This window comes from Aphelocoma coerulescens, chromosome 4 (assembly GCF_041296385.1).
Source record: "Aphelocoma coerulescens isolate FSJ_1873_10779 chromosome 4, UR_Acoe_1.0, whole genome shotgun sequence".
NCBI lineage: Eukaryota > Metazoa > Chordata > Aves > Passeriformes > Corvidae > Aphelocoma > Aphelocoma coerulescens.
The window spans coordinates 54318595-54462773 of NC_091017.1; the positions used below are offsets into that span (position 1 = coordinate 54318595).

The window sequence follows — 144179 nt, forward strand, 5'->3', positions numbered from 1 at the left end:
TGGTAGTCCAGACCAAGCTTAAATTAATCCCGACCCTATATTTGTAGTTCTGAAAGCCACTCTAGTTGGGTTTTGTAATTAGACCCTCCAAGGTAGCAGGAAGCTAGAGCTTTGGCTCCATAGTTAGCAGCTGTGCACCCAGCTGGGCGTGTTTATTACAAATGAGGACAACTCCTCAAATTTCCATTCTCGGCATGGTCATGCTTGGCTTCAGAATCTGTCTCTGGACGTCACTGAAGATAAACATTAAAGGCAGTCTCAATGTTGCCTCATAAAGACTTGGTTGACATAATGTACCATAATGATATATTTATAATCAGGCTATTTAGCATTATCAAATGAACTTTTAAAATATGAATCATGACTTGTCATTTGAATATAAATGTAACCTCAGACAACTCTCTGTATAATGAGTCTGTGCAGTATAGCAACTGAATATGAAATTAAATATTTGCCTAAAGCATGCAGGTGATAACAAAACAACGGGACATTGTTGACCCATGGAGAAAGCATTTCACTCCTCATTTGAAGAAAAAAATTGCTTGTATTTCAATCTCATTATAAAAACGGGAAAATGTGCTCTATGGCCTTATTCACAAAAATGCACAGCATTTTATTGTCTCACACCTAATTTGGAAGGTTTAAGTGGGATTTAACGAATACACAGGCCCAGCACTGCTTCTTAATATGGGAGGATTTCATCATTAATAGCTAGAGATCAGATATAAACCTCTATTAAAAAAACCCAAAACCCTCATGAAAAAAACTACATTTAAAACTACTTTTTCCTAAAGTCTCTGGAGTACATTTTTGTAGAACTGGAGGGTTTTGTTTCAGGTGATATTTTTACGTGTTCAAAAAAATGATTCCTTTCCGCTCTCCATTCCATTTAATTTTCTAACAGGAAACCTTTTCCTCTGCACCTTCTAGCACTTTCACTGCTTTTTTGCATGATTCATTGAGCTTTTTGTCTCACATATTTTATCCAAGTGTAACAAATCCCCTCAAGCTATCATTGGTCTAGAAAAGGCTGAGCATGGGAAAGCAAGTTATTTCATATCAGGGTAGAGACTTAAGATTATTGTTCTGCATTATAATAACAATGAATTTGTCTACTTAGATTTATTTTCTTTTAAATTAGAGTTCTAGTTGAGATAACCTCTAGATTTCTCAGGAAAAATCCTATCAGGGTAAATGAGAATTTTGCAGCTGATTTCAGGAAAGCTAAGTTTTCACTCAATTTCTTTGCTTTTTAAGTTTCTAAGATATAAATTTCTGTTCTGTTGATCTAATTTGCTGCGTCCTCCTTTTCTGTTTCTACACAGTTATTTGTATAGATCAGTGCAATACAAGGGTGCTTTCTTCCAAGGTGACTTCCATGCTATTGAAAGCAATCACTTTCTTCCCTAGCAATATGCCTCCAAATGATCAGGTAGTCTCAGTCAACTATTTAGGAATTTTTACTACCCGTCAGTATGAAAATAGATTGGTGTACTGCTCTGTTAGGAATACATCTGGTCCAACACATAATTTATTACCTCTCAACAGTAAGCTCTGGCTAATGTCCATTCAGTTGTATGTCCTGAGCCCATTATCATCACTGAACTAATATAGGTAACACTAAACATAACCATAAGAAAACTAAACTGGAAAGCTTTCAAGGGGAAAAAAGGTATTATGTTTCTACCTCTTTTCAAGTAAAACAGTTTAAAGATGTTGATCCTTTGGATATAATTGTTAAAATGTTGTGTTATGTGCTCCTAGGTAGGATGCTCTCAACTACAGATAATATGAATTTAGCACTGTCATCAAATTTTCTTTTAATGCAGTAAAACTTCTTGGATGGCAGCCAGCCTCTTTACCTCATACAAAACCAGCCTCTATGATTACCTATGTAGTAGAAATCTAATTATATGTTACAACATAGTTCCTAAAAGATGAGTAAACTGGCTGAGAATGCATCCTCCACACATGCAAAGTTTGGTCCTACTCATTGCTTGTTTGACATTACTGATGTGCTTTTTCTCCCAGAGATAAACATGGTCCCAAATTCTCCTATGATTTACATGCAATGCAGACCCTCTGGGCTAAATTGTTAGAATATGCTCCTTTACCATATTGTGCCTTAGAAAACTCCCTTTTTCTATCATACATCTTAGAAATAAGATATATTTCACTTTGGAAAGGTGACGTTGCTCTTGTGCATGCCTGCAAAACCTGTCCTCAGCTAGGCAGATACAACTTAAACCAAGAAAAAGCATGTAAGTATTCATGTAGGTCACTATTCATGTAGGTCACAGTCTGAAAAAATAATCCACAGAATTGTACTGAAGTTTTTTCCTGCTTCCATCCCCAATTCAGTTACTGCAAATGAACTGAGGGCCTTACTCGATAATTTTTCATTATAAAAAGCTCTTTTTCATTATAAAAATAATCTTTCATTATAAAATTTTTCTTACAAAAAGCTTTATAATTTTTCATTATAAAAGTAGGTGACTGTTGTGAGGAACACAAATCTTATATTCAGCCAAGGTGACAGTTGCAAGCTTTTTTCATTAGCATAGGTCTTATATTTAGCTAAGGTGGTGATTTCAACTTTTTTGATTAGCATCACCTGCAAGGAGTTATGTCTTAATATTTAGTAAACTTCAACCTCATAGCAGTAATTTTGCTGTGTTGACCCCAGGAGCTGACAGAACACAGGCTGTCGATGAAAGGTCTAAGATGCATTTGCAACATACAAAAAGAATAAATAAATAAATAAAGTATTAAAAAAAAAAAAAAAAGTAAGGCTTCAGAAATATTATCCTTCAAATCCCAGTTTCCAGCAGATGGAAAAATGAGCCATACCTATGTTTCATGACTTATAACACAAAGTGTGCTTTCATAAAACTGGAACCAATGTTAAGACAACATTTATCAGTCAAATCCAAAATTAGTTGGCCATGTTCTTAATTCTGTGTTAATCCTTTATTAGTGCATATATTTATATTACATTTATTACCTGCTTGAAGCACTAAGTACCTTTAGTATGTTCAATAATTGAAATATTTTTGTATTCCCTAGTACCTCAAGCCATTGGACTTTAATTATTAGTTCCTGAAACACATTGGTTTGATGCTTAATAGGACTCATCTCAGTTTCACCTCAGTTTTTTCTTTTAATTTCATGTTTATGCTTGACATCTTCCATGCTTCCTTTCTCCATACCTGTGGGATTTGTCACTCTCAGCAGTATTTGTGCTAAAAGTATTTTGAAACTTATGATGTAGAAAAATAGTGGCTGTGTTTTATCTCCACATATATACTACCAGCTTCATTTCTTCCACTTGAGTCTCTCAAATCTATGACTAGGTTAAGAAAACCTCTCATTACTCCTACAGCTCTCTTGACCTTTCCATATGCCTTTTAATTTACTCAGTCATTTCACACTTGAGCTCTTGTTTTGGGAGAAGGCAAAACACAGCATATTGGTGTAGCTAGTTTATTCTCTGAGACCAATTCAACACTGAATGACACTGCAGCCTTAGGAATGACCAGGTCACAATTGTTTTTCACTCAAGTAACAAGCAAGTCAATGACTGTATGAAAACCAGCCATGGGAGAGCATGCATAAGGGAATGTTTTGACTCCTCTCTGCCTTTTCTCATAGTATGGATTGGACCAGCTGGAAGGAAATTCCAAACTTTTCCTTTCCACATTGAATTTTCTGGCTCATTTAAGTTGGTATTACAATATTTTTTTACCCTTCTCCTTTGCCCCAAAGTAAAAAGGGATGAAGTACTCTCATTCCTGATGGCTGCTGCTCATAAGGAAGGCACAGGTTTCCCATTTCACAGACTTTTCATTTCACATTGCTGCTGGTTTCATCTAATCTGTGTCTGTTATTTTTAATAGCCCACTTAATGTAATCTTCAAGCCAGATTTAAGTTGTGCCCATAATATTCTACTTCTCCTCATATGACTAGCTCTTTCACTCTCCAATCTACTTGGTTAAACATCTTTCCATTTTCATATATTCATTTTAACATCCTTTCATTACTGAGATTACATTATTGTGTATTAATGTCTATAATTTCCCCATTAATCTGTCATATAGCACATTTCCATCACAAAAAACCCACCCAAACCCTTGCCAACATTTACTCTTTCTGTTTTCATCCTCTCTATGTACGTATTTGTTAGAGAGGCCACATTCAGGTAAGACTTCAGTTTGCGTGAATAGGGTCAGCTGACTATGAGATGTTCTTCTAACATTACAATACCCAAAAAAATGAGTTACTGATGCACTCAGATAATTTCTAGAAGTCTTTCCTCCCCATTCAATATACAAAATCAGAAGGGGTCAGCAGCTATTGAAAGAGTCTCACAAGAGACAGGGAAGTTGAATCACATAGAATTGCTTGGGCAGGAAGAGACATTAAAGATCATCTAGTTCCTCATAAATCTGTCAAGGTCCCTTCCCTCCAGCGTGTCAACTGCACCACTCATCTTGGTACTGTCAGCAAACTTGCTGAGGGTGCACTCAGTCCCACTGTCCATGTCTCCAACAAAGATGTTAGGCAGTGCTAGTCCCAATGCTGACTCTGGAGGAACACCACACATCACTGGTTTCCACTTGGACTTTGAGCCTTTTACTGCAACTCCTTGAGCACAACCATCCAACCAATTCCTAATCAGTCAAGTGGTCCATCCATCAAATCCACATATCTCCAGTTTAAAGACAGGAATGTCATGCAGGGCAGTGTCAAATGCTTTGCACAAGTCCAGGCAGACGATGCCAGTTGCTCTTTCCTTATCCACCAACACTGTTACCCTGTTGTAGGAGGCCATCAGATTTGTCAGGAACAATTTGCCCTTTCGCCCACGTTGGCTGTGACCAGTCACCTCACTATTTTCCAAGTGCCTTACCACAGTTTCCAGGAGGATATGCTCCATGATCTTGCATGGCAAGAGGAGGTGTCACACTCTCTGTTAACAACCAGATGGAGTGCATGGAGCTCCACCTGGGGGTGGATGAGGAGCCAGACAAAAACTTATGGGTCAGGATGAAATAAAGGGCAGGGACAGGTGACTTCATAGTGGGAATCTGCTACAGGCCGCCTGGGCCAAGATATCTGCCCAGGCAAAAGGTGTAAGCAAGGACAGGTAGCCTTGGAGGGATACAGAGAGACTGTCCTACCAGCCAGTGATGAGGTTAGGAAAGATAATGCCCTGACAGAATTAACTGTGACCAGGGACATCAAGGCCAACAAGAAAAGTTTCTATATGTATGTCAGTGATAAAAGTAAGACTAGAGACCCATCACTACAATGATGCATCTTAGTCACTGTTCCAGCCCTGGCAGTTCTTCCCTGTTCTTACATCCAGGACAGCATCACCCCAGGCTGGTCCTTCCAGCACCTCTGTCATTCCTGACAGCCTTCAGAAAACTCCCCAATGCCCTTTCCTCCGCAGCAGGGGCCAGAAGAATCAGTGCCAGTGACCAGAAACTCGGCTGTGCCAGGAACACTGTAGTTCTGTATTCACATATGCTGCTCTAGTTCAAATGGAGAAACCAGGAATATGAGACAGGACTAGCAGATCAAATATATTATTTCATTATTTCCTAGAAACATCTTGAAACAAATTAAGGCTGCTTTATAGAGGCTGTTGTTTGGTTCATGTTTTTTTCTTTTTTTGTCCTTTTGACTCTAGAAATAAAGCGTGAGGGTCAGAAATCCCCTCTCCTGAAACTGACCTCCTTCCTGTCTCCAGCATAAATGTATCTGGGATCAGTTTCAATTTATTTGGCATTGGGCCAGCCTGGCCATTCAGGATTTCAAAACGCATACCATAGTCATGTACAGTAATTGTACTCCTCTCAGCTTTCATTTTGTGAGACCAAGTATGCCAAGCTTCTGTGGGCTTGACTTCTTTCCTTATAAGATATATCTTTTAAAAAAATCTGCCAATTACAACACAGAACAGTTACAAACTATCAACATGACAGGGAAAATAATGAGGCACAGCCTTTGAACCAAAATGTCTTTAACTGTATTATGTGTCTGTTTTTTGTCTATTTTCCTAACTTTATTTTATTGTCTTCTAAAGTGAGGGAGACAGACACCTCTAAATCCTTTTAGGCAGCCACCACTCTGAATTTTACTTTATTATTTTTTTCCTTATGGCTTAATATTATTTTGATAGTGATAACAATTTTGTTGGCTGCAAAATCAAATGCACATTGTTATTAGTACTACTGACTTTTTCATTCTCATGTGTTAATTTACTGTGCTATTCTTTGGAGCTTTGTCACTTCCATACCTTTTTCTTCTAAAGCTATCATTAATTTATCATTATAACACCTTCTGCAGCTTTCTTTTGTGAATGCAGTCCCCTGCTTGACAAAGAAACTCTATCTTTGTATTCTGATTTGGTTTTACAAGGAATATCAGGAAGAAAATACCAAGTACACAAAGAAAGAAGAAAAATATATGGAAATTACAAACAATCATATTTCATTATGCTGTTTTGTCTCTTGCAAATGACATGAGTAGATAGCAAGCTCTAAATCATTATGAATTATTGTTTTATGCTTTATAGAAATATTACTTTTATACTACAGAAACAGCAGTATAACTGACACAGAAGCAAAGACAGTATAATCTCTGATTCTGCATTGCATGTGAATACTTTTACATTAATCAGTACTCTCATCATAAGCAATAGGGCTCTTCAGATATTGCAAAAATGTTTATATGTCCAGTGCCAAAGTAGTACCTCCTGTTTAGGCACTTCAGTCATATTAAATTTTGTGAATCAGGATAGGTTTTTGAATATTCTGTTATAAATCTGGCCTTAAGTGTTTTGCAGAATCAGAGCCATGCCTGACATGTCTTCTTTTTTCACTTAGCCAACAGACATTGACATATAATAGGGCAAGTTAGGATATTACCAGAATATGACTTTTCTTGGTTCTGTGCATTTAGAAACTCAAGCATAATCTTAAGATGGAAAAGCATTGTGTATTATATTTTCTTTGAAATTTTCCCCCTTAATGAAGAAGGAAAAGATTGTTATCATCATCTGTTCCAAAATTAGATAACCTAGAGCAAACAGGAAAAATCTATACTGAGTTTAGAGAAGCCATAATTTGCACTACTGTAGGGAGTTCCTGAAATAAACACTCTGCATTCATTTCTGTGTGCTAGACTGCAGATACATACCCACTCAGACACTAAGTGCCTACTTGTCAGAACTCCTGAACACTGCAAACACAAGCTGAAACCAAAAGGAGCGGTGACTGTGTAGACCCTATCAAAATACAGGAAAATAAAAATCTTTATTCATGTAACAGTTAATCAGGCTGTAGCTGCTCCTGCACAAGTGTGTACCACTGCACCTATGTCCTATCAGTACCTGAAGTTTCTGTATTTCATTCAACTTAGGTTCACAAAGAAGTGGCAGCGAGAGAATATGAGATTCTCTGTTCTGATGGCAGCAAAAAGGTGTGTAATTGCATAAAAACTGTTGCTATAGCAAGTGACTATATTATATGTCTTAATACTGAGGAGCCAAGTATTTATAAAATATAGCCTGACTTCCCTATAAGGAAACCATATGATACCACATATATATATGTTTGTTCTGTCAAGCTGTTCATTTTAGCAGGCTCTGGTAAATTGCTGCTTGAGAATAAGAAAGAAATGAGCAGCTGAGCAGAACATCAATAAGCAGTACTTCTATGGAAATGACTTCACATTGATCAACATTTAAAATATGTTTTTTTAAAAAAGATAAATGAATGAAGAAGGAAAAAAAATAGTACATTCAAATGCTAAATACAGCCTACACTGAGAAAAGTGAGAAAAATGCAATTGTCATACTTGGAATACACTTGCATAACTGTTCAGGCTATTAGGCCTAATTAACAGCAAGTGAACAGATTCTTGCAATGGGGGTGTTTATAGGCAGAATATGTTAAATGTAGAGTTTGACACAATGAAGTTAGAATTTAGTCAGATTTAGGCTAGTGTAAATTTACATAGAAGACACATTTCTGTTCTGAAAAGGAACTATGAACTAAGTACTTTTGCAATGCTAATTCTGAATGCTAATCTTAATGATGAAAAATAAATTGTGCACTTTTCATGGAATAAATCCAATAATATAAACAATCAAATTATTATCATGTATGTTTGGGTAAAAAAATACAATTGAAATATTCTAGCAAAGCTGGACTGGTTTATATTTCCCAAGGTTGTTCTTTCTTTTGGCTTCATTTTGGTATTGTTAGCACAGTGTAGGGAATACTCCAAACTGCTACAGTATGAAAGCACAGGCATCATTTTAACTTTCATAAGTGAAAAGTGACTCTGGACCCAAAGAACTTGTCAGGTAAAGCTAATGCAGCTGTTTTCATGAATAATTCAAACAAATCACTTCAGCCACAGTATGACAGAGCTGACTTCACAGTGGTAATCTCTGTAAATACTGTCAGAAAACAGATACATTAACTATTAGTGACTGAAACTTCCAGTCCTTGGGAAGAAAAAGTTGCTAAATTCTTTCTTGATTAACCTGGCTATCAAAACTTCTCACCAGGCTTTTTTTTTTTCCTTGAGAACGCATCATTTTTAAAACCTTAAAAACTACCTGCTATGTTTCAAATGCAACTTAAATTAGTATGAATTACTATGGACTGTAAAGAAAGTTCCCAAATTCCCAGAATCAAGCCTGCAGGCTAATTTCTTCTGATTTAAGTCCCAGTACTGCAACTAAATAGCATATAGTCCTAACCTTAATGTATACAATACTGTTTAGGTCCTGAATGTACAAACTCCCACAGCACATTTACATGTATGAGTGCTTCTGTTTATCTCTGAGAATTAACTGTATAAATACGAACATTTCTAAATTCTTGTAGGACAGAATTCCAATCATTTTGGAATAATGAAATGTTACATATAAATACATCTAAGGTTTAAAAAGGATGAGTTTTAGGACTGGAAGGAAAATGTGGCAAATGAGCAAATAAGGAACCAATGTAACATATATTTTGAAGTGTTGACTGGTAGGTGGATGGAAAACAGACAAGCTCAAAGTCTTTAGAAAAATCAGTACTTTGGAATGATGCTTTGTTGCCAGGAGAGAATAAGATGTAAAGGAAACAGTAAGATCTAATAGGAAATTATTATTATTTATAATTAAAGTAAGTTCTTAATAGGAAATTCTGTGAAAATGACAGAAATGACAACCAAAAGGAAAGAAGTAATTGTGAAAGTGGCCAAGACTTCTAGGCTTACTGAGCCAGAGTACTGCAGTGTTGGAAATATGCTTCTGCTGGCAGTTTGTCACACTCTTGTCTACAATTTTTTTATCATTTTTTGCACTGATGACAGTTTGAAAGACAACATAATGATCTTAAATGCTTACTAGGTGATTTCTGTAATTATTGCAGACCTGCTCATAGTAATCATCTGGAACTTCTTTTGCATCATGAACTACTCTTCCTGCCTGATCCTGCAACTCAGGACAAAGGACCAAGTCCCTTTGACTTCACCGGGAGCCTAACAGAAGAATGTTCTCCTTAGCAAAAAAGTTCACCTAATTTATTCCCTTGCTGGGACTACAGGATTTTTTGTAATTCTCTCTCTAAGGGAGTTTATCTTCTTTTACTACACATTATCCTCTATGTGGCTGTTCATTTTCATTGAGAAATAAGATTGGTTTTTACAATTTAATTTGAATAGTGGTTATGTATCCTTCATTTCATGTTATCCAATCACCTTGTATTGTATTAGTGAATGATTTTTCTTTTTTTTTTAAATCATACTCAAGTGTGTCCTTAAAACAAGTGTCTTTTAAAGAAAACTCTCACCTCTCTCCTTCTTAGAAATACTGTTTTATTTAAGGACTTTACCAAATACAGTTTCACAAGATTAGTGTAGCTTTTTTTATATGTAAAAAAGTTACCTTTAACTGTGTAAGTCAGTTCACAACCTGACTGAACAATAAGCCAAGTAAATGTATTAATTCCGGATATCCTAATTTCCATTTCAGAACTGTCTGAGCAGCAGTAAATGCATACTTTTATCTACATGAATGTTTCATTAGAATGACCTGGTTGATCTACATGATGTGGTCCAGATGATCTTCCTGACCCTCTTTTCTGTTGTTTCCCCCTCTCTCAGCATGATCCTCTCAGGTAAGTTGTGATTTGTCATGCAGACTGGTCAAACCAGCACACCAACTGACTCCAGGGCAGAAAGGACTATGGTGAAAAGAAGTTTTTTATCTGAGGAACTTGTCCTGACTGTGCCCCTCCAGGCTACTTCCAAAAGGGCTGTTATTGTTGCTGCCTGCTGCTTGCACCAGTATGCCTACCTAGGGGAACTCCAACTGACATGAATTCTTCAGCCTTATCTCAAAACACTCCTAACAGAGCAGGAAACAGACCATGACAGGTTTTCACCTGCATTTTTTCTCTTTTCCTTTTCTTTTCTTTTCTTTTTTTCTTTCTTTTCTTTTCTTTTCTTTTCTTTTCTTTTCTTTTCTTTTCTTTTCTTTTCTTTTCTTTTCTTTTCTTTTCTTTTCTTTTCTTTTCTTTTCTTTTCTTTTCTTTTCTTTTCTTTTCTTTTCTTTTCTTTTCTTTTCTTTTCTTTTCTCTTTTCTCTTTTCTCTTTTCTCTTCTCTTCTCTTCTCTTCTCTTCTCTTCTCTTCTCTTCTCTTCTCTTCAGAAACTATTACATATCTGAAGCTTAAGGATATTTACTTATGTACTTAAAGATTTACTTTTTTCCATTGTACTGCCCTTAGACTTCACTCAAATAGCACTGTAGGATGCTGCTGCAATACACAATGTAAACCTGTAAGATGGCTCCTACTCCACGGAGCACAAATAAGTTCTCTCTATCCATTCTCACAAAAAATTACCTTTATAAAAATTACCCTTATATGGGCTATTTTCATCAACTCAGACAAAGACATTGTTGGGCCTAGCATATTCACAGAGAAAACCATGAGGTGACCAAATAACAGGCACCATACAGGAGCTTAGTACGGAAGTGACTGTAAGCATTTGGTATAAGGATTTTTCAAGTGTCACAGTGGCTGCTGAGCCTAGGAGGAATGTAGCACATATTCTCCCTTCTTTCACTGATAATTCTGAGAAGAAACTTCTTACTTCCATAAGTAATACATTAATATTATTTTTATGCATGACTTCTATGCAAAGTGACAAACTCTGGCAACTCTGTGTGGCAAATGATCTCACCCTATCTTGTCAAACTATGTATCCTTAAATTACACATCCTTGCAAACACAAGTCATGAGAGAGAACGTTTAAGATACAGCTCTGCTGCAGCTGTGGGCTTCCAGAGGGGAAAAAGAAATGCAATTATCCTCTTGCTAATGGCACCACACTGGCCATAGGAACAGCTCAGTGCTGCTCATCAGTGTGGTGCTGCAGTGTCATAGCCATGCAATGCTCTGACGTGAGTTGTTTTAGACATGGGTAAAATATTGTTTTATATTACACAGAAGACAGTGGACATGAAATCTGTCCTCTTAGAAATCAGCAGAAACATTTCATCTGAGTTCTCAGGAGAAACAATATCCCCTACAGAAATGAATAAGACAATGACAACTGTCTCCTCTCATATCCCAATGAATTAAACTACAGAAACATACAGCAAAATTGTCAATAAACAATGATGTCCTGCTTTCTTCCCCAGCAGTTTGAATGCTTTTTCTGGCCCTTAAGACCATTTCAAAGAAAATAAACAAGGAAAGAGACAAAATATTACTTGGTTTCTTACAGTTACCTCTTTTGTCAAAACTAATAATTGGTTTCAGTAAGTGGTTAAGTGGTCAAGGAGGAGCACTGCAGAAATCTTTCCTGAAATCTTTCCTGCACATTTGTTTGCATGACCCTTAACTTCCACAAAATTCTTACGTTTGGACCACAACACATCTAGTTTTCTAGGAGTCTTTTCTCAGTCTGGCCAACACTCTCAACCCAATGGGTGGGGGGTGGATGTGCCTCCCCTACCACTAGCCATGTAAGAGCTAAAGGACTTCTCTCTAAACACAGATTTAGGGTTAGTCTATAGCAAATGGAGTGAGGAAAGTAGCACCATGGACAGATTCCTTCCACCCTGAAAGAGTTATCACAGACAGGTCAGATGAAGTGCTGTAGATATGTGTATGTTACTGCTTTAAAGCAGAGAAGTCTTCACTACTGGTTTAAAGACCTTGACCAAGCTTTGCATGACTGGTCATCTTGATCAGAGCACACCAGTGAGGAAGTGACAGACTGCAGCTATCCACCTGAGAACTGATGACTTTTACCCCCAGGCCTGAAGTCACCCTTGTTTAAATGAAGAACAAGTTGGGCTCCTGCCTATGTGGCATAATTAATGGTTGAGCTGTTAACATTTAAAGGATTATAAAAAAACAAAGCTAAAATGTTCCCATGTATGAACTACCCAGCTTAACAGTCACACTTAGACCTGGCACTGGTAGTCAGAGAAATGCAGTCAGGTTTAGGCCTTGGTTTTCACTGGCAAATGCAATTGTACATCTCTCAGCCAATGCTTGAGCACAAATCTGGGCTCTAATATATTCCAGCAGCACAGCCTGCAAATACATGCATCAGAAATTTGGATGCAGGTGAGCTGTGGCTCTCGCTAGAAACAAATAAATAAAAACTAAAAACTCTACTGCTTAAATAGAGTACAAATTTAGGCGCTTCACAGCCAAGAATCCAGACACTAATGTGTTCCAAATCAGTGTCTGTCATCTGGATCCTAAAGGCAGCTGACTTTTTTTCTGCTCTGAATCACCCCAATTCCACAGTCAAGATAGAGAACATGTTTAGCTTCTCTGAAAATCAAGATCCCAGTGTGCCCTGCCACTGTAAAGCCTCACAACATCAAATACAGCATTTGTGTCCCACCAGGACCCATTACATTTGTGCCACCAACACAGCTGAACGCTGGCTTCTTCTGTGCCCTCAATTAAAAGTCCTCTTCACTCATATTAAAGTCATGCTGATAGAAAGAAGATGGGGGAAAATGCTGTCATATGCATCCTGCTAGATGCTACTCTTGGAAGGACGACCATCATTCTAGCACTGCAAGTGTCGACCGGAGCGACAGTGTAAGAGAGGCAGAGGCATTTGGGGGAGGCTGGGAGATTTTCATGGGGGGGAAAAAAATAATTTCAAACCGAAGCCAGTCAGCCAAAGCGAGGGGAGGAGCCGGGCAGGGGCTTGGCTCTTCCCTGGGCCGAGCCTGGCAGCGCGGCAGCGCTTTGCCAAGTGGCAGCCGGCTCCGGCGGCCGCTCGGCCCCGAGGCCAGCGCGGCTGCGGGCCCCGCGCCCCGCCGGGCGGAGCAGGCAGGGCCGGGGGGCGCTCGGGTCGGGTCGCGCCGGGCCGGGCCAGCCCAGCCCAGAGCCCAGCCCAGCCCAGAGCCCAGCCCAGCCCAGCCCGTCCCGCCGCCGGGGCAGCGAGGGGACGCCCGGGCCGGGGTCCTGCCGCCCGCTGCCGCGCCGGAGGGCGGCGGAGCAGCGGCTCCGTCCAGGCGCTTCCGGGCGCGCCGGGCGGCGGGGGAAGCAGGAGAAGGAGGGGAAGGAGGAGGAGGAAGCAGGAGGAGGAGGAGGAGGAGGAGGAGGAGGAGGAGGAGGAGGAGGAAGGGAGGGAGGGAGGGAGGGAAGGAGGGGTGGAGGGAGGCCGGCTTTTTTAGGAGGGAGACCCTCCTTCGCGGCCGCCCGCTCGCAGCCATGGCTTTGAAGGAGGCGGGCGGCAGCATCCTGCCCATCAGCGATATGGTATCGGGGCCGTCGGGCTCGCCGTTCCCCGAGGTGGTGGAGCTGAATGTGGGGGGCCAGGTGTACGTGACGAGGCACTCCACGCTGCTCAGCGTCCCGGACAGCACGCTGGCCACCATGTTCTCCCCGTGCCGGGGCGGCCCGGCAGCGGCCCGGCAGCTGCCCAGGGACAGCCGGGCGCGCTTCTTTATCGACCGCGACGGCTTCCTCTTCAGGTACGTGCTGGATTACCTGCGGGACAAGCAGCTGGCGCTGCCCGAGCACTTCCCCGAGAAGGAACGGCTCCTGCGGGAGGCCGAGTACTTCCAGCTGGGCGACCTGGTGAAGCTGCTGTCGCCCAAGGTCACCAAGCAGAGCTCGCTCAACGACGAGGGCTGCCAGAGCGACCTGGAGGATAGCAACTCGCAGGGCAGCAGCGACCGGCTTCAGCGGGCGGCGCTGGACAAGCGCTCGGGCTTCCTCACCGTGGGCTACCGCGGCTCCTACACCACGGTGCGGGACAACCAGGCGGACGCCAAGTTCCGCCGCGTCGCCCGCATCATGGTGTGCGGTAGGATCGCCCTGGCCAAGGAGGTCTTCGGAGAGACCCTCAACGAGAGCCGTGACCCCGACCGGCCCCCCGAGAAGTACACCTCCCGCTTTTACCTCAAATTCACCTACCTGGAACAAGCCTTCGACCGGCTCTCCGAGGCGGGCTTCCACATGGTGGCTTGCAACTCCACCGGCACCGCCGCCTTCATCAACCAGTACAGGGATGACAAGATCTGGAGCAGCTACACCGAGTACATCTTCTTCAGTAAGTGCTGCCCCGCGCCCCGGTGTCGTCCCCCTCGTCCCCGTCCCCGACGGGTGCATGGCAGTGTGCCCTTAAGTACAGCCGCAGCCCTCAGCCCTTGCTGTCCCAAAGCAACATGTAGCTGGAGAGAGTTGGGGGCTGCCCCCTTTCCCCTCACTCCGCTCTGTCACCGCCATAGTTCAAATTTCATTTTGTTGTGGGGGAGGGACAGGACTGCCTAAAATGCCCCGTCCGGAGCTCGGCATGGGAGTATTTCCGCGCACACACACTCCGTGGGGCAGCCTGGGCTGCTCCCGCCTTTCAGTGCCGAGGGGAGAGCCAGCCCCCATGTGTCGGGGTGTCCCGGGGACACTGTCGCTGGTTACGGATCGGGGGGCTACGGTCCGGGGGGGTGTCCCTGCCCCGCTGGGCGGGCGCGGTGCGCGGTGCGCGGTGCGGGGCGGGCGCGGTGCGGGGCGGGCGCGGCTCCGGCTCCGGCGCGGAGGGTCGCGGTGCTCCCCGCTAGCGAGGCGGCGCAGAGATCCCCGAGCAAGGAAGGGCTTTAATATTTTATCGCTGCGTTTCCTTCAAGTGAGCGCACTGCGCCTGGGCACGGTCCCCGTGAGGGAAGGGGCAGCGAGGGCACAGCCAACTTCCCAAGGAGCAAGAAAGAGTCTGGCTCCAAGGTGGACGAAAATTGGACAAGAGGAAATAAACCACTCCGTAGCCAGTACACAGCTCCTAAGCAACTTCACTGGTCGGCTGTGGGTAGCCTTAAAGGTTTCGGGTCACTCGCAGATAGGAAAACCGAGCGATGACGAATGAGTTTCAATCTGGCAAAGTATGTAGTGTTATGTAGGGCACTGGCTGAGCAGCGGGTTCGGGTCATGAAACCGCAGCTGGATGGAGAACACCATCCCCTGGCAGAGATTTGTCTTTGAAAGGCACAGGCAGCCTTAAACATTACAGATGTGTTTGAGAGTCGAGCGAGCCGCTGGAAGAGAGAGGTGTTCTGTATTCACTTCTTTCTTCTCCTGCCTCTGTGCGGTCTCGAGCTCCCTGAGCAAAGAAGGGATGAACTGGCAGAGCATCTGCCTGCCTCTGTGGTGAGGTGGGAGATGCAGCCTCTAACTAACTTCACTAGTAAGGCAGCTGAACAGAAGCAACCTGTTTGCCCAGCAAAACTGAACTTAGGCACAGTATTTTATAGAGGAGGGAAAGATGAATGGTTTTCTACTGGGAGGAGAAATTCATTAGTTTACATTGATGTGTATTGTATAGGTGGTGACTGCCCTTTGCTGAGCAGACTTGAGTACTCAGATCAATCTTTGAAACTGGATTAAAACAGTTTTTGAAGATTCATTGCATAACTTATCACTGGTCATATTTCAATAGGATATGTGAAAACTGAGCTCTAGAGGAGCTTCACATTCTCCTGGATGGAATTCTATCAAGTATTTTACATAATTATTAAACCTTCTTTCTCAGAAAATTTGGCATAATTATTTTATAAATAGTAAAAATTTGCTTAGAAATATATTTGAAAGTGCATAATTTTTTCTGTGCATTTGTGATGCTCATAATGTTTTGGTTATTTTTTTGTGTGTATGTTGTGATGAGGTTGCTGTATAGAACAGTCCTCTAATTCACATCAGTGTTGTAAATTAATCCCCAGTGTAATACCACTGATATATGTGGAATAATGCCAGGGATGAACTGGATGTTGTATGTCATGATTTTTGTTTTGGTTTTTAGTCTTCAAGCGTCTGATGTTGTGAAAAGTAAAACAGTTAGTTAATTATTTAAATTGATACAGTTAACTAAAAATTTATGATTTTGCTTAATTTTTTGGGTGAGGTTTTGTTTTGTTTTACTTCTGAATGCAAAAAAATGGCTAAGATAAAAGTAGGCTGAAAACACGTTAAGCATATTTTCATTTTGGTTGCTTGTTACGCATTTGGAAACCTTTTCATATAATGACTTTATACATTGTTGTCTGATCAGATACATTTCTCTGAAATATAGCAAGATGGAAACAACACTTAAGAAATCACAGAAATGGGAACAGAAACATGTGAAACAGTGCCTGAAGTAAATGCTTTAGTTTTATTGTTGTCTTTTTTTTTAGTCTGACTAGATGTCCAATGGATGGAGACTGTTGATAAAATAACACTTTGTTATAATAATAATTATAATATGTCCTGGATGGATTGTGTGTGTGCTGTTGCCTTGCCTGAGCTGCACAAGAATCCAGCAAAGGGACAGCAAACCTTCGAAGCCTTAATGCTCTGCACCAGGAGTGGGAAGAGGGATCAGGGCTACTGGTTGTAGGCTCTCCAACAGCATTAGCAAGGGCCGTGTTCCTTCCTTGCTCACAAGCAGAGCTTAATACACAAAGAAAAGAGCAGTTGCTTTTCAATTTATTCCTTGCCAAATGTCCCATGAACCCCAAAAAGGAAGCAGTTTTAGATGGGAAGTTGCTGATTTCAAGAGCTCATGTCCAACCCAGCACTGTGTCTTACAGGCAAAAAAATATCAAGACAAAAGACTTTAGGGAGCCTATTCCAGTTTTGGACGGTGCCTGAGACTTAATTTGGTGCTAGCAAAGAAGAAACCTAGTTTTATATCCCACTGGAAAAAGCTATACCTGCATTTGCATTTGTTATTCACAGCATGAGCATCTGCAACCAACAGCAACTGTATTAAAATCCATAGCAGTCACATAAACTTCTTTTTCACCATTTCTCCTGAGGACTGTGGACAATTCTGTTTCCTAGTAATGGTAGATAGGAAAATGATTGGAAACATACATGAGGATATATTCATTCTGTCCATTTTCTTAGGTCATAAGTAGTTGAATGAGTTTCTCCCCAGGAGCTACTAAAGAAAGACAAAGGTTAATCTGTGGCTTGTGAAATATATTTCAGGTCTGTTTCTAGGATCTTTCAAAATCTGGTAGGTTTTTTGAGTTGAAATGATTATCACTTTTCTAAAAAAATGTAAATTACTTTATATTCTTAAACATTCTGGAAGATCAAATTCACCTGGAATACTGCATACGTATTTAACTCATTTATGAGCTGCTTAATATCTAGGGATGGATGAGTTGTTGCAGACTAATTCTGATTGGAGAACCAGAGGTTGTTTGAAACTGCTTACCAGGAAATAACGCTTCAGCCTTTGGCAACGTGTCATGACAAATACAAAAACAGACTTTCCTTCTTACTATGTATAAATCCTATAAAAGAAATATTAAGTTCTCTGCCCCCAGTAGGGCTATTGAGCTATCATGTATGCAATGACAGATTCATTTGTCTACACAGTTAGTACATGGCCAGAATTTAGCCTGTACCTTGCACTGGTGGCTTAGTCCTGAAAAGTGCTCATAGATTTGTTACACATGTCCATTAAAAATCCTGTCTCTGTCTCTTAATGGTCAGTTAAAGGAGTAAACTTCTACGTGGTAGTGAAAAGGCTCTATCAGAGAGTACCACAGACTTTTTTCTTTTGGTTTTTGTTTTCGGTGGGTTTTTTTTTTTTTTGGCTCCATGCTGTTAACACTCTCACCTTAGTACACGAGGATGACTTGGTCAGTGTAACATGAAATGCGTTTGCAATTTGGGAAGGATGCTCAAACTCCTCTGCTGCTTAGTTTCTCACTGCCATAGAGGATTAATTAATTACCTGTTGATATGCAATAGGTTATGGCCTTCACAAAAGTTCCTTTTAACCAGAGACAGGAGACCTTGCTTCTTCCTGTGGCTGCAAGCACTGTAACATGTCTTCTGTTAGCTGACGTCTTGGAGAGAAAAGGGTGAAATTTACATGTTTAGTGTTTTTTGGGGGATTTTTTTTTTGGTGGTTCATGGTATCTCTCAGTACTGTTGTGTAATGCAAGACTGCCTGTGCATGCTATTACTAGCTTTTTTCTTCTGTAGAATCTAATTGGTCCTAATGGATTTCACATTTAACATCTGCTATGCAATGTGACTTAGGGGTGTTGAGAGTATTGTGCTCAACTGAAAGCTTACTGTGCTGAACAGACGTCTTTATTATAAGAAGAATACAGTAATATTTCCTGAAAACTTTGACATGCTTTCTTATGTTGACACTCCTGTTTCACCTATGACAATTTCTGTTTTCCTTTTCTCTTGTTTTTGTTTTGTCACAGGTGACATTAGCATGGATTTATGGTGCTTATTTTCCACTTGAAATCACAGCACTCTGAGATTACATTGGATGCTGTGGAAATTGTCTTAATCAAGTGATAATAATTTTGTAATCAGATGAGGAATAAGCAGTTGGAAGCAATGAAATTTTAGGAGACAATATGGTATTTTGACAAAACAAAACCCCAAACTCAAACCAGCAACCCCCCCAAAAACCCCCCCCCAACAACAACAATGAAACCTAACCAACATTGTTTGTGTCACTGCATGTAAAATACTTTGAGGTGTTAATTGCTCTGTAAGTGCCAAATCCAGTTCAGTATCCTACTGGGATAGTGAGGGGTTGGGGGGTCGGCAGATAACCCTAAACTGCTCTTTCGAGGGTAGAGTGGTGTGAGAGCCATCCTGCAAGTGGTTACTGTGACCATGTCAAGCTGTTCTCCATTAATGGCTGCATCTTTCGTAGAGTTTTTAATATGTGGAGTGTATCTGTGCTATATTTTTTAATCTGGATTAAATATATGTAAGACATTGAGGAGAAAAAGGAGACCAAGATAAAAAAGAGAAGGGTATTACTTCTCCATGGCACATGGAGATAAATTTGGACAATTTACTTTGAACCTGAACTAGTGCCTCAAGGAGTACAGGTGGGTCAGGATGATGTGAAGGATTAAATCAGTATCACAAGCACTGTGTAGAAAAGCTTCAGACTTCTAACAGTATCAAGATCTAGAAATGTTGTTTCTGACAGGACTATTGAGCAAAGCCCTATAAAGAGATATTTTGTTGGCAGTCCTTTGGCTTTGGAAAACTGATGCAGAACTTTAGGATATTCTTTCTTATGATTCCAGCTCAACTCTTAATGCAGCTTAAAAATAAATAAATAATAGACTGCTCCTTATCTTGTCATTCTTCCAAAATATATGTTCCTGAATGCAAAGGGACGAATCAAAGTGTGCAGTCATAATTACTAATATGAGAATATTATTCTTATGCTGCCACTTGATATAACGTGATAATCTAGTCTATTGAAACTGGTATTCTGATGTTAGTCATCATTTCAACCAACAGGCTTTATTTCAGGATTATTTTAAAATATGAGATTAAAAAGAACTTTGAAAAAATTTGACTTTTTAATAAATAATGAAAATAACCTGCATTCCTCTAAAGCTGGTATTAAGACACTGCTGCAGTGAAAAACTATGCCAGGAACCTCTTGATTTTTTTATCAAAATCAATCAAAATAGGCATAACTCAATACAATGATTTGTGATCACATTTTATCAATTATCTCCAGTTTCTGGTCTTACTACAGTAAAATCATATTTTTAAGTATTGAGGAGCCTTTTCAATATTTAGAGCTGAGTGTTGAAAATTTTGTGTGGGATTTTAAAAATGTAATCAGAGATTAAGAAAATCAACTATCCTGGATATTATATTCTAGGATCAATGCCAGATAAGGAATAAAAATTGATTGAAGCAGCTCTTCTTTCTGATGTCAGGAAATGCAAACACATTGGTTTTGATGCTATCCCAGACTGGTACTTCTTGTGGATTACTTGGGGAAAAAAGTGACAGTGTTAGAAAAGCTGACTTTGCTGGATCTGTAGTATTTTGCAGGAAAACCGCTCCTTGGTGTCAGATCATTTCATAGATTTTCAAGGATTTATGACAGTAGTTGTAGAGAAATGTTTATTTTTCCACAGTAAGATGAGCAAATCATATTTTATTTTTTCTTTAGTGTCAACATGAAATTCTAGTTATCCACTGTTCAAGCACAGAAGTTATGCATACAAAAGCTTTCCTTTTAATATTGTTCCAGGCAGATGATTTAAAATTAAAATATTACTGCTAATAAAACATATTTTGCAATGTGTTTGCTCTCTCACTATGATATGGCTGGTATTTCACTATGGCTGGTCTTCTCCTTTGTTGCAAATACCACATTCATTATACTCTGGTGAGAATTTGTGTGGCAAACAAAAATTCACAAAGATTTGCACCAAGAGGGAGTTTATTGATTGTCACATTATCCCATTTCCTGCCATAGTTCCACATTTTAACACAGGTCTCCAGAAAAAACTCCTCAGGCAGTTCTCTTGGAGGTCAAAAGCAAGATTCTGTGGGTGCGAGGAGAGAAGAGGCACAGGAGAGGCTCTTCCTGGTCCACCTGAACACCAGCATGGCCTGGACAAAGCAGCCAGAAGCAATCAGTCATCTTCTGGTGTGTTCCCAGCTTAAGGGCAAGCTCAGAATACCCAGATGGGTTGAGAAGGAAAGTGCACAGGGTGGTGTGCATCCATCTCACCTCGCTGGGGTCCTGAGCAGCTCGAGGCTGCTGTGGTGCTTAGTGGAGCTTGCAGCCAGCTCAGCATTGCCCTACATTGTCTCAGCAACTCGGCAGATCCTGGGTGTCACACGCTAAAGGAGAGGCAAACGGCGCAGCCCTGCTCTGCATTTGCTCTCAGATTTTTCTTCAGATTTTCTGTCTCCAGTTTTGGAGTACTTTACTGCTAGAGTCATGTAAGAAGTCTGTAACAGAGTTAAGCTGGCCAGGGTCATGTTTGCACGGCTTTTTCACACTCCAGACTGGTTATTTGGTTGGTGGTTATTTGACTACAATTGAAGAAAGTTGGAGGTACAGTACCAGCTAAGATCCTAACCCAACAAACTGATGTTATTTTCATATCTAAGGATGATTTTCTTTCATTTCTCCTTACAAGACCTTTATTTCTTAAAGCGTGTGGAGTACTAATGCCAGTCAAATCATAGCTCTTTTATAAACTGAGCCACTGGAAGCCCAGTGGAAAATTTAAAAAAAAAATTACTAGGCAAATTTCATTTTGCTTTAGCAAATCAAATGCTTCATGATGGATTTCCTGGGGAGGTTGTTCACTCCAGCTTGATCAAACTGCATGTTCTTTTTCAGAAGAAGTAATTTATACTCTACTTAAAATTCATATATTGAATAAAAGTTAGGAGAAAAAAGTGCTATGGGTAAAATATTATCAGCAGAGATGAATTACTTTCATTTAAAATCAAATGTATTATTTTTATTTTTTATTTTTAAGCCAATAATGGCCATTGCATGTTTAGCTTTTACCTCACATAAATTCAAGAATATTCAGTGAATTAATTCCTTTTTCTTTTGTTTTCTTTGACCTAAATGGGACTAATCATGTATATAAGGACTAACAGTGTGTGAAACTCAGAATCAAGTTCCATTCAAAATTGCAACTTCAGTGGGACTGAAGCAACAAATAGTCTTGTGCTAGTCCCTCACATAAAAGTGAAATTCAAACTACATGAGTGGTTATTTGGTTTCATAACTGTTTTTAATACACAAAATCCTGTCAAGAGTTAAGCAGTGATGAGTTGTAATTTTTATGGCAACTTTAGAAACTAATGCCCTTCTATTTTGGTTGCATTTTATCAGATTGTAGTAGCTAAACTTGTCATGTTTGTTACATTTTGACAGTGTAGCTTCAGAAGACATACTTAAATTAAAGAGTGCATCTTGCTGCAAGGTGCAACTCCATTCATATCATCACATCTCTAAATATTTTGGGAACCTCACCAGTAAAAATCACAGTTAATGAGCTTCATGTTTCTAGCAACAAGCATTGAATACAATGCTTTAAAAACTTTTATTCAAATATTATTTCTTTGTGAAATTACTTATATCTTGTCTTTCCCAGAGTTACACAAAAGAGAAGATATGGCTTCAAAGATATGATACACAGTGTTTGCCCATTCTTTGTGTTATGAGGTCTGCCTGGCCTTAAGCAGTGTGAAGACTGCTCTCAGTTACAGCTGGTGCAATGATTCCTTCATCAATATCTTGCAGTTGAGAGTAGCTAGGTCAAAATGTAGTTGTGCCCTTTCTCATTGTTCCCAATATGCCTGAACCCTGTAGCAGAGGCTCTGAGCAAAAGAGGTGCAGAGACAGGGGCTGCTGCCTCTGGGGACTGCCACTGCCTCTGGCTTGGCTTTGTACTGCTCCAGTCACATACCCTGTACCTGACCTGTTTGCTGTCCCAATGACATGCACTTAGCAAATAAAGAAAACTAGAACAGCTTGTAGAATAAAAAATAATAGTACTTCCTTTTGAAGGGAATGGTACCACACTTTTTTAAAAAAAATACTGTGAATAACTGTGAGAAATGAGACAACTCTTAGTGAAAAAAAAAAAAAAAATAAATAATTTATTGAAAAAAGAAAAGTGAAAAAATTACAGAAATTAGAAAAATATAAAAATTTGGGATCCTATGGCTCGATAGATGGTATGCCCCAGGAGCGCAGGGATTTTAGATCTTCTGGCTGAAACAGCACTGGACCTCAGGTAGAGAAAAAGGACTTACACTGCTAGGCTGGCTTTTGGCTGGTCCAAAAGCAAAAAAAAAAAATTTCTAAAGGCTCCTTAATAGGAGTAGGCTTTCCCAGCACTAAACTCCACCTCAGCAAGGCTGGAGAGAAAGGGGCGTGGCTCTGTCTGGCCCGGTTTTTTATAGTGCCTTTGCTCTGCCCCAGTCTGCCCACAGCCCGCCCCTTAGGTTTAAAGTGATTGGTGCTTTCCCTTTGACAGATTATCTCTGTCCACCAATGGCTCATCCTTGTCAGAGGGGTGGTACTAGTTGAGATAAGGGTCATTAAAATTCAGGTTGCTATGGAACTTGCCTACAGGATAATGGCTATAGGGCTGGGCTGTTTGTTGTAACTGGGGTTTTGAAATTTGCCTTGGAACCAAAGTACAAGTAAAAACACCTAAAAAAAGTAGTAAAATACATCCAACATCTTAAAACACTTGTAAAAGTATACAGTAAACACAGGAAAGATAACTCTTATGGTGTACAAGTGATAAATGGAACTTGATTTTTGGTACCTGGGCTGATGGGTTAATTTTAACATTCAATTTAAAAATATTTAGCTCAAAATTAATTAAAGCACTTAATATGCAAAGACAAAGCTAATTAGGGATTTCATGTATGACAATAACTCAGTCCAGAGGCAACAATTCAATTACAAGTGCAACTACATGTGACAACCAGTGCACTGAAATAGGTATTCTGTGCACCTCTTCAGGGGTAGAAGGTGTGGGCTGGGAAACTGAGGGGAAAAATCAACATCATCATTGACTTTTACAAATGAAAGTAAATATTCCAAGTTTTCCCCTAGCATACATTCAGTTGTATTGTATTTAATACTTACAGAGATGTTCTCTTTACATTAGCAGAAAGATATTATTCAGAAACTAAATCAGTCAGTATATTTTATTTTTTAGATAAGCAAACAACAATAACCTTCAGATGCATTTGTATCTTTTCTCTTTCATCCTTGCTGGGTTTTACTCTTTAGTATTAACAAATATTCCCAAAGAGAGAAGTGTTAGTGCTCAGGGACTCCTGTCACATTTTGTTGTAAACATTCTCCTGCAACTTAAGTTAATAGTGAAATTGTTCTATATTTTATTGAGTGTAGATGTTTAGAGGTTCTTGTAAGGATTACAACTCTGTCACTGTATTCCACAGAAGTTATTAAAAGTGTACTATCATTCCAAAAGCTTTGTATCAGTGAATATTTTATATATGTCACAGGGATCTGTGAAACTCATTTTATTTAATGATAGGAGCAAAAAGGCCCAGAATTGAATATATTCATGATTACACAAATGATTTTTCTGCAAAAGGGTTACCTTCATAACCTCTTACTAACAGTTTAATTAAATTAGATTCCCCCTCTTTTGTTACTCAAATCATCTTTAAAACCACCATACCTGCAAAACTATGACAGCAATGACAAATGTTCATTTTGTGTATACAGAAGTGTTATTCTCTAACAGTCTGGTTCTTATTCCAAGCTTTTTCATTCTCATTGAAACTCATGAATACAAAATAATATGAAAATCAACTACAGAAGGGCTGGAAGGCAGATAAAATATATCAGTAAAATTGAGTGCCAACAATTTAATCAGTGTAATGTGTAGATAATACAGTGGAGAAAGATTAAAACTAAACAACACTTTTTGCTAGTTTTTCTTAGTAAACACATTTTCTTTCCCTTTCTTCTCACAGTCACCCTTTTATAGGCAGTCACTTCTCAGTATTGTCCTTTTCAGACAGCTGTTACTATTTCTGTTGTTAATGCCTGCTGTGGCTTTTGAGCAGATCTGAAACAAAGCAGAGGCATGGCTACTCTTGCCTTTCCATCTATTTTTGTCTCTTTCTAGTGTTTGGTAATATAAATATCACTCATTCTGTCCTTCTAAAATACCATTACACAGCTTTATAGAAGTGTGATCAATATTGCTGAAGCTACATGGACTTCAGGGAGAAAAAAGCAAGAACAAAATAATTTAGCTATTTATGATACAAGATAGAATGTGACTGTTGTTAAAGCAAGGTTGTTTTTGTCCTCTTTTGATTTCAGAATTTTGGCATCAAATCCCACACCTGCCTTTCTGCCTGACTTACCCATTTGAAGTACCCCTTCTTTGGAGCAGGAATTTTCAGAATCTGTATGTGTAGTTAAGCCTTATCATACTTAAAGAGTGAAACAAAACTCTTTAAGGAGTGGAGCTAAGACCACTGTAATTAGCAATCCTGCTTGGAATTTTCACTTTCCCAGGACCCACAGACTTTAATTTTCTCTGTTACCAATCCCTCAGAAAGCTGTGCTTGTTCCCCTATCTTAATGTTGTCATAGCTTGCAAACATAAATTTCTCATCTTCACACTGTCAGTTTGTTTCTGGGGATGCAGGAAATGAATATAACCTCTCCAAATCTTATAGACAGAGATAGACACAGTCTCTGTGGTTTTGTACCCCACAAAACATATGGAGTAGCAGATAATGATATCCTTTGGCTTCAAAATAGCCCTGTAATTCTTTAGGATAGAAGGGATGAACTTTTCAGAAATGCTTGTTATTTAGATATTCGAAGATTATTGGAATTTTTGAAGTTTTACCTCATAACCTGCTAAGTTTATGTCTTCATATGACTTTTAGCTGTCTAGTAGTTCAGCCTCCAGTCATAACAACACTCACATTTTTATTCCTCTACTTTCAGTATTTATTTTTCCACCTGTAGCTGAAGTAGTTTGTTGTCTAAATTGGTGGAATTATGCCCCTAAGTAATTGCATCTGTGATCACATTTGATTACAGGAAGCAGAATGTGCTTGTGGCAGAGGAGATTAGGTTAAATGCTGTCTGTCTAATCAGATCCCCAGTGACCGTCTTCTGGCAGCATTTCCTTCCTAAATCCCATTTCTAGGGATGCCATGAATAAAAGCTGCATGGCCTGTGCAAGTCCATGTCTTCAGAAGATGGTTTTGCTTTTCTGATTTGAGGGGTCTGACATGGACTTAGGAGCAAGGCTGAACACTTGTCACCCTTGCCAAAAGCATGTGTGGGGCTCATGGTGCTTTTGGGTGGGCTTGGCAAGGTGGGTGTAAGGCCATGGGGAACTGGAAAGTGTCCGTGCCTAGGGGTCTGCCATCCCAAGTGGGACATCTGGAATGGCTTCTGGGTGGGTTGGGGAAACCCAGTGGGTCTATCAGGGCTCATGCAGCCCTGGGGATGTCCCTGGGGGCCATGTCTGCACTCTGTGAATACCAGCAAATAAGCCAAGAGCTGCATCCTCCAAGGACCTCTGGCCAGGCACCATAATCACAGGTCTGCTTCAGTGCCAGAGCAGTGAGTCAGGGCGGGGTATTACACAATTTCAAAAACTTGTTATAGTGCAAAACACACAAGAAATAACTCCTTGAGTTATTTTTATGCAGGAAAACCAAAGGGTTCTTGGTCAAAGGCACCAGTAAGACCAGTGTTGCATCTAACTAATATTTATGAAGTGGTATGGCACACTGTTTCTGTTCCTACAACCGTGCTGCTGAAGCAGCTTAAATTCTATAGTAACCTCAGTGTAGTTAATCTAAATATTCTTTATTTGTCTGCAAAGTATGGAAGGACAAAAGCAGCTGTTATAAGAAATCAGTAACTTGGGATAAAAAAAAATGGAAAAAATTATTTGCTTTTTAGACTATGGCAAAATGTTTCATTTATAATTAATATTAATGATGCAGGCAAGACTTTTTATATTGTCACATATGATGCATAAAGGTATGAAGGAACCTGGGGTGGTTTCTTAGCTGCATTTTCTGAACACAGTAAAAATATTCTGAACTTTGAGAAGATATCCTTTGTTTTTTGAAGATATTTTAATATGTGATTTTGGAATCAGGATTATCCTTTGTCATCATAGTGAGATTACTAGCAAAAATAGTTAACCTTTTTAATGATCCATATAATGAATCACATTTGAGAATAATATGAGACTAAAATGATCTCCAAATCAATGCTTTCAATCTTGAATGTATTTTCAGAAAATCCAGTCAAGTTCACTGAAAATTTCCATCTGCACTTTGAGTACTAGGCAAGCAGCAGGGATAGACAAATTTGAATTTAGACTGCTGGTTTGGAAAATTTAGTTTTTCTTATCACCTCTGTGACTGGCAGTAAACCTCACTTATTTCTTTCCTTCCTTATCCTGTGGTCATAGCGTAGGTATAGCAATCCGGAAATTGACATTTACCGAAGTTCACCTTGATTTCTAGCAATGGTTAGCTCTCATTCATTAATTTGCTCAGTTAAGTCAGTTTGTAACAGTGAAAGCAATACTAGTAAAAGCTATTTACTCTATTATCAAGCAGTCATATAGCACGAGTGTTGCAAATTACGAGATAATTCCTGCTGGTCCAGAGCATGTTGCCATAATTTCTCTACAAAAAGGTATATGGTTTTAGACTGTGGATCAGGAAATTAAGAGTGTTAAATGTTACGTGTGGTAGGCACATAACACTCAGCTTTCAAGCTTCTTAATAGACTTAAAAGTTCCTCTTTAAATGGCAAAACATTTCCTCCATCACGGCAGTCAGGTTTTAGAACAGGCTGTGCAGTGATGCTGTGCATGTTGCATCCTTTGAGGCTTTCAGGACTTGTCTGTATCAAGCCCTGCTAACCTGATCCAACCTCATAAGTGACCGTGCTTTTGAGCAGGAGGTTGGACTACTCCTAAGTTATCCTGTGGTTCTCTTCTCTGATGTGATTTACATTGGCATTGGCTATTTGAAAAGACATCTTGGGAAAAGAGAAGTGAACTGCAGCAGGGCAATTAAGTAGATGCTAGAAAGCTATAAATTCTGATTATTCTCAAAGTCAAAAACTTCAAAGCTTTAGCTTTATGTTGTCTTTTCACTTACATCTGTGTGTCCTATCAGAACAGAAACAATTGCTTCAGGATAAAGTTTCTTATAGGATCTTCTGGCCCAAATTCAAAACCACAGAATGTTAATTAGGCCACAGTTAAGAAAGTACCTGAAAAAAATAATCAAACTGCATGTTGAATAGCACTGTGGTTGTTGGTCACACGTTGCTTGAAGAAAGAACTCTCACAAATTTAGCAAATCACCACTGTTTAAACCTTTAATCATTTTTATTGTCATTTTTCAGAGAGATTCTGGTGCTATCTCTCACAAAGGTGACAGACTGCCTTGGATTTCTTTGGGTTACTCTCCATTTTGATGGTTTTAATCAGTGTTGAGTCCCTTTATTGTGACATATTTTTTTGCTGCTGTTTTTCAGCCTCTGTATTTTTCCCCTAGCATAGCTTGAATCAGTTTATGTAGCAACTGCAAAAATGCTGAAGAGGATTATTTTGGTAGCCTGGAAAACTTAAAAAAAAAAAAAAATAAAGGAAATATGAACAATACAGAGTTACTTGTTAGTAATACATTGCTGAATGGATGCATAGCATGAATACAAGCTAGTAAATTATTAGAATATCTCAACAGTTGGAAGTTTTTCCTTCTTGAAATTTTAATGTAAGAATAGAACATGAGGCACTAGTAACTAGGATTATAAAAAAAAAAAAAGTTGGATATTCCTCTTCCTTTTCCCGCATTACTGAAGAGATTGCTGAAGTGATGTAGCTGGAGGTTCTTTGTGCTGTTAAAAATTCCCTTATGTCAACAAACTAAAACAGAAGTATTGCTTGCTGTGACTGACACCTCATAGATAAATATAGATACATGGTCATAGAGAAGCAGCATAATAAAAAGATCTTAAGTGAGTTCTTTTGTCAGTTGTAGGTTGTCAAACACTTTAATATGAATGAAATTGTGTCAGTTATGCCTAGTAATATGTTTTCTTCTCAAAAGTTATTCTTCTAGGTGGGACATATGTTGTTAAGGTATGGTGTATTGCCATCACTATTTATTTTGATGGAGGGATTGGGCAGATTGGTACAGATGCCCTTGTTACGAGCTCACCTACATCCACTTAGAGAACATTTGGATGTCTTGATGGCGTCAGCTAGTCCGTCCCTCTATGTCCACACTAAATATAAGTCAAAATTTAGGTGACACAATATTTAAAACTCTTTGGCTTGGCTGTGTTTTGCTTGGTGGAGATGGCTTCCCTAGAGAGGTGATGAAGGGATCCTGAGGAACAGCAGCCACAGGGTTTCAGTGTGTCTCTTCTCCTCTTCCTGATTGCTGCAGTGGCCTGTAAGCAGTGGCTTGTGGAGCTTGCTCCCTCAGGGATTTTCATGGGCAGCCTCATTACTTCAGGACTTCTCAGGTTCATCTTTCATCTTTTAATTAGTCTCTTACATTTGCTTATGTCTGCATCATGAGCTACAAACTTTTCATCACAATCTTGAGCACCAGATAACTGCTTTATATTTCTAAAGTCTGAAACTCATACATGATCATGTGAATCAGTAGCCTAGTGTGTACTGTGCTACGTTTCACTATCTTTTTAGTGCCCTCTTTCCACCCTTACTTGTAGACTAACATTGGAACTATGATAGTAATGCAGCAATACAGTATTCCCAGATATTTTCTTAAATCTAAGATATCAATCTTAAATCTATGCATCACATATATAAATCTATCTGTATGTAACAGTTTAAATATTTAAAGAAAAGACCACTAGATTGGGATATCCTGGCTAAATATTGTAACTAAGTTATATTATGGGAGCTTAGGAGACATACAACTAAGTTTTTGTGGAAAGTATAATGTTATATATGTTATTATATAATGTTATTGGCAGGCTGAATAATTGGCAGGATACCTTATTTCTTTTTACAACCTGCATGAAATAGAAGGTTGTACCAGTATAGCTCAGAATCACATTGGCATATGATATATAATTGTTGTCAGTTTGTAGATTTTACAAAAGTTAAATTAATACCTCCTTGATCCGTGGTGAGTATTAGAATGTTTTTAGTGTTGCAATGTTTGTTTTGCTGTATGGCTTGCTATATGAAAGAATTCCTAAATTATTTTATACAAACTTGTGTTGTGTGAACTTTCAGTCATTGATAGAGCTTGTATTCTAAAGAGTGTTTTGTTCAGGATGATACAGAAGATCTGCACCAGCCAAACATAAAACCATCTTGCTACAGTTCTGGAAAGAAGTAGACAATAGTGTTAACTCAAGTGTTTAAAATTCTTGATCATCACAGTGGTAATATAGAGATTACAACAAGTTGTAGAAATATTAAATAATGTATAGGTGTATGTAATCACTGGTCTTTATGAAGGCTCTGCAGCTTTTGCAAATTTATCCTATCTATGCTCCATTGGCTCATGTCATGTGTGCTTAACTTCATCTGTACAAAGCTGGTCTGAGTGAAACAGGTCAAATCCTTTGCATGTTCACTGAACAATTGTAGGTAATTTCACAGGACACAAAACAAAGGAAACTGGGGCTGCATGGACAGGAATGTTTGGAAGGCAGGAGAAAATCTTCAGCTAGTACACAAAGGGGCAAAATCCAGAAATTTCTGATTTTCTGGTCTTGCAGATTGCCATGTTGGAATGATTTCCATACAATGTGATTTAGAGAATCAAGTCTTGAAACTGTAAATTTGCAGTAAAATATGTGACCATTAAGAAAAAGCTCTTTTTTACCAAGAGATTCCGACCACTAAATATTGTAGAATTTTAGTTTCACAGAGTTACACCAAATGAGGCTACTGGGACTAAGGGCTCTGCTGGGTTTGTCTGACATGACACAGAACCATCTAATGGAATCCATTGCAGCCTATCAGGTCAGGGGTTTTCCTTAAAAGGGAGGGATTATGTGATTTTCCGTAAAGTAAAATGATGAATGTTGTGAATATCATGTGTGGGTATTCATAATTGATGGAAGCCAATAGAATTTCATCTGCCTTTTTGTAAATGCTCTTTATCTGGATTTTTTTTTTTTTTTTTTTTTTCCTTTCTTTGTTATATTGATTTTCCACACTAGATGGCAGTGCCTTAGCACTAGTGCATGACAGGGGAATTGATTTAATTTATCCGGGGGGGAGAAATCCTTCTGTTTCATGTTTCCTTCTACATACATAGCTTAAAGAATTGCAGGTGGGAGACTGGATTTTGATGAGCCACATATGGATGGGCAAAGAAAAATGCTTTTTTTTTCCCCTTTTTCTTTGTACAAATGGAAGTCTATTCAAGCTGATTGAACCAGGCTTGCATTGGCTGGATGTGAGATGAACTGGGGCTGTCTTTCAGTGCTGTCCCCAAGGAACTGCATTCATAGAAACTTCAAGTGAAAAGCTGTATTGAGTTACAGCTGAGAGTGCAGCCAGACTCTGAGCAGATTGCCTCACAGTTTTGAGCCATATGTTGTCTATACTGAGAAGTCAGTGAGAGAAAACACAGCTTCCTTCTCTTTCCAAGAAAACCAAGTGCTGGAGAGCTGGGAGGTGCTGGGGTGCACTGAGATATTGCTGGTTTAGTGCTGGAATACAGCTGGGGCTCATACATCCACCTATGACCTGGGAAGCAATCCTGGATTGCATGTGAGTTGAAAGACTGGAAGTTTGCTGACTTGAAGTATTTTAACTAAAAGGTCTGTCGAATGAGGACTGAGGGGAGACCACGATTAGAAACAAATGGGCTCTGGAGGAGTAAATGTGGCAGTAATAGGTGAAAGCTAAAAGCTGGAAGTTTGTAGTTCGAGTTCAACTTAAAATTAGGAAACAATGTTCAATATTTCTGGATGAGGTCCTTGTAAACAGAGGGTTATTAAAACAAGCAGGTGTCTCTATTCATATTTTCAACCTTCTTGGAAGAAAACCTTCAGTTAATCCTCTGAAAGGAGGAGACAGGAGTTTTTAAAGCAATAAATACCAATTGATTCTGCAGTGAAGATGAAAGAAATAGACATGTCATTATTGGGAGAAATTAAATACCTTAAAATACAAGTAATAGTAGGGAAAAAAAGAAAGAGACCTGACATAAGATTGATTGACTGTATGAGAAATAGCTGAAAGAAAGAAGGTATAAAAGCACCTGGAAAAAAAAACCAAAAAATCAGAAAGTCAAGATATTTTCTCTGTAAAATCTATCAAGAGTATTCTCATTGTATGGTTTGTTCAAAAATAAGATGGTTTCAAGTTTCAGTCCAACTTATACTTCACAAATGTAAATTTGATGCAATACATTCACTTTTTCCATTGGAGTTCAACATTTAAGAATCTGTAAGGCTCTGTCTTGAGGCTGGGAAGCATACTGCCATGAATATATTTTCTTAAAGAAAATTTAACTTAACTTGGTGTCTCCTGGGACCTTGCTGCATGCAGCTTCTGCCTTATTTATTCAGTTTTATTTTTTGCTACATCCCTCCTGAATGAGCTGGATAAAACCAAATTGAAATACAGGAAAACAAATTTTCCCTTACTTTTTTACTGGATCTGCCATAGCAGCTGAAATTTCATTAATACTGCTGGAAGGAAGGCAGGCCAAATAAATGTTTATCTGTCTTCTACTGCAGCATTCACAGAAACGGAGTATTTTTTCAAAATATGCTGCTATTTGCTGTCATTTTTTGCATGTCACAGCAAGTGATAGTCCTTTATAATTTATTACATAACTCTGCCAGAGAAGAAGATGCAGATGGCTTACTATTAAAATGCAATTCAAATTATATTTGATAGTACTGCTTAGACAAGTCCTTACTAGTTAGGGGAAGCAACAAATGGTTCTAAGTTGGAATTCGGTGCTGGAAAATGAGCCTCAGTCTTGTGGCAGTTATGTGGGAGGTAGAAGTGTCCAGTTCTTTAAATCAGAGAGAACAAATAATTGAAGGCAGACTTCCCACCTCCAAGATGAGTTTTCTAATTGCCAGGTTAGATTGTCAAGGGATGTACCTATTCATTTTGCAACACTAATTTTTTTTCTTTCTGAACTTGAATATAAATATCTTCCCTTAGAGATTTTCATAAAATGGAAACTTGCCTTCCAATTAAGCTTCTTCACATCAATAGAAAGAATGACACAGAGTTATTTGAGAAAAAATGATTTATATGGACAGTATTGCACAGAAATTTGAACTTGGGGATGTTACTTGTTGATTGTTTTTGTGTTCGGCTGTGGTTTGGTTCTCTTTCATCTGGTGGTGGATGCTAAAAACATCATTTTCCCTTGGTACAAGGAGTTTCAGTCTTGCAGGAGACACAGTTTTCCAGACTGGATTATAGAGAGTATTCAGAGATAGGGAGACCCACTGGATAGCTGTAGCCATTTTCCCTTTTTTTTAATCAGCCATGCCCAGCACTTTGCAAAACTAGAGGAACCCTTTTTTTTTTGTTCATGCAAGCTGAGAGAAGTTCACTATAATAGAAGATTCTTATCTTGCTCTTGTGTTCTGATTGAATCTGAAGAACAAATGAATGCCAGGGTACTTCAAACCACCCAAATTATTTTTCTTTACTCATATACATGATTTAATTGAGAGCAGGAGATTTTTCTTCAAGAATTGGATTTTGTAAGCATAAGGATTACCCTTGTTTGTTAAATGTAAACACCTCTAATTCAAACTTCTATTCCCTAAAAAAATCATTGTGCTCTTCTAGTTTGTTTTCTTGGCTTTACTCTGGCTGTGTTCCTGAAAAACAAACCCAAACAAAATGCCAAGTCTGTCCAGTTTTGATAATCTCACGTTCATGAAGTAAACATTCAAGGTATTACCTTTAGCTAATGGTGCTTAGGGGTTTGTGCTGCTGCTTCCCCTCCCCACTATTTTGTTGGCCTCCTGATTCTAAAAACGTAGCTTCACCACAGGGACAAGAGAGCTGCTGCTCTTGCCAAGTTAATGTTAGCACTCCTCATTGCAGCTTTTATGCCATCCTCTTGGTCAAGTTCTGTAGCTTGCACTTGAATTAGTCCAATCATTGCCTGGAAGATATCCTTCTGACTCACTGTACTTTGGAAAAGCATCTTAATCATAAATTCAATCTTGAATGGCTTTTCTTGTCAGATACTCTTGCAAAATACTCATTAAGTACTCCACTGTCTGCCTGATTTTTGCCTCCTCTCCCTTACTTGGATATATACAGCTTCTTTTCTTCTCTTGCCATCACAGAATGATTTGCATTGGAAGTGACCTTAATGGGCAGGGACACCTTTCACTAGACCAGGTTGCTCTAAGTCCCATCCAGTCTGGTGTTGAACACCTCCAGTGGTGGGGCATCCACACTTTCTCTGGGCAGCCTGTTCCAGTGCCAAACCATCCACACAGTGAAAAAATTCTCCTCAGTATCTCATCTAAACCTACCCTCTTTTAGTTTAAAGCCGTTCCCCCCAGACCTATCACTACGTGTTCTGGTAGAAAGTCCCTCTCCAGGTTTCCTGCAGGTCCCCTTGAAGTACTAGAAGGTGCTAGAAGGTTCTCCCTGGAGCCTTCTCTTCTCCAGGCTGAACAACCCCAGCTTTTCTCAGCCTGTCCTCCTAGGAGAGGTGCTCCAGCCCTGTGACCAACTTGGTTCTGGGATTGTTCCAACAGGCAGTAAGGCCACTAAAACCTCACTGGATGAGACACTTAAAAGGGCTTAGTTTTCTTTAAGTACTCTTGAGTTAGAGTTAGGGAGAACAACCAACAGGATATTCTCAAGAGATCAAAACAACAAAAAAACCCCTTTACTGGAAACTTAGAAAATCAGAGACTTTTGACCAACATTCAATCAGCTTAAAACATTCCACAGAGCATTAGATTAGCCCATTCAACTTAGCAAACTCCAAGCCCATCTGACTTTAAGTTTCTCAAAATTTTGAGAAGAACAATTTAGAAGAAGAAAGACAGAAAAGATACAAAAAGAACAAACATAACTACTACTGCTGGTTCTAGTGTTGTTCAGCTGATAGAAATTCCAAGAGGAGGAAGGGTCAAAATGTACTCACCTCATGTCCTGCATTAAATACCATTTGGCTTTCCTGTGCCCCACCCCCAGGTGGGACTTCTGGTCATCTGGCCACTTACAAGCTGGGTTAGGGGTGCCAGAGGTGGGGAGTGGAGCATTGCCTTTCTGGGCCAGTGATTGGCAGCCACTGCCGGGTTGGGATACAGGCTCTAGGGAAGGGCGGTGTAGAGTAGGGCTTTGCCTCAGCAAAGGCAAGGCCTGACCTGCTCCTTTTCCTCGCACAGACACACGCACACACGCTCCTGAAATGTTTTGAGCCAGCAATCTCCTCGAGTCTCTCACACAGGCCCACATCCTTCTCATGCTGGGGACCCCAGTGCTGGATGCAGTGTTCCAGGTGGTGTCTCACAAGGGCAGAGTAGGAGGGGAGAGTCTCCTCCCTCAGTCTGCTGACCATGCTGCTTTTGATGCAGCTCAGAATCAGGTTGGCTTTCTGGGCTGTGAATGTGCATTGCTGGATCATGTTGGTCATACTCCTCTTCAGAGGCTTATACATTAATTCATTATGCTTTCCATTGTGATGCTGTTTTTCTTTTACATTTGGGGTTTTTTTTGTGTACATTTTGGTGGTTTTGTTACTGTTAATTAAAAAATCTGTTTCCTCATACAATTTCTTCTAACTGGAATACATTGTTCTACCAGCAGTTGAAGACTGTGTACTCATGTGGGATTTTCACATTGAGTCCACTCTATCAAATTTTATTTCATTTATAGCAAAGTTAAAACCTTTAGAAGACATCAGCTTTGGTTGTTTCTTAATTGTCTTTTTTTCTCATTTCCATCATGCCATGCATATGGAAAACAGCTGGTTCCCTTGTTGGCGTTCCTTAACTGTTACTTCCTATTCCTTAACTGTTACTTCCTTAGTTACACGCTGTTGTAACTAAATGCAAGTTCTTTGGGTGGCACAATAGAAACAAGAGATTGGTATTTTCTTTATAGAAGGCTATGCTTCCTTCTTTTTCTTTCAATTCATAGTTTGTCTTTTTTTTTTTTTTTTTAATAGGGGCTGAATTACATAATTTCACTGTTTATGTTTTCTTAATTTACTGATTTATGAGTAAAATTCTGCAGCAGACTCAAAACCATTTACTACTCTTGTTGGCTGCTGTAGATACAAATCCTCAGTCCACCTAAAAAAACTGAGTTGTTTGCTAGAGAGAAGGTTCAGATGCAAATGCAGAAGTGCAAAACTTCTGCTATAGTCTGCAGAGCTCTGTGACTGTTCTGCTAGGGGATCTAAAACAATAGCCAGACTAGCAGTTTTCAAGCTGTCATTTCAACTGCCCTAGGTTGTTCTTAGTCAGTACACTTGGTTGGCAGCTTGTGCAGGTCCCTCGCTGATGGATGAGGACAGTTTCTCATTGGATGTAGCCGCTTTTCTAAAAAATTTAAAAGGGAGTTTATGGGCAGCAAGATGCCTTGGGGTGTCCAAGTTCCCACCAACCCAGCTCTCTGGTGAATGTTTTCCTGCTGTACAGGCAGATGCCTGCACCAGCTACGTCAAGGCAAGTATTTGGCCCTCCAGTTTCCCATGAGTGCTGTGGCTACTATTGAAATCTATGTGTAGGGGTCTTTTTTTTTTATTTAGCAAATGCCTGTTTACGTCAGATGTAGAGCAGTTGTGTCACTTTTTTAATTGAAGACCTGAGGATTGACATGACATATAACTCAAAGGTTGGTGCATGTGTTAAATTGTGGCAGTGCACAAGTAATAAAGCTTTATGCATTTTTATTTTTTAAGACAGACACACATATGAAAAATAGGCAAATGATTAAATAACAGCTAATAAGATGTTGGAATCTCTATTTTGGTCCTTTTTTTGTTTTGTTTTTTTTCAGTTTTTAAACTTTCTGCCTCATTTCAGGAATTCACCAGAATTTATGTAAGTATAGCGTCTAATGATAGGAGCACAGGTACTGAGGTAGATGTCCTTCCCACTGTTAGAGGCAATAACTTACAAAACAGAAATGTAATAATATATGTGCTAATATTGCTACATCATTATGTAGTGAGTTTTCTTATCTTTTAAAAAGTTTCTAAGAAATGAAAGGGAAAATGGCCAATTTTACTCAACTTGAAAGTTATTCTATTAAAAGAATTTTAAAAGCTATCCTAAAAATTAAATATCCATTGGCTATTTCTGTTACTCGTACTGTATCCTGTGGACTTGATTTTCCAGTTTTAGGTGTGTAATTTTAGCATTGCCTCATTGTCATTTTAGCTTTGTGAAATTTTATATTGAAGTGAGTGTTTATGGAAAATACGCTTCTCTACAAAGATGACAAGAGAATCATGAAGCATTGAAATTCAAGAGGAGTTGTCTGAGGGGGAAGGGAACATCATATTCAATCATGCTATTTCTTAAGAAGTCAACAACAAAAGACACAGGATATTTAGCTGAAATTTTCACAGCAGTGTATACAGACAGAAGGCAAAAACAGATCTGGCATTTTAATTTAAATATCCAAAATGGCCGGTCCTGTAAAATTTGGTTACCACTATTAAAATTATTCCTTTTCTTCCTTTGGAAGCTTATAACAGTTTGGGATGGTGAATGTTAGCATTGGCTGTGCAGTTCCCCACTTCTCCATTTCTGTCGTTTCAGTACAGTGGGTAACCTGGGGTGGTGCTGTTTCTCCTGGCACTGGGATGGGCAAAGCAATCTGGTGTCCAAGGAGGGGATGTGAGATACTTCCTGGAGACAAAAAGTCAGGGCAGACATAGAAGGCGGAAAACAAGAGCAGGGCAAGGTGAGAGAAAGTGTGTTCATTTTCTAAATGGCTAAGAGTGATTTCATTGATCAACTGCTAATACAAAACCCAGAACACAGTGGAGTCACAAGTACATTCCTGTTGGACTTTGATGGACCTGCTTAATATTTATCATTTGGGGTCTTAGTGTACTCAGTTTCCTCTTTGACATTCAAAATATCAGTGGAATTAAATCTTGTAAAATGAAATATCCACTCTAAAACATTCTCTTCCATTAGCTTTAATCTATACCTTTTCGTACCAGTCACTATTTATTTACTGTATCAGAGAGAACAATTAAAAATCTTTCAAAACAATGAGAAGATTTGTTCGACACAATGAAGAGACAAAATCCCAATTTCTGCATTTTTTACCAAATCCCATTATAGATTTCCCTTCATTCTTAAACCACATATCATGTATTTTTCCTCTTTTTCGTTTGCATTTTAAAAATCATTTAAGTTGGGGATGATGTTAATTTTTATTTGAAGCATTTGCCAAAAATCCTTAGGCACGGGTTGCTGGATTTGTACTCTGAGTAAGTAATTCTCTTTTCCCTGGCTAGAGGGTGGAACTTCTTTCTCAGTATGATGGTTTTTAGGAAAATAAATAATGAATGTTACCTCACACCTCCTTCCAGCCTACAAAAGATTTTGAATCTTCCTGAAAGACTTGCCTCAGTGGTAGATTAGGAAGTGTCAGGTTAACTTCATGATCTTAAAGGTCTTTTCCAACCTAAATAATCAAGTGTTTTTATGACATTGTTTGATTTTCTAGTAAATGGAAATGTGTGAAAAGAAAAAGGAAGAAAAAAAGAACTGCTTATTAAGTTTCCATAGAAAAATGTGTAGAATATTTGCAAAAGTTTGATTTTATTATGCTTCTGTTGTCTGGTATGAATAGATCAGTCTGGCATAATGAATTTTGCTTTACATTTTACTGGGTTCTGACTTGTCATAGCAATATAGGCAGCAGTCAGTGTGACATGCAGATGAAGGCAATTTAACTTCCCTTTGTCACAGTTTTATTCATCTACTGTATTTATTTAATGGAAGAGCCTAGTGAAGAAAGCTGCAACCTTTAGCTTCATGTTGTTAGAGTTCTCTTATGAAAAACATAGCATAATATGTAAGGTTTGAAAACCTATTTCTTTACCTTAACTATTGGTGTTGTATATCTTTGTGTTTCAAAATTGCTAATATTTGTTGCCCATTTGGTGACCTAAGGATACTCCTTATTCTGTTCTCTGAAAGTGCAATCCCTGTAAAGTAATACCTCTGGGGCTGGTACAATTCCTGCAAATACATCAGTGAGCCACAAACCCACACATTCATGGTTGCTTGAGTAGCTCTGCTGAGGAGGACTATGAATGATTAGCTCCAAATGAGGTCTGCCAGGAAATCAGTCTCAGTCTGATTGATTTTTTTACTTTAAAGAGTATGTAAATTAATGGGATACCATAATAATTTTATTTCTGTGAGCTAAAATAAAATTGATCATATCATAATAATGTGGTCTGCAAAGATCAGAGATTCTCAGGTCTTTCTAGTGGGGCTGTGTGGCAGTGGAGTGATAGAATCTCCTCTTATCACAGAATAGGTCTTCCTTTCTGGAGGTTAGCAGTGAATCTTACTTTTATATATAATACTGCATCTCCTTTTATAGGGAAACAATAAATTATCATACAGAATTGGATGAGGTGGATTATTTCCTCTCTCAATCCTCTTTTAGGAATACATTCCATATCTTAAGATGAAGATAAAATAACAGATGTCCTCTAGTAACCCATTGAGAGACCTTTAGCTTTGTCTTTTACTGTTCTCTCTGTGCAACTTCCAGCTTTATTATATGGCTTGTAGGAAAGTAGGATGCAAGTGTGGGAGCGATGTTCTAGATGCTAAAGAGCTAATATTTTGCATTAGTAAGTAAATGTATACCATCCTATCAATTTAAATGTGTATCTGCATGAATTTAAGAACTATCACTTTGTTCCCTATCACTACTTTTGTTGGTTAGAAAAGACTTTAAAATGTCCAGCTTTTGCTTTAGTCAGAGTCAATTTATTCTTTTTAAGTGCTGCTACTGCTTCAGTTTACATAGGTCTTCTTCCACTAAAAGAACAATCAGATATTTTATGTGTTTTGTTTTGCTAGGATGCACAAGATACAATCTTGTCATGTGCTACTATTTGATTCCTCTGATCTGTAGTAGATTTATTTTCTGCATCTGATTCTGTTTAACTGTTCATTTCCTGAAGATAGAATTGTTTAGATTACATTTAATGAGTTCTTATTGCTGCTATGGCTTTTACACATTTTAGGATAACATTCATTATTTTCACAAAGCCAAGTCATTCAGACATTATTTAACCTGATTAAGATGGTCATGTCTTTCACATGCCTTGTTTTCTTCAGATGAGAAATTTCTTGTCATTAGTGCAGCAATCGGTTCACTTGGTAGTAGTATTACATTTTACCCCATTACATTTCACACTACTTTGATTCTTTCATGATCTTCTGGTCCTAGGTTATTAACTTGTCTGAACCCTCTATTGTTGGGAAGGTTTTTATTGATCTCTTCTGTTTCTGGGTGTTTTTTTTCTTGTCTATACCATCATGTTGCAACCATGCTGCAGCCCTCACAACCTAAAGAATACAGGACAGTGTGGCCAGAATAAATGCAAGGCTGCTCTCTTTTTTTTTTTTTTTTTTTAATATAAAATTCATAGAATCACAGCATCATTTAAATTGTAAAAGACCTCCAAGATCTTTGAATCTAACCTTTGACTGACCACCACTTTGTTAACTAGACCGTGGCACTAAGTGCCACATCCAGTCATTTCTTGAACACCTGCAGGGATGGTGACTCCACCATGTCCATGGGCAGTCCATTCCAATCCTTAACAACCCTTTCTGTGAAGAAATTTCTCCTGATGTCCAAACTGAACCTCCCCTGGCTCAGCTTGAGGCCATGTCATCTCATCCTGTTGCTGGCTGCGTGGGAGACCAGTTGCCATCTGGCTACAACCTCCTTTCAGGCAGTTGTAGCGAGCGATAAAAAAAGCCTCCTTTTCTCCCGGCCAAAAAACCCCAGCTCCCTCAGCTCACAAGCCTTGTGCTCCTGACCATTCCCCAGCTCCATTGCCCTTCTCTGGACTCTCTGTAGCACCTCGGTGTCCTTCTTGTACTGAGGGGCCCACAACTGGACACAGGATTTGAGGTGTGGCCTCACCAATGCCAAGTATAGCGGGACAGTCACTGCCCTGGTCCTGCTGGCCACACTGTTGCTGACACAGGCCAGGTGCCATTGGCCTTCTTGGCCACCTGGGCACAGCTGGCTCATGTTCAGCTGCTGTCACCAGCACCCCCAGGTCCTTTCCTGACAAGTAGCTTTCCAGCCACTCGTCCCCCAGCCTGTAGCACTGCAGAGGGTTGTTGTGACCCGTGTGCAGGACCCAGCACTTCCCTTCCTATAAACTATTTTTTTAACACATGGTTTCAGTGGCTACTTGACTGGGGTAGTCCAGATACTTTTTCATATTGCTTTAGATCCACTGTTGTTTGTCATACTGTGCAGATGTTTTGACAGTCAGTCTTCATTGGGGATTTTTTTCATTATTTTTATCAGAACGTGAACCTGTATTTGTTAAAAAAATATGGGTTTAGTGTTGGGGAACACATTTAAGAATAAATTTTGGACATCATATATATACGTGTGTGTGTGTATACATACATACATATATATATATATATCAGATCTCAACACCTAAGATTAAAAGAAATTTGGGAAGAAGGATTCTGTGAAAGGCAACAGAAAGTCACTGACTGATGTTTTTTGGTTGTGCAGCGAAACATCAATATGTTATAACGCACAGGCTCTACTTTTGGTGTTGTGTTTATTCTGTCAGCGTATAACACTGACAGGTGGGACAGCTGACATTCTCATTAATCTCACTTTATTTTATGTAGAATTAAAAGGAAATGTAGATAAGAGCTGCTGACTGTGGGATTTCAGAAGTTTCTTTTTGACTGTTCTGGTGCATAAACTGCTGAGCACTCTGTAGTTATAAAATCTCCTTGCTCTTTCAAATTGCCAAAGCTACATAGGAACAATGTAAGACACTTAGAAAAAAACCAAAAAACCCCAAACAACTAAATACTATAAAAGAAAATTCCTTACAATATGATTGTCATAAACATCAAATACAAAACAAATATTTTTCAAATTTTGAGTGCAGTTTTGTTTTTCCGTGGGAAACATAGTTTTCTACTTTGATTTTTTTTTCATTAAACCAAACCCCTCAAGTGTTAACAGAAGGTACAAGAAGCCATGATGAATGCCAGAATGAACTGTGGGTAAGATTAAGCTGAGAATAAGGAACAGCAGAACACTTACTGTCATTTATCACAACTTCCTAATTGACAGTTATGTTAGTTATGGAAATCTTATCATAAGTATATGATAATTCCTTGGTTGTACAATTTGGAATAATCTCATAACTGAGCACAGTGTCCTACTATGCATCTGTGTTACATTTGATTTTTAGTCTGTTACCAAATAATGTGTTTTTTGTCAAAAAGAAAGCCTCTCGTCTTTGTGCATACCAAAAGGTGTGGAATGGTTATGTTGGGATTAGTGGTGCTCAAAGTGGAAGAGATAGGTGTGTCAGGCTTTTGCCCTTTTCTAGTCAAAACAGTGGTTTTTGTGTTCTAAGAATCTAGAAAGTGCTTAATAATGTCACTGATACTTTTTTTTTTAATAGGCATCTCTTTTTTTTTTTTTTTAAAAAAGGATGGATTATAGAATCATAGAATAGTTTGGGTTGGAAAGGATCTTTTAAAGGACATCTGCTCCAACCCACTTGCAATGAGCAGGGACATCTTCAACCAAATCAGGTTACTCAGAGCCTGTCCAACCAGACCCTGAGTGTTTCCAGGGAACTGAGCATCCACCACCTCTCTGGGCAACCTCTTCCAGTGTTTCACCACCCTCATTGTAACAAAAAACTCTTTCTTATCTCTAATCTAATTTGACCTTTCTTCAGTGTAAAACAATTACACCCTGTCCTATCAAAACAGGCCCTCCTTAAAGTTTAACGCCATAATAAATCATGTAGTTTGACTTGGAATCTCAGCATAACCTGAACACAGACGCAAGGGTTTCCCCAGGTATTTGGGTTTTTTCAATTTTTAGATGCTTATTTTTCTATTACTGGTAACTAAGAGTCTTTAATCATACCATTAAAACGTGGCTTGAATAATTTGTAACATTCATGCATTTCATGATTTAATATTTGCTGCTCTGTGGATTATTTTGTCCCTTAGCTTAATATGAAATTACTTTAATTATATCTTGAACTCTACTTGTTCCTCTTACTTGGTGCTAAAGATATCCATTAGAAAGGGATGCTACAATTCTGACAAAAATTAAGCAACAAATTTGATACCTGCTGTGAGTGTTCAGAGAACTGCTCCCAGCTGTGATATTAATATTGCATTGTTTATCAGGAAGGTAACTTGCAGAATTATTTCAAGCTAAAGGCCAGGGTTATCTCCCTCTGAGATAACAGCAGCATATTTCTTTGTACAAAATTATTGGTCTAATTATGTTTTTAATTGTGCTTTTAACTATGGTAGCCATATAGCTACATGCATTAGGGTTAAAATGACCCTAAATTTTCCTGGATTGAAAATATATTTTTAAGTTTTTACATAGTAGCCTGTTGCCTTGGTTTTTGATATGGTTGTTACTGAAAATACTGAATGTTACTTTAATGTTGTGATTCAGGAAAATTAGCTGCATAGAATTCTTGAATATTTGAATGTTTTAAAAGCAAAGTATGCTTTTTTGGTGGATTAAAGAATGGTACTAATTATATTATTTTTTAAACATTAGAAATTTTAAGGGGAAGTTATAAATTTAGCATGTGTTAGAGGGAAGTGAGCACTCTAGGTTGTAGTCTGTCAGAATTCTACATTTCCCAGGAGTAAATAAAAACAACATTAAAAGAATATTTAGTCAAATTGGCAGAAACTTCAGCAGCCGTCTTCAGTCATATTGTGTGTTTTCAAAGTGGCTCCCAAAGTTTGTAGTAAAATTGTTTCTAGACCCTTTGACTGAAGCTAAACAGGTAGGCTGACAGCAGCATCTGTCACCAGAGGCAATCTTATGAGAAGGTAAAAGCCAGCAATGTCTTATTTCTCTTGGTGAGTATTAGTAATAATATTTTCAGACTTGTTTAGTCTCTCACAGTTGAAGATTTTAATGCACTTTAAATATATAATTTAGTGCTCATGTCATCTCCAGAACGTGTAGGATTACCATTTCCTTTAAATAAAGTGTAATAATGCAATCAGAGAATAAAATACAAATCTGCAAGGCATTTTTAAGGGCTACACTAAGCATGTGAGAAACTGGAAACTGTACTGCTTTTCAGAATCAAAACACAGATGAGGAATTACATGAATAAATTTAAGTGTTTGAAATAGAAAGAAAAGGAAAGAAGAAAAATACTTTTAGTCTTTTCAGTGCAAATTAGTTCTCCATTCTGAGCTTATGTAAAAAATCAAAAACTAACAGTAGCGAGATGACAGGCTAAAGCAACATCCATAATACTGGGTAAAGTCATTATGAGAAGTGTTATCTCAGCTGAATAAGCAGCTAATGCACTGAAGATTTCGAGCATTTGAACCTCATTCAGTAAACAGCATATGGCAAGACATAACTTCCCTTTGCTTGCTGTAGCCACTGTTACAGGTGACGTGTTTAATAAATGGCCTCAGCTCATCCAGATACAGTCAACTCTTGATTATCCAAGGATAAACCTTTCAGACTCAGGGTTCAGTGTGCTGTTGATGCAGAGACACCGGAGCTGGCTCTGCATGAGCTGGTTTCATTTCAGGAGGAGTGCAGGCATGCCCAGGCTGAGTGCACAATGTGTTCTTGGCTGCTTGCCGGGTGCCAGCTGGGGGATTTCCCCGCTCCACGCTCATCAGCAACACTGACCTTTCCCCACTGCACCGTTGCAGTGTGTTCTTATGACCAAGTTTTACATTTGTCTTGTGTCATATGTGAGCTTAAGTTATCCAGGTTATCCAACCCCTTCAGAGTCTGAGAGTGTATAATGAGGACCTGATGGTTGCCTGCTGTTTTCTCTTTACATTTTTTATGTACCAATATTCCTACCAAAAGTAGGAATGAAATAAAAAATGCTAATTTCAAAGTTATAACTTACATGTGACTTCAAAATTAGGCTTGCTGCTGTGTTTTAGTAATAGAATTCATTTTCTCTTCTGGAGTCAAAAAGACATTCCTACTACTATTTACTTAGACTTTTTTTTGCCTTGGGCTTTTGGTACACAGTGAATTTAAAGCATTCCTGCAATGTAGTTCTTCTGCACAAAATTCATGACTGTCCACTTCAAAACTTTGAGTGGAATAGATGCACTCTGAAATAAATAGGAAGTAGTGTGAGATTTAAATTTCATGTGGTTTTATTTCAGCTCTTTTTCACAACCAGTATTAAGTTCCACTTTATGGTATTTCCCCATCTATATTCAGAATTTAAAAATTCTCATCAGTTGTTTTCAGTGCTTCACCATAACATGACATGCATTTTGGAGTGCCAATTGTACACCTACATTCAAATATGTAATTTTTGGCTGTGAACTATATTTATTTCTAACAGAAGGCATCATTGGCACTGTCAGACCAATTGATTCTCAACCACAAAATCCAGTCTGTGTCTTGTGAGTTGGCTTTCTATTTATAGGTTATAATAGACACAGTCATTTGGGAGTAGTCTAATGGAAATCTACTTATGAGAGGCACTTATGTTGCTATTAAATGAAATTGTATATTTTACCAATAATATGTAGGTTTTGAACTACCTTTTTTCTAAGGCAAACACTTCAAATGCTTAGCATGAGCATTTATGTTTTAGTACAGCATGTAAGATCTAACCAACTTCATCTAAAAAGCTTTCGATTACTTTCCTGATGGAAACTGTGTCAAAACAATGCACAGGATGACTTTACCTACCAGGTTAAAGCTTTGGAGTCATTGATACTCTTTCTGTGAAATGCCTATAACAGAATTCTTGGTCAATCAAAGACATGATATCTCTAATCATATGATACCATTTGTTTCATCAATACCATCAACTGCCTCACGGAGAAATATGAAAGTGTAGTATTACAATCAGTGAAATCATGTGAAGTACGTATCTGAAAGGTTAAAATCTACATTTTCACTATTTCTTCCAGGGAGTAGCTGAGCAAGGAAAAAAAAAAAAAAAGACTGAGCATTTTGAAAAGTAATCTTTTCCTCTGGCCTTTCGTTCCTCACAGTATGTTAAAATGATAGCTGCTTTTGAAATACCAAGCACATTTTTCTTTGAAAGATTTCCAACTTTTTCATCTAATATGTAATATCAAGCTCCTGTTGAAATGGAAATGAGCTGGTATCAGTATTTTTGCTTATTAGTCCACCTGTACTTCAACCCACCTGCATATGTCCCTCTGGAATTGGCTATAATATGCAAGCTGGTCGCTTTGTTACAAGGCCAGGGCATTTTCTTATTAATATATGTAACTGTGCTTGTGATATATTCCCAAAGGCTTCTAAAAGCCTTCCTCTGTGTCTTTGAGCCAAATGGAAAATGTAATACTTCCAGAAAAATTTCAAAAGCTTTGATGTTGCTAATAGCACCATAGGTAGGATTTGTTTTTGAAACATACGGCAATAAAGATAAGTAGGTGTTTCATATTTAAATCTTCAGTTTTCAGGATTCCTCATTAGCAGCACACAACCACCAATAAAGTTTCTGCCCTTATAATGAACTATTTGTCTTTGATTTCCTAGACATTTCAGTCGCAATCTTTAGCAAATTACTATATATAAAAAGGAGAATTGAGTGAAGATACAGATACTTCTGTTGTAAGAGCACTTCCCTGGTAATTCTCACTCATACAACTGCTCAGATTTTGGTCTTCTGACTGCTTCACAGCAGAACGTGCTCTGCTCATTTTTCCCATGCTACTTTAGGCTGTTGCAGTTGTGACCTATTTTCACACTTGTTTCAAGCAACTTTGGCATAAATAATAAGTTCACTTTGGCTATGTGTTCACAAAGATTGTCTCTTGCTGAGTAGGACTGAGTTGTTGAATCATCATCCTTCCCAGGGACAACCAGCTGCCTTTTATCTATGCCCATTTATTTAATCTGCCTTTTCTCTTCCATCCCTATTTACAGTCTGTCAGCATTAGTGACTACTCTTGTAGCTTCAGCCTTTCCATTCCCATGTGTTGTTGGTAAAAATTATTTTGCTATGTTTTGCACCTTCCTGTGCTCTTCCCTCTTGTTGAGATCAATTTCCAAGCACTGTCCTCAACAGTACCCAGCCAGCATGAGTATTTGCAACTTCTTGTTGCCTGTATACGTCTCTATGTCGTAAGATGGAAAATGAGATGTCTGAGGTGCAATTAAACTCCACACAAGCTAAGTGCTACATTTGATCATTATGCAGCTGCTTCAGACCAGGCCAGACAGGCTAATTTCACTGTACACAAGATGTACTTGAGAGACCAAGGCATCCATCTCGAGTAATACCTCATCCTTTAGGAGCACCAAAATGCAGAAGCCGCTACGAGCCTGTAAAGTGGGCACAAAACACATGGAAAGGAAGGATGCAGCTCTCTGTCTCAGCAATTATGTAGTGAGGTTGGACTGTGTTCTCACTGATCAGCTTCACCTTAAAGACACTGCCCTAGCAGACTGGTGAGCTCCACAGCACGAAGATGTCACCAGAAGTGTACAAAACATGGCCAAGCTGATAGGAATAGGAGAAACAAAAAGAGGAGGACAGAGAAAGAGGAGGGACAAGGCAGGGTTGGAATAAGAGCTCTAAGGACCATGAACCATTTTCCCAGTCTTTAGAAGCAGCCCATATAAAATTAATGGAGATATAAATTTTACCAAAAGCTGCCATCAGTGGCAAACCTTCCAAACAATACTTTTGTTCCTTACTTCTTGTACTCACTCTCTGTACTCATATCTTCACCTTTAGTTGCAACTCCTCAAGTCTGCTGCAGGGTTTTGCACAGATGACTTGATTTGCAGTTTCTGTTTCTGTCTACTTAGGCGTGCAATAATCCTCTGCCTGCCAACAGCTGGTGAAGAGGGATGCATTCAACTCTGCTCATCCCTCCTGGCTCTGAAACTATATGGGGCTGAAAACTGTATTTCTCACCAGAGCATGTTTGGCAGAGGCCCCTTACTGAAAGAAAAGCGTGTGGAACTGGGAAGAGACAACATTCTCTCCATCCTTGCTCCAAATATTCCCACACTCGACACAAATACAGAAGAGAAAGGATACAAATCTTCTGGACAGTGTTTCATTCCTCTAAACCAAATTATGTGCAGAAATAAAGTTTCCTAAAATTCTTGCCCTGTGCTCCCAGATTCTTTGAAACTTGCAGTGCGCATGCTGATAGGTTTCCTGCAGTAGTGAGAATAAAACCTTCCCATCTCTAGCCTGTCCCTCTTAGCCAGGACCTTGTCCATTGATGACAGTGTCTCCACAGCAGATCCATAGAGCTGTTTTACTAGAGCAGTTTGATGATTAACCCACATGCAGTGAGGCTCAAATATCTGCACAGGGTAATTCCATGCTCTCCACCACCACTGCAATTATCAATTACTCACAGCATGAAAAAATATACATACCAGGTATGTATAACTTCCCATTTCCTGCCTTACTGCCTGGTCTATCTATGAGGTTTCTGGGACAATCTTTAAATCCAGATTTTACTCTTTCATCTGTATTTTTATTACCTCCCTACAAGCTGTGTAAACTTTCATTTTATTCACCAAAATTTTAGTCTCTCTTGTAAATACACATTCTTTATCTTTATATGAAATACTCATCTCTTCAACATGCACATGTAGCACATATCTGCAATACATCTACCTCCCTCAGCTGGGCAAGTTTTCTGGGAGTCTGCAAGTCCCCCTGTACTGCAAGCACAGCAGCACTGTGTCTTTCTTGAGTAACAAGAGTAAGGAGAGTTGGGCTGTGAATCAGGACTGCTTGGTGGTGGAATAAAATCCCACGCATTCAACAGAGACATAGGTGCAGTCTGTGTTCTTGTACTGCTGCTCAGAGATTCTTTGCCCAGCTGTGGATGTGACCTGCTACTTGTCAGGGATCTGACAAGTCTTGTTGGCTGGTCTCCCTTGGCAGTTCTTTGTAAGGCACTTTTAACTGTCTGCATCATTTATTCAGCCTGATCATTTGATGGTGTTAGCTGAAATGAGTGAGATTCCTAGCAAAGTCCTCAGATTCATTAGAAATGACGGTCTGTTGCTGGATATGACAGGACCTGGTAACTCATTAGTTACACCAGACGAAGAGCAGAAATTGCTGCAGTAGTTGTTTGTGATCTTGACTCATTTCAAGTAAGAGTCTGCCACAGTCTGGGTGTTCTTTTTTGAAAAACACAGAGGCATCAATAAAGATTCGAAACAACAGCTTCTTGGATAGCATCTCACGTGTCACACAGAGTAATCAGTGAGTGATTCACTCATTTAATACTTTCCCCTGGATATGCTTTGAAATGCAGAATTTTTGGGGTATGCTGTAACATGGCTAATGTTGCTCAACAGCTGTCTCTTCAAGAATATAGTGACATGATTTTTCTTCCAAGTAATTTTTCAAACAGTTTTTTCTCTTAATATTCAGGAAGAACCTGTTCTGGTGGTGGCTATGTGGTGGTCATTTCTAGGACTTGACTGGCCAAGGAGGGAAATGCATATCCAAACTTGCTACAGGGGGAATGGCAAAATCCTGCAGCATTTTGCAGTGGCACATCACAAGGATGGTGATTGAAGCACTGCACAGAGGAAGTGCAGAACCACAACATGTGGTTGAAGAAATGGCCAATGTTGCAGCATTCAGAGATTCCTCAGACCTCAGCAGTGGAGGCAGAAGTACCTTTATCAGTTTGCTGAATTTGTGGAACTTAAATATCCAGTCAATGACAGAGGATGTAGGCAGAAATGTCTCGACAGAAAACTGGCTATGATTTCATCTTATATCTTCTTCCATACATCAGGTGCAATAAGTGCCTATAATGGCAGACATGGCCAGTTGAAAGAACAGCATGTTTTGTTTTGGGAACAATCTCTCTTGTTTCAAAATTATTCTTGAATTCAGAGAATTCTGAAATCAAATTCCATGATGCAGAAGCACTTACATTGAGTTGCTCAATGCATCTCAGGTGTGCTGATCCAATTTCCAAGCACTCTCTTTCAGTGACTGGAGCAGCTCTTTATGCTATGAGTGCTTGCTGCATGTTCTCAGGATGACTGCTGCTTCCTTGTCCAAGGAGCAGTGCCACACTCCTGCTGGTTCTGCTCATTCTTCTGCAGGATTACACACTTCCTATCAGAGCCCCAGAGCTGTCTTTGTGGAGTGGGACATGTCTTGGTGAAGAAGCAAGCAGCAAACAAGCGTGACTTCTGGTGGTTTGTAGTATGGACAAAGTTGCCTTCACAGGGAGGAGCTGTGTGTGATAGAGTGTCTTCATGGGCCAGAAACAATATTTTGCAGATGCAGGCATCTTACCTGGGTATTTATACCCCATATAATTTAAGTGGTCTTTTATGCATACATAAATTTTTCTGCCTCCTGCTTTCATTTCCACGACTGTGTAGGAGTCTGGTGTCTTTTTCAGAGAGAAAATCAACAAGTCCAACATGACCACTATTGCTGTTGCCTCTTTCTTTGCATTTGTCAATATCAAGATTTTTGTTAAGCATTCTTTCTTTATTCATTGCATCTCTTTAGAAACCAAACTGACAGCCTGACATGGCAAGTGCTGACTTAGATTGTTATTTGCTATTCAATTACCTTGTTGCTGGCTATCAGCCTGTCTGGTTTTATGACCATATGTAATTTCTTTGCAGTTTTGGCATTTCTGGCACTGAAGAGAGAGATTATTTGCAATAGATAAATTGGCTGCTTACTAATTGCCTCTTGTAATTCTTGAAACTTTGCAATATGTTTATAAATTAATGAAAAAAATTAATGTCACTGCTTTTTTTAGATGCTTAGCTAACAACACCAGTAGGTCATTGCTATAGCTGGACACATGCTCTGCATGGAAAGTAACACTACAGAATTAAACAATATACAAAATACACCTAAGGTAGTACATGTCACCTTAAGTATATCACAAACAGTGAATCTTATAACAAATTATGCAGATGTCAAGTCTTGCTGTTTGTGTTTCAAAACTACCACTGTTCGTAAACTTCCTATGAGATGGACTACTCTGTTCCTAAATAACAGTATTTTGGGAAGACACTGCACATGCTTTGTTGTATTGTTGCTACAGAAAGCTGATTATTCCACCTGGGGATCATGTATTTATGAAATAAATTTATCACATATTTAGAAATGCTCTGAAATAAACTCAGTGGCCTTTTCCTTTTAGAAGACTAAATTCAAGGTACTTGACTGATTTTACTCGTTTCTATATGAAATGACAGTCCTAGTTGGGAATAGCTAATGGTTTCTGTTTCCAAGAGGTCTATAATAAATAAAAACATTCTTGTATGGAAAGTATGAGATATCTAGGGGAAATTTGAAAAACTTCAGGGCTTAGATGACTCAAAAATTAATTTAACTGATGGTTTAGAAAACTTGAATGTCAAGGCTGTTCAGTTCTATAGTAGCTTCAGATTTGAGATGTAAGTTCTAGTAATAACAGTGTCACTAAAAACCAGTTTGCTAAATTGTTTTAGCAAGAGTTTCTGTTGCCTTCATAAATGATGTTTATAAAGATTTACTTTTAATTCTATTTACTTCAATACTGTATTGTTTTAGTGCTGCTATGGCCCTCTTTTTCACTTGTGACCATTTTTGCTATATTTTTCAAAATGTAAGTGTGAACCAGCAGAATAGGGAGAGAAAGTACAAAGGAAATCTAAAGTTCAAAGCTTTCACTGGATGCCTTAAGGTTCTTGAAGTCTTTCAAGTAGAAAAGTATGAGGAAAATTAATTACTTTCTGGTAACAAAACATAATTAAGAAATAATAATGCATAGCACAATATACAAAATATAAACAGAAGTCATAATATGTTATTAATATCTAAAATATTTATCTAGAAGCAATTTTTCAACCACACCCCAATAGTTTGTTTTTTAGGCACACAGATACAATTTTAATGAATCAAAAAAAGGTTTCCAAGTGAAAATTGATGTCTTTGGAGCTATGATATCGTTGCATTTAGATCACATTTCACATAAGACCTTCTTCACTTGTAATTTAAAGCCATCTCCAGGAGCGAATGGCTTCCTCACGCATAATGGTAACTTGGGAAGACAAATGCTATCACTCCAAACATGCCACCTTCCTCCTCCTTCCCCCCACTTTATACAGTGAGCATGATGTCACATGGTCTGGAATATCCCTTTGGTTGGTTTTGGTCACCTGTCCTGGCTGTGTCTCCTCCCAGCCTCCCACATACCCCCAGTTCCCTCACCAGCATGGCTGTATGAAAAGCAGGAAAGGCCTTGGCTCTGTGTAAGCCCTGCTCAGCAATAACAAAAACATCTCCATGTTATCAACCCTGTGTTCAGCACAAATCCAAAACACAGGGCCCACACCAGTCACTGTGAGGAAAATTAACTCTACCCCAGCCAAAACCAGCCCAATCTATTTTAAGATAATGGCATGACCTCCTTTAGTGTTAACTTGGTTTCAGCTGGGGCTAAGTTCATGCTCCCAAATTAAAACTTCATCTGAATAAAGCTGTAATTTTTTAAGAGGTCTAAAATTTTTTAAGAGGTGGTACAAAGCTGATTATAATGTTGTAATACCAAATGAAATGTTTAACCATTCCTAAGAAACAGTTTGAAAGTATCAAAATTAAGATCTGCTGGCAGAAGGTGTCCTGTAGTAAAGTGAAGTATACATGGCCTTAAGGCTTATGCTATGAAAGAGAGAGTCATGAGGAATAGGTAAGACCAATGTCAAATAGCAAATGCCCAGAAAGGTGTGTGAATTCTGATGACCCCATAGTGGTACTTCCTCTACTTGTATATAAAGGTGTAAAAATATTTGGCTGTTAATATTTGAAATGTAGATGCTGGTGCACCAAAACATGAGACCTGAAAATAGATGTCTGGATACACTTTGGGAAATAATTTTGCTATGTATTTTCCTTAGAACTTAATACATCCTGCCCAAAAGAAACTTGACCAGGAAAAGGTAGACAATTTTGTTGGCAAATGATAAAACTATTCATTTTAAAGTCAACATTAAACTTTAGCTATCTACAATACTTTTGAAGTAACTATTATTCACAGATCCTTTGTAATATCTTTATGACTTGATCATTAAATTTTAAAATATGATAATGTTTTATGTCTAAAGCAGAGGAAACTTGGAGACACCAAAGAACGTCACTTGGTGTCCTGAAAAAGAGCTGAGAAAATAATTCATAATTTATCTGCAGGATTTCATTTTTTTTTTTTCTCTCCTTCATGAATACTTCACATAGAACACTTTCTGAGTATCAAAATTCAGGTGTTGGTAATTGGGTTAGGTTTGCGTTCATAATTTTGAGCCAGTATGCTTTTCTTTTGTTAACCATTTTTGAATTTACAAATGCTGGACGTGTTTGGACTGATAGGATATTTTTGACCCTTAGTTGTGGCTCTCTACACCCCTCTTCTAGAAGAAATAACAATAAATAACAATTTTTTTTGTGGATGTTAGCATCTCAGTCTTCAGTTGTCTCTATAATTTTCTGTCTGGAGTTCTAAGGACCGCTGATACTGAAATTCTTTCACTGGAGAATGCTCATGTAAAATAGAATATATTATTGTTTCCCTTAAAAATGAAATACTATAAGGTTTGTGACAATGGAAAGAAGTGTTAAGTGTACACATTTATAAATTTAGAATAAGTTTTTTTTATTGGTGAATGACAACATGAAAAGTAGAAGAGAAAAAATAATACTCAAAGGATGGAGATAGAAATGCTTTTATAGAATGCAGGAGAGATGGAATTTTCCACCCTTAGGTTTTCTTCATCTTATGAAAGATAATCCATTGTCTATTTATTCTTAAAGAGCAGTGGTGCTGATTAAAGTCTTGGTTGTAGGTAAGCATCTGACCCTGAGAATGAGAAATAGTCTCCAAGTTCTAAATAGTGTTGCTATGTAGTTCAGGTTTTAAATGGCACTAAGATGGTGAAGGACATTAACATAATTTTCATTAAAAAAAATTATAACCCTTTCTGCATTTGATTGTAGAAATATTTGTCTAGTCTTATATATGTAGTTATGTAAATTATATGTATCTCTTTTCAGACACCTACTTTTACTTAGAAATCTAGGCATAGTGTTTGCTCCTGTCCTGTGTTTCCACTAGCACCGAGTATCTCTTTCTTCACTTCACTCCCAATCAAAGATTGATTTTTATTTGTTTGATTCTAAATGCTCAGGGGCAAAGTGGAAAATAATTTTATCTTGCTTCAGCTAGCTGAAAATCCCTGCCTTCAGGGAAAGCTCGTCTGTGCTGGAAGGCTTGCCCAGACCAGTAGTTTGCACTTTATGCTTTAATGATGATTGCAGCAGCAGCTCTTGCAAGGACCATTGTAATGTAATCTAACCCTAGCGTTCTTCAACATGTTGACCTTAAAACATAAAATATGCTGTACTACTGGTGATCTGAAATAATAGTAACATGCAGGGCATTTCCTCCTCTGTGAAATGCCCTTCACTGAAAACAGAATCTTTTTTAAAAAAGCCAGCTCTGGAAATAGAAGACAAAGTGACTTTTGCTGTATGAAGCAAATAAAGCAAGGTTTCCCCTCTCACAGTTTAAAAGACATTTGCCTATGAAAAGTGTATACCTTGGCAACTGGATTCAAATGAGAAGATACTATAATGCAGAATCATAGAATGTTAAGGTGTTGGAATTAAAGATCATCCACTCTCTTCCTCCCTTTGCAGATACAGGTAAAGAAGTTAACAAGTTACTTTTGGGTAGATAGCTGAAAAAGCTGAAGTAGCTCTTTCTGTTATTTATTCTTGCTGTGGTCGTGCTTAAGAGAGTGTGATGAAGATGGTACCAGTGTTTTATCCCAGCTCTCTGGTTACCAGCAGTTCCTTTGGGATCTTGGAGTTCTCTTGTGCTACAGCCAGCTGTGAAGTGGTATCACGCAAACATTAGTATGAGGTGCTTCATCTGACTGTCAGAAACGTCTCTGAGCTCTCATTCAGTACTGAGCACAGTTAGTTTCCCAGCTGGTTTAAATGAACAAAAGAAATAAAAACGTATGATTGAAGTTTACAGGTTTGAAATATGCCTGATATTACTATAGTAGAGTATTAACCAAGCTTCTGTGCATGCATATTTGCCCTGCTATTGAAAATGTGTTGTCTCTGAATACTTAGCTCATGAGATTGCATGCAAAAGCCCCATTTATGACTCTGATTCTTTTGTTCTTTGCACCACTGTAACTTTACATTTGTTTTGTTTATTTCTTTGTTTGCATGAGGTGCTTAATATTGTCAGAACAATGCATTTTTTACCCAAATATTTTCTTTGATGTAGGTGACAGATTATTCCATCACTTATATACCTTCTGTTTTCAGCTGCCTGTTTTTGCTACGCCTGCTGTAACTAAAATCATGTTGTCAGCCTAATTATTCCATATACCTTTTTCCATTTGCTCTAATTTTTAAATTAAAGCACACGAAAACTTTGCTTTTCTAGGATTTCGCGACACTTCATTTCTTGTCCTGAGAGCCAAATTCTCACTGTGAATAAACTTATCTGCCAATAATGAATTGCCTGTCTTTCTGTCTTGACTGTTTTCTGGCTTAATTGCTGTGAGTCAGCAGTAGGAAATTAGAAATATGCTCCATAATGAATGGAAGCTGTTTGTGAATATAGCCTTTTTCCAGTTCAGAGTCTTTGCAAGTATAAGCTGATTTTTATGCTTTATTTTATAGGACCATGCTTCCTTTCAATTTTTTTTTTCATTTTCAGAACTTAATGGCTTGTCATATGTGAGAGGTCAAAACTAGGCAAGAGTTGTAATCTGTAAATAATCAACCAAATGATCTTATATTTTGAAGTCTCTAAGATTTGTAAACATGAGCTGTAATTCTGAAAATTCTGATTATTTTCATGTCCAGCTTTTCCAAAGTGAAGTGTTCTCGTGCAGTTTTGGAAATGTTGCCTTGTTAGCCCATGTAGTCAGAGTGAGCTTCCCAGGCAAAGTTCCTATTCCAAAAATAATGAGAGTGATACATTTCTTTATATGGTGACACACTGTTTTATATCGCAAGGATTAAATGGATGACTCAGATGTGATCCTGAAGATTTATGCACACAGTAAACTTTAAGCATTGTAGTAAATTTAAGTTTGCACATAAGTCTTCCCAGGATTAAATCATAAAATTTAGGAGCTGATTGCCAAATATTTACACTAAATAGCAACAAAAGTGTTCTACTTGGTAAACCATGTTTAATGATACACTACTCCTTGATTTTTTCCCATCGTTAGGGCAAAGACAATGTTATTACCTTGAAATCATCCTTTCTTCTTTTCTCTTTTTATACTTTGCCTTTACTTAATTTTTTGGGTGTCAAAGACAGAGATTCAAAGCAATTAGAATTTATTTGGTGTGTTTTCACTCTAATTGAAGACCTGGAAGCTTTACATATTCAGAAAGACAATATGAACAGGTATTTATATTTAGATCAGATCTGAAGCTCGCAGGAAACGGTTCTTGTCATGTGGTTATGCTAAGCATAGAAACAAGATTTTTAGAAAAAAATGGATGAGAAAATTACCCAATACTACACATAATAAGCTGCATTTTGTTCAGCTTGGACATTTTATTGTCTCCGAGTAAAATGTGTAAATGTAGAAATGCCTCTTCTGGGATATTGTTGGGTAAGGATACTTCTGATTTTTGAGCTATAAGGTCAATACAAGGGTTTTGCTGGCGGCTCCCCTTGTCTGGTGGTTTCAGTCCTTTGTGTCACAGTTTTTCCATCTGTAAAGTAGCTGTTTCACCTGATAATTCAGAATTGAAGCTTTGTTTGTTGCTGTTGTTGTTATTACTATTATTACTATTATTATTTTTTAAAGTGGCTACTGGCTTTTGAAATTAGAAATAAATGATTGACAAGTGCACCTTGGTAGCATGAAATGAAGACAACAAATCCTTTTCCGCTCTTCCTTTCAAGATTTTAAAGCCAATGTCAAGATTGTGGGCTTATCTTTTGTATTTAAATGCTTGGAATGAGTATTATTTGTTTAAAAATTCTTTGTCTCCCTAGACTAGCCATTAAGTACAGTTCACCCTTGTGGACTTATGTCCCCTTGTGTTTCACAAATGAGACAGAGCCAGAAAGTTCAGCTATTAAGTCCATCTGTTAAAATATATTAGAATAGCTAAATCATTTACGGAGACTGTCTGGAGAATTGAAATATTCCATAATGTTTTCATAACCCACAATGGCCGAACCACCATGGAAGAACAGTAGTTTTTAGGGAGTAGATACACCTGTAGGGAGAAACTCTTCCAGTTTACTAGAACAGATGAGGAGGCATGTGTTCAGTGATGTGTCTTATTCTGCAGAATTGGCAAACTGTCTTAAGTTGCAAGAAAAGTAGTAAAAATTTAGAGCTGTTTTTTGTTTCTGAAGAGTTATCAGGTTATTAACCTTTCTTAGTGCTTCAGTTCTGTGGCTTTCAGCCTTCCCCCTGCTTTTTTGGCCATGTAGTGAGCTGTGAGTGATACCAGCTACCTGTCACCCACTGAAAACCTTGGTGAAATTATGCTAAGTTACTTGAAAGCAACAAGAGGTAAAATTTAGCTGCAGGCATCCTTTTCTCGTTTATGTCTCTGTTGTCTCTTTTTGCTTCTGGCTCTCCCCACTAAGGGGTGGAGAACCTGCTTGTAGTTTAGTATTTATCCGAGACACCAGCACTGGAAAGTTCAAGCAGCCTGCCCCAAGCTGAAACAGTAAAACCTGCTGTGAATTTTTAAAATTTTTATTGAACTGAAAAGTACTTGAAAAGCAACCATGTCCATATGGCTTCTGAAACACAGGGGTTTCAGGAAGGCTTGCATGCACATGGAAACAGAATTGGATATATAGAGAGAAGAGAATGGTATAAAGAAGAGTTCTTGGAAAGGAAATCTAAAACTTAAAAAATGGCATTCCAGAAACCCTACTCAAAATCAAGACCATTACACACAATCCTATAAAAGAGCACAGAGGAACTCAAGTTGTCACCAAGCCCTGTGATGAGTGAAAAATGCAGAAAAACAAGCAGGTTCTGAAGTCAAAATAGGACTTTTCCAAATTAATTAAAATTTTTTTTTAATGTTCTGTTAATGTCACAGGATCAGCTCATTTTATTCTAGAAACAGATGTGAAAATAAACCGAAATCTCCAACTGACACAATGGTGATCCTCCCATTTTTACCAAGGTGAATGGAAGCCAGTCTCCTTCTCTTGGCAACTTTATTAGCAGATTCAGTGCATTGTAAGGAGGTCTCATAATATGTATCCTCTTACTCCAGCTGAGCTTCAGATCAAAGCATTTACTCTTTCACTGTTTGTCCTTGCCTATGACAAAATGTGTCCCTCTGGTTCTCCTGCTCTTAATTGGTTCCTTTAACCTTTGGTTGCCTGCAAGTTCCACAAATTCAGCTTTTTATGGTGAACATGCAGAAGACCGAGGCATTAAAAGAAAAAGCTGGTTTCATTTGCTAGCAATTAATATTAGGTTATTCATGCATGTAATAAATTGCTCTTTTTTTCTTTTTCTGACTAATTATAAAGGTCTATTTTAGCTTCAAAGTCTAGAGCATCTTCGTAGTCACTGTGTTCCATCCTCACAGGCAGTGTTCAGCAGTGCTGAAGGAATGGTCTCAGGGCTTGCCTTGAACCTCTTGGAAGAGTAAATCTTTACTAGAAAGAGATTGTATATTCAGTTCCATTTCTGTATAGGTATGTTTCTAACTTGAGAAGTAGTCAGCATACATCAGAGCTGAGTGATGAATACATGAATGAGAAATATATTACTTTGGAAAGTTTTGTAGCCAGTAAAAAGAATAAAGTTCCATCTGCTGTCCGCAGATAGCAGGCCTTTGGGAGTTATTTCAGAATAAAATACTAACATAATGGACAACAAAAATACAGCATGTGTATCTAATGTATCATAAAGAAGCATCATTCACTTCTTTAGAAAAATTATAGCAAAAGGAAATGGCTTTATTATAAAACAGTGTTAATAATAACAGTAAGTGTAGTAAGATTAAATGGGATATGAGATTTTTCATTTTTATTAATGAAATGTTTGGCTTGTGTTGAGGAGCTCTGGAGTAAGGTTGCTGTCATTGGGACATGATATAATAGGCATTACTGGCTGGTACTATTACATATAGTTTTTTTAATTTCATTGTAATGTGCAAGTTTTCAGCCTGCTGGTTGCTGCTAAACTTCGCATCTTACAAATGGAACAGAAATCTGTTTCAATCGAATGATTCATGTATAGGAAAATGTATGTTCTTTTTACAATCTTTCTCTGATGCATACTTGTAATTCAAGATCTGTGGAAATACTGCAAAGAACTTGTAACACCCCTTATTGAAAAGGGTGATTTTTGTAGCCATTTTAGATAGTCAAGGTATCCTACGTACTAAGCTACGGGTTCTCCTTAACAGAAATTCCCAATCTTATGGCAAGTTACAGTACAGGTAAAAATTAAATTTAAAAATTGAATCTCAATTACAATAAAAAAGATTTACCTGTAAAATCATGTACTTCATTCCTTGGTCATCACTTTTTTAGAGTGCACTGCAATTTTTTTTTACAAGAAACTGCAAACAATCCTGTGTGCACGTACTTTTATGTCTTTTTAAGGTGTTTCTGCATGGATGTGGAGATGAGGAGGAACCAAGAAAAAGCTGATTTTGCGGTTTACTTTTCAGCATGGCCCACAATCATTTTATCTTTCTTCACATAGTGAGTTCACTTGTCTTTTTTAGGTTGTAGTGAATTTGTAGTGTCTTGTATTCAGAATACTTTACTGTACAATTTCAGGGGAACACAAAAATTGTAGAAAATCACCATTTCTGGGAAGGGAAGAAGGGAAAAGGTGGGAAAAGTCCTACAGGAATGCTCAAATACTGGGATACAGCAGATGATTGAGACACTGTTCACTGAAGGTTGCACACAGGGAGCAGACAATTATCATAGTATCTTCAGAGTCTTGTGTTACAGTACAAAGCTTGTACATTAATTGGGATCACTAAATCTGCAGCCCAGATCTATGGTTGGACATTATCTCCAGTAGATGGTATGACACATAAGGCATTTGTTACCTGAGCCCTCATGTCTGACTTGAGCACTTTCTTTTCTGCTTTGGATGTCTAGATGTCTTGTTAGCGTCCTGAAATCCAGAAGATTGAACTGACTGAATTAAACGTGGATCGGTCAGTCAAAATATATGAATGATTATGCTTTCTAAACCAGTTTTGGTAGGAAACCAAGTAGTTTTATTTGAAATTAATTGGAACAATGGTATTTGCTTGTTATATAACACACTATAAAACACACTATTTCATACCTACTCTGCAACCTTGTAAACAAAATCTACTGATAAATGAATTACAGGGAAGTTACAGGTGCTCAGTAGCAGTATAACTGAGGCCAGAAAGTGGTCATTTTTTAAAAGATTGGGTATAATAATCTGTTAGTTTATCAGAGTACTAGAGTGTTGTCTTTGTAGCAGGAACTGTTTCCACTTCACTGTTTAAAGGATTCTCCGAAGAGTATGGCCTGAACTCTGGGGTTCAGAGCCATTACTCTTCAGTGCTGTAGTGGCATATTATCATTTTAAGGCTGTTTTAGTGGCCATACAGGCATCATGCCTTCACAGCTGACAGAGTACCAGTCTAACACTACATCTGTCCTTCTAACCTCAGGAGTGCTGAGGGCTTTCCTATACCTCATTAGCTGTGAATAATTTAAAGTTGCTGACAGCTATCATAATTTAGAGGGATGAACCCCATTCACACCAAAGCAAACACTGGGAGAGTTCATGGAAACCTTTGTAGATGCTCTGTAAAAGTTTAACTGAATTTCATATATAGAATGAGAGACAAAATTTTATATTTGGTATTAGCTTCATGTCATTCTGTTGTAATTATGCAAAAGCTCTTTTGTATCAAAACATCGTTAAACTTTTAATCAGATGTAATAAGGTGTTCAAAACAAATCATGCTAGTAATGGAAGATGTTTCATCTGTATGGAAAAAAAGATCTGTAGAGAAAGCTTGATTGGATGGGAGAACATTGTACATAGTTACAAGTTGCTTGCGTGAATAATTTTTAAGTCAGACTCTATATTTTGTTCTGCATCTCAGTGAATTCTGCATGAGAGCTCACAGGAGGCTTTTTGATTATAGAGTTTTCCTGTGGCAGAAGCAGCTCAGAAGCATTTTGTTTCGAGCAGTGCTGGCCTGTTGGGCAAACACACTGATGATGTATCTGGGCACAGCCTCTCCTGAGACTTGGCAGTGTGCTTGTATCTGCTTCAGAGCATCTGTGGGCCCAGGGCGGATGATGAGTTTATTATGATTTAGTGAGATGGGAAAAAGGAAATACAGAAAGAATGTAATAAGAAGAAATATAAATACATACGAGAACCTCCTTATCTTTTACATTTTTGCCTTCGTAGCTTCAAGTCACAGCATTTGATAACCTGCTGTGACATACACCATGGATTGGAGAAGTGTTGAGCTGCTACAAAAAAGGAGACATACGCCAAGGGACATGTAAACACCTAGGCAGAGAAGGAAGTATTCAGCTGGAAACTGTCTGCTACAATGATTGCTTTGAATGGAATGTAAAACTAGTATTTCTTTATCCTGAAAAACAAAAAATAAGCCTGACTTTTAGGGACAAAGTGCACACAAAATATTTCATTTAAATGTCATTCGATTAAGTATGTTGATAGCAGAATTGCACATTAGCATCATAGTTTTAATTCCTCAGGTGCAATTAAGGGAAATTCATCTGCTTTGTATTTGACGGCAAGACAAATAAAACAACTTCAGTTTTAATAATTGATTTGCTATTGTTAAGGAAATGTTTTTCCCCATGTTTTGATCTCCAATGTATTAGAAGATAAAGAGAATATAAATACAAAACAACTGTTCTTAACAGGCAGAAAGGGAAAGAGAAGCCAGTTGGGCAGTCCCGTTCACCACTGTATCACAATGGATTTAGTCCATGGAAATAGGAGTTTTCCTGGTCATAGCCACGTAGCAGTTACTCGGATTTAGAGATCCGTCACTAGAACTCTCTTTTAAGAATGCATTGCAGCTTTTCAGTTCATTATCTTCTTCATTCAACAATGGTGCTATGTATTTTTAATGGTACAGTATCAACCCATTATATAACTGACAGTGGAAATCTGTCTGGCACTGCACTGTGAATGCAAGCGCACCAAAGCAATGTGGCCAGGGACTCAGCTGAAGGAAATTACTAAAATCACTGCCTATTCTTGAAAAAGAAGTGCACAGAATATGAAAGGGCAGCATTAACCTTTTTTGTAGTTCTTAGTAAATGAGAAGTGATTAAAAGGTGCTACACAGGTACCCTTGGGATGCACGGGGAATAGTTATGTGGTTATAGATATAAGTAAATTTTAAAACACCACCATAAATTAAAACTTTACTGTTGTGATTTTTGTGTCAAAATATTCTTTCTCTATGATTACACTGAAAATTTTCAGTCACATGTGAAAATTCCTGGGACTTAAGAATATTTTTTAGAATATTTGTTGTTTAAAATTCATATAAAAATCACATTACTTGTATCTGTTATTCACTATGCAAGGTCTATAGAGGGGAATATGCACATCTTAAACCTTAATTTCAGCATGTGTTTTGATAGGTACTTCTTGAAAACCATTCTCTACTTTCTGCTCCTTTATTTCATTATTGAAAAATAATTTCAAGAATTATACCAAAAATAAGGAGCAAAAACAGTCCAGGCAGGCTGTTCTTGATTTTTTCCAGCAGAAGTTTATCCAGCTAAACTGTCTGAATCATGAAAAAACTGAACACATTTGGAAAACACGCACCTGCAAATGGTTCATTGTTTCCAAAGAGGCTTACCTGCATTTGTAATGCATGTCTTTTCTAATGAATATTTAGCTCTGTGGTTTCAGCCACCCGAAGTGTCAAGCTGCTCTGCCCATGACAATAAAAGCACAAGGTAGTATTTTTCCCTTGTCTCAGCCAGATGTGGCTGTGTTCATTCCCAACACAGGGTGTATGAACATATTTAGTTTGTTCGTTGTATGATTCAACCTACTATTCTTCTGAGGGCCTAAAGGAGATAATTTTGTAATCAGCTTATTATGCACTATTTTTTTCTCCATAGTACAATCTTCATTCATTCTTCCTTAATGTTTTTCCATAGCTGACAGATGCTATGTGATTGTGAGATTAATTAATAAAAACATTACCCTAAAATAGCATCCCAAAGTACCTTGCTCTCCCTTTCCTGGCTGTATTACACTTTGCTTTATTTTCTCCTCCTCTTTAAATTCTTTCTATTCATTGTAAAAATTCATATAATCAAATTATTTTTGACATATGAAGATGATACAAATGCAAGAGTCCATTCAAAAGTAAATGAACATACATCGTTGCTTTTCTTAGAAAGGTTTGAATATTTTTGGGTTTTCACTCTAGTCCTGTATCAGGAGAAAAGCTGCCTATTACCAGCGTCAGTAAATTTTTGATGAATCTTTTGTGTAGGCAGTCCCAGAACCTCTGTCCTAAAAATGCCAAACCTGTTTTTACTGGTTGCTGTGGGAGGGTTTTTTTGTCAATCTGAGCTGTCTCATTTGCCTTGAGGGTAAATACTATGCTAATATTTAGAAGTGGTGAATTCCCCTTTGTTTCAGTTAGTCAAAAAACAATTGCCTCTTTCCTCATCTTCCAAATTTCCTTTCTCTGTTTTAGTGTACCTGGAAATTTACTTTTCTCTCTGATTCCTTTACAGAGAAACCAGCTAAAGGGGAAGGTCAGGCATATTTACACTTGACTGTTACAAGAAACAGTATTTTAACAAACCAAGCGTACCAGTTTACTTCCCTTTTTTCTTTAGATGCCTTCGGAAAAATCCATGTCCTTTCAGTGACCTCAGAAAGGCACAGTGTGCAGATAATATGCACCTTAAGGAACATCTGTTGAAAGAGATCAGAAAATTCACTTCCTTCTGCCTTCCCAAGTATTTCCCAAGCAGTCCAGAAACTTCTCTCGGGGCAAAAATGCAGAAAGAACAGCTGTGTTATTCAGTGTCAGAGCTGCTGTTCTTCCCAGGTGGGTGCCCAAGAGAAGCTAGGAGGATTTATTCCCTTCTGCAGCTCTATGCAGCTAGGCACCATCTGACCCATAACTGCTTTTTGAAACACATATGTAATGCAAATTTCTAAGCTACCACATTTTTATTTGAAATGTTCATGTGTGTCTCCTGAGACATTTGAAAGCAACAGGCAAGACAAGTCTGCACTAAAAGAAAAGAAAAATCTAGAAACATTAAAATGGTGTCATCATCGGTGCATCTTTCCCCCACTAATTTTCTGATTACTTGTAATGACTAGCAAGTCAGTCAGGCAGACTTGGCCTCCAATTGTTCACAGTTCTTAGAAAAGGAGGAATCTTTCTTACCTACATATAAAATTATTCACTTGATAAATAATTTCTTGAATGCACTTTCCATTTTATCTCACCATAGATAATAGTCATATTTTCTGCTTCAGAAATGGGGAGAAGGTTGTAGAATTGAAGAGAGGAGACCTTGCCAGATGAAAAATGTAGAATACACCCAATAGGTGGCTACGGTTTTAAAAATTAATGGAGTTACAGGTATTTATTATTTAAATAAATACTGTAAACAGCATGACAAAGCTGTTTCTTAAGTAGACATCAGTATGGTAGCATCACAATAGCTGCAAATAATTTTATCCTGTCATCTTAACTTCCTGGCATTTCACATGCTCCCAACCCTCTCCAAATACCTATTTGTTAATCCATTCAAGAAGAACAGGGAAACTTTGTTACTTTACAGCATTTTAGAAGGGCTGACAAAACATAAATTCATAAAAATTATAAAGATTGCTCTGAGGTGAGCTTTCCTAGGTGTTTGTGACAAATATTGGCAGGGACAAAACGTGACTATGAATAACTATATAATTCACAGGCTCCAAAAATAGCTTTATGTGAAGAATTACTATAGCTTAAAGGTTTCTTTTTTGTCTCTACTTTATGAGTATTTCTACCCTATTAGGAGTTGTAGTTTGCATAAACAGAGTAATCATAGCTACTTTCTTCTATTATATCATTGGCGTATTAAATGTCCATGAACATCCAATCAATCTCAGACATTATGACATTGAAATCTAACTTTCCAAAATTTGGGATGTTACATAATCACACATCAATTTCTAGTGGGTATTAGGTATTTATTGGCAGTTTTATTTATAGAAAGAGAATAGCTTCAGAGATTCTTTTGAAAGTACTTGTCTTGTAAAGAATTTTCTAAGTAGATAACAGAAAAGGATATTAGTAGATTTAAATCAAGTGAATTGTAAGCAAAAGCATCCCTTGCAGACTTGATGTGTGATCATGTTTCTGAAGATTTCCTTCCTGACTAATATTGTACTGTCCATTTTTGACTCTTCTCTTGAACAAAGATTTCTGTAAGAGCTACAGAAGAGATAATCCTTTGTTATTTAAATTCAAGTAGTTGTTCCTTGAATAGATTCTGAATTTTCTACAAGTTCAGGTCTCTGAAGTGGCATAAAATAGTAATTTTTGTAGCTCTGCTGTTGGGTTGCTTCCTGTCCTGTAAGACTATGATATGACTTGAATGTTTCTTCCATTTTTATTTTTAAATCAATAGGACAGTCAGAACAGTGGTTTATAATTGATGTTTATGTCCTGAAGACTTCACTCTATCCAAAATCAGGACTGGTATTTTAATATTTAAAAAAACTCTCCAACAAACTGATTGATCAAAATTGCAGAACTAAGGTTTAAATATAACTACACCAAAAATACCAACACTGTAAACAAATACATTTAAGTGCCTGTCATGGTAATTTCGAAACCGAGTTCAAACTTAAAATGTAATTGAAATTGCATCTTTTGGCTGTATATTAATTTTTAAATTAGCTTTAAATGACTTTTCTTATTATTACAATGTTTATTCCTAAGAATTATTTTCATGAAAAAAAAAGTTTAAGCTTATATATTACTGTTTAAATATTTTAATACTTTTCCTATATATATGAGATGAAAGATTTTTTTTTTTTTAATTCTCATTTATGTTGCTAGATATGTAATATGGTTAAGGCATGACATTTTACTCATTTGATAGAACATAAGATTTACATTTCATTAAACTGTTATTCATAAGCAAATTGACTGAATCCCTTATTGGCTTTCCCTTTAATTTTGAGATTTCAGAAGCTTTAAGAGTTGCAGCTCATTCTTATCTTTCAAGGTCATAGATATCTGACCTTTATTCTGTTTCACATCACTTTTAATTCTTTGATTCAAAAAATCCTTTATAGTGAAATACTGCTTTAACTTTTACATCCCATCAGTCAAAGGTAATATCTGCAAACTATATTGATAAGAAAGCAAGGTCATTCCACAAAATTAATTTGTTCATGTTCATATTGTTAATATGTTAAGATGTTCCAGTGCAGTGCTTCTATATTCTGCTTATGCAGAATGAAGTGGGGTTTGAAATAACTGTGTCCTGAAATAACCTGAGATCTAAGATTTGCTTTATCATACTTTATGTTGCTATGACAGTCCAACATCAGATTACTGATGTTATTTTTTCAAATTACTACGCACAGTTAAATTCCTTGATTGTTTTCTAGAGGATGATGAGTTCTGAAAGACAGTATTTTGATAAATCCTCATTTGAAAACTATGATTTACTGCATTACAGCAAAGCCCATTCCAAAGTCTTCCATTTCCTCTGTAGCTTTTGACGAGAACCAAGTCGTCCAATTTTGTGTAAGTATTTGCTCTTTTACCTTTCCTTGTTAGCAGTAAAAATACTGGGTAATACAGAGTGAATAAAAGGAATTGGGATAACAAATAAGGCATTAATTTCACTGCAGGTACCACTTCTGCTGTCGTCTGTTGCACTAACTTTGAGTGAATCTGCACTTACTTGTAGCTCTGATAAGCTTTTATTCTTAGCCAGTAACTCCTTGTTATTCCTAGTGGTTAGCATTAGTTCAGTTCTCATTCTGCATTACAATTTTGTTCCACGCACAGAACAAAACTTTGGTTCCAGGTTAGAAAAAGAGTATCTTTTCAAACTCCTCTCCTCTGACTGTGTATATCTCTAACCACTCATTCAAAGCATTCTAGCAGGACAATCACGTCATTATTGTTATTGTCTTTTGATGAAATACAAAACCAGTACTCATTTCCCCATGGCTGCTTGCTCTTCCTCAGGCATCCTCAATCTGTCCCAGCTATGTGTTACTGAGAAGGGGAAGTGGAAAGCCAGTCTGCTGCAGGGCATTGAGCCTAAAATCCAGCAGATAAAATCTTCTAGGGTGCTAAAATAAAACATAGTCCAATTCAGTATTTAGTTATTGTGACAGGTATTTAGTTCAGCCTAGTTCAGTTTTGTGCATGACAAGAGGCAGTCTTACTTGGGTCTTGAGTCTGAACTCAGAATAATGACTTTAGGAATATTCAGTTGCCAGAGAGAATTTTTGGGACGAAGCTTTGGGTGGAAATACTTCTACTCTGCTCAAGTCCCATTCTAGATGTCCATTTTCATGGGATAGAAAAACTCCTGAAGCCAGTCCAGCCCAATTATTGTGCATGTATAAACACACATTAAAACATTCTATTTGCAAGTGAGAAACAAGTATGAACAATTGACAGCTCACTGGAAACAGGGAAATGGCAAACAGCAGAACCAGGTGTATTAGGGATTTCTGAGAGTGGTCATTGGGATTGTCCTGCAAGCCTTCACATCTGAATATATGTCTAGAATATAGAGCAGCAGTGTCATCAGGTTTGTTCCTGAACATCCTGAAGGTGTACCTTGGTATTGCTATTTCTGCAGGTGAGATTGGATCCCTCCTAACTTCTTGCAGAAGCTAACTTGCTGTGGTAGATGAAGTTTGTCTAGGTAGTGGCCATTCGTGATGGTAGCCCAAATGAATCTGATTATAGGCTGCCTTCTCAACATGCCCTTACCATACTGTCTGTTTCTAGAGATTGTTGATTCTAGTATCCATCTAGCTACACATCAAATCAGGGGTGGGAAACGATTTACTCTGGAAAGCCATTTCAGTTCACATGTAGCCTTATTTCAGCAGCAGCGCTTGTGGGACCTAGCCCATGCAGACATAGGTTTAAAAATTACTCAAGGGAAAGCCTTGGAATTGTTTATAAAACAGATATCTGCAAATCATCTGCTTTGTTTTAGGAGCAGAGTTGCTGATTTTTTTTAATTCTTTGAAATTCAGCCTGATGGTTCCTGGAATTACTTGCAAATGAATTCCACTGTGGTTTAGTATCATCAGTGGGAAGAAGAGTGTGAAGCTGAGCAAATCTCTTGCCATCTGGAATGTAACCCAAGCACCTGATAGTTCCATTCTGAGTCCCCTCAGGAAGCTTACAATTATATAAAATGTTTAATCAAAGCTGTTATGCCAAGTATAACTGCAAAGCTGACATCAACATAGGAAAAGAAAAGTTAAATGGCTCCATATGAGCTGTTCTTTTCACTAGAATTTTTAAAAGACAGGAAGAAAAGATAATGCCAACTTAGCTTCCTTTATCTGTGAGTTACCAAAACCGCCCTTTTAGTAAATAGTATCCTTTGACTCTACAATGTTATTGTCACTTTTTTTAATTACAGAGTTAATGACCATAGATACACAGCTTTGTGTCATAAAAACTGAATGTTTTTTCAGTTGCTTAAGACATGCTAATTTCTCTATTCTAGCAGTTAATCAGGCAAAGGTGCCTTAAACCCAACTGGCTTAATGTGCATATTTTGATTTTTTATTTCAATTCTTTAACAGAAAAGATTGACTCATTAGAAGCAGTGATTAAAAAATGAACACATCTGATGAGCAATCTTCATGTAATCTGTGTTTTAATAGAAAAATGATGCTCGGATATTAGAAATACTGTATCAGATTTGGGAGATGAAAAAAAATCCAATTTGATAAAAAAGTTCTAGGTAAAACATACTTTAAAAGTATTTCGTAAATTTTTTTTTTTAAATTTTTGTCCATGTAAGGTGAATTTTCATTTATAAAACTGTTGGAATGTAGGCCTTGGGAACATCATTTTTTTCATAACAGCAAGTGATATTTTCAATAAACTTGGTTGGAAAATTGTTTGCATAAAGAGCCTTTCAATAAAGCTCAGTTTAAAAATTACTCATTCAAAAGAATAAACTAAAAAATATTTTTGAACTTCACTTTTTTTTTTAAAAAAAAGAAGTAATTGTAGATTTCCAAAGCAAAATATAAATTAGTGAAGAAAAATACCACCATAAGAGATCTTGGGGGTTATTGTTCTTTATGAAATGGAATTTTATGAAACATTTAACTTCACAACATATTAGCTACTTCAGGATATTTAAAAATTACTACCACTTAAAATGCTTCAAGAAAAATCTGAATCTTTTAAATATTGCTTAAATAATTGTAAAATATAGTATATGTTTTCTTCATTTTCCTTATTTTTGTGTTTGCAATGTATGTCACAAAATCTTTTGGTGTTGTAGACTTGATCCACCAGAGCAAGACTGAAGATGCTGAAAAGCTTTAGTGTTCAGTAATATAGATAAATTTCAGCTAGGCTAGTCAAAGAAATTATTATTTACATAGCTGTTAATTGCCTTTATGCAAATTTAAAATAGTGATAAATATTCCGTCAAATGGTGGTGTTGCATTATCAGCTGAGGCTTGGCTGCTGTATTACATCAAGTAATTGTTAAAATATGGATATGAAAAATTCCAGTTCAGGATAATGAAGCTTCTCTGGTACTTTTTTGCACTGTAACATTGGCATTGGCAATGGTTTTAAAAATGTGAGAATGGAGTATAGATCTCATGTTCTCAAAGTCACTAAAGAAGCTACAGATTCCTTAAAGCTAAAGCTTTATTATGCTAACAAAGTTAATAGACCATTTTGACTGAAGAATATCAGAACATGCTTAAAGGACCTAGTTAGAGATAAATTCATCATCCCACAGGTCCCACAGAAAAAGAGCAGATTCAAATACCTCTGTACCATCTGACAGTTCTACAGATACAGTTCTTGTTGCCTAAAGGCATCCAACTTGGCCTTTATAAGTGTACCAGTGCTCACTGAATGCTGTAAGGTTGGCAGGAACCTCCCAAGGTCATAGAGTTCAACCTGCTGCCTGAAGCAGGACAGTCGCTGACCTCACAGGAGGTCAGCCAGCTTTGTTTAGCTGAGTCTTGAACACTGTAGAGGAAAGGACTTCACAGCCTCTCTGAGCGGGGTGTGCAGTGTAAATATGTCTCCCAATGTCCAGCCTGAATCTCCCAACGTGTTTCTGTGAGATTACATCATGTTATTATGTTATCTGTCTCTATCAAGGAAGAGTTTAGTTCCATCACATGGATACCTAACCACCAACTCACTCTGGGGTTAATTAATCTCCTTTACAGGTGTTGGACGAGATGGCAGGTATTGCTAAAATCCTTTCTCTCCACTAACTAGCAGTAAAGGAATAGCACCATGACTGACTTTTACAATTTCTCATAGGAAGGCAGGGAAAGAATCCATACAGAATGAGGAGGAGATGCAGTAGTGACTCAGTGACTCTGGTTTGTGGAATGTCCCTTTTTTTTTTGTATCAGGAAAGCTTCACTTGTCCTGGGCAGCAAGGAAATCTTCACCTTTGTCGAGAGGCACTTTGGTTCAAGGGGGAAGGAGCTTGGCTAGATCCCCACCATGTGGTGGGTGAAGTGTACCATCTCAGCTAATTTTGAGCAGGAGGTTGACTTGAAATTTTCTAATCCTCTGCAGCTCCCTGGGTAATTACATTGGCCTAATTAGAGGTATACCAGATCTTCAGTTACCACCACGTCTTTTTACCTACCCCCATTTCTTTAATAAGGAGGCTGAAATTGCTGTTAAGCTAGTGTAATAGCAGGCTTATCCTGCTGCTTTAAGGGTTACTTGTATTTCAGTCAGTGTGAACTCTGAAGACAAATGAATAACTTTCAGAGCACCTGAAGAAAGTACATTAGGTACATCTGTGCTAAAAAGGAAGCGAGATGCATTAACAATCTTTCAAAGAAGCCTATACACATTGAAGGTATGTAAGCACTCACCTTCATGAAGCTATATTTGAGAGGTACCAGTATTAATAGAAGCTTTTAACTGCTAAGAATTTGAAACATTAAACTAGTTAATCAGAAAAAACAGAACAAAACAAAAAATCCATGTGAAAGCTTGTGCAGGAAAAGTGAAATATCTCAAAAAACTTGAGTGGTGCTCTCTGTTATTTTCTTAAATGTAAAGCACCTGATTGCCATGCCAGTAAACATCTATTAAATTATGCAGAGAGTAAATGCTATTATTTCTCCCTTTCAAGTCTCTATGCCCTTTCAAAAAGCCTCCAAAGACTTGTGAAGTGACCCATTCATCTTAATGAGATACTGCCAGGCACTGAGAGCATTTCAGGGATGTGGATACAGATAGAAACCATCCCTGGGATGTCTCATTGCTTCATTTCAGTGGGTCTTCTCATTTTCCCTACTTTAATTTCATCTCTTATGAAGCTTGCTGGTAATTAGAGCATAAAGCTTTATATTTAGATAAACGATTTTGCAATGACGTATTATTTCTTCTGCTTTTTAAATCTTTTATAAGACTTCTCTATGTGCATGCATTGGAGACAGGAAAAAGAATTTGATTTATTTACTATTAAAAAATCAAATAAAACACCTGAGACAATGTTCCTCAGTATTGCACAAAAAATCCTAAGATTAGTGGGAAATTCAGACTTTGAGCTACTCCATTCTCACTTGCATGATATCTTTATACATCTTTTTGCTGACATTTACACAAGACTATATGAGCTGTGTAAGATCATCTAAATGTTTTCATTAGAAAGAAAACTTCAATCACTAAAAGCACCTCAACTTACGACTGAAGTATGTTTGCAGGCTGCCCTATCTTATTTACTAAGAGTTATGGTTCTTCAAGTTTCTGTCTTTCCTTTCTCTTTTGTTTTATGCTGTTAATAACTATTTTCTCCTAATTGGCAATTATTTTTTATTTGTAAAATACTAGAAATATGCTAGGCAATCACTAAAGTGATTTTACATCTGTCTCTAACTGCTTTCATTTCCAGTGCCCTTTCTTTTAACTATGATTTTAATCTTTCTCATTTAGCTCTACCACCTGCAATTGATTCCTTGAATTCTATTCAATTTACTTCATAGCCTTGTCATATTCATTGACAGTCCTTTGTATAAAACATGCTGTCATTTAAATTATGAATGTCTCTATTGCTTCTTTGTAGCACTTTTCTGAGTTTTACAGGGTACACCTTCAGGTAAAATAAGTTTGACCTTGTTTCATGTGATCAAAGAGCAAGCAAGACTTTAACTGGAATTAAGATCAGCTTCATCTCTAATGCTGCCAACAGCAAGGTTACACTGTCTGGCTTGTTCCTTACAAAATAAGGTCAAAGAAGTCAGCTTCTGAGCCCAATATTGAAACCTCCTATTTTCTAAAGAGCTGAGGTAATCGTAGCAGTTATAAATAATTATTTGTTTTTTTCTATATGTTTAAGGAAATAATATCAAACAAACTAAACATCTCTGCCAGGCATTCATTTTCACCTAATCCCACCGATTGATGGTGGCAGGAGTTGAATCAGCTTTTTTAGACATGCTGGATTCAGTCCTGCAAAGACCCATAACTAAGGTCATAGATCAGTTCAGGTTTTTAAGCACTTAAACCCTCTCATTATCTGAATTGGTCCTGTACCTATTTGATTCATGATTAGCACACCACAGCCATTTGTTTCAAGAGATGCAGGGACTTGATAGAGCAGTTCCTAGCTAAGCAAGCAGTTGTTAATTGCTATTCACTTTATTTGGTTAGTATAACAGGACTTGTAAATTTGGGTTTATTTATGAGGATTTTGCTGTCATGAACTTCAGACCCTGATAAGAACTTGAATCCGTCTAAAACTTTCTTGGAAGTTTTTGGAAATCCAGAGCCATATGGTATGGATTGGAAACCTTGAAAATCTTTAGACCATGATTTTCAAGCAATATATAGCTTTCTTTAAAAAATTACAGTTCTATTCCTTTATATTAAGGATCAATTACCTCTCCCAAGCTTGTTCCAAGCTGGACAGAGAAAACAGTGGTCCTGTTTTATCTTTTGTCTCCAGCCATTGTGTACATTTGTCAGGGAAAATCCCAAATTTCTGAGAATGCATCATGAAATAGTTTGCAATTTTAATATGACATCACCAAATGGAAGAGGTTAAAAAGAAATTATATAGGAAATCTTACCAAAAAAGAAATGCAGTTTTAACAAAGGCTATCAGAGGTGGGGCTTTTTTAATACAATTAAGTATTGTTAGACCTCATATTGCAGAGAAAATGTTTTAAGTATTCTCCCACTTTAGAATACAAATATTTGAAAATACATTACAGCCTACACTGAACACTGTGTAAAGAAAAACATCAGAAGTAGTTAACACATTAAAAATATAACTCTTTAGTCCAAAAACTAAAGAAAATCTGGGTTTTTTTTCCATTTTAAGGATTAAGAGATTTTTCATTGCATGAAAGAATCTTATTTCAGGCCATCTGCCCCTATTGCTTTTTTGGGTTTGATTTGGCATTAGACTAGTATTCTGCTCCTGTAATTAGGATTTGAAAATCTACTGGTTCCAGTAGATAAAGATAGAATTTTTCTGAAAATGACACTATTTTTTCAAGGGTACTCATGAATCTTATAAAATTAGGAGAAGAATATTAAGACTTTAGTGAAAAAAAGCGTATGAAGAATTTACGGTTAGCCTCTTGGTCTCCATCTATAGCTTTTGCTGCTGTTCAGTTGGACTTTTTCTTAACCTTCTATGAAGAAATACTCACATAACTGCTCTGACAGAAAAATATTTACCACTGTGTATTTTGGTTTTGAAAATTGTACAGGTAGAGGTGCTGATTTTCAGAAGCTGTTCAAAGGCAGGTGGTGGCGACTCTGGGGTACTTGAGGTGAGTAGAAGCTTGAGGCCCCTGCAAGATGCATTAAAGCACCTCTAGTCTGCACATCCTATTGCAGGTGGTCTCTCTTCCAGGGTAATTTCCTCTCTGAGGCCAGAGGTGGTAGATTTCAGGCTAATGCAGATGAAACCAGCCCAAGTTTTGAGCAAGCTCTGATCCAAACATTGCTCAGAGTTTGGCATTGCAACATGTGCTGAGCCTGGTTTAACAGGAATGCACACTCTCAGCAAAACTCATTGTCTGGGACATGTGTTCCTCTCATGTCACAGTTTCCCACCTGGTTTTGTCTCAAAATTCAGGTGACAAGTGCTTCTGTGTGCATGTGTGTGTATCAGTAGGAAAATTCCCAGTCTATCTTTAGTCGTTCTTGATCTCTTACAGGGAGGCTTCACATGAGAAAATTGGCAAAGTCATATAGTGCATTGGAAATCAATATCTAATGGTGTATTTCTATATTTGGTGAATTGAGAGTGCTTTGTCTTTGCCGGAGGCCTGCTTATTATACGTTGTTCAAGTTTAGCCAACAATTTAATGAGATACCAATAGATTTTATTTTTTTGCCTTCTTTACAGGCAATGAACTCCAGAATCATCCATTGAAGAGTTATGAATATAATCCTGTCTAAGTTTCACTTAATGCCTGTTTTATTTTCATGGTTTGAGGCTTTTGTTGGAGTTTTTGTTCTTTCTCTTCAGGAAATTCTTTCCTCGTATGTATGTATTGCTTCTTTAAAATGTTTTTGCATCTCATGCTACAGCAGAGGATGTGAAATATTTCTCATTCCACTTACAATAAAAATCGTTTTCAGACCGAATTTATAGACCCACCGGTTCTAACAAAATCATGCATTCTGTTAATCTTCCTCCTTAGAATGAAGTTCCTAAAAAATTAACAGAGTATTATTTGGTGAGAGATAAAAAGAGCTATTGTTAATTGAGCTCTATGATTACAGTACCTGTAACCATTGGGGCTTTTAGGTGTATAAATAAAAAATGGCAAGCCTTTCTGAAGTTTGCCCCTTAATTCCTTTTTCTATACCTTCTTTAAAGAAAATTATGATAATAATAAAAATAATAACAATATAGAAAGAAATAAAATACATTTCTTGAGCTGGAAAATGACATAACTGCTTGATTACGTGAATATTGACTTAGAATTCAGATTATTTTTATATAATTTGAATATGTATTGACTGTATTCTTAAAGTGGAAGTGACAGTAGCAGTCATTCATGAAGACTGGCTTAGGAGAGAAAATGTGTTGGTGACCTGAAAGACTGTTCTGTGTTTGGGATTGAGGTACAGTGAAGATCAGGAAAATGAAGTTGAGAGAGACCCTGGAAACACTGTTTCAGAGCTGTCTACCAAGTACTTGATCATTTGGGCTATAAATTATATGTAATAACTTCCTTATTTAGAATACTATGTAGAAAAAAATATTCAATTTGTCATTTGCTCTTCAAAACCTGCCCATACAAACTGGAACTAATGAATTTTTTTTTTTTTTTTTTCAAAAGAAAGTTGATTGTACTGCCTGATCTGAGAGGATGCTTCCTTATTGCTTGAATAATAAGAGCCAATTTCAGCAGTACTGGGTTGGAGTGGACAAATAACTATTCTTCCTGAATGAATTCTCAGGAGAAAGACGGCCTGAAGCATTAATGAAAGTGAATTATTCAACTTTTATGGTTTTTATTTACTTATGATAATTTAAGCATTCTTTATCTATCAGTTTTCATCCCTAAAGTGTAAATCTGTTTTGAATTAGTGTGTTTTGATAAGAACATAAAACTTAATGTACCATCCTACCAAACACTGCTTCTTGGGAGTTAAATCTCCCTGACAGCTCTTTTGCTTCTGACTGCAATACAAGTTGGAATTTACTTCAGAAAGTATCATTTCTGAGACTTCAACCTAACTACTCCTTCATTTATCATCTCTCTTAAGTCAATAGCTGTCTGTTCTGTCTCTTACACACCAAAAAGAGGAATAGGATGAAGTTCGGGGTGAATTAATTTTTTTTTCCTGCCTCCCAAACTGAAGATGTTGAGATGATGCTGCAAAATTTATATCTCTCTTCATTGCTCTAGCAAACTTAACACCTTCATTGCCTTCTTCCAGGAATAGGATTCATTTCTTTTGCAGTCTTTGCTGTTGCTTGCCCTGGCTGCAAGACAGGTTTGTAGCTGTGTTCACAGCATTGTTCAAGGAACACTTTGGTGTGAGATTGGGCTCAGCTCTACTAATGTAATTAAATATCCAGTGGAATAGGATCTTGGTAGCTTTAGGTTAACTAAGCTAAATTGTGCTTCTACACCACAGCACAGTCATCACTGACTTTGGTATTGATCTCTAATGGTGGCTTTCCCATAACCCTGCAGTGTTTAGCATCAGCTGCTGTATGTTAGGTGAAGTTGCCTGGGTCAGCCTGACAGCTCAGTCTGTAGGTCACATTTGCTATTAGGTTACATCAGGTAGAAAGATGGGGATTTTTTTGTTTGGTTGGTTTTTTTGTTCACATGGATGTATATTTGCAAATATAGCTAGAGAAGCATGTGTTCTGTTCTGGAGAGGTTGTTCCATTACTGGAGCCCATGGGATTCAAAGAACATAGAATTTAGAATTTGAAGCTACATGCAGAAAATTCAAACTCTCTTTTAGGTACTGCATTAGTAACCTGATTTTGAGGAAGGCAAAGTACCTTTTACTCTCACTTGCAGGAGCTCTTCAGGAGGAGATTCAGTACTTGTTTTCCTATTTGTGTTCTTTTTTTTTGACAGCTTACTTGTTGCAAGTGGACTCTGGCAACTGGTAGAATAGTGGGGAGAAATGGAACTGAGCATTTCGGTGACTCCAAAAAGCATAAGATAATTGAGCTTAATTTCCCCATCACTGCTGTGGTCTAGAAAGTGAGTGATGTTCTCTGACTCTTCATTAATGAATCGTGTTGTGTCCATGTGTTATCAAGGACAAGCATATGGACAACCGTATTTCTTTTTCTTGAGAGGTTGATAAAGCTTCACCTCTGTTGGGATGACATGGTTGTCAGGTGAGAAAAGGGTTGTATTTCACACAATCTCATCATATAGGCTGACAATACTTCTGCATCTAAACAGAAACAGAAAAAATCTGATTGCTGCTGCTAATTACTGGCACAATATAATGGCAGGAATGAAATAGGTAAGTGTGTATTAAGTGAGATCATTTGAAAAGAATTTTTAATTGCTTTGTTTTATATAAAAGTGAAATAATTATTTCCAAAATATGCCTTTAGGATATGCTGGTGCTTCTCATGCTACTGAGTTCAGCTGCTATAATAAAGGACTTAGCATTTTTGCCCTTCAGTCCAATTAAATGTTATTATTTTGCTATTTTCAGCATCCAGAATATAACCGTAGTAACTGTAAAATTCCTGAGGAGGAGGGCAAATTATTATTACTAGACACTAGATTTTTTTGTCGTAGATAGCATTCACTGTAAAGTTCAGTAATTTAAGCTCGCTAGGATTCATTCTATAAGTTTTATTATCAGATGGTTTATCAGCCCCTTACAGGAGATTTAGTTATTAAGTATTGTTTTTTCTTGGTCTGTGCTGTGGGGAATGGAGATTTCTTACTTCTTCCACTTAGCAGCTTTTTAAGCAAAGACTGTAGCAGAGATCTAAGGACTACCTCTGGGGTATGGCCCTACCCATCACAATTGGGAAGGTCTTCATCTGGCTCAATAAACAATTATAATTAATTTTCTGGAAGTATCTATAAGCATTATTTGTGTAATACATTTTCAGTTTTCAAAAGATAGGATGTTTAGGCAGAACATAGCCTATACAATTTTATTGATAGAGCAAATCTTTTAGCTGTTTGACTTTGGATAACCAAAAGAGGTTTATCCATAGCAGAGAAATTCCAGCTCACTTTCTTTCCACACAATTGAGTAAATAATGAACCAACCTGTCTATGGATAATTAGTAAAGTAGAAATAAACACCCATTTCACCAAAAATTTACTCATTTTGTGGTGTTTATCCTGTATTAGTTGTTGATAAAACTTGAATTGAAACTAGAAATCTAAATATTTTGCATGTGCAGTGAAGGGCAAAGAATCTGGTGAAGGGTCTGGAGCACAAGTCTTAGGAGCTGGAGTTGTTAAGTCTGGAGAAAATGGAGGGTCAGGGGGAACCTTATTTCTCTCTACAACTGCCTGAAAGGAAGTTGTAGCCAGGTGTGGGTTGGTCTCTTCTCCCAGGAACAAGTGATGAGACCAGAGAAAGTGATCTCCACTTGTGCCAGGGGAGGTTTAGATTGGATATTGGAAAAGATTTCTTCATCAAAAGGGTGAGCGAGCACTGAAATGGGCTACCCAGAGATGTATAAAAGATGTGTAGATGTGGCACTTAGGGATATGGTTTTGTGGTGGACTTGCCAGTGCTGGGTTTATTGGTGTACTTCATCAATTTAAAAGGTCTTTTGCAACCTAAGTGATTCTATGAAATTATTTTATCATTAACCTTGTTGCCCTTTTCTCCTGTAACTTTCTTGATAAAATTCAGTCTACTACATCTAGGAAAATATATCTTGAGTTTGCACTTGATTGCATGTTTGTTCTTAATGTTTTCTCATTTATTTAAAAGACATGAGAAATCAAGACTTTTGTATTTGATGAACAGATTAAATGAAAATAGCCCCAAATTATAATGATTTATCATCAAAGAATATAGCTATCAACATTTTTGCTCATATGTATTTGCGTGACTCAAAATGTTTAAAAGATTGGAAGCAGAAAAGTGAATCTCAAGGATTTCAAAATATTACTCTGTATCTTTTTTATGACTTGATTAGTGAGAGTTGCCTCTGCCCAAATTAAGGTGCAAATGAGACCATATGCTGAAGTCAGTAATACAGGTTTATTTCATAGTAACTGTGAGGTAGTGAGATGGAAGGAAATGTGGGTGGGGAGGGACAGAGGGCAGAAGATAGTCACCACCAGTAGACCCATCGGTCCTTCCTCACCCTGGGCTTGTCAGTGGTGGGGGTCCCAAAGTTGTTCTTCGGGGGGTACCGCCTTTATACAGTCCAAGGGTGTCCATGCATGAGGTGGTTGCTGGTGTTTCCATAGCTTGGGGTGGCATGTGTATAAGCAGTTGCTTTCTTTCCCGCAGTTTGCCACTGTGGGAATTTTTTGACTGGGTGCCTTAACCAGGATGTGCTAACCAGACCTCACAACTGTTAGGCCTGGAATTAGCGCCTTCCTGCAGAAAATTTCTCCCATCTGTGCTTATCTCAAGTTCCTGCTGTCGTGGCTTATCTTATGGCAAGTTCCTCCTGTGGCCTTGGCAGTGTTTTGAGACAGGCAACTGTGATTTTTAAGTACTTACAACTTTGTATATAGAACTTTGAAGTCATGGTCCGCAGCCTGATTAATATCATCCAGCCTAAAAAAAACTCCTTCGGGTTTCCTGTGCCCTACCATTTTTTAAAAACAATTTCTTTAAGCTTTAAAATCTTCTGAACTTCAGAAAGTACTAACCTTCACAATTCTTTAGCTTCTTGTAGAAGGATCACTGCTGGGAAATTGATGTCCCATATCTACAAAACTCACTTCAGTATTCAGTCACAAATCACAAACTTTATACCACACATGGTTAGTATCAATTTCTCATCATGGAATTTGTCTGGATGCTGATACTAGTTAGGTAGAACAAATGAATGAATATGCACCCCAAAGGAAGAGCATTTTCCTTCTGAACACTTACAGGTGTTAAATTTAGCTTCATTAGAATATATTCATATTATCTGGATGAATAGTCAGTGAATAAAAGAAATGAACTGCTGTGTGTAACATTCAAAATATTTCCAATAGGCACTGAATTCAGAGTCACTTATTTTCCATTTTCTAAATAGATATTTATTGCCCACGTTCCTCTGTTAGTAAATACACTTTTCTTCACAGTCTAGTAGTGTCATATAGGCAGTGATGCAGTGCATGGTATGAAAGATAGCAAAAAAGATACCTAAACCAGGGATACTTTGAATTCTTTTCTGAAGCACAAATTTCTGATGAAACACAGAAATGTAGGGGTAGGAAAATACATAATCTTCCTCGTCTTTGTATTTATCAGGCATGGCTGTTACAAATGGTTTAATATTTTGATAGAAATGACAATTTGAAAGAAGTTTTCCTTCTTTATAACTATTAGTTATTAGAAGTATCAATGCATTTTACTTCTTTATCTGAAAGAAAGTTTAAGGAAAGGTGATGGGGAGTATACTAATAGAAGTACAGAAAACTTTGAAGTAGACACAGCAACTCTGACCCAATATATGAAGTTGTAAAATTCTTGAGGTAAAAAATGTAATAACCTGTTAGAACACTTCTATATCTTCTGCCCTTTCCCATGTTCTGTACTAGAAATGGAGACTAAAATAACCTGCTTCTCCCTGGTCTCTCCAAAAGTAGCATACATTATTTGTAAATTTTGATAAATTTCCAGCCGCCCAGCAAATGGTAAGAAGCAGCTGTTTTGGTGGCCAACTATGTTGTGAATCTCCAGGAGAAAGTAGTCAGTAAAGCTCTTGTTTCTTTCCCCTGTCCAAGCTCTTATGCTGATGCCAGCTCTGGGTGCATCTTCTGCTCTGTGTCTGTGTGCCTGCAGTCTGTGAAGGGTGGCCCTGATCTGATGCTGACTGGAAGCCAGTATATGCCACTAGATTTCACTGCAAGCCTGTAGCAAGGCTAGAGCTGAGGCAGTAATCCTCACTATGTGGTCCAGAAGGTGAGGCTAGACACAGGGGCACTGCACCCTCCGCTCACAGAGCTCTTTCTAAAAAGAAACTCAGTTAAGTCACATTCTAACCCAGGAGGTGATTGGGAGGCATTAACTGTGTGTGACTCAGGTGTTACCTGGGTGGCTTTGACAGCTCTTCCTTGAGGAAGTGCTTTAGTACTGCCAGAAGGCTATGCTCTAATAACTAAATTACATTCTAAAAGGTAATAATAAAAAAAAAAAAAAAATCCAACAAATAAACTTACATGGAGATTTAAACTTTTCTCAAATATTTATCCAATAGGGAAACCCCACCAATTTAACCAGGAAATTTATTGATAAATATATGTTTAGGTGACCTTACTTATCAGAAAATGGCAGGGAAAGGCTCCAGTCTTCTAAAACCCACACAATACCAAAGAAATCATTCAGTAAATTTCCCCTTGCTGTGTGGACTCATTGGATGTTGTCATACTAATAGTGCATTTAAACATGAGAAGCATGCAGAGGTCACATGGGTATGCTACCATTTCTGAAAATTGAAAATAAAGAGGACATGTCCAAATTAATAAAAACAAAATTAAGAAGAATGAGCTGCTGAAGGCATAGCGGAGCTTGGACGCTCTTTACCTCCTACAGGACAGGTCTACACAGGGCAGTGGAGCACATCTCCAGCAAGTGCTGATGAAGCTTGTCTGATGCCAGAAGTGATACACTTGATGCATGTTAGTACTGCCCTGGTGCTCAGGTGTAGCATTGAAAATATGCCGTGGATAATTCTTGATGTAATGTGTTATCTGTCAGTAACTTAGTCTCTAACTGAAGAGTAGCACAGAGCCAGTGAATGTTTTGTACCTAAATTAAGAAAATAAATCCCTACTCCTGGCTACCTACCTCCCTACCACTGAGCTTATTTCATAGAATATTAATATACAGTTAAAAATGGCAAACACAAAGTAATGGTTAAATCTAGAAACACTTGGAGAACTTTGCCTCTCTCTTCCTTTCCACTGTGAAATTTCACAAGGGCAGATTAGTAGCAGAAGTTTAAAAAAATATGGAATTTTTTTCCTGAAATCCAAAAATCGTAGAAACTTGGTCTTCAACCTTCCCTTCTCATGATGCTCATTCTATTTGTCATATGCAAACTAAATGCCTGTCTCAGGACATAATGCAAACTGTCATAGCATCACTTTTGAATAAAAGAAGACTATTTATTGCTCTTTACACATGACTAGAGAAAGCCTGTCCTGTGGGAAATGGCACTTTGTGTCAGTTCTATCCAAGTTTCTTCAGATCCATTTTAAATAAGCTGAATTGACAACTATTGTGATTAGGTTGCAAAAAACAAAACAAAACAATTTTAAAAATCACTTTTTACTTTCTGAGAAAATCTGAAAATATGTTTTCTTGTATCCTCTTACTCCTGTTGCACCTTGGCGTCCACCAAAAAGTAACCCTTCCTTTGCTTCATGTATTCTGTATTTCACGTGCTTTTAAAGTTTTTTAAAATGTCACATACTCTTTGCAGACATCTTTTTAATGAAGAACTGAGAAGAGCCATGGAAAAAAAATAAAGTTCTATTGTTGATCTCAGCAAAAAAACATAGTTTTAATTCTGGCAGATGCATTAAATTCTGTTGTATATTTGCTCTTCAGTGCTGCAAGAACTACTGCTTGTATTTTCTCATCATCTCCCCTTTTTCTGCTTGGTTTTGTGTGCTCAGCCAGCATGTGTTGGACTTGCTGCTCTTCTGCTCTGATTCTGCAAATGTGACCACCAATTCATTTGCATTTCGTTTTCCATGCACACCCTGTGAACTGTAGGTTTTAATCCAGTTGATAAAATGTAGAGAGGCAGCTCCATGGTGCCCTGCTGAATACAGGGTGAAGCTGCAGTGTCCACCTGCTGCACAATAATCATCACCAGTTTTCAGAATAGGGCTCTGTGTAAGCGGCCCAGTTTTCCGGTCTAGTGCTTCTCTTCATTTGAGTCTTTCTTAATACTTTTTTATGATATCAATAAGTGAGATCATAATTAAAACTTGAGTAGATCAACAGTGCCTTTGTGTGATCTCTTAATCCTGTACTAATATTAGACATTGCTGGTTTTTTTCGAATCTTCTGTTTAATGTGTCTGGGCTAGTTATTAATTTACTCTAAAGATTAGCCTTGGTACACCAACCTATGAGTGTTTCCCAGCAGTCAGTTGACTTTCTCAATTCATCTTTTACATGATTTATTGCTTGCTGAGAGAGCCTAATTAAATCTAATGGACTGCTGGTATACATCTATTGGAATATTGACATTTTACCACCAATTAGGCTGTATTCCTTATCTTACTGTGCTCTTAGATGGCTTTATATCACTTTACAGGATTAGGAAATTCTTCTTCCTCTGTTTTTCAACATATTTGTTTTCAATTAAGGTGTTGAGGTGTTTTATTTGGAAAATAGAAGCTTTACATGTCAGAAGATAAGTACAGGGCATAAAGATGTATGTAATTGGAAGGCATAATCATCTTAAATATGCTTCTCCTTTTCTTCGTTTGTATTCTCTCTTTTTCTAAAATACATCCCACAGTTTGATAAATTAAGCTCCTGTATGCAAATCTGCTTTCAAGCTAGGATTGCTTTCTTTGTTCCAAACCATTTTTCAACAAGCAACTCCTAATGATTTCAACTGTAATATCTTGCTAAACTTTAATGCACATGTGTTTCATTTGGAGATACCGCTGGAGAAATGACTGTCCCCTCACTTCATGTCCTGAGTGTCTTGTACCAGTGGGTATCTTTAGACTTCAGAGGAGTGACTCTGCAGCACACTGCAGCACTGAAGGTGTGGGGGGCTGTTGTGGAAAGCTTAACCCAGTGTCAGAGCTACTGTGTGCTTACATAATGCCTGTTAGCTCTCCATCTCTGCAGCTGGTCATTAGAGAAGAACAGCGGCAAAGCAGACACAAGCAGATGTGCTTGTACAACATCAGTTAGATTGTATGGTTTGGATCCCTTGTGAACTGTTTCTTAGGCTTCTCAGCAAAGGAATAGAAGAAAGCTAAGCAGAAGTGAGTGCTAAGTCAATTTTGGCCATCTGTACTGTGTTCTTTGTACCAACTTTAAAAAACCCAAACTGTTTCTGGGACAAAAGGTCCCCATTTATACACTAAACATCTCTTCACCCGAAACACTGTGGCCATGTGCAACTGACCTTGTGAGAACAGACCCTGACCCACACTCTTTAAAGCTGTGCCCGAACGCTGTCTGAAAAAGAGCTTGTTGGAGTTGTATATCACTGTTCAGGGAAGACTGCCAAAAGATACACTATCTGGCCAATCCTTGACCAGTAGAGTTTTCCATGAGTTTTCTTATATTTGTTAATATATATTTATCTGTAGAGGCTTTCTTTGCACAGGTCAGCCTTATGCTACAACTCAAAGATTTCACTGTATTCCATTAATTTAGATTGTAGGGTGAAGAAAATCACCACTGAAATGTCTATGCAGAGTAGTGAAAGTGGGACTGGGCTGCATAAAATTCTGAAAAAGAAAAGTTCGAATTGATATTTTCAACAGTTATAACTGCACTGATATCAGTAAAATCAATGAAAACTGTTCTATGTGGGCACCATCTTGTATACTATATCTAGTGTCCCTATACAAGTCATCATAGATAATCTTCACAATAGCTTTCCATAATATATGGTATGCTTTGTTTTTTGCACACACTGTCATGCTAATTAATTAGGTGCTATACCTATCTACATTTTCTCTTAATTTTCAGTAAGTGTTAATGATGAAATTATAAAGAATATAAAAATATAAAGAATATAAATACTCTGTTATGGGTAGAAAATTTGCTACATATCAGAAAACCTGCTCACCAAGAATATTATCTATGGACTACAGGATTATTGAGCAAAACAGCTTCTAAAATATAAATTAAAAGGCTGCACTGTTGTTTACATTAGAAGTACATGGTATCTCAGTGATAAAAGAAACATCCCTGATCTACAATGTCAGAACCAAACAAAAGTGATATTTTTAATGCAACACTGAAATATTATTTTATTAATAGATTTGGTTGTCTGGCTGTCAATTGAGGCACCAGAGGTGCCAGCATATTATTTTCTTTACTGTTTCAGGGGGCAATAACCTCTTCCAGAGGTGCAAAGAGAACAAGAGAGAAAGAGAGTTTAAACTTTAGATCTCTTGTCCCCCTTCAGCAAAAGCTATGAGAGGATGTCTGCCCTTGCTGCTTATATATGTCCTTTGATTTCTACTTCTGTTGACAACCACTTGGTTGGTGTATGCCAGGTATCTGCCTTATAAATATATTGCAAAAAAGATAAATTTTTTTGGCTTCCAAAGGGATTTTAAGTCTTAAGTTTCCCCCCTGGAATCATAGCACTGGTGTATAAATATAAATGTAGGTTTTTGGAGATGAATATGGAAGAAACCTTAAAGGTTCCTCTTCCATGGACTGATATTTAGGATCCAGTGGCAGCTAATATTCTATTCCGTTGCTGCTGAGACCTTCAAAGGAGAAAAGTATGTTACATGTTGTCCCAAAAGTAAAAATACTATACTATTCTTTCTAAACACAGTAATTGATCCTTAATGCAGATAAACTAAGGAAACAGGTTATTAACATAACCCCAAAAGACCTACCTTTCTGAAACAAGAAAGGTTTTCATATGTGTATGAATTTACTTCATAACCTATAGCACTAATGACTCCAGATTACAATTATTTGTTTTTGTTCAAGACTCATAGGCAGCTCTATGCAAATTGTAGTGATGATGGAAATTAAATATACATTAAAAATACCATTACTGAATAATTCTAGCATAATAAGTAGCCTGCTTCATAATACATTATTATTCTCATAATGGTTGAGCAACTTGTATCACAGATGCATTCAACGAAGTAGCAACAGCAGTGGAGATAGCAGCATAAACATCATGCTCCACTGCCTGCCCTGTGCTAAAGAAATTACAGTGTGGGAGGAAGGAACATAACACTGCAATTGCTGAGACTGACAGCCAAGGAAGTGATGAAGTCTTATGAAATCAACAGCATGTTGGGTATATACTCTCCAATTATGATGACAGGGTTTCACTAAAAGGTGGACCTGCTATCATTACACATAAACAGAGTTGTTAAGACAGTTTCCAAAATATCAAGAGCAGCATATATAGTTTTAAATAGATAGTGAAAGTTGTTTGAATCCAGCAGATCTTCCAACACAGTCTCATCCTGTCTCCTACCAGTATAAAGTTTGTGAAATATCCTTTTTAGTTTGGACTATTATTCTCATCTGCCTGCAAAATATTTTGCAGTCCTTTCTTGTCAGAATGGCATGCTGTCTTGATTCCACATGCTCTACTGAGAGGTTGGCTGTTAACCACCATGTTCATAGCACCGTGTGTATAATGCATGTGCTACTTCCAACTGTAGAGCAAATTCCTGGGAACACCTGTTGGGTAGGGGTTTCTTGTTTGCTTTGCTGGGCAGAATGCAGGATTTATAAAATTTTGGTTTTGTATGACTGACCAGCTTCATTGTGAGGCATGACAGAAAGCAGGTTACATTTATTTTTCTGTAAGCTGGTGTGCTGCACTGCTATGCAGGCTGGGCAAAGGGAGGAAAGACTGCTTCTGCTGGGTGCCCTCACTGGATGTACTGATAGTGGACATGAGCTGCAAAGCTGCTAAGTGTGCAACTCCCAGAAAAATTTTTGTTGGCCTACAGCACAAGCAATTCAAGGAAAACATGGTTTTTATTTTGTTCTTCATTTTCACCTTAATTTATCAAAACCCATTGAGAAGTACCTTTAAGGAAATTGTCTACGCAGATCCAACCCAAAGCTGTAGCTAATTTGGGGATCTCATCATAGATGTGGCTGGAAGGCAATTCCCAATTTACTGAATTTATACTTTCACAAGAAACCACATGTGTATAAACTTATCAAACTGCAAAACCTTCTTGTTCTGGCTTCTTAGAAAGCTTCTGAACTCATAATTGGTTAAAATCAACCTATTTTTGTACCAACGGTCTGTTTGCATTGCTTTTTCTTCTTTTGGGCTTTCAAATAAAAAAAATATATATTAAAAGAAGAAAGAGGAAAAAAGCTAGAAGCACTTTCTTTAATTTGAATTGTCTTTCACAAGCGTGGGAAGCCATAATTAAACACAGTATTCTGGGTCAGGTTTTACCTGTACCTTGCAGAGTGGTACAGTATTTCCTTCTGGGTATTCCTCACTTGTTATGTTCTGGAATTGCATACAACTTCTTCTTTAATGACTGTATTACTTTGTTCGGAGGAACTATGATCAATTAGCACAACCAATTCTTTGCTCTCCTTTTGTTTCCACTCAGACACTTAAAGAAGAAATTCTTGTTGATAATGTCCAGGATGCATTTTTGTACCATTATCTTTCATCCTGTTTCTGGTATTTAGGTCTTCAGCATCACCTCATTTTTCCAGTATGATTTTTCCTCTGTAATATCTTAGAACTTTTTGTTCCCACGTTTTTGCAGCGTGCTTCTTTGAGAAGGTCATTACTACAGATATTTAATGAGACTCATTTCAAGTATGAGTCTGAACAAAAGAACCCATGTTTCTCTAGTTCAATGATTCAATTTTCAGTGCATCTTCACCTCCCATGTAGTCAAGTCTGTGGCCACCTTTGTATTCCTGTATCAGTCCTCTTCTTGTCTGGCTTTTTGCAGGTCATTACTGCACAAGTTTCACAATACTTTTCAAATGAGTGACAAATTTTACTGATATCCTAGCAAAATATTTATTGCTCAAAATTCATCTTTTCATGCAGCTGCAGATTCTATTCCTATCAAAGTATTTATAGCACATCCATCACCAAAGTCCAAGAAACTGGTGGCAAGCAGAAAAAGACACATTTACGTATAAACCCCTTTAGAGGACTACTGCATTTAAACACTGAATGTTTATCCTTCATGTATGTAGTTTTGCAAAGCACTTACGGATTCTTCATACAAAAATGCCCAGAAAAGTAAGTGATTATTTATATTAAGTCTTGCATAAAATAGAAAGAAAATGCAATTAAATAATGGAATATCTTGAGTAGTTTTGTTTAATGCTTGTTTATACCAAGCCACACGTAGGGTAGTATTCATTTTACGACCAGAGTTGAAGTAAGTTCTTTAGAAGAACATTTCAATAATAACATAAAAGCAAAATGAAGAGAGTTTAAATTTTTTGGTCTATCTAGAATTTTTAGGCTCCATGACAAAATCTGCTGTACCCTTTTATAACATAGAGAATAACTGCACCATACACTGTTTTCTGTACAGTCCCAACTGAGAAACAGCTTTTTTCTCCTTTACATGGTGACATCTTCTTTTTGATTATTAAAAATAGAAAAGGACAGCTGCATACTTAGATGTGCATTAACTTCATAAATTGTTAATCCTGAAAAGACATGCTGCTCACAGAGGGGGTAAATTTAATGCTGCAGACAGCTATTCAGGGACTATCACTGTTTCTTACAGTTGAAGTTATGCACATCAGAAAATACTTGCTTTTCTGTAAGTTGAGCCCATTCTCAGGGTGCCCCTTAATACAAGCAAGAATTTCATTTATTTCTGAAAAAGTGCTCAAGTAAAAACAGTAAGCTTAACTGACATGGTTGTCTAGCTTGTGTCCCTGAGCAGAAGGGAGTGGGAAGCAGGTTTGCAGCATGTCTTGAAGTTCAGCATGGATGCTTCTCTGTAGAGAGCATTAGCTCCCATCTTTTCCCTGAGGGCTCTTGCCGTGAGTGATGCTGTCCTGACACATCCAGCCATGTGTCAAACATGAGTAGGATGTCTGGCCCCACCACCCTCGTGGTCAGCACTGCAGTTGATCTCTTTGCAGGAAGCAGGTGCCCATTTTCCTACATGGATGCTCCTCAAAGCAGGGTTGGACAGGCACCCCCCAGTGGCATTAGGAACCTGCAGTGGCAGGCAGGGCAGAAAAGGAGCTTGGCACATTCTTGTGGATACTTATGTCCCAGTTAAAGAAGGATCTTTGTGTGGATTTCATCCAGAGTTATTTTTGTTAGCTTTGTCTCTGATCAGCTACTGCATATACCATTTCCAAACCTCTTTCACTTCCCAGCCATAAGCTTTTGCTCGTACTTTATCATTAAACTGAAATGTTTGATGTGCTTAGTAAAGCCTTTATCAAAGAAACATGAGGGGGATAAACCTTGAAATTTTCATTGCTTACATGACAGGAGAGTGGCAAATATCTCTAAGCTGTATTCCAGCTAAGGTAAAACTGAAATCCACATCAAAAAGAGAAGATTTAGGTATATGTGGTTGAACTTAGCTAAGTGCAGCATGTCATCCGAAGAAACTCAGCTCAGCTATCACTTCACTCTGGAAACACTTGAAATCACTAGCAGAGTTTTCCAGTTTCCAGGCTTTTAGCTGTCCATGTGTGTGTGCCTGGACCGCCTACTGAGGTTGTTCCACAAGGCAGAAAATAATTCATCATCTAAAAATGATGAATCCTTTTCTAACAGCTATGTTTTAAAAACCCATATCTAAATAAAGAAACTATAAAAAATTAACTGCAAGGGCAACACAATAGTTAGAATACAGCATATAATCCTAATAGAATTTTTCAATGATGACCGTGAAAACATTTCCAAGTTTTTGGAAAGCAGGAGGTTTTACAGATGCTAAGAGGGAGCTGAAAACCTGCAGGTCCAGCTGTAACATTGCTGAATAAAGGAGCATGTCTGTCTTGCACATATTCAGGTTAATGTATAGGAATAAGAGACAACAGAACCTGACTTCTGTTCTTATGTGAGCACCGTGAAAGACCAGAACACCTTCATCTGAACTACTGGTGTGAAGCTGGATTCACAGCAGTGTAACTGTATTCAGAATCTGAGCCATGATATAAGAAGTGTAACCATATGAATACCAGAATTGAAATTCTCATTACTGAGTGTAACAATAGCAGTAGGAAGCAAAGGAGGTGATGACTGTGAAATAATTGCCTGCCTCTACCTGCTGAGGAAATAAGTGTCATTTTTTGTTATATGGATATATTATATAATGTTTTGCCATTAGTAGAAATGTATTTCTGTATCTGTACTTCTAGTACTGCATCTGTAGTAACCATAGATGCTGCATAATCTGGAGATATCCTTATTCTAACTACGTTACCATACACATTAAAATTACTCCAATTTTTTGTCCCTTTCTGCCTTCCCTTCTTTCATATAAAGACATTAAAATATCATAAAAGGGATCTGTGTAATTACTGGTTCAGTTGTGTCACAGACTACTGTAAAGTGATGTAAGATGTGGAAAATATATTTAAAGCACTAGCCGTGTTCACAAAAAAATGCTGAAATATTTTTTCAGTGAAAAACACGTTTCATCAAAAGCTAAAATATTTTAAGTACATAGATTTAATTTTTTTTTGTTAAAAAAGAAAGGTAGTTTTAAGAAGAAAAACAGGTGATTTCCAAAAGTGTTGCAAGTTATTACATAACTTTGATTCTTGTTTTTTCTTTTAACTTACGTGGATTTCCACACTAATTTTACATTATTTTATAAAAATACAAGCATCTCACTACTATAATTAGGAAGAACACACACGGGTAGAGCAACAGAATAGCAACATAGTGCAGGCACCATTCCCACTTAGTGGATCCCTTCAGCTTGGTTGTGGGAAAATAAAAGGATATATCAAAGTTTTTCTTCTGTCACTAAAAGTCCCTGCCAGTGTGAATCTCCCACCTGTGACCTTGCCTGGAATACAGGCAGCTCTAGAGCTCTGCCATTTGTGCATACTAAGCATGGCACAAAAGCTAGGTCTGAAACGTGCAAGTTACAGTATCTTGTGAGAAGAATGTATCAGCATATTTTTTTTTCCTTTTATCGACATTTGTTTACACATTTTATGGCTAATTAAAAAAAAAAAATAGGATGGGACAATTTAATAAACTTTTGACTGTAGAGTGAAAATCAGACAGTCAATCAGAAGCATCCTGAAGAACCGAACTTGTAATCCCTGGGTTTTCATTCATCTTTTCCACTAGAGGCTTTGATTTCCTTTGTTCTCCTGAATTTGTCAATCCATATATGACATACCACACACATTAGCAGACCAGAAATAGTAGTAAGAATATAAAAGAGGGATGTCTTCTACAGTCACATGAGATAAAACTGTTACCTAGTTTATGATTTGGATTTTAATTTCTCTTGGCCCAGCTGTACTTTAATCTGTAACCCCAAAATAAATTTGGAATTTATTTTGTAAGAAATCAGCGCAATTTAATCTAATAAACTATTAGTATCCAGTTGTTATATAGTATTTTCAGCAGCAAGTCTTGAAGCTTCTTACAGAAGGGACAACTTACATTTTACAGATGGACAAATTCGGGCACTGAGACGGAAGAACCCTGACTTTAATATTGACATTGAAAAGCAAAAGAAAATTACATTTTCAGGCAAAAAACCAATTTGTTCAGCGTAACTGCCTTGAATTTGAAAACTCAATGTACAGCTGAATAGGAAAGATACACTATCATTGGTAAAGCTTGGTTAAATTAATTTAGCTTATAAGGGAATCAAAATAGAGGGAAAAAAAGTATGTAGGAAGCAAAATATTACACTACAGGAAACCTGAGGACAGTGAACATAGCAAGAGAGGAGTATTTTGATCCTGGGTTCCTTTCTGGGGAATACTAAAAATGAGAAGGGCTCAGATAGCCCTCTCCCTGGTTAATCACTGTACAGATTGCACCTGGAAATCTGAGTCACTGAAGTTACATTGTTTGCCCCTGCCAATCCTAATGCGCATACAGTGCTCTTTTTGGTCACCTCTGGATGGTGACAGAAAAGAAGCACCACCTCAACTGTTATCACAAACAGATTTCAGTTTGGTTGGCTGTGTTGTTTCACAGTTTTTCAAGGAGAATTCATTTAATTAATTCAGCCTCTAGAATTTTTATCTGTTCCTGGGTTTATGTCATATAGTCACAATACTATATGTATGCATATATAATATTTCACCATACAAATGATTTAGAATCTATTTTGCTTTTTACAGAGGAAAAATGAGGTGTTTTGTGCAGAGTGAATTCATTATCCCTTACATATTGAGTAATTTTTTTAAAATTTAAATATATACCATATAAATAATTCTTGTTTTTTGCATGTATGTTCATATTTTCTGTAGCTATTTACTTTGAGTGAATGCTTTGAATTATTCCATTAGGGTGATCTAGGAATTTGGATCTAAAAAAAGTGAGTTGTTGTTATTATTGGCATTTGTTTACAGGGTTTAGGATGGAATGCCCCATACAAATTATTTTGCATTACTTTACTTTTCATGTACCACACCTTAATGATAAAATAGGTGAATGGCACTGCTATAGTTGAAATGTAAGTCTGAAATATGCTTCATGCTGCAGACACTGAAGTGAGAAAGATCTCACTGATAACCAGCATTGTTACTTACAAGTAAGAAAGGTTTCAGTGAACATTTCTGGTCTTTTCACAGAATTCTTGCAGATTGAGAACTTTCTGTTATCCCAGGGACCAGCAAGGAAAGGCATAAACTATACAAATATTATCTTGAGTATATTCTGAATTGCTTTGCTTTTAGTGCTTGAACCCTTAGGGTAGTTGACTTTGGACTCTTGCCCAGTTCATATATTCACTGCTAGTTCTTGGTAACCGAAACTTACTGAGTGTGCATTTGCCATTGTTTTGCACTTGCTTATTGCCTGTTATCATTCAGTATCAGGTAAGCCTCCCAAGGTGGCTGATGTCTGAAATACTTCTTTAACAGGAGACTTTCTCTAAGGCCAAAGCCAGTGCATGGTATTTTGACAACTTTCTACAAGCATGTCGTATACACATTATGTAAAGTCACATTAACATTAATTTATTTTGTATGCCAGTAGGAAAGAAGAAATTTGAAAGAGCTGGAAGAAAGAAATGAAAATTTCCTATTTTCTTTAAAGCAACTGACAGACTTTTTAATTGACAAAGAAAAGTCATCTGAGATGATACTAGACAAAAGCAAAGAAAAATTATCGGGGACAAATGTTAGTGTAGTATTTGAAATTGAATGGGGAAGCAAGCCACAAAGGTGATGGTTGATCCTGTCTTTTTTTATTGTTTGTTTTTTTTTCCTCTTGCTCATGCTGTTAGAACAAAGCAACTGAGCCCACTGACAATCCCCAAAGAGGAGAGTTTTTACCAATAATTTATTAATAAACTGTCCTTCAAAGAGACTATCAAAGCAAATATTCCTGAAGCTCCGTGTTAGTCACTCTCCCTCTGCTTTAACTCATGCTGGAGCTTGTAAGAGAGAAGCAGTGATTTTGGAAGTGACTGAATTCCTGAAGTTCCACTGAAATATGTTTCTGACTGGTAGACCTTATTTGAGATGGCAATTTTTACATTCCATGTATCCTTTTATTGAAAGTAAACTGTATTTGATGAGGGCATTATTAAGTCGATATATTTAACGTGTGCGTGTGTGTGTGTCAGAAGAAGGCGAGTAAGTGCTTCATGCATGTTTCAAATTGCCCTAAGCCATCACTGAGAAGTGCACTCCTTTCCCTTGAATACGCTTTCCCATCCCTCACTCCAATGTCTGTTGTTCTGGCATAAACATTTATGTGGCCACATAGGGAGCCACATCTGACAGCTGAGAATTTAAAATGGATTTAGGAAAAAAGAAATGTGAGTGTTTCAAAGAAGGGTGTTGCTTATCTGAGTGGAAAGTGATTCAGCTTCACGTTGCCTAGAAGTCTGATAAGGGCTTTGCCAAACACAGACCTGGTGGCTAAAAGACTATTTCACACTTGAGCAGATGCCCAACCAATATTAATATTTACAAAGCAGAATGCAGCAGCCAGTAATGTGGTTGACTGCAGACTGAAATGCCTGATTGACTAACAGATAAATATGTTCTTAGAAGAAAGGGGAAGGTGAGAAAGGGGAATGATAATAACGGGCAACCTCCGAGGGACCCCCAGAGAATGGGGGGCTGTATCAGCGATAAACAGGGATATAGAAGTCGGTATCCTTCCCCAGCCCAGCAGCTACTTTCTCTGAATGTTATCTGAGGATACCAAATAGAATAGGAAATAGAACTGAGACTTAACCTGCAGGTTAAGCACTTATAGTCTGTCCTGTGAATCATGGTAGGGAGATGCATTTGGGATGTGTTTCTGTAATGTGAAGATGGAGTGATTGTCTTTCTTTTTTGTCACTTCTGCCCTTATAGAGCTTTTGCAAGTATGCTATTAGCTTTTAATCTTTTTTTTTTTTTTTCATTTTTATAACATAAGCCTGCATTTGAGGTGATTTCAAGAAAATGTTTAAGAAAGAACAGCTTAAAAACGCTGAACACTCTGGACATTTTGATTGTCTGGTACTGTCCAGTATCCTGGGTGTTGAAAGACTATGAAGGTACCTCTGCTTTTAGCTACAAGGGCTAGAGTAGAAGCTGGAAGATGGGTCTGTGATAAGGAACTCTCTTCCGGTGTTCAGCATTAATGAAGTAAACTTTCTGCCAGTACTAGTTAGGGGAAAGAAGCACCATAGTCTTGAGGGAGTTTCCAAGAGCAATATGATCAAATATCCTGCCTTTGATCATTCCCCTAACTCCTTTTTGGGATATATTGAGAGTATCACTAGATAAGTCTTACTTTCAAAGGCCAAATTTATAATTTGGTGGAGTTTAATATCAATTAACTATTTCTTTTAGGGAAAATACTGCATCTAATAGGTAACTAATAAGCATTTTTCATGGTCAGAACAAATTATTTTGGCTTTTAACTGAGAACCACTCAAAAATAACGAGTCAAAAAAAGACAAGATCAGAGCTGAGCATGAACCGACTCTACAGTTTATAAATGAATGACAAGCACATCTGCCAGATGTTGCCAAGATGTTACTGAAATAAAGCAATTGGGGCTATTCACTGTAACAAGTTATGAAAGAAGAGTGCTTTATATAAAAGCTGTACTCATTTGTCATGTATACAAATGCATTCAGTTCTGAGATTCCCCTTCAAGCATCAAAATTATTTTAAGTACCTACATTTTCAGATTTTGAGCAAGGTAAAAATATTTCTATAGGTGGAGAGAGAAAAAAATCAACCATTCTACATGTAAAATATTTTTAGATCAAATTACTTTCATTTTAAAATAACAAAATCACTCAGTCATACTGCTACAAGTATAATGTTTTTATTTTATTGCTATTACTCTGCTGTTAGAGGAGAATGATATAGCACATGACTACCACTGAAGAATGTGATGATTTACCCAGAACTTAACATGGAGAATGTGAAGCATCTGGTTGATTCTGGAAGTTTGTGTTGCCTGCTAGGAAATTATCAGGTGACTTTACAGTATTCCTTTAGCTGGGATAGACTTTTAAATGTTGCTTCTAGGATTTTGCAGAAGATTGTGCAATCTGATTGTTAAACAGTGCTCTCTTCAGGGATAAACAGGAGCTTTGAGATCTTTGGCTGCAAAATATTGACCTAGTGATATAACCCAGAAATGGATAAATGTGTCATGCATAATAATTTGTGGGTGGATATTGGCAGTATTGGTGGTTTCCTGTCTGAATCTTTTGCTACAGATTCAGCTTGAATCTTATCTATTTCAAACTTTTCTATTCCAAACTTTTCATTTTCTTCTATGTCCAGCAGTGCATTAATGTCATAGCCATCTCTAACTTCACAAAGAAAAATACCATCTTCAGTATTGGACTCTGCAGTTGGATATGAATAGTGGTCCTTCCTGTCATCTTTAGCTTATCTGCCTAGAAAAGACCAGAATTTTCAGATTAATATATTTAATAAAAAGCTGTGGTCACTTCATTGGTTTTATTGGAATCCAATTGCCTATGTCAGAATTTCCCTGTCTCTCTCCTATTTAAGTACTGTTTGGCCTAGCACAAAACCCAGCTGGAAAAGTAACAAATGAAAGAATGTGGGTTGGTTATTTGTTCAAAACAAGATTCAGGTGAAATATCTAATGAACTCAAGCTGGGCACAGATGATTTATTATTCTGTCATTCCATATAACAAAAATAGTTCCCTATATATATATATATTAATTAGTCTTTTTAGGTCATGAATAATGTTAGTATTTAAAATACAGCTTGACTGGAAAGGAGCAATGAAATTTTCCTCATTGATTTATTTCACTCATTCTACTGCACCCTTTCTAGAAGTTAGTTTAACATCAGGTGGAAGTAAATGTGACAGTAAAATATTTTTATGTTGTTGTGTTCTTTTTTGTCTTTTGAGACAAAGCACTTCTCACTTACAGGCATGTGGCCCTAATCTGAAAGATGAATTGGTTCATTCACTTCAAGTACCACATAACCATTCACACACCATCAAGCTTAACACTATTAAAGGGTAATTTCCCCTGTGGGAACTATGCCCAATACAGATGCCATCACTACACAGTGTCTTTTTATCTTTCCATGGCAGGTAAGGAGATTTAAATAAGTGTTCATCAAGAGTGCAATCACAGACATATTCTTCCTATTGAAATATCCATGAAATAGAAAATAAACACTCCTAATAATCTTAGTACTCCGAAACATTACCAAGAAGACTTCAGTGTACAGTTCACACTTTGAAATTTTGTGTTCAAATCAAAGCATGTGAGATGCCTCATGGGCTTGGCAGTAGAGGGCAGGAAATATTGTGGGATAATTTGCATGTCCTATTAAATTCTGAATGTAGTAAAACAGTTCCAAGTAATCAAGGAGTATATTTTGCCTTCATCTCTTATAATCATCATTTCTTTTTCATTTTCTCATAATTTCTTTAGTTTATTATTATGGGTTCTATATTCTATCAAACTTGATAATTAAGTCTGTTGTGAGATTTTCTTTAGAACATAATATTCAAGTGTTTTTCCTCAAATATTTGGGGACTAAAGTTTTATCTGCAGTAATTTTGCCTGGTTTCATCTAAAGATGAATTGTCTAGGGATGCCAATAAAAATACGCTTTCTGGGTAAAGTACTGAAAAGTTATAGAAATCTTTTTTTTTTATTTTTTCTTTAAGAACAGACGGTATTTTTTAACCTTATTTTCACCATTAAATTGCTTTTCCTCTTAGGTCTTTTTTTCATTCTCACTTGAATGAACAGGCTTTATTTTTTAATTAATTTTCTGTAACTTAAGGTCACAGACCATGTTGTCTTTGACTTAAATGGGGTCAACATTTATGTCTAAAACTTTTAAAAAATTATTTTCAGTTTTGGACTCACAGCTCAGAATCATCTTATTAGTGAAGCCAAACCAATTTATATGCCCTGTAGGTATGAAGTTTTTCCAGAGCATAGGGCATGTTTACAAAAGTGTTTTGATAAAATATGAGTAACCTAAGTGCCATTCATGTCAGGGAAGGCCTGCTGAGATTTGCAAGCCCTTCTGTGGTAGTCTCATTTGCAGGCCAACATGCTTGGCTTTCTTAAATCACATAAAATTCAGGTTCTGCTCAAAGTATGGAAGTTGATATGTCAGCAGTGCTGGCCTTTTACCCCAGAGTTCAGGACTTAGCACAGTAATAAGTCAAAGCCTCACAGATACTAATTCTCCCTTATGCCTGCAGGAAGTTAGCTTACTTCTTCCAAATGAATATTTTACCCTGAAGTAATGGAAAGTGAAAGGGACATTTTTTGGGGGGTTTTTGAAGCTATTCTAATTTGCATTGACTACGGCCAAGGCTCAACTGGGTCAAAAAACATGGAAGTGTGAGCATTTGGCTATCCATAGCAATGCATTACTCATCCCAAAGGAGGAAGAAAATAGGAAAGGCTGAATTTCAGTCCTCCTTTCTCAAAAATACTCTGCTATTATATACTAAGCATTCTTTGGATCAAGCCTTTAATTCAAGAAATGGTTTGAAATTTTGTACCAGATGAAACCCAAATTGGAAACTGAATGGCTTTTTTTTTTGACTTGAAGCAATTTGAAACCACATAGCACAAGGACTCCTACACAAAATTTTATTCCACAGAAATTTCTGTGCTGAACTCTTCAGTTTTGCCCATAAGTGCAAGCTGTCTAGAGCAGAGCTTGTCAAGAGCACTTAGATATTTCTCACATTATATACTCAGTTATTAGTGTTGTTTGTTTGGTATGTTCATAATGGAGGAAATTCATCCATGGCCAGAGGGACAGCCATGGAATTCACTCCACTTAATTCACGTGTAGGCCTGCATATTAGCCTTAAAATTGACATTTAATGGGACATGACCTTCCTTCTCCCCTCCTCTTCCATCCCCCAGAACTAATTTAGATGTAAACTTTGATAACTAAAATTAGTAGTAAAGTTTCCTTGACAAACTGTATGGAGTTAAATCCACATAAACTCTCACTGCAAGGTCCAAGGAATTGATTTTGTACTGCATTAAATAGGACAGAGTGCAGCAGTCAGGAAGCACCTTGTGAATTTGCCAGCCATAAAGGTACAGTTTTAACCCACAGCTCCAGTGGTAAGAGTCAAGCTGAATCCTGTGCAGGTATTGAAGCGAATTCATGTGTCGAGCTGAGCTCTTAAGAACAGGATTTTCTTCTAAAACTGGAAATACCATTAATATGCCACTGAAAATGTCAGGGGTTTAGAGCTATCCTTTCAGATCTCTTAAAAGTAATCTTTTTTATAAATAAAGTGAAATTAGACATAAAAGGTAATCATTTACCATTGAAGTGTGATATTAAGTACTCAAACTTATGGTAATGAAAGTGTTCCCACAGTAGCCATAATCTGTCATCAGATTTCACAGGTGACTTTTCTCTAAGATTTCAGTTTAGTGTAATACTTCCAGTGATGGTGAAAGGTAATAAAAAACCTAGATATATTAGATGAGTAAGTCATCAGTGTGAGATTTGATGAGTACTTTTTTCTGTGATTGTATATTAATTATAGTTAATTTTACTTAGATTCTAAAGATTAAATCATAAAACACAATATGTTTCATCTTACCTTCACTCTGTCTTTGAGGTAATTTTGAGATAGCAGGTGGAGGAGAAGTTCATTCAGGATTTTAACATATCTGTGTTCCAGAATAAAGGTCCTGTGTAGCCCCTAAAAATAAGGACTTTTTCACTATGTGAAAGAGTGTGGAAAAAATTGCTTTTAAGTAAAGTCAAGGACAAATCACATATTGCAAAAATTATGAATCAAACTGCAAATAATATTGTTGAATTAGATGTAATTCTTTGTGCAGATACAAATAAAAATAACTTTTGTTCTCATTGCTGTTATGTTCCTGAGCCATCCAATATATCAGTTTAAAACCCTGTTGCCCTCCTGTTTTCATTTTTTATTAAATCAATTAGAAAAATGAAATTTATTTAGTTTCAGTACTTGACATTGTAATTTTGTTAACAAATTTGCTTCAATTTTTTGAAGATGTTTTTGAAAGAAAAAATGTTTTTAAAGATGTTTGTTGAAGTTCTCAATAAATGTAAAGTATTTACAAAAAGTTTTTTGTTTATGCAAGAGTTAGTTTTGTTTATGGCTATATAATTTCAAAGGAACTGATTTAATTAATTGCGTTATTTCATTAATTCAATAGACTGTATCAAGAAGAGCTGAGTTTAAGTACATTTGAAGAAATAGGAAAGTATGAAGATAAAATACCCTGAAGAACTTTGTTTTCACTAAAATTACATAACCGAAAGACTCAAGATTTTGGGTTTGTTGGCTTGATATTTTAATTGGTTTAGGTTTTTACTTAAATCAGCAAACAGGCTTTATTTTATAGTGCTAGCAAGGGAACTGATAAAACTCAAATCAGTTCACTTCTTTTATGCATATGTTATGAAACAACAGTAAAAGATAGCATCTTTTCAGCAGATTTCATCTTTCTTGATTGAGGTGGTACATACTGAACACATATAAAGTGTTGGTTATGGTTTTTTCCCAAATGACTGTTTTTATATCAGCTTCAGCTCTTATCTACATGTGTTGCATCTAGCTATAGCCATTGTACTCCAGAGCTAAGATTTTCCATTATTCATTTCAACACAGTAGTTACTAAAATAGCTAACTGCAGCAATCTGTGCATATGTTCACAGCTTCTTTTACATTCTGCAGTAAAAATAAGCTGAATTATAAACAAAAAAATTATCTTTGAAATGCTCTAGGAAAAAAGTAGCTGAGTGAGGAAGTTAATTCATGCATCTGACATGTGCATACAGGAAACCAGGTATTTGACCGAAGAAAGAGGAGAATCATGAAGAATGATTTGGGTTGAAAGGGACCTTTAAAGGCCATCTAGTCCAAGCCCACCCTGCAGTGAGCAGTGATATCTTCAACTACATCAAATTGCTCAGAGTCCCATCCAGCCTGACCTTGAATGTTTCCAGGGATGGGGCATCCACCACCTCTCTGGGCAACCTGTTCCAGTGCCTCATCACCCTCATTGCAAAAAACTTTCTTCCTTATATCTAGTCTAAATTTACCCTCTTTTAGTTTAAAATAGTTATTCCTTGTCCTATTGCAACAGGCCCTGCTAAAAAGCCTCTCCTCATCTTTCTTGTAGTTCCTTTCAGACTGGAAGGCTGCAGAACCTTCAGTTCTCTGGGCTGAACAACCGCAACTCCCTCAGCCTGACTTCCTAGGAGAGGTGCTCCATCCCTCTGATCATCCTTGAGCCCTCCTCTGGACTTGCTCTAACAGGTCCATGTCCTTCCTGTGCTGGGACCCCAGAGCTGGATGCAGCACTGCAGGTGGGGTCTCACCAGAGCAGAGCAGAGGGGCAGAATCCCCTCCCTCCCCTGCTGCCCACGGTGCTCTGGATGCAGCCCAGGATATGATTGACTTTCTGAGCTACAAGCATGTTAAGATCCAATGAGAGATGCCTCTGCCTGAATTAAGATGCACATGAGTCTGTATGCCAAAGTCAATAATACAGATTTTATTTAACAGTAAATGTGAGGTAGAGAGATAGAAATAAATAGAAAAGAGATGGGGAGGAAAGAGAGAGATCAAGCAGAAGATAGTCACCACCCATGGATCCAGCATCATCCTGTTGGTCTTTCTTCAGCCTGGACTTCTTGGAGGTGAGGGTCCCAAGGTGGTTAAAAACAGCAGCAGGAACAGTAACACGAGTAATCATACAGCATCCAGTAGCTATCCCAACCTGTAAAATGTAAATCCAATTGCAATCAGAGCGCACATTGCCAGGTCATGTCCAGCCTCTCATCCACCAGCACTCCCAAGTCCTTCTCAGCAGGGCTGGTTGTGATCTGTTCATCCTCCATCCTGTGTTGGTACTGGAGGTTGCCCAGACCCAGGTGGAGCACCTTGCACTTGACCTTGTTAAACTTCATGGGATTTCCATGGGCCCTCTTCTAGGACTTGTCAAGGTCCATCAGGATGGTGTCCTATCCCTCAGGCATGTCAGCTGCACCACTCAGCTTGGTGCCATCTGCAAATTTGCTAAGAGTGCACTCGATTAATCTATGAATCTTCTATTTCATCTTCATCTGTGTCATTGATGAAAACATTAATCAGGTCTGGTCCCAGTAGACCCTAGAGGGACACCACTTGTCAGTGAAGCCCATCTGGATATTGAACAACTGACCACCACCTCTTCACCCTCTGGCTGGAACCATCCAACCAATGCCTTATCCACCAAACAGTCCACCCATCAAATCCATATCTCTCCAATTTAGAGGGAAGGATGTTGTGAAAAACCATGTCAAAGGCCTTAGAGAACTCCAGATAGGTGACATCCATGGCTCTTGCCATGTCCACTGATATAGTCACTGCACCATAAAAGGCCCCTAGGTTTGTGAGGCAGGATTTCCTCTTGGTGCAGCCAAGTTATGGAGCACTCAGGTTAATTGGATTTGAATATGATTTCTTTTGTTTTAAGGCTGTTGTACTAATATTTAAGAAAATAAATGTATACAAAAAATTCAAATATAGATAAGCAGAATATCATTATTTTTTGCTTTTAATGTTTCCAGTGTAGTATTTTTTTCTGATGCAGGAGGTAGAGCTAAAAGAATCTTCAAATAGTTATTCAGACTGCGCTTTATGAATATCTGCAGCAATTTATGTAAATACATGGTTACAATTTTCAACCAACAGTTTGTGGCCACTGGATTGTTTGCTGAGGTGTTTGGCATGTTCTTTCGCTGACTGGAGCTCTGTTGCTTTGTTGCTGTTTGATCAGGAATTCAGAGAGAATTTGTTCTGGTTTCTGTTTTGGTTGTCGTGACTGATAAAAGCAATTTTCACTTCAGAGAATTAAGTTTATAAGTTTCTAGATAATTTTCCATGCATATTTTCTCCTGATTGAAAGGGATTCTTTTAGTTGTCGGTTCTCTCTTGTTGGGTAAAATCTGTGCCAAGAGCAACACAGATGAGGAATAAGTACAGTCAAAGTAAATGTAATATGCCTTCCTGATCAGAGAAATATCTGACATATTCTTTCGAGTCTACTAGACTTGGGAGTCTAGTAGCCACCTGTGCTGGTTTTGGCTGGGGTAGAGCTAATTTTCCTCTCAGTGGCTTGAACTGTGTTTTGGATTTGTGCTTTGTTATCAACAGGGTTGATAACACAGAGATGTTTTTGTTACTGCTGAGTAGGGCTTACACAGAGCCAAGGCCTTTTCTGCTTTTCATACAGCCATGCTGGTGAGGAACTTGGGGTGCATAGGAGACTAGGAGGAGACACAGCCAGGACCCCAACTGACCCCAACTGACCAGATATTCCAGACCATGTGACATCATGCTCTGTATATAAAGTGGGTGGAAGAAGGAGGAAGAGGGGGGACATTGGGAGTGATGGTGTTTGTCTTCCCAAGTCACTGTTACATGCGATGGGGTTCTGCTCTCCTGGAGATTCTTGAACACCTGCCTGCCCACAGGGAACAGGGAGTTAATTCCTTGTCTTGCTTCACTTGTGTGAGCAGCTTTTGCTTTCCCTATTAAACTGCCTTTATCTCAACCCATGAGTTCTCTGGCTTTTACCTTTCTGATTCTCTCCCGGATCCTGCCTGTGGGGGAGTGAGCAAGTGGCTACGTGGTATTTGATTGCTGGCTGGGGTTAAACCATGACACCACCATACTAAAAGTGATGAGTAAGCCCAGGTAAAGGGCTAGCTCACTTTCTATATTTCTGTGAGAGTTGCAGCCACATAAGAGCATTAAAGGAAAAAGAAGTTAGAAGATCAATGTCTACTGGAACTGCCTGGAGGAGAAGTGCTACCTGGGAGCTATTTGGAGAGCTGAGCAGTGGAGAAGGCAACTGGCCATATCTTTGCAGAGGAAAATAATTTGAATAGGACCAAAATGCAGTGACTCACTTCAGCCTCTCTGAGCTGGGGAATCAGCAGGTGGTGGAGGTCCTGGAACAGGCAGGAGCATGAGAGACCGGTTGTAAGTCAGTGATTTTTTTTTTTTAGTGTTATATGTGGATTTGGCAGTGTCAGGTTAACAATTAGACTTGATGATCTTAAAGGTTTTTTCCAACCTAAATGATCCATGAGTCTATGTGCACAGTGGAGCAAATATACTTTCTCTGAGTTTTTAAGAACTATTCTGCACTCCTGGAAAATAAGTAGTTTCATGTGGACTGAACTACTTAAATGTCTTTAAGATTATTCTGGAATCGCTGAGGAGGTACAGTGGAGAGTGTGGCAGCACAAAGGGCAATAAGGAGATGTTTTCTGAATTAGAAATGTAGCTAAATTTGTCTGATAATCCCTGATGTTGAAAATTAAACAAATATTTTGTAGATCCTTTTCTATATATTTTAACATTCTACTGGGTTTCAGCAGGCATAAAATACTGTAAGGAAAACCTCCCCTGTAGCAGAACTGTTGCATCTGTTAATAACATACTACTGAGAAAGCAGTGCAGAGGCATATAAAGAATTCTATGTGAGGGAGGATTTGTTAATTTGTAAAAGGAAAGGTGTGGGAGAAACTTGTGTTTCGATTAAAGTCATTGTGAATTTAGGCAATTCAGTGGAGCATACAGAACTCAGTGCTGTAAAGTACAGAACCTCAGCCCTGGCTATAATCCAAAAAAGCATTTAAATATCTGCCTATTGTCATGCTCCTGAATAATCTTATAGCAGGAAATGGATCTTTTTATATTCTTGAAGGTGTATTTCAGTGGGCTTTTTTGAAATAGATCCTTAGTACATTGCGGGTTTGAGCCCATGAGAAGCAAGGAGTACCAATAAAGAGCTAAGTACAAAGTAACCAACAAGAAATAACATCTTGATATATGAAGTTGCAGCAAAAAAAATGGGCAGGAAAGAGACTTGAAGACTACTGAGTATTGCTAACAAAAAGCTTTAGTTTCTTAGTCTTAGAGTGAGTTGTTATATTTGAAGAAGCCAAGATTGTAAACTAGATTAGATATTGATGTTAATCATGTTACTGAAAATCAGAGTAACAATACTGAAATCACTGTCTGATTAACTACTCAGTTTTATAATTGCATGCTGCAAGGCCAGAGTAGTTCCATAATGCCAGCTGACTCTCAATTTAGCATATTCATATAATCATTTGAGGTATGAAATGAAATGCCAGCTACAACAATAGAAGGAAGGCATGTAAATTTATTTAAGAAGGTGATCATATTTCTGAAAGAGAAAGAGGAGGGAAATCGTTGCAGCCATGTGTTAAATATTTGGGTTGAATATAATGAAGTAGAAAATTGCTTGTGTTTTTCACTCTGCATAATGTAAGTACAAGCCTGTAGGATTGTTGTCTCTCTCTGGCTCTTGATTATTCATGGATTTCTCAAGATGGACTACAGAAATAGGACACAGCATCCTGGGATGCTGGCTAAAACAGAAGAAAAGCATTGTTGAATGCTGCTTTTGTTAGACTAATCTTTATTTTCCTCTGTGTATTGCTTTGGTACCCATCCCCCCCCCCCCCCAATCTCATATAAAATATTGCAATCTTCTTAGGTTCCTTTGAGTCAAAGAATTGCACTGTCAAAAAGACCACTGGAGTGTTCATATTCCTTCTGCATTCTTTGTAATTGTAATTGCATTTCTAATTTGTAATTCTGAACAACAAAATGCTAAGTGAATCAAAATCTTACAACTCTGTCCCAGTGACTCAAGGTAGAGCTGTCATACCCTGAGTTTTGTTACTGTCAAAGGCTGTTAACTGATGCTGGTGGTGTCTGGATAAACTGTAAGGATAATCTAGTTTTCCTAAGATATTTAGATACCTAACCTATTTGGACACTTTCAGGATTTGTAGCAAACACACAACTGCCACTGAATCCCCACTCTACGTTTTCACTGAGATCCTTAAATATCGTTGAAATTTTTCCCTTTGGTCCAATCCAACATCCCTTGAGCTCCTTAGATATTTCTGTCATCTTTAGATAGTGTCCTAAATTAAGATTGTGATGTTTTTATGATGTCAGCATAGCATCATTTCACTTCACAGCTGGAGTTTTGAAATAAGGCTTCAAAACTGAAAATGTTTGTGCAGATTTAGCGGCTACCACTTAATTTTCACATTCATATTCTGCTTAAGACTTCAAAGCAAAAATGATATATGGAGGGAATAAGAGCCTAGATCTGATTTTCAGGCATGTGATTTGCTGAGCAGTGCCTGCCAAGAGGCTGGTGGGCCTCTCCCCCTGCCATGGCAGAATGCTCTTTACCCATAACTTCATAACCTCCTTTTCCTTGCCAGCCTGTGCAGTAGGAGTTGTACAGCTGAATTCTGAGCTTGCACCAAGGCAAGTCTGGGGTAACAACTGACAGTAAGAAGGGCAGTGAAATCACTATAGGATAAAAAAACCCAAAACTGTAAAGACTCTGTCAGTAGGGAGCAATCTCTCTGTTATCCTAGGTTTAATACTCCTTTTTCTGTCCAGGGCTTCTGGACAGTAGACTGTTCAGGGAAGGTGAATTAAGAGCTTCCAAAAAAATTAAAATCTAAGCCCTTGGAATATTTTTATTCAAGTGGAGAGCTTTCAAATTGTACAGTAGTATTTCCTTTATACAACAAAATCTTATTTATCATAATAAACTTCGTGCAGTGTAATAGCAAGCAAGCTCATTTAAACTTGAGTGCAAGGATTTGCAGTGCAGCTAATCTGTGAGCATTATGCATGTTTCCTTACCTGGATTCTCAGGCAGGCAGTGAAGTTACTCTTGCTGTAAACATATTTAGGAGTGGGAATTCTGAGGACCAGACCTTCAATTTGTGTACCAGTTGTGTATAGCTTTTTTGCCTACAAGGAAATGACACCAACTTTTGTCAGCTGAGACTATGAATCGCATTTTTCTAACGGTGTCTGATCAGTTTTCTGTGTAAAGCAGTGCTTGCTTAATACTTTTTCTCTCCTGCCTTATATTAGGGCCCCCCCAGCGAACTGTTTCCCCCAAACAAGACCATGAAGAAAGGAAGCACGACAAAGTCTTGGACAAGGGCAGTGAAAGTGGGACTTCCTGTAATGAGTTGTCCACCTCAAGCTGTGACAGCCACTCAGAAGCGAGCACCCCTCAAGAAAATGCCACCAGCACTCAGCCATCCACAGCCCACCAGCCAAATACTCTGACTTTGGATCGTCCGTCTAAGAAGGCCCCAGTGCAGTGGATGCCACCACCAGACAAACGCAGGAACAGTGAACTCTTTCAAACTCTCATTAGCAAGTCCAGAGAAACAAATCTTTCCAAAAAGAAGGTGTGTGAGAAGCTGAGTGTCGAGGAAGAAATGAGAAAATGTATTCAAGATTTTAAAAAAATCCACATTCCAGATTACTTTCCAGAGCGCAAACGTCCCTGGCAGTCTGAACTGTTACAGAAATATGGGTTATAGTAATCAACTCTTTCCCGACATATCTCTGGAGCATTTGATGTTTATTACATTGCCGCTAACTTACTGATGTCCTCCTCCTGGCCAACTCTGCCACCAGAGCTATTCCTGCTGCTTATTTCTTTCTGTGAACAGTGGATGTTGGATAGTACATGTTTTTCTTTAAAAAATATATATAAAAAGATAGAAACTTAAAAAATGCAAAAAGTGTCTCATCTAAACCACTTCATAATAGCAAAGAAAATAAGTGCATGGTCAAGAAAGATGGTTTTCAAACCATAGTCAGTTGAGCTTCATTATTGTTTTGGAACTTAACAAATAAAAATCTCAATCATCAGTTAACACCTCATTTTATGTCACCATTAAAAATGACTCAGACTTGCTAAGGACAAAGAGAAACAGGGTTTAAAATTCAATTGAACTGGTTTTGGAACTAATTCCCAATGTTCTCTCAATGTTAATGCAATAAAGCAAATACCTATTTTGCATGAGCACAATGTTACAAATAAATCACACAAGAACAAGAGGTTGTCTGTTGCTTGGAGAATTACTTGTTTGATACCGAGCCTATAAACGTAAAATGTCTAAGGGATTGAATTTACTTTGTTCTGGATCTGTGATTTTTTTGTGTGTACAGTGTTCTGTATGTAAGGATGGTGTAAATATGCCTTATATAGTTTTATTATTGCACCAACAACGTTCATCTATTAGTGCTTGTCAGGATTATTTCTGTGAAATGCAAATTTATGGCAGATTGTGAAAACTGGTTTGATGGTCTGAAAGTTTTTGTTATGTTAGTAGCTAAAAATGGAGAAAAATAAAAGAGACTTTAATGTATTTATTAAAAGAACCATCTGGTAGATTTTCTTGGCTGTTGTTATCTCCTCTCCTTTTTAAATAGAATCAAGCAATTTTTTACTTTTTGTTCAATATTTTCATAACTACTCTGCTGGAAAACAAAACAAAACAAAACAAAAAAAACATATTTGAAGAGTGGGAAAAAATATTCAGGGTAGTACCATTTAATTGGAACTGCCATACAAACTCTAAGAGAAAGAGACTTACACTAAGAAGCAGCAGGGGATGAACTAAAAAATTGAGTGGTTTTACAAACAGAGCGGAAAGCAGTTCCAATTTGACAAGTTCACAAAAATCAGCTTAGAAATAGAAGATTTAAAATGCCACAGCAGAGTGTGCTACATTTACAAATGAAAAGTTTCTGTCAATAGTCAGCTCTGTATGGAAAACCTGTTATCTCAGCCCAGATACAGGAAAATAAATTCCTTTCTCATGACAGGAACACCAAGAAGACAACTGTGGTTCAGACAGCCATAGCTGAAATGGGTAAGGCCTGCTGGTGTTCACAAAAGAGCTGCTGAGTTCTTACAGACTTGAAATTATTACTGTGAGCACACAAACGCACACGTACACATTTAGAAGGGTTAATCTCCATACATGTTCTGTAGCACTAACTGCACAGTTGTGTCAGACGAGATGTTTTACATTTTATGGTAGTTTTAACTGGTTTAGCTAAAGAGGACTTCTTGTATTATAATTTCCAGGGTTATTCCTGATACCTGTATTACTTTTTAGTCCTCTAAAAAGCCACTTTAAAAAACTTGAAATAGTAGCTCAGCAACTTTTTTTCTTAACCTATCTAGAACTGGTTGTTCTCCTATTCAGTTAATCACCTGTCTTCAACATCTTTTTACAACATTTTAATAACCTGAAAGAGTGTTCCCTGGATAAGTCTAGTCTGAAGTGATGCAGACCAGTATGAAATCACTTGGCTTCTCAGGTTTGCCTTTATGTTCCTTGTTTCTTCTTCCTGGTCCAAACGATCTGTTCTTTCTTTTGAAAGTTTAATGCTTCTTAGACAAGTTTAGTATTTACTTTCTATCTTTTCTAATCTTTGGCTTCCTAGTCTTTACCTGATGAAATTCCAACTGTTTAACCATTAAATCCTCCGGTGGGTACAATTCTAGTTTTACTTAGTCCAAGGTTAGACTAATACTGAGAGCTTTGTTTCTATCTGGGATTATACATTTTAGATGCAGACAGCAGCTTGAGCATTCCCAGTAAACCTTTCTGTTGGGCTTGGAGGTTTGTTTTGCCTTCCTAGTTATTTTCAGTACTCCAGGAAGTAACTGCCTGAGGTATGCTTAGGTGATTTTTTGACCTATTGGTTTTGTCAGTATATAAATATTTTTATGAGCTTTTTTAATCTTTTATTATACTGCCTAAAACTCCTCAAAACATATTGATTCGTTCTTGAGGAGACCAGAGTATTGTGATAATATGTATCTTAATTCATGTGTAACATAAGATTTTTGATAACCTTAACCACTTTCCATGTGTTCATGAGGCATGTGAGTGATGTGGCAGATGAATGACATTACTGTTACTTGGTAACCACAGTGGCATCTGAAGACAAAGTGTTTTGGTTTTGGAATTACACTCTCCTTCTTTCAGAGTGAAAAATTCCAGTGTGTTGTAGTCAGAGAGAGAGGGGACCAGCCACAGGTCACGTGAATCCCTCAGTCATATTCTAATTCCATCACAGTTTGCTTCCAGTTCACCCAGTTAGAGCTCCAACCCTATCTGTACAGTTATTATCTTACAGTTTTCAGACAACTAGGGAGAACACAAGCTGAGACATTCAGTGGAACAGGGAAGCTTGTGGGTGTTTAGGTGGCTACGGTTGGTTGGAAGCTCCCAGGTGTTACAAGAGAATTGTATATCAGAAGTCCTTATCTTACTCATAACTAGTCTGAATCTGCCCTCTTATTTTCAAACCCATTAACACTTTCCCTTTCACAACAGGTCCTACTAAATGTTTGTCTGCATCTTTCTTATAATCTTATATTTTCTTATTATCATATCTGTGTCTCTCCAGTTCAGAGGGGAGGATGTTGTGGGCGCTGTGTCAAAGGCCTTATGTAAGTACAGATAGATCTGTAGCTTGTCCCTTGTCCACTGATGCAGTCACTCCATCATAGAAGGCCACCGGATTGTTCAGGCAGGACTTTCCCTTGGTGAAGCTGTACCACCTGTCTGCCGTAGCACAGCTTCTAAGAGGATCTGTTCCATGACCTTCCCAGACACAGAGGTGAGGCTGATAGGTTCCCAGGGTCCTCCTTTCCATCCCTTTCAAAGATGGGTGCAAATTCGGTTTAATATAATTAAAGACTAGGTAGGCTTTAGTCATCATTATTTTAATAAAACATAAGTGATAATTGTTTTGATAAAATTTATTTTAAAAATTAAATAAGGAAAAAATACAAAGATAATTTAACATGTAAATTAAGTGTATTTCTGGAAGGAAAGCAATTCTTAAAATATGGAACTCTTGCTTTTGCAGATTTTCTTTCTAAATCAACACAATTCCTTACATTATGGTCTTATTGGGAATTCAACATGAAATACATATCCCATTATGTTTTTCCAATGAGTTTAATTCTTAATATTAACATGTTCAGAAATATAGAATGGTATAGTCTAGATTAAAGATTTGAAACTGAAAAAAATAAAATCTTCCTTTATAAGTAATCTCCCAGTTAAGCTAATATTTCATGAGAGTAATTAATTAGAATCCATTGCCAAAGTAATGTTATAATTGCCCATGTTTATTCACTAGAGAAGTGAATTTTAAGCCCTCATCATAAATGTTACATGCACTAGTTTTTATGGTTCTAACTGAATGTTAGGGAACGGAGTTTTGCCATAGAGTGATGTTTACACTTTAAAATGTGTTAACAAAGATCAGAATGACATTGGACAAGTCTATTACTGAAGGATTATTCCATTAACAAAAATTTTTAAGTCTTAGAATAATTGAAATGAATTCTAAAATAGAATTTTAGAATTCACTTTGATTTCCTTTGAATGAATAAAAAAATGATAAATTGCATAAAATGAATAATTTTATGGCCTCCTGTAAAAAAAATAGTGCTTATGCAAAATCGTTTGACTTGCTAATGCTGTCTTTGTTCAAGTAATGGTATTTAAAAATACACTTCCTGCTGGAGGTGGAAAACCCAAATTAGTAACAAGAGGGCAATGTTGGGTTCCTTTTACAAGTGACTCATGTCCTGAACCAGGCTCTTTGTAATGCCCAGAAATTATCAAGAAATCTTTAGGTTTTTGCAGGATTGCACCACTTGTGTGGCTCATCATAAAAATAGCATTCACACATTACTTAAGCTTATATATTACAGGCCAGCAAGTAGTTTCTTCTTTTTCAGGATCTGTTATCTAGAAGAGGTTTTCAGCCTGCTTCATATTTTCTGCTCTGCCCCTCTCTTTTTCATTGTTATTATGGACATCCATACAGTCACTTTTATTTAAGAGCTTATCCTTTCCTTTTCTGAAGACATATATTTAAATTCAGAAGAGACTAAACTGCACTAGAAAACAATGGGGGAAGCTGGACACACTGGCAGTGTTACTGGTTTGAATAACTTCAGCTGGCACGAAGATGCCATAAAGCACAAGCTGGAAGGCAAAGTCACATTGCCCAACAGCTTGTGCTCTGTTTCAGACTGTCAGGTGTTACATCACTTTAGCAAAGACTAGTCCTCCAGTGAAACAAGCCACAAAGACATTATTCGCTGATAAATGATCCACTGATGCTGTCAGTACCCTGTTGGCCACCTACAGCTGCTGTGTGTTGGAACTGCAGCTAAATCAGACACCCCAGTTCAGAGATGATGGTGCTGGGCTGCACTAGGCTGGTTCAGGTAAGAGCTGTGAGAGCTCCTCCTCATACCCTACACCCTTTCGTGGGGATACACAACTTGTTGCAGGCTGCTGTAGTGGGTACTTGCCTTCATACCAGAACACCTTGCATCACTATCTGAACTGGGGTTCTTGTTTTATTCTGCTGGATCATTACTGTTTGCACAGAAAACAGCCCTTCAGTGGGACCAAATCCCAGCACTCTTATGTGTAGAACCATAGCAGAAGATGGCAATCTCTCCTGCTTTAACACACTTCCTTCTTTGAAATGGGGCTTGTGACAGCATGAAATGGGGTGCTGAGGAAACAGAGTAAAAATCGTGCCCAGAAGAGAAACTCAGCAGCAACTGTGTTCCCATCTGTTTAGAGCCTGGCACCCTGGCAATCCTCAGCTGCAGGTATTAAATTGTGTAAGGCACATTGGGGAAAAGCACAAATGGACTCAATACAGTTAGTGATGAGTATAACAGAAGTATTTGAGAATTTTCTCCTCCCCTAAGGACTCTTCCTCTTCTTACTGGGCCATCTCTTCTCCTCAGATAATAAGGAAAAGGAATTGTGAAAAAGAATAACAGACCAGATGGATATAGTGGGAATATCCATGTCTCTATGTCGTATTGCCTTTTAAAATTTCTCTGTTTTTTCACAATGTTAATGTTGTTTCATGTTCCTTCATATATTTTATATTTCCTTTATAAAAAGGAAATGTAGAAATAGCTTGATGGAATTAGTTCTAAGACCCTAGTTCATATAATCCTTCATAGACATATTAGATGAAGTTCTATCACTGAGCATGTTAAGCATTTCAATTACAGTGCAGGGTAATTTTTACCAAGCAGTCACCCCAGAACAGATGAGTACCAGGAACAAGAAGTTAATTAAAATTATGTAAAAGGAATGGAAATCATAAATAGGCAATAAATAATCTTTACAGATTCCAAAGCAACATTTAATTCTGAAATACTATCACTTTGCCTGTTATCTGCTTAACAGTCATGCAATTCATTAATTTACTACCGATCAATTGATAATGTGCTCCAAACTTAGATTCCTCTGGATACATTGCTGAAAAATTATTTTCTTCATAAATATATACTTTACGTAGTAAATGTAAAGTTTTGACTGCAGGCAACACCTAATAGAATATTTTTCATCCCTACTGGATTGCTAGTTTGGCCTAGGAGGAATAGTGAAAACTATCAATCAATGACCCTTAAAAGCTTTTTTCCCTGTTTCTCTTCCTATTTAGGTGAATTGTGTGTTTCATATGGTATCATTTTTCTGTTGAAGGTAGCCTTTGATTCAATGCAGCACAAAATAGTCACTGACACTGTGGCCCTGAATTGTTCTGATTTATACCTACCCCTGATTTAAATTACATTAGTAAGCTTCTGACATGAGCAGTTTAGGTGACTGCTGAGTGATTGAACACCTGCCATACAGTCAAGAAATGAGCTTAAACGAGACAGGGATAAAAGTAGTCCTCCATGCTGCTGTGGATTTGGAGGCATCCCAAAGGATTGAAAGCCCCAGCCCCTCCAGGACATGTCATGTGATGCTTCCATCTCTGGACAGGGAGGGATGAGGAGCCCTTGTGTGTCCTTTGCCAAGGGCAAGCTTGCTTTCACCATCTTGCAGAACTAAGACCAGTCTTCGGGAAAAAAATTGCTCTTTCACAGGTTTTATGATGCCAGTCCTGAATGTCCCCATGGAAAAATTAAAGAGCACCTTCTTGGTCTCTGATGAAAAAGTAGGCTTGACTTCTATTTTTGTTACTACAGTCACTAAATTTATGTGAACAATTACCTGAAGCTTCCCTGGCAATTTAAGGACTGTTGTTTCAAATACATCTCATGACTCTTCTTGAACTTCTTCCAACTGTTCAATGGTGTTTTGGGAAAGAAGATGCACATATTCTAGTTTTGGTCAGTAACAGAAGGACAGAGATATGAAAAAAAGATTTCCTTCCTGCACTGTGATGGGATATTTCCATTTGTAGAATTAATTATTAATTGTTTTTATATTGCAAATTATGTCATTTTTTTCTTTCTTTTTTTTCCTCCCAATAGTTTTTCCTGTGAATATATAGCCCAGATTTTCAATTATTTCTAACCAGGCCACTTTCTTCAAATGTTCGTAAAATATTTTACTTTTCTCTATATTTCTAATTACTTTCGAATCTATCTTTGTTTGTTGGTTTTTTTAAAATTGAATTTCTTGAGCATTCCACTTACTTTGAGAAGATGCCAAGCAAAATATACAAAAGAGACCTTCACAGGCACACAGAGGTCCTAAATTCCCTGTGGCATTTACTGAGACTTGGGCATGTAACTCTTTTTTTCTTTACTGTTTCTGAAAAATTCATGTTATCTCTGCAGTGATCCCTATGCCCTTCCCCTCATCTCAGTAAGACCTATCATCACGTTTAACCACAGAGTCCTACTTCCACTCCAAACCAATTTGAATTAATTTTACAAGTAAGGTTTCTTGACATTGAAATCAGGAATTATTATGCTGTCCCATTCCTTTCATCCACTAATTCTGTAGTGCGTTTGAAAGGAATAATCAATCAAGTTTGTCTGACAAGAGCTGTGTTTTAGTACTCGTTGTGAGTCTGTCTTATTCCTACACAGTGGTAAACAGCAATTGTCTGAGCCAATCTGTGATAGGCATCTCAGCAGGAGGCAAGTAATGACGCTGCTCTGTCGGATACAGAAATGAGAAGAACTATTACACATACAAGCTTTCAATAAATTAGCTCTGCATCAGTGTTTCTGAAAAGCTGCAGAAGTTTTTCAAAGTCTTCTGTGTCCCGCTGTAAGTCTTCACACACAGTGAAACTGTCATGGGGGAAAGAGAGGGAAATTAAGAAGGAACAGGACAAAAAAAGTTCTCCATGGCTTTGATGAAAGTGATTTGAGTGGTTTCCTCCCATCTTCAAGTATCTGAGGAGCCATGCAATCTTTATGTGCTTTAAATGCATCATCCCCACATGACTACCTTGATGATCTGCCAATGGACATCCTGTGGACTGAGGCTCCCAGATCACTGAAGAGTTCCCAGCTGGTGCTCAGGAGCTGACATCCTGCTTGCATTCATAGCAGCCATCAAGGGCCTCATCTCCTGAATGCCCCACCACATCAATGCCCCACCTTAGGAAGCACAGATGTAAGTTCATAGATCATGCCTTAACAATGGTGCAAGTGCAATATATTATTCCCACAAATATTTTTTTGGGGTATGTGCTGCATCCCATCATGGTCTTGACTGCAGAAAATTTCAGCAAAATTGCAATATTATGCAGGAGTGGTGTCTAGAATTATCATATCTTGTATTTACTGTAACTATTAAATGGTCAAAGGATTCTTTTCAGCTGGTAAGATACAAGGGTCTTGAGCTGTCACATGCTTACACGATTATCTGGTTGATGCTTTCTCACAGGTTTGAAGATGTGTCATTTTCTTCAGGTTCCCCAGTCACCCACAGATATTCAATGACTATTTATGCAGTAGGTGTGTGCTGATTTACTTAATATCCCAGAATGCCTGTCATCCTTCACTTCTATATTTATTTTGCATGAGCTGCATGTTTAATGCTGTACAGTTAAGCATAAAGACTTGTCTCCTGCCCCAAGACAATTGAAAATGGCAAAACAAGAACTGAGACCATTAAAATGAATGTAACTTAAATGCAAAGAGATTGTAATTCCTGTTAGTATTCCTTAAAATGGTTCTTTTTAAATTTTATTAGAGTGTGGGGTATAATCACAATCTCTTCATATTCTTTTGTTTTTACATCAATGAAACCCCCTGTGAATTAAATCGAGTCATGTCTAGAGCATGCTTTTTCTTCACAAATCTTCCTAGTTACCCATCTTCCTTTTTGGCACCTTCATATTTGTAAGACTTATCAAATTACTTGGCTCTACTGTTTGCTCATCAACTGTGTGATCAACTAACTTAGAAATCATACCATGAGAATGCAAGATAGAAAAAAAAGGTCCTCATGGATGACCTATTCCCCTACTGAAAATTCTGGTTGGCGTGTGATAGCTGAGACGTTTTATCACATGCCACTAAGAAGGAAAGCTCCTGAATGGCTGAGGGTGTTTCCACATAGGCCTTGGCTGTGTGGCCTAATGTTTAAGTAAGACCCTGTGCTTAGTCAAATGTCTGTTTATATGAATGGGGTTCTTGTCCATGGGTATCCAGTTGCAGGATTAATGCCTTAAAACTGACTCCTTACGTTTACCATCTGTTCAAGTGCTAGCAGTGCAGAGCAATATTCTGATGCAGCTGGCAGCCAGGGAATCTTACCTCATGGAAGAAGGGTAGATGGAAGAGCACCATGTTCCTCAGCAAGACTGGTTAAACAATTTTAAAAAGGAGCACAAAAGCTCAGCTACCTGTAATAATGGAGACCCAGACCTTTCCAGAAGTTCAAGGCAGAGTCTCTCTATCTTAATACCACATAGCTCAATTTTACAAGTCCATCCACCAGGCAGAAGTGCTGGGGTGGGTGTCTGGAGGTGCACTTTTCTGTTCTTTGCAGCAGATGTTCCACCCAAAATTTCTCAAAGGAAAACCTGAAAAGGGGCTGCCCAGACTCTGTAGAAGGCACTTGTCTGAAACAATTTGTTGACCCATCACTGCCCTGAATTGTTTCAACACTTAACATTGCAAGTCCACTTAACGTTACCCAAGGCCAATGCTGCATGGTAGAAAAGGTGCATTCTCCTCTTTGGAGAATAACCCTATCTGTACCTTCTGTGCTGTGCTGTTCAGTATGCAATTCAGGTGGGAAAACAAGCTAGGTTTTTTGAAAGTTTTTAGAAAGAGAGAACCATTTCTGGCAGTAGGGATATTTTCTGTCAGTGGCAAAGTGTATTTTCTCTAAGCCATCACAGCAAATTCCTGTTTTCTTTCTCCTTTGCCAGGCTCTAACTCCTGCACTGCACAGCATTGCTAAAGGCATTGCTCCTGCCTGGGATTCTCAGTGTATTGGCCACTATTGGGAGGAGAGAGAGCAACTACTGCTGCTCTCCCCATCATAGGAGAAAGTACTTACCGCCTTTACCTCCTCTCAGTCTCCAATGTCTTATAAGGCTGCATAGTCTGCAGATTCAGCACAGAATTTGGGTTATTTGTTTACTGGTTTGTGGTTTTTTTCCCTCTGTAAGCTTTCTTCTAGAGACACCAGCTGCAAATCTGGGCTGGAAGCCAACTTTGTCTCTCCTTGAATAAAAATAAGACAGAGCTAGTGGTAAGTGTGGAGAGGGCAGCGGAAGATCACACAGGAACTTATGTCAACCATGCAGTGAACCCCCGAGATGCAGCAAGCTGCGAGGTGCTGCCCCAGAGGAGGAGCCTTAAACAACATCCATGCAGTCACATGCACCTGCAGATGTGCTGGCCCTTGCCAAGCAGAGCCCAGGTGGTGATGGCAGTAAACTGATCTTGGCTTTTCCTGAACTTGCAGGGAACAGAGCTGCAGGACGAGAGGGCTTACAGCCCCTACCCCAGCTGGGTCTGGGCTCTCCCTGCCTGCCACAATGCCTGCATGACACAGTGGCTGAGGAGGATCCTGGAGGGAGCAGAAACAGGAACAATGTGCTCAGACACCATGATTTTTCTAGGCTGAGGTGGGGATCATCAGTATATTCACCATGGGGAAGCTGGAAGCACCTCTGAGCCATTTGTGAGAGGTTGTGAAAAGGAGCTTGAGACTGGAGTCAAGGCCATGAAAATAAGCAGTGACTGCTCAGTAAGGCGATGATAAGAGCGGAATGGGAAACAGTGATTTCTTCCCTTACATGCTGTGGAGGATAGAAATATGCCTTCCAAGTGAAATTATATTGAATAGTAGGGAAAGGAAGAGAGGCAGAGTTCTGCCAGCATTGTCTGGTCCAGAAAACTTCCTTTCTTATTAATCCACCCTTTCACAGAACTGATAGCTTGCCAGCACAGACCTTGCCTTTCCCCTCCTTTCCCAGACGCTCATGATGCTTTCTTCACCAGCTGCCTTTTGGCCAATTGCATTGTAATTGGACACAGATTCATGATGGGGAATGGCTGCTCAGCTCTAGCGTCACTAACGGAGCCATCCCTGGCAGCATGATAGCTCTGTCACTCACCTCATTAAAAAGAAAAATACAAAAATTAGGCTTTCAGGGAAATCCAGAGCAGCAAAACAGTTTCAGGACATCACAGATGTGACTGTCCAGATGTTCTGCTGGATGAGCTGAGGACTGTTCCTGTCTACAGGACCTGGGGTGCAGCTTTGGTGTGTACTTAGATTGCAACATTTGGGTAGGTAGGTGATGATGGATGGACCTGAAGGTTTTGGCAGCAGGTGAGTTACAGTTTAACAGAAGTTTAAGATGCCTGGATTGTAAGCAAAGCTGACAGTCTGCCCCTTTATAAATCCCCCTCCATGGGCTGATGTCCTGGCCTCTGTCCATCTTCACCCCCAGGGAGGTGCTCACTCCTTGGGGCTGGGGCTGTCCCTGTGCCCTGGTTGCTCTGCTCTCTGGCGGGGATTCAGGGACAAGTCCTGGCTGCCCATTCCTGCACTGCTGTTCCAGAGGGAGCCACCATGGTTCCTGACAATGGATATGCATACAGCAGCTGTTCAACTAGATATATTCTTAGGAAGGAAAATAAGATTGGAATACTAAGGCAGTAAAAAATTATAAAGGAGTATTCACAAAAATGCAGGGAACAGCAATGATGTCTCTGTCATTACAGTTGTGGCTGATTTAAAGTAATCTCTTTCCTGTAAGTTTTCTATATTTTTCAGGTGAAGGAACAGAAACTGTGCAAATACCTCCCTTGGACAGTTCTGCATACTGCTCATTTCTACTTCCTTGCATTTGAAACAGCTCATAATAATTTTGTTTGGGACAAAAAGGTTAAACTAATACAGGACAGCAATGAAGCTCTAACTCTGGATATTGGAAGCAATCACCCACAAAATATAGCCCTTCTTCGAGAATACAATAGTCCAGAGGATGATGAAATGTCAGCATGCTTCTGGAAATACCTGTTTGTCAGAGAAACGACAACAACAAAAAAATGCTTCTCTGCCCCTTCCCCTTCAATTTGTGTAACTGCTAAGACTGACTTTTAAAAGCAATGGAGCTTTTAGAAGAAGAAATACAGGCCTTAAAAAGTCTTATAAACAGGGAGAGCATTAGGCATGTCCCTAGGGTTCCTATTGTAACAAATGAACAGTTTAGCAAACAAAAAATATTGTGTATATATATGTGATGAGTTCTAAATCCTAGAACTAGCATTTGTCTTTCATTGCCCATTTGCTTTTCTACTGACAAAATCTTAGATCTTTGCTCATTTAGACACTGCCAGAACAGCTGTCCATGCTATCAGTAGAGAGAGGTTTTTAAAACTGGAGACAAAGCATCTTACACACCTATTAGGCATCTTTTACTGTCATTCCTTGTGAAGAGCCTTAGTGCAAATGAGAATCTGGCACCTTTCTCTTCATAAACACTGACATTTATTAGCAGGTTATGATAGGAGGAGTCCTTTTGATGAGTAGCATAGAAGATAATTAATTAGAGTTCTAATTCAGCAGAAAAGTGTTAAATTTAAACTTCAGAAGAATTATAAAACTTAATGAATTGACCTGGAATGTGCTGAAATTTCTAGCAACTTCCTAATTGCCCTAAATTAAATGACCTAAAATCATGATCAGACATTAAAAAACTTGAATTTGTTGACCTGACCTGTGAGCAGGCAGTAAATAACAAACTGTGGAAGGATTGATAATAGATATGTATTCTGAGTGAAAGAATATGCCTATCTGTGGAAAATAAAAATAACTTATTTAATAATTCCTAGCTAATGAAGATTATCATTTTAAATCTATTTCCATTCATTTGAAGGAAGACCCAGAGGCTTCAACAGGGGATCATCAAATAACATTTTGAATGAAGGAGTTCCCAATATCAGTTTATAAATCAGGAGATGCCAAATGGGCAGCTTTCTTTCTGCTGCTCTGCTTTCCTGCCTCACTTAACTCCTGTCTCCTTTGTGCTGCGTGTGCTGGCCTAGCAAGCAGTCAGTCAGCTGTCACAGGTGTTTAAAGACATGGACTGATGAACATGCTCCATGTAGAGTGTTTCTGATCCTCAGATTTTAATACATTTTCTAGATACTCAGCAGAGTTCCCTAACCTTACACCACATCTATAAAAGCAGGGACGTTCAGCATAATGGACTATGAAGCTGGTATAGCTGAACTTGAGAGCACACACAGAAGTCTTGGTTCTTAAAACCAAAGAAATTTCCTAAATTAAAAAAAAAGCTTATTAAAACAGAACCACAAACAGAAAAAAAGATGTTCTGCAGCTCAGCTTTGAGTCCAACTTCACTTCCCATTTACAGCTATAAACTCTGACAGATACCACTGGGCAGCAGAAGGGAATTTGGAACAGAGTGTTAAGTGCTGTGGCAGGCTTAACCATTCCATATGTTTGCTTATTCTATCAATTCCTCACCCATATATGGCTAAAGCGCAATATTCAGGCTTTACAGGAGGCAAAAAGAGCTGCATCCACAGCATCCCTGTAGCTGCCATTCACACTGGATATAATGCAAAATGTTGATTTACACACAGTCCCCAATACCCACACAAGGGTAGCCAGCCATGAGCTATTCTGGGAAGGTTCTCAACCTTTTCTACCTGAAACTTTAGAGGATATCTGAAACTTTAGAGGATATGCTGAAATAATTTTCATTAGTATCTGAAACATCGTGTTTCCTTACACTGATTGAAAGTAAGTGGACTGCTCCCAAAATGCCAGCATTTTTCTTTTTCATTGCCATTCTCACTCTGCTGAAATCATGACATGTTCACCACAGCAGTGAGTGCTGCCAAATGGCATAAGATCACGGGCACTACAGGAATAAAACTATACACAAATCTAAGGGATTGAAAAAGATGCTCAGAGGCTCATGTGGCTTTATTCAATAAAAGCTAAAGCAAACAGATCCTGCAATACGGCTTGGTAGGGACCTGGGCATCCTAGGGCAGAAATGCTGCAGACACTCTGAGTCAGTGCTGAAGTTCTGGGCAAGTAACAGTATTTGTCAGAATCAGAAAGTCATCTGCCTAATTAGGAATTGATTCTAAACTTTTACTTCCCCTTCATTATTATGCTCTGCAAGAGCATACTACAAACATTAGCATCCCGTTATTGGTTCCTAATGTGGTGCCATTACTTGTCCCAGCTGAAATTACCACTGAAATGGCTGTTGGCTTCCAATAACCTACCCCAATGTGAGATTCCACAAGGGAGACACAGTTTATGTGAGGTACCACTAAAAATGTCCCGTAATATGCATAAAAGACCAAATTGTGCATAAAAGATTGAACACCATCCAAATTCAGAGCCTTTGCGCTGTCTGCAACAGATGTTTTCTTTCATGCTGCCCAGAAAGGATATGTCTTGGGGATTGTTTTAACACAAATATATATGATTTTCTCTATAAACATTTGTTGGTGCCACGTGTGGTCTCTACTTTCACATTGACTTCTCTTTAGTTTAGACTGGGATCTGAATACATGAAAAAATACTGGACTCACCCTTTAGAATGCAAAGACATGTAGATATCATCTGTGGAGCTGCTTCCAACTCTCCTGTCACATGCTATTGATCAGTGTTATCTCAGTTACCTGTATGCAATTAAATTCAGTACCTGTTGCCTGCAGTGTCTTCTCAGTCTGACACCAACATGTTGGAGTTCCCTCCTGTCCAGTGGTCACATCAGTCCTTACAACAGATATGCTCTGCTAAATAAACACCACACACACTCCATTTCCCAACCAGCTCCTCTAAGGCTATCATTATGTATTTGGAACTTGGCCTTTTTTTGAAGTGTTTTAATTATAATTCTCTGTTCCTATTTTCCTCTCTTTGCAGTTGTCATCATGCTTTAACTAAACTTTGATTGAATAATCCTAAAATATATCCTGAGGAGTAAGCTGCATTTTAAAGCAAAAGATAACATATCGCTCTAACAGGGACATGCAATTCAGACTAACACTTTTTTTCACATACTATTTATTTATTCATATGTAGAATATAGGCAAGTAGACAATCTATCAGGGGAAAATCTCCATTTATTTTTACTTTTATCCCTCTCCCTCAGTGATCTGCATCTCACAGTCAATAACTCTTTTACTCCCACCTCATATGGCCTGTCAGCTTTCTTTCCTATGATTTTTAATGAAAAGGCTGACTTCTTTTTTAAGTCCATGCATGATTTTTCATATTTGTTGATGCAAAAGCCTAAAGCATTTTTTATTTTGCTTTTCAGAAAACGACTTCTCTCTCATGAAAAATCCACTTTGTTGCCATTCGTCATATTAAAAAACTTGCATACTTCATAGCATTAAGTAATACCTTTTCCATTAACAGCAGTAACCTGCAGGCAGAAGTTCTCTGCTTTTTGTTGCTCATTCCTATATGAGGAAAGATTGAAAATTATGCTACCAAAAAGCTCTGATAATGATTGGGGATCCTTCCACTAATACTCTGATGATAAAGTTCTAACCTTTGACTAAAAGTTAGGCTGTGGACACACGAATGAAGGAGTATAAAGAGCCTACTAATGCAAATTGTGTTCTCCCTTTCTTAAATGAGTATTAAGAATTTCCTGTGAGTGCATACTGACACACTGACATTACCTAGTACTTTAACAATTACTCTTCTTGAGTTTTAATTACCATGGAGACTCTAGCAGATAGAGAGATATCTAAGATATTTGTGTGGAAGTTATTGGTTTTCCCTTCTTTAGCAATAATATCTGAATTTGGTGATGCTCTTACTTGCCAGTTTTAACATTATCAAAATTACATGTCCTTATTTCTTTGGCAGATTTCTAATAATGTGATATGAAAAATTGCTATGAAGTAAAGATTTTTTGTTATTGCATTCAGGAAGTGATGGGCAAAGGAAGATGCCTATTTCCACAAAATATTTAAAAGGTTTCAATTTTTTCATACATAGGGCAAGTGGGCTCTCTGACTGGAATAGTGATTTGTGTTTCAGTGAACAATCAGCTAGCTTGTGCCATAGTAAAATCAGAAGAAAATAAATGGAATATGAATGTAGCAGAATTACTAGCCATTTACCGCAGCAAAATCATGTCATTGTCTTACAGGAACTTTGATCTCAAATTATATTAAGTTAGAATTAAATTATATTTCTTATGAGCTTGAACAGATTTATGTTAGAAATTACTTAACTTTCAAAAGGTCTCTGGAAGAAAGAAAAATGGTTGAGAAAATGTATTTCTTTTTTCTTGCTTTGTGATTAACAGTTTTTAATAACATAGAATCAATCTGATTAATGAGGCATTGTCTTTGCAAATTTGTTTTTTGTCCTATAAGGAAAAGACTGAGAAAGAAAGGTTATTAAGACAGCAAAAACTTCAATAATGAGACTAAGCTAATTCTATGTAACTTCTGATACAACAAATGAACAAGAGGCATAACAACTCTTTGTAAAGACAATTTACCAAAAAAAAGGCTGTAGACTAAAATTTAAAACTAAGACCTTTAGGAATGAAGCCTCACCTTAAGGTATCATATGTGACTCAGAGATCCCAAGATTAATGATCTGTACCGTTCAAATTTCAAGTTTAGCCAAATGGTTTCTAAGTTAAATTTTTTTTGCAGCTGATTGAAATTAGTGGGGGAAAGCACAGAAACCTTAGTACATTTTATATCAGATCTGCCTTCTAGTAAGACTTTGCTGATTTAGATAACAAGTACTGGTGAAACAACAATAGCTTTAGATGGGAACAACCTATCTTCTACTTTGAAAATAACTTGCAACACAAAGCTAGCTGAGCTTCTCTCTTTATTAATTCTCTTCGTACTACGGCTGATAGAAACTAGCATCCTGATTTGATATGACAGTATTTGAGCTCTCATTTTCTCTGCAGGACTCAGAATACTCTGAAATCAAAATAAAGGAATCATTAGTACAGAGGATCTGCATGGTACTGGTAGCTCCAATTAGCTGGAAAATTAGCTGGGTCTTCACAGCTAAGACTGTGACCAGGGCCCCATTAAATCTACCAATTTCCATTTACTCGAGGTTTGAAAAGTCAGCTACTAAAACTGGGCATCTTCAAGAATGGAGTCTGTTTTCAGCTTTCTGAAATTCTTTATCTTCTGCCCAAGCCCTCCTTTTCTGTCCTAGGACCTTTTTTATTTCATAAGAAGCATTTTATTATAATCTGTTATTTCTGAGAGATGCATAAGAATATATATTTCACCTCAGCTGGCCCTACTGAATTTTATCTAAAATTATTCACCTGCCATGATATAAGAAAAACTTGACTTCAAGTGTTCTACTGCACATGATGAGCATCTTCTCTGTTGTCAGCTATTTCCTATACTAGATACTCAAATACATTTAAATTCAAGATAGTAATTTTTTTGATTGTTAATACTGGCAAAAGCTATGAAGTGCTGAGGTTTTTTAAATATTAGAAGAGAAATAAACTGAAAGTAAAAAATATAATGATTTTAAGACACATTAAATTCTACTGACTAAACAATGCAGGAACTAAACAATAGGAAAACTAGCACAAAAAAGCAGGAATTCTGTAGATGAAAGCAATTATAGACCTGGCTGTTATGTGTTTTGCCACAAGAGATTCTTCCCCAACCTTCCATAAACCATTTGCCTAGAATGTCAGAAAGTTGCTTAGATTGCATCACTGAGCATTCAAAACTCAAGTATTTCTGCAAGACTTTAAAACCCCATGTGTTCATTCTATTCTTTTTATTTTTTTCCTAGGCAGCCACCTTATATGAGATTACAATAAAATTCTTACTTATATAGGTAGCCTACAGTGCATTAGGAAAATTCATTTGCAGGTAAAAGCCTCTCTTTTCTTAACCTGAATGAGAGTTAAGAGAGCATTACTAAAAAAAAAAAAGGGGGGGGGGGAGAAATAAACACATTAGATGTGTCATTCTTAATGCTTTGAACTTTTCCTGATGTAAACTCGCATGCTTTTGAGCCAAAACTAGAAACTGTTTATGTTCCTGTTTTTATGAGGTCAACCTATAATGGTTTCAGCATGGATATGTGAGCAAAATGAGCTGATCATAAGCCAACAGCAAAACAGTTTCAGTTTCATGATCTGTCAGTGGAAGAAAAACTTCACCTATTCAAGTTTAAAGCCAGAGAATATAATTCAAAATATCACATTTTAGGTAATGCTGTTAAGGTAAAGAAAAATAGCATGAAGCCACTAAAATTAAAGTATATAAAACAAGATGCAACTTCTTTGCTTAAAGGTATAAGGCTGATCTTATTCTAGATTAGTTTGCCTATAATACTCTATTGTATTATTTTTTTATTATTCTTTAATTTACAGTCGAGAGCTCTCAGTTTGAACAGCTGGTGAATTCTACAATATAAATTTTTTTCAATTACAATTTTTCTAATATGGATATTTTATCTTAGCATAAAAGGATTTATTTGTGAAATATGTTTTTTGAAGCATTTAGTTGCATATTTTGTTGGTTTTAATTCTTTGGTGTATCTAATACTATACTTAACTCTTACCCAAAGAAGAGGAAAGAAAGTGAGAAATGCAACAATAATATTGGAAGAAAATTGAGATGGTGGTTTGTGTAAAAACTTGTCTTTCTTATGCAATCAATTCACTCAACAACTCTGGGTGTAGACTTTAGAAAGAGCAATTATAAGGTAAATAAATAATATCAAAATAAAATAAACTAAAAAAAACCCCAAAATATTATAAAAATGTAAGCTTAAAATTCTGTTCCAGAAGCCTATTGAGAACGTACCACAGAACTCGCCTATTACATTATCTATCAAAGTGGTTACATTGGAAGAAAGTTATTGAAAGTTTCAAAGTCAGTCAGTGCAAAGCTAGCAATTTTCAGTTACACCTGGCTTTTAAAAAATATATAAACACCTTTGACAGTCTTATCTGTATGCATACTGGTTTTTCTTCGGATTGGTATCACATCCAGGTCATTAAATAAATTTTTTTAAACTTGCATTTTTTTAGTAAATATTCATAATGTCTGAAGCTTTGAAATTTTGAACAGAAAATCTTTTTTTAGATAGGAGCTTTCTTGCTTTTGAGCTGAGAATGTGGGTCCCAGAAATATCTGTCTTTTCCCCATCTTCCCAACTCCCTCTTCATCATGCACACATACATGCACTAGTTCTCTCACAAAACAGCAGCAGAGCTACACCCGACATTCGATTTTCTTTTTATACCTCCTGAAAAAACATTTGAAATGTACTATATATAAATTTCTGAATGCTTTTCATTGTCACTTGAATTCACTCTGATAGCTATGTTTTTTATTATTATTATTTATGTCTTCAGAAGTAATAACAGAAGCAAATCACTTCCAAGAGCTCTGAGTTCCCTGGTGCAGAATGTAATGTACTGCTTAAATACTGTTTTAAAGCAAATGCTTTGACCACATAACATTTAGGAAAACAGGCTGAAAACATCCAAAACTGAGATTTATGAAGAGCTTGAGGACATGAAACGGTGGTCTAAACAAAGAAAAGGGTTTCCAAGGTCTCAAGGTGATGACCACAGGCAAAGTCATCCAGATCTGTGCTGGCACACCTGAAGCTGCTCTCAGTCCTCAAGAAGCAAGGCATTTTTTGTGGGAGATGCTTTAGGAGCCCGTGGAAGGACTGGATTCCGTTAATTTGCAGGTACCCATTTGAGTGCACTTGTTATTCTTACTGAGATGCTGGCCTGTTTGAATTAGGAATGCTTCCAACTGGAAGGGTTGGTCAAGACATGGGGTGCAGTCCACAAATGATATTGTGGTAGGGATGCAGAACAACCAGGAAACTGCCACCGGCCTTTGTGCTCCACCCAAGTGATCAACAGAGAGCAAGCCTTGCTCCCTCAGAAGTGTCAAAACAGAGGAAGGGGCAAGAGGATGCATTCTCCCCTGTGGCATTTTCTGAATGCTCATCAGCTCTGAACTGAGAGAAAAACCTTTCTGATTATACTTGTGGAAGCTGACATGCAGAGTTGATATGCTGTTATTCTTTTGCTCCTCTGCACCTAACTGAGAAATCAACATTGATGCAGATGCTGGCGGATGTACAAGGGTCAGCAGGTTTTCAGCAGAGGAATGTTCTGGTTGAATTTGAAGTACCTTTATTACCTCAGGCCTTTCCTAGGAAATGAAGGAGCAGGTATAGTGATCTGCTTGAGTCGAGAGCTCCTGGAAGCAACTGCATGCTTTTTTGAACCCACAAAACCTAAGGTGGGGTATAAGACATTCTGAGGAATAAATAATCTTGCTATAATTGGCCAGCCCCTTTTTTGGGTAAGATAGAGGCTTTCCAGAAAGAGTTTTGTTGAAACCTCCTTTGAAGGACAGTTTTGGGCTTTAGCTGCTCGTGACATCAGTGGATCTCTTCAGGACAGTGCCTTATCATTTGGGGACAGCTTTGCACACCCCTGCAGAGATTAGAAAGCTTCTCTACTGAAAATCCTGGTTTAGAGCTATTCCAAGAAAGACACAGGAGAATAAATTTGTATTTTATATATACATCTGTTGTTTATTTATTTATATTAAAACATATACATCAGTTTTGTGTCAGCCATATGCCTCAGTCATTCACAGTGCTACTCTTTGATATCAGGACCCCCAAAATCTCCCTCTTTTTGTGCCATTCTCCTCTAGGATGACCACCATGTGCCAACCCATGCACTTGGACCTCCTCCTTGCCGTGCCCTCACTTGCTTGCTGAAAAGAGAAAGGGAAATATCTATTTGGGAGCTGGAAGAGAGGTGCTCTCAGCTGGGCAGTGAAGGCTTCCTTAACCATATGTAACCTTTTGTTTTAGACAGTTAATGTGTTACTAGAGGTCTCTTAAATTCTGTGTGTCTGTGTCTGTCCTGCCAAAAGTGTTTTTTTGGAAATCTTCCTGGGGAGGACTCTCCACTACATAGATTTTTGGAAGATGAAACACATCTTTGTGACTCTGGGGATTTTTTTTTCCCCATTTCTGTTACTAGTTTGAACAAATCTTGTATTCTGGGACTCAAGAGGTCAACCAGAAAAAGAACACTCCCTGATCACTATTGCTGCAACATATTTATTTTAAAAACAGCAGCCTAGCATTTGCAAGCAATGAGATACATGGCTACTGGGAATGCCCTCATTTTTGGAATGGCTCTGACATTATAACAACAATAATATGGTGTGAACCAGAACCATTAAGATGTCAAGAAACTAACTGTCTTTGGAAGGCTGTGAGGGTAGATTTATTTTATAGGTTTTCCACACAACAGATCAGAGGAAACAAAAATCCACCAGCTCTAGGAAGATTCATGGGACAAACATGGTTCAGAGTACTTGCAGAATTCCTAGTATTGTCAAAAAAATTTCAAGCCATTCTTTAAAGAGTATTTTTTGGGGGGTGTAAATATTTAAAACCTTAATATACACAGTTCATGGCTTAATATTTGTAGTCAAAACGTGCAGAAATACACACACGTACACATATATGTTAAACATGCATATGTTTAACTTTAGTGACCATTATTGTAGATTTCTGATATAACTAATCTAAGCTTTTTAATGTACAGTTCACTGAGATAGAAAAGATTATATTAAGTCCTAAAAAAATCTGTTAAATAAAAAATTTGTTATCTAAAAAATCGCTGTTAATTGTGCCCTTTGCTCCAGGATAGTATTTATGACAAAAATATAATACCCTCAGTGCTGACAATTTTCCTTTTAGATATATATTATTATAACTTCTTTTTAATATATTCTGGCATCTTGAGTATCTTAAATCAAGAGGTGTCTTAGTCTAAACCATGTAAGAAGAGCTCAGCAGGATCACAACTAAAGCCATCCAGCCTGATGCCCAGTGCTGGAAAGTGGCTAGAAATTGGTGCCTCAGGAAACAATGTAGGAAACAGAGCATCCTCATCCTCACACCCCCTCACACAACTGAGTCTTGGCAGCTCTGGGATTCCCTGGCCTAAGTGAAGGAACATAATAGGCGCTCATACATCTATTCTCCAAGATAGCCCATTAACCAGTTCAGATATATGTAGTTCTGCAGCATCCTATAGCAACACACTTCCAAACATCAAAAAGGTAATTTGTCATCTAGAAGCTGGATCCGTGGCCCTGATTTAGGGACCTTGACTCCCTTTTGCAAAATTAAAAAAAGTTTAAGGGATAGACCCTCTTTTGCATGCAGGATTTCTATGCACTTCTTTGCCTTCTATCAAATGGGAAGGTTGCAATTCCTCAGATAGCCCTGAGGACTTCAGACAACAGGAAGAGAAAAGCATCTAAACACCTTAGGCTAGTAGGTGGCCAAGATCCTTTCAGATTTACGAGATTATGAGGGGTCTCTTGACAGTTTTGTTACAATAGACGAGTCTCTCAGGTCCTAACACCAAACCACTGGCATCTGGAATGAGCAGAGGGAGAAAGAAGATGCCTGTAAATAAAGGGAGCATGCTGTGGCCATAAAAAACCAAGAAGACCATGCTGTGTGGAAAGGGCCAAGCCATGGAGCAAGTCCAGAGAAGTGCGACCAAGATGATTAGAGGGATGGAGCTCCTCTCCTACCAGGAAAGGCTGAGAGAATTGGGATTGTTCATCCTGGAGAAGAGAAGGCTCCAGGGTGACTTAATTGCAGCCTTGCCTACAAGTAAGATGGAAAGGGACTATTTACAAAAGTATGTAGTGACAGGACAAGGGGGAATTGATTCAAACTGAAAGATAGTAGGTTTAGATTAGGTATTAGGAAAAAATTCTTTATTGTGAGTGTAGTAAGGCACCAGAACAGGCTGCCCATAGAAGCTGTGGATGCCTCATCCCTGGAAATGTTCAAGACCAGGTTGGAAGGAGCTCTGAGCAACCTGGTCTAGTGAAAGGTGTCCCTGCTCACCATAGGTGAGTTGGATATTTAAAGTCTTTCCAGGACAAACCATTCTATGATTCTATGTGAAACAGATTTGACTATTGGAGACAGCATGCAGTTGGAGAACATTATCAGCACTAAGGCATTTATCTAGGCAAGTCAGGGCAGAAAAGAGGCTTCTCGAGTCTGGGGCAACAGTAACATGCACTAGAGCAGCTTGAAGCCTTTGACAGCAAAAGTGAGGTGTATGCACAGGTCTTTCTCTTTCTAAAAGCTGAGAAAGATTGGTTCACTGTCCCTTATTTCTTATAAATTCAAAGAATTGGTTTAATGAGGAATATGACCATATATTCTGGTGGACCACTTGCACAGCTGATACAGTATTGTACTCAAAATGGCTGTGTGCAAACTGGTTTATATAATCTGAACAAGAGATAGATAAAAGCACAATTAGGTAGGTGATATAAAGTATGAATGAAAGTGGGCAAAACTAAGAGTTAGATGTGCAGCATTGTGTTAGTAAAAAAAGAAAACAAATCTATGCAAGTCATGAAAAGGTGTAATAATTTTGCAAATTCATTAGACTGCACTGGGGGAAGGGGTAGCTCCAGTAATGGGAGGGTTGGCTGATTTTTTTTGTCTTTTTTTTCAAAAGTTGATACATCTGTTTTAGTTCATGACTTGCTTTGAAATTTGTATTTATAGTATGTGTATAGTAGATGTATTTATAGTAGGCCTTTTCCATTCAGTTTTTTGGGGTTTTCTTTTGCTTTTTTCAGTCTATAATTTTAATTGGACATGCGATAGTATAAAATACAACATAAATTATTGCAAAAGGTGTGAAGGGCTAAAGTAGAACCAGCTAAAGTATGCAATAGCTTCAATACTTCCCTAAAAGCAGTGGGGTGTATTCTCTATAATGAGTCTTCCAGTATCAGTGGCAAGTCTGCATCTCAACTAGAAAGTAAAAATAGATCACTTAGTGTTCATCTTTCTTCTCATCAAGTTTCACATAAACAAACAACAAAACAACAGTTGAATCCAGTGTAAATCTTATATAGAATCTGCACCTTTTTTAAGCATGCTGCAAAGGAAAATAATTAAATTTAAGATAAGTTTAAGGAAAGTAATTAATTTGAAGATACAGCTTCTAATTAGGATGTATAGTATATTAGTGACTTAATTTCTCAGGTTATTAATTGCTATAAAATAAATGTCTATATGACTCAACCTTTCAAGCTTCTGGTTTTAATGGCAATTCAAAGCCCTTGACATTTCTATAATGTGCTCAGTGCTATGGAGGATCAAGTTCCTAAAAGAAAAGGAAGCATTTTTTCCATTTTACTTAAGGTCAAAGTAATAAACATCCAACTTCTCAGAGACATGTCAAATGTACATATGGATGCATAAAACCATAATATGATCTTCCACTACAATTAAACCAATGATGCAGAAAAAAACCCCTGTAGATTCCTACTCCTTTGGATTGAGTTTTGTGTCCATTAGTCTATGTAAGTAATCCTGCAGAAATTAGAATGTTTGTTTTGAAGACCAAGAAGTACTGAATCAGGTAATGCTCCATGTGAGTGTTTTATATCTTAGTCTTAATATAATTTTAGTGGACCCAATCTGGTTTTATATATCAATGTAATTGGAAGCAGCTCCAATGATGTTGACAGTTACACCTTTAAAAATTTGGCATAAAAGATACTGGAATCTGGACTACGTATCTTTATGCTGTATGACTTTCTCTCTGAATTTCTTGTGGCTAAAACTTGCCTCTGAAAATTAGTGTACGCTTTCAAATTACTTCAGCTGGAACAGGATTGGACCAGTGAAAAACTGTGTTAGTACACTCCCCAATGATGTTCATACTCCAGTAAACTCCATTGGTAAAACTAATTTTATTCTAAACACTTATAAAACAGCATTTAGGTAGGAAAAAGCACCATCAATCACTTGGTGTTATCCCACAGACAACACTACACACATCAGTGATGTGCTCAGAAGGCAAGAAGACCCAGATGAATTGGTAGTTTGTCAGGTTTTTTCACTTTATAAACTAAAGTGTTACAGAGTTATAAAACGCTGTGTAGGTATCATTTCTACTGTTAAACTCAGGCATATAAAATGACTTTTAAGGAAAACAGCAAGATTAAACAACAAAGGAAAAATTTCAATAATTGTACAGGAAAATGTATGAAACCAACCTTAAAAGAGTAAAAGTTTAGTGTGATAGATTTATGATTAACAGCCAGGCATTAAATCTGAATTTATGTGTTCTGTCTATAGACTGATGTTGGTAATGAAATTTTGCTTGTATAAAATAGAAAGAACTCTATTTACCTCATCACATGATTTGGGTTTTTAGTAACAGAAATGGAGTGACTCAAGGTTCTAAAAGAAACATGCTAAAGGGAATATAATTGATACTACCTCTTAATATATTGACTCTCCTGGGAAGGGTGAGTAGCCTTGGCTCCCTAATTTTCTGAATTCATAAGACATATCTAACAATCAAGAACCATCTTTAAAATAAGTGAAAATTATCAGAAAACAATTATTTTCTGAATTATTCTCAGCAAACAGGATGGCCATCGGCCATTCAGATACCATCTGTCAAGTAATACAGATTATGAGAAGTTCTGAAGAAATGGCTGAAAATGGAAATCATGCACAATAGTGTATAATAATAAACATAACAAAATTTACTGAATGAAAACCACATTTTAGAAGTTAAAAATTGCAGCAAAAGGTTCGGTTTAGTATATTAATTGTTTTCTTCCTAGCTTCTGAAACAATTAAAATTATATTTCTTCTATTTCACATTATTTATCTTGACATAGTAGGTTGACTGAGCTGTTTATTAATATAATGTCCTGAGAGGTAATATTATTAGATACTAAAGCTAGAAGAGATGGGTACATCTTTTTTTGTAACCAATGCCATAGAATTTTAACAAGCAGTTCTTGCATCCACCTCAAGAAGTTGCTATTATTATCTACAGAAAGACTTAACACTGGTTTAGGAACTCAAAGTAATGATAAAGCCATGTTATTCCTTGCAACAATGTTATTAGTTAGGGTAGGAGAAAGCTTTTTTTTAAATGAAAGAGAAAAAATTCTTATTAATATGTATGCAGCTGAGGGCTATTTAAGCCATTCTTATAAGCAGAGACATTTAAAGACTAGAGATGATCATTATTGTTGAACTTGTTGAACAGAATGTAGTAATTTTCATTTTCTCTTATAATAGCATCAAGTCTAAATAGGTCTGCTGTCTATATTACATTGCATTACTCTGGAAATTATTCTCATTTGTGCCCAGTGAACTTGATAAAGTAATATGGACAGAATTTCATTCTATTCTGTTGGCATTCATGTCATAAAAGAGAATCAATCCACCAGAATCAGTTCACCTACATTTTTTCCTTCAGAGCAGTAAGCCTTGATGAGGCAGTTGTAGGTAAAAGGAAATTAAGGTCTTCTTTCACTTCAGTCTTTTAAAATACTTTTTTCAACATGTTTTTGTTATTTTCAGCCACAGCCAATGAGAATTTTCTTCAGCAGCTCTGAAGAAAACAACAGAAATGCCTTTATGACTCCAGCAAAATTATTCTTTTTATGCAATAAAATAGCACCCCACTTCCTTTCTTCTCTTGAGGCCTTGTTTATTTACAATTTAATGTCAGTAACTGCAACAACTTAACCTTTGGCGGGGTTCTAATGGACTTGAAATTAAACAGCAAGGTTTTAATTGGCCTCTGAGTGGAGTAGTGCTGGGTGCTGCACAGCTGAGCTGCTGGGCAGTGCATGTAGGAGAAAGGCATGGCATTTGGATGTTCGCAACAACGCACTGCGGGCTGCGCATCTGCAATGCATTATTGATCAAACAGTTGTTATAAATAGGAGCATCGAGTTGTGCTACCAGCACCAGCTCTCAGATCTCTGAAAGCTTAGATGCCATTAATGTATTCATATAGAAAGCATAAACTAAGAGTAGGAAACTGCCCAGAAAAAACAGTGCAAGAAAAAAATAGAAATCACCAAGATAAAACTCATTAAGAATTATAGTATTTATTAGATTAGATAGCTTTCATGACCTGTGTGCTTCTCCCCAACTTGCCCTTCTTCTGTCAGCATTAAAAACCGCATTACAATTTTGCAAAAACAAGTCAGTTCTCAGTTTGATTAGAGAAAGAAACTCATATGATTCCACTAAATCTTCTGACAGTTCTGCTGTCACGACCATCAGGCTGGGTTACATACTTTACAGTAAATGAAGCAGAATATATTAGTATAGAAGGGCCTGTAAGGGTGTCTTCACAACAATTATTTATTTTTTTATGCTTTAAGTATGCATTTGAGCTGTCAGATGATGCAAGGCTATTGCCGTTTCTTATTATTTATTCCTGGTATTGTTACCATCATGCCTTGAAGTAGCCATGGACTATGATCTAATTGTTCTTGCTGCCACACACACTATTCTGTCAAGGAACCTATAACTGAGACTATGTTTAGAGAGCTATCAAAGGCAGGGCTGCAGCAAGCTTTACTCGCTCTCGTGTGGGTGCCAGAAGCAGTGAAATCACCACAGCTGGCACTGTGGCTGCCTCAGTCCATTCCCCATAGGATCTTAGGATCTTATTCCTTTGCAGTCATGCTGCTCCCACTGCAGTCTGTGGTACAATAGTGATGGGGGTGTTGGCCAAGACAAGCAGCTTGATGATTGCACAGCAACGTGACAGAGATGCTACAGGACAAAGTGAGATAGGCAGGCAGGCAGGAGGGAGCAGTGAGGCCCAGTATGACCTGCACAGTGGACAAAGGACACCAGCTGCTCATCTGGTAATGTTTTCATTTGAGGTGTCATGGGAAAAGGAGGAGATTTTGCAAAGAAGTAGTTATGCTTTCAGAGTTCTGCAAATGGAGAAAATCAAACTGTACTCACTAAACGAAGACATCAAATTGGGTCAACAAGAGGGAAAAGCTTTTGAAAAGAACAGAAGACCAAGCCAGAGATGTGAGAAGCTAAGGATGATCTATCCAAAGAAATGGGCCAGCAATATGAGTTTTTCAAAAACTGCAGTAACTTTACATAAGAAAGAAGAGAGCAATGACAAAAGTTACCATTGGAACCCAGCCTATTTCCAATATTTTTTTTTCTACTGAATATCTTAGGTGGATGATGTGTCCATTTTCTGGAAAACTAAATCGCAGCCTCTGTTTTATGGTTACGAAGGACAACAAAGATGATAGACTAATTTTTATCCATGAAAGAGCTAAACTTTTTTGCCTCTATTATTCTGTACATTTGCAGAGACACTGAATTTTAGGCAAGACAGAAGTCTCTCAGACCCTTGCTGCAGAACAGTAAGATTCACAGGAATATCAAATATAAGCAAGTGAAAAGGAAATATTAGACTTGCAATATTTTTACCTTAGTATTGGAAAAATTATTTCTGCCTTAGGAAGTATTTATACTTAGTATACAAATACCTACATAAACCTATTATAGTTACTGGTAATTTTTCCTTCCAAGTAGTCATTATAATATCAAAAGTAAAGCTTTTTTTTTTTAGGTGACCTTCCTTGATGAGGGCTAAATTGCTATTAATATTCTATAAATATATTCAAAGTAACAGAAGACTGAATTAAAAAGAAACAAAAGATCTAGTACTAAAATGACTGTTTGAAAGAAATTAAGCATTTTGTCCATGTATCCATGGATATCCACTTTGAAAAATTAAATTAACAAAATCTGGCAAATACAGAAGAAAAACAAGCTGGAAAGGGGAAAAGATCTTTAGATAAAGTAGTAAGATGTTTTGTTACTATATTATGCTACATATTAGTGAATCTGTTTAACAACTTGAAAAGTCATTTTCTTCAATAGGGAAACTTCAGGACCAGCTGAAAAGACGTGCAAGATAGAGGGACTGGAAAACGTCCTGTGTTCTGCATATTGTAATGATATGTGGAAAGTAAAGGAGATAGGAATACCTGGGCACGAGGACATCTGTCTTGTGAGGATAAACTGCTAATGTAAAAGAAAAAAAATCATGTGAAAATAATAATACATATTAACATAACACAGAACACATTAATACATCGAAATAATTAAGATAATAGTAACTTATAAATACCCAGGTCCACTAGTGATCCAGAGACAACACATGATAACAAAATATGTATCCCTCAAGTCAGTGACTGACAGGGCCTTGGAGGAACCTCTCAAGCACAGCTGGGAAGATTTTTGGCCAGACTTTGTAAGTGATAAGAAAAGGGAAAACTATTGTGGGTCTTATGGGAATGAGACACTAAAATCCCTCTAAGAAAGTCTCTCCCATCTTTATTTATTTTTGGACAAGCTTCAAAGTATACTATACTACACTAAGAGAAATTCTGACGTCAAAGAAACATTATTTGGTTTGTTTCTTTGGTAAGGCAGAAGGTCTGTATAACACAGCATTTATAACAAGTAAACCCAATAGGCTGAAACTAGAAACAATTTCACTGATCCAACAGTGGTTGTCTTTTCTGAGAACACTATTGTTTCATTATAAATCATAATATGTAAGGCTTTTTCTAATTAAAGAACATTCTTATTTTCCTAGATTGGTGACTTCATGGAAAAGTTGTACTCTCTTAAAGGAATTATCTGCTTTAGGGAACGCCTTTAAATATATCAAAATGGAGGGATCATTACCTTGTCTGCGGCTCATTTGCAATATAATCTCATTTTGGCTCCAACCATCACTGAATGGTAATGGATATTGATCAGTTGTTTTAGCAGTGGAATAACAGCTTCAATTTAATGACTATGTAATAACATTATAGTGGCTGAGACTGTGAACAGAAAATGTTCATTATTTCACAAGCTATACAAGGCAGCATTAGAGCTTTTAATGGTTTTTTGTATGATTTAATTGTGCACCAGGTTGTACTTTTATACATGCAGCAACAATAGTACACAGAGGATTACAGGGAGTTTTTTAATGTAAAATATGTACAACTTATGCAAATAGAGCTGACCACATTTCCATTTTTACTTCTAGAAACCTGCCTACTTTTAAATAAACTTAAAGCATTTAATTTTCTTTCAATGGTACAAGGTATTATAAATGTAATCTCAGCAGAAGCAAATGTAAGTGGCTGTGTCCTTTTAATTGGCACGCCTGCTGCCAGCCAAAGCAGGGCTAACCACTGGATTAGAAAAAAGTAAAAAGAACTATCAGACATGTTAAAAATCAGTCTCCAAATTTACCAGATCAGACAGGCTGACATAAAGTGGAAGTCTTTTTTTAGTGCACTAATGTACCAAGCTTCATTAATCACAATTTGCAGCTGTGCTACAAAACACCTTCTCATGCTTCTTTTTCATTTTTTCCCTTATATTTTTCACAAGATTTCTTTAATTACATTCTTTCCTAGTTGCACTTCTTGGAACTATATCCCATATATCTTTCACCTCTGAAAAATGCCAGCATTTTCGAAGAGGTTTTAAATTCAGTTATTACCTTGACACCATGTAAATTACTACTTCAGTGAAATAATTTTCTGGTTTTTTTGAGTGTAACGTCACACTTTTAAAAAAATTTCCATTCAACTTTGGAACAGAAAATATTGAATTGTTGTCTATTCAACTAGAATAGTGACAAATAAACAATTTTGAATTTATACCCAATATTAATTTCCATTATTCATATATTTGGAGAAAAACATTTTGCTTCATTTAGAAAGTGCAAAAGTAAATCTTATCTTCAAAAAAGTCAAAATACTACCATGTAGTATTATTTGGAAAAAAATTTGCTGAAATGGAGCTGTGGAAATTATTTGAGTCTCATATAATCTTTAAAACATTACCCTGAAAAAGTATGAAAAAGCTAACAAATTTTTATAGTTGAATAAGCAAATGTAGTTTATTCTTAGAGTTACTCAAATATTTGAGGAAATCTGCATCTTTTTGAGAATGAAAAATGTTTGGAACTCATGATGAGGTGAAGTGAGATTCCTCAGTCTAACCTGAGAAATAACTGTGTTATTTTTCTGTTAGATGATTTAATCACAAATCTGTCTTGTTTTAGTGAGGTAATAACTGCTCTGACCTACAAAACTGCAGTTCGGTAGTTCTAAACCTCTGAAATGGTTTTTATCAGTTTCAGAAGGTACTGAGCTTGAGTGTGTCTCCCAGCTCCCTGGCAGATTTTATGGAGGCACATAGCTCCACCTTCATATATCTAATTGTAGGCTTAGGACCACGGTTTTAAACTTATGTGACCATTTTAAAATTAATTATGGTTTTAAATTTATCATAATTTTAAATTTATCATAATTTTAAAGCAAAATAATTTTCTAGGAAATTATCTACATCTAAATTTTTTACTTTTTTCACAACTTTATTCCTTAACGTGTTCTGCTTGTCAAACACTCATGAAACAGCTCAGAAGAGAAAGCAGGAGCACATTTTAGAAGAATTTTGAGGATGAAAAGACCAAGCTTATCTTATTTGTTTCATCAGCATGTGCACATAATACTTTCTAGCCAGTGCTGTAAAATATGCTATCAAAGCCCACCACCTCTCTGTTCTGAAAGTGGAGTAGATATACTATCAATCACATCAGACATTAGTATGCTAATATCCCATCTCCTGCAAAATTGGTTTGACATACACAATTATCTGTCTAGATGCATTGAGTGTGCCAGAACCTTCCATTATCAGAAATAAGGCTACTTTCCATTTGCTTTCCTACAAGTGCCCTGTATATGGATTAAATCTTTCTTGGTTGCTTTGAGTTTCCAGAGAATTGCAGGTCTAACAGAGAATTTATCTTTAGTATTCTTCCATGCTATTATTATTCTTCATTTGATTTTACTCCTAACTCGATGTGTTTCTCTGTTGGAGTTTGGGCTCTCTTTGAGCCCAAACTGAAAGAAATTGATCCAGTTTATTTTGGAGCATGAGAATAATTTAACAGGTTATATCAACTTTTTACATATTCCAGAATAGCTTGTTTTGAACAGCTAAACCACTAACATTCCTAGCACATAGGCATCAGAAAGTATACATGAAACTTTTTAGTTCAATAACTTAAGCAGAAAAATACTGTTTATTTGTAAACCATATCTATAGCTTAAAACACTAGCTTTAAATTGTATATCTCTAACACTAAAAACTGAGTTTTTGCAATTCTGCTTTTCATGCTTAAAGATATGACTTTACACTATTCATCCCAGCTAAGCACCATTAACTGTCTGTATTTAGTAACTTGCTGATATTTGCCCCACCTCACTAAATTCCAGCCAGTGTTTGCTTGCAGCCATTCTGATTTCAGATGTCAGTGTAATAGTAACAGCTCATTTTAACAGGTGGCACAGCGCTCCTTAAATGTATTCAGGATCCCTGGAATAATTTATTCATAAATTAACTCTATGAACCTTGCTTTCACATACTGATCAGTTCATACTTTAATTTCACACATTGATGAGCACTGCATGAGTAAGTGTGAAACACTTCTAAAAATAGGTAGGGAGGATATAATAGGACAGGAAGGCATCCTGTTAACTTCAAGTAAAGACCAAACTCACCACAGCTGGGAATCTGGTATCTGTCTGGTAAAAACAACATATTAGATGCAACCAATAGTACTTCAGTACTTCTGTAATTTCTGGTTTTGATCAGTCTGATGTACTGTGAATGATCACACCATTGTGATAATGAATCAGTGAAGATGTCTTTGAACAGATGGAGTATATTTTCTGACCTCTATTGTTATTATTTAATATTATATGCTCTCATTGTTTGAGGTCTTTGATTTGCTCTCAACTATGGCTGTATTGCTTAGTAACCTTCTATACAGCTGTGTAGTAATTGGTTGTGTTATTAATATATTTAGGAGCCAATGATCAGCACTATGACTAGTCAATAGCATTTAATATATCTATTTTTGCCAAAATATAATAAACACAGACTATTGCTGTAAGTTAAAAACAGGACTACAGCTTTGCCTCCCTGGGCAGCTGAGCAGGTCACTTTTTCCATGGACAGCTGCATCATCTAAACTCAGAATAATCAGTCAGTGCTGAGCTGCGTGAGCAGTCAAGGCCTAACCCTCATGGACTAGCAGCAATTTGTCTTACAAACAAACAAGCAAGCAAAAGAAACCCCAATACCCAAATAGAACAACACAATGTAATGTCTGGAAGAAAAATTTCAGGTCGAAAATAAACTGGTGGTCCAAGTAGGTTGCTGGCTTTTAGAGAGAATAGTTAAATAAATCCAGCCTTTGCAGGTATAGCCTTCATCATGATGCTATTATTTTATATTATGTTATGTAGTAAATAACTTTTAGATGTATATGAAAACAGTAATGAAGAAAAGGGGGAAAACTTGTCACTAAGTAAGTAATAACCTTATATTTACCATTTTAAACTTCCTTTTCTTAGTGTAAAGAATTTTCTATTTGGCTTTCTCATGGGAAAAAATAGACAAAATATATTCAGAATTGTGCCTCTTTTTTTTTTTTTTTTTTTTTTTTTTGACTTTAAGTCTAACCTGTACTCTCTGTTCACTCCAGTTCCTGGGTTTAATTTCTGGAGGATAATTATTCACCACTGTGTCAGGTTCTCATTTTGCTCAAAAAACATGGTTTCAACACACTGGTTTTTAAAAGCTGTATTAAAAACAAAGCTCAGCTTTTAAATTGAGCAGATACATGTGAATCTGGAAAGTTTCATTCTCTGAATTTATTTATCATTCTGTATAATAGGACCAGTATTAAACAGAAAAGCAACTTCATGTGGAGCTTTCCACTGTAGCATGTTGATGCCAAGCCTGGGACGTGCTGGGAGCCACAGAGGAGGAAGTTATCTTTAATTGTTTTTGCTTCATATACTTCACCTTAATTTCCACTAAAGGTAATGGAAAATCTTTCATGTTGTAAGGGAACGTAAGATCCTTGATCACTTTGGCAGTTTTGAAAACGTTAGAAATTGTGTCTCTGGTTATTTTTGTTATTTTTCTCTGAGTCTTGCTAGCAGCAAGAGTTACTGGCTATCTAATGTTTTGTCTTGAGATTTTGAGCAGGGTTTTACTTTCAAATATAAATGTGAAAATTGTAGTTACCCTTTCTTACAAAGTAGACCTTCAAGTTTAGTCTTATTTTCTTTTTTCCACATAAAATTAAAGTTATCTTCTTAATTTGGTTCCAGAAATGCTTATGTTTTCTCCCTTCTCCAAGCAGCTGTAATCCAATTTTCCTTTCCCTTTGGAAAAACAAAGAAAAGTCTTAAAAATCAGAAGGTGATCACCAAATTCATAATTTTTTTGCATAGGTTATTAGGACATAGAGCTAGCTGTTGGACTGAGTCCAGAAGAGGCCAGCAAGATGACCAGAGGGCTGGTGCACCTCTCCTGAGAGGAAAGGTTGGGAGATTTGGAACTGTTCAGCCTGGAAAAGAGAAGGCTCTGGGGAAACCTCATTGCAGCCCTTCAGTACTAAAATGGGGTTTACAAGAAAGATGGGAACAGACTTTTTAGCAGGGCCTGTTGTAATACAAGGGGCAATGGTTTTAAACTGAGGGAGGGTCAATTTAGATTAGACACAAGAAAAAGTTTTTTGCATGTTTCACAAACATGAGGTTTCTAGGAACAGGTAGCTTGGAGAGGTGGAAACATTCCATCCCTGGAAACATCCAAGGTTATGTTGGAGGTGGCTCTGAGCAATCTGATTTAGCTGAAGATGTCCCAGCCCATGGCAGGGGGCTAGGACCAGATGACCTTTAAAGGTCCCTTTCAATTTAAACTATTCTATGAAGATTATAGTATAACTATAAAGTTATTATAAAGTATATTGCATTATAAAGTTATAATTATTGCTTCAGGATTCACAATCCTATTCTGCCATTTTGATGGTCTCTCCAGCCTGACTCCTTCTCATGTTACTCATCTGTTTATCTCCTCTCAATGAAGATGGGGGACATGTGTGATTTATGAGCTACAATTGAATTAGAAAGCACAACACACAGCAGAAAATATAAATATTTGAGTTGAATTTTTTTGGCTTTTGAATAAAGTATTTCATATTCTCATACAAAATTTCAAATGTTTCATTTCTCAGTTACTTGATTTTCTAACATAATATCAAAATATCTATTTTTTTTTGCCAGAAAATGTGGTTTTGTATTGGGAAAGAAATTTAACAGGATTCTATTGACCAGCCTGGATTAATAACTATTATAAATGCATGTCTTATGTAAAATAAGACTGAAGGGAAGTGATATCCTTTTCATCTGCTTCAAATTGCCTATCTTTTTGTTTTGTTCTTGTTTTTTAAGAATCAAAATTCTCAGAGAAATCTATGAAACTTTACACCCTAAACTGGAGAAAAAAACAGCTCCAAATATCTGCTTAAATAGTTCTCTGCTTCACACTGCAGAGGGAAGTTCAATTTATTAATGTCAAACTACTGTGCCTGTTTAAAGCACTAGTTTAAACATTCTTATTCATGGATTCCAAAATGTACTATAAAATAGCTCAGCTTTCCTTTCAGTGATGGAGCTCAGCTCCTGGTGCTTGGGTATCTTTATCCCCTCCCCTTTTTTACTTTCATGCTTCTACTCAGCAGTTCTCTACCTGACCAGCTGCTGTAAAGCCACTGTCACTTATCTTCTGCTTTCTCAGGTCAACAAGGAGAACAGAAAGTTGAGTGGTGCCTTTAATTGCAACACTTAGTCAATGCCTCTGGTTGCAGTAAAAAAAAGCAATGCAATGAAACGTCCCTTGATGCAAAAGAAAATAATGCACTGTGCCTCCTTGGTACTGTCTTTATCCCAAGTGAAGCCACAGTGGATGAATATTTTGTTCAGGAACCAGAGGGACTCTAATAGGCACTTGCTTAGGAAAACAGGTGATCATCTCGAAAAAGAACTGAAAACTAAAGTGCTAAAGCTGCTCCCTTTGTTCCCATGAGGTACATGTACCTGTATTGAAAACAAGTACTTATATCAAACAAATAGGACGTATTTTGATTTAACAGTATTTGTTTTTCTCTAATGCAAAATTTTAGTCAGCAGTCTAATTATTGTGCTTCTCAGTCTTTTAGAAATTTTTTAGACACTGTATAATTTGCTTGTTTTACAAAAAGACAAGTGTTACAGCAAAATAAGAAAAAAAATACAGTTGTGTATATAGGAGCATGTGAGGGGCTCCCACAGTAGCTGTTACATATAGGCTGTCTTTTATAGCCTTAATTATATCGTCACTGGAAAATCAGTTGCTGTGTATCTAAATTCATTTGCACACATTATGTTTTTCACCCCTGAGGAGTAATATGGCATATAACTACATGTGAAAACTAAACTAGTGAAATTTATGTTATGCCGGTGTTTATTTTGTTGTAAAATTGACTTTCAACAAGCAATCCAATATCTAGTAAAGGGCTCTGATCAGGCAGGCTTATAATGTCATTAAACACTGCATTTGTTAATGGCTGCAAATATTTTCTTTCCTTCTACTTAAGGGTATCAAAAGCTTCTTCATGGCCATAGAAATGAGCTACAAATGAGTGCATACATATGGTAGTGAAGTAATTCAGCCATTGCACTTCCTCTTTAAACTGAAAGAAAAATGTCAGCAAGGATAAAAATGACAGAGAGATCACAGACACCCCTCAGCCTGGTGGGCATCAGTCTCTGGAATAATTTTCTGAAGGAACTGATGGAAGTTGAATTTTCGAACCATTGGAAACATAATATGTTGAAGTAGTGAAGAACAAAGCGTCTTGACTTCCCATGGACAGTGATTCTGACGCTTAGATCTAAGATCCAGAAGGCATTCCTCAGACACTGCTGACCTTCCCCATATTGATCAGGTGTTAACTAAGTGCTGGTAACTTCCCACACAGAAACAACCCAGTGTTAAATTTCTGTATGAAACCACTGTGTTAAACCCAGAGTTAAACTACTGTGGGACTGTGTCCGTTCCCTCTTGATCGACTGCAATTCTCTGTCATGGTAAGAAAGGAGATGGTTTTCAGCTTCTTCAGGTGTGTTGCTCTTTGCTGTCTGTTTTCCTATCTGGCACTAGTTCAACATTGTTCTTCAGCTGCAGCACAAAGGAGGTGACTCCTTATGGAAAGAAATCTGTTTCCAGCAACCCCCCCTGAGAGAGAAGGTGAAGATGCTTTGTTACAACAATACCTCTTGGGACCAAAGGTGCAGAAATCAACCAAATGAGCTTCGGACTGTGATTCAAACAACAGCATTTGAATATTCCCTATGATATAGCAGGATCAGCAACTTGTTTTAATATCTTTATACTTTAAGCCATAGCATTGCTCAAGAAAAGTGGAAAAAAGCCACATAGCCTTTTGAAGAAAAAGCTTATGGAGGATGTGTGAGTGAAACAAAGGTCAGGATTTGTTAGCTGTGCAGTTGCAAAAGGAGTCCAGCTGTCATTTTGCCTGCCAGGAGGCCACCCTAACACTAACTGCTGCTGGGAACTTCTATTGCAGGTTTAGAGAGTTTTGCACCACTGTAAAGCCAATGAAGCCCATAATCTTCCTTTACACATTTTTCTTTAATATGGGAATATATTCTGAGGTAAATTAGAAGTAAAATTTATCTCCATCTTCTGAGATACTACCTGCAAAATCAGTGCTAAAAGCAACACTGGAAGGA

The 144179-nt window shown here is 37.5% G+C and overlaps 1 protein-coding gene and 2 long non-coding RNA genes across 3 annotated transcripts; 2 read left to right on the top strand and 1 right to left on the bottom strand.

Moving 5' to 3' along the window:
- The first annotated feature begins 13763 nt into the window (after window positions 1-13763).
- Window positions 13764-107635, top strand: KCTD8 (potassium channel tetramerization domain containing 8). Its single transcript, XM_069012183.1, has 2 exons — window positions 13764-14607; window positions 106358-107635. Exons 1-2 carry the CDS (start codon window positions 13764-13766, stop codon window positions 106816-106818), a joined length of 1305 nt encoding a protein of 434 aa, XP_068868284.1. The 3' UTR covers window positions 106819-107635.
- LOC138109085 (uncharacterized) lies at window positions 71105-75160 on the top strand. The gene is made up of 3 exons (XR_011150255.1): window positions 71105-71259; window positions 74126-74188; window positions 74770-75160. It is a non-coding gene; the product is annotated as an uncharacterized lncRNA (long non-coding RNA).
- Window positions 107636-132791: 25156 nt separating the features above from the next.
- On the bottom strand, window positions 132792-138920 carry LOC138109086 (uncharacterized). The gene is made up of 4 exons (XR_011150256.1): window positions 138789-138920; window positions 136210-136349; window positions 135504-135540; window positions 132792-133072 (listed from the first exon to the last, which is right to left on the bottom strand). It is a non-coding gene; the product is annotated as an uncharacterized lncRNA (long non-coding RNA).
- Window positions 138921-144179: the final 5259 nt, after the last annotated feature.

What these genes read in the sequence shown, in the direction of transcription:
- KCTD8 (XM_069012183.1), top strand. Translation starts at nt 13,764, where the DNA reads ATGGCTTTGAAGGAGGCGGGCGGCAGCATCCTGCCCATCAGCGATATG. An exon ending in CACCGAGTACATCTTCTTCA is followed by an intron (nt 14,608 to 106,357) that starts GTAAGTGCTGCC and finishes GCCTTATATTAG; the next exon opens with GGCCCCCCCAGCGAACTGTT.